This window comes from Lithobates pipiens, unplaced genomic scaffold (assembly GCF_037356315.1).
Source record: "Lithobates pipiens isolate NorthernLeopardFrog02 unplaced genomic scaffold, aLitPip1_a1.2 Scaffold_8, whole genome shotgun sequence".
NCBI classification, from domain to species: Eukaryota; Metazoa; Chordata; class Amphibia; order Anura; family Ranidae; genus Lithobates; species Lithobates pipiens.
In genome coordinates, this window is record NW_027507903.1 from 542,669,582 (window position 1) to 542,813,760 (window position 144,179).

The 144,179-nt window shown below is 43.3% G+C and overlaps 1 protein-coding gene across 1 annotated transcript; it reads right to left on the reverse strand.

The window, feature by feature from the left end:
• Positions 1–4,279: 4,279 nt before the first annotated feature.
• On the reverse strand, positions 4,280–113,383 carry LOC143960814 (zinc metalloproteinase-disintegrin-like VLAIP-B). Its single transcript, XM_077469736.1, has 24 exons — positions 113,224–113,383; positions 98,665–98,747; positions 91,275–91,351; positions 81,582–81,660; positions 75,240–75,316; positions 73,554–73,728; positions 72,198–72,260; positions 70,485–70,556; positions 69,033–69,202; positions 66,647–66,731; positions 63,559–63,689; positions 61,982–62,159; positions 58,803–58,892; positions 50,084–50,279; positions 49,224–49,326; positions 48,359–48,503; positions 41,745–41,825; positions 34,539–34,614; positions 31,947–32,049; positions 30,775–30,865; positions 13,364–13,405; positions 12,766–12,798; positions 12,368–12,670; positions 4,280–9,304 (listed from the first exon to the last, which is right to left on the reverse strand). The coding sequence occupies exons 1-24, from the start codon at positions 113,273–113,275 to the stop codon at positions 9,266–9,268; spliced, it is 2,544 nt and encodes an 847-aa protein (XP_077325862.1). The 5' UTR covers positions 113,276–113,383; the 3' UTR covers positions 4,280–9,265.
• Positions 113,384–144,179: the final 30,796 nt, after the last annotated feature.

Consider the following 144,179-nt stretch of genomic DNA (forward strand, 5'->3'; position numbering starts at 1 on the left):
TTTTTTATATATTTTTGGGGGATATTTATTATAACAAAAAGTAAATAAATATTGCTTTTTTGTTTCAAAATTGTCTCTCTTTTTTTGTTTATAGAGCAAAAAATAAAAACAGCAGAGGTGATCAAATACCACAAAAAGAAAAAAAAACAAAGTAAATTTTGTTTGGGTGCAATGTTGCACGGCCGCGCAATTGTCAGTTAAAGCGGCGCAGTGCCGAATCAGAAAAAGTGCTCTGGTCAGGAAGGGGGTAAAATCTTCTGGGGCTGAAGTGGTTAAAAAGTGAAATATCAGCCTTGATGTCTGAAAAGTGGAACAACTAAATGGAAAATTTCTGATTCCCCACAGCAAGCAAATACATCTTTACAAAAGGTATAGAAGTCTATGTTTTTACATTTAAAAACTCCTGATTGGTTGCTGTGGGCAACAAGAAATGTCCCCTCAGCCTGTCTTCATACATCAGCCTAATGATGTGTTACTCAAGTGACACAAATGTAAAGAAAAGCTTTCAGGGCTGCTATAACTATTTACATTTAAAAAAAATCAAAAATAAAAATCCCTGTAATGAACATTGAACAATTTACGAATACAAGTATTACCTGGAGAATAATCTCCTGCATATGTCTCACTGTGTGACACCAGGCTGAATCAGAGAGAAAATATGAATCACATTGATTTGTGGTATGTCTGCTCTACAGTGGCCATTTTCTTGGTGATGATTGTATATGTGTGAATTACATTTGGTCTTCAAGAAAATGTCTATCACTCCAAAAGGGAAGATCTAGTGAAGGAGACACCTGATATCCAGGTCTTTCACTTACTGAGGCCTCATGTATTTAGATTCTGTTGGCCTGACTTGCTATAATTCACAATAAAAGCACTGAGTAGATGGAATAACAGAGTGCAAAAAAGGAGTAATGATGTGTAATAAGTGAAATTGATTCGATGAAAACTATATTGTTGTGTGTATTTTAGCCAGCTTTAGTGCTCCCAGCAATATAGTGTGAGAGGACTTACCTCAACAATCTGCTGTTTTCACTCACCTCAGGGCTAATTCACAATACTGCAGAGCGCCATACACCCAGGGTTGCCAACCGTCAGTAAAATTTACTGGCAGTTTGTAAAAATCTGTGATTTTTCACAACTGTCTGTAAATAACCAGGCAAATTACATGTTAGGCGTATTGTCAGCGTTTCCATATTGTGTTTATACTAGTTAAATCAGTTGTCTTATTTTTCTAATAGGAGTTCTGTGTTTTTTTCAGGTTGTCAGTAAAAAATCTGCTCTGCCAGTAAATCTGACATGTTTTATCAGTAAAAAGTGCTGCAGGAGGTTGGCAACAGAATATATGTGAAAAGAACCATATGTTTCCACACCCGGAAGTACAGGTTTTGCAAACAGCCTGTACAAATAAATGAGACTGTGGCTATACGCTGGTAACCACACTTTCGATTGTTTACATGCGTAGGGGATGGATGTGCACCACTTGGTCCAGGGGCACACATATGTTTGTATGCATGTGACTGTTCGGATATGCGGCTACAGCATACAGTGATAGCTTGTCATTGGTTTGTACAGGTGGCTAAATACTGCACGCCTCTTTGCTTCTATTGTCTCTAGCCCTCTGTGGCTGTGTAAATCAGACCTGTAGCCTAGGTTTACAGCATTCCCACACATCACGTGTAGAGCAACCTATTCATTTTTATGCCCTACACACGAGAAACAGGGGAAAAAAGTCCCTTGTCTGTCTTAAAAAAATAAAAAATATCGCACAAAAACGTGTACACGTTATCAGATGATTAACAATTAATGCCACTGCCGTACATCTGCTAACGGGAAGGTGGTTTCTATGCACGTTGGGAAAGTGTGTGATGTGAACCTAGTCTAAAGGACAACTTTGTTTCCTTTTCTTTAATTAGTTTGCCCCCATCCCCCCTGCCTGTTGCGTATAGATAGGCCACCTACTGTAGCTAGCACTGTGATTTGTTTGATGCTAGAATTTCTGTTACCTTTATGATTATATTTTTTTGTGCATTTACAGACTTTGTTTCTGCAGTGCTTTTGCTTTTTTAACCACTATTGGTCCCATTGTCATTTTTAAGCAGCATCTGGTCTCATCGGCCCTGGTGGTCCTGGTCTGTGAAGGCTGGCATCCAACATTAAGCCCTGGGGCCGATTCTGCTGCTTGTACATATCGCTCTAAAAGCATGTGTTGTAAAAGCAAAAGTAAACAGAATGCTACATTCTGTTTACATCAGGAGTGTAGTGATGTCACAAGTAATGTCAGAACATTTCCATTCAGAGGGCAGGGAAAGATTTGTTCCAGCTCTGTATATCCACAGTAGATCTCTGCTATAGATAAATAAGCCATAGGTGTGTGGCCAGTCTCCCTCTGTTCTGCGCCTGACACCGCATGTCAGACCCGAGTCTACAGGTGGGACAGTTACATGGCGGGGACAGTACATTATCTCATGCTACAAATTTAAATTCCTGTCTTCCAGCCACCATTTATAAACAGCACTGGTAGACATACAATTAAAGAGGAACTTCAATACCTCTCGCTTACACAGTTACATAGTTAGCCAGGTTGAAAAAAGCCACAAGTCCATCTAGTTCAACCATAAAAAAATAAATAAAATAGAAATAAAAAATATATCATACAATCCCATATCCTATACCCACAGTTGATCCAGAGGAAGGTGGAAAAAAACCCCAGAAATGTGGGATCCAATTTGCTACAGCAAGGACATTTAGGAATGAATCCAGGCTTTTCCTAAAGCAATCGACTGAGCTGGCCAGAACCACCTTTGGAGGGAGTCTATGCCACATTTTCACAGCTCTTACTGTGAAAACCCCTTCCGTATTTGGAGATTAAATCTCTTTTCCTCTAGACGTAAAGATGCTCCCTTGTCCTCAGTGTTGACTGTAAAGTGAATAACTCAACACCAAGTTCACTATATGGACCCCTTATATATTTATATATGTTGATCATATCCCCCTTAATCTCCTCTTCTCAATAGTGAATAAATTCAGTTCCTCTAATCTCTCCTCATTGCTGCCTCCAATCAATTTGGTTGCCCTTCTCTGCACTTTCTCCAGTTCCCCGATATCCTTTTTGAGAACTGGTGCCCAAAACTGAACTGCATATTCCAGAAGATGAGCTCTTACTAATGATTTGTTCAGGGGCAAAATGAGAGTTTACCTTTTTCCCAGATTATCTATTAAAAAAAAACACACCACACACAACACATACTTATATGTCCAGCAAATCCAGCAGCGTTCTTTAATGGATGTGCCACTTTGCTGCTGCTCACTCAGCCTCATGCCACCTTCATAATTTTCTAAAATCCTCAGGAGCTGGTTGCAAGAACTGGGAAGAGACCCCCAGCCCCCTGGTTCCACACTGCAGAACATTCACTGTAAAGTACCCAGAGGCCTCCTTGGGATGCGGACATAAGTATCCCAGGAGGTTGTGGGCCTAGGTGAAAGTCTTGCAAGTGCAGACATGTGTTCCCCAAACAAGGTAAAAGGGAAGAAGGAAAGAATTATGGTGGGATGAGAGGGAGCAGAGGGAGAGTAAGAGAGTGTTAAGATATAGACAATTGAAGGTGTGGGTTAGTACCGTTAGTTGGTGTGTAGTGGGGCTAGATTGCGTGGGACTGGCAAAGAGCCATTTGTATTCTTTGATGAAGAAGTCTATCCAGTAGAACCACCTGACCCGGAACGTAGAGTTTATCCTTTTTGAGGAAGCTAGTTAGGGCTTCCATTAATTTAATATCTTCAACATGGCAGGGCCATTGTGCATTGTTTTTTTTTAATTTACTGTAGGAAAAGTCAAACATCCAGTCATGTACAAGCAAAAATCCTTTTACGTTTTTACTACATGTAATGTGGTATTACAAGTAACCATAGGATCACTACTGTATATTCACAAGTTAACATTTTATTCTCAAAGTGAACATTCTGTACTTTAGTAAATCCAACCCAATGAGTCAGTGAACTAACTTATACCCTCCTCACTGTCTGCCCTTTCATACATGTTTTCAATTAGAGATATATAGTCTGAAAGCAAACTACTTCAACTGTTAACTCTACTTAGAAAGCAGGAAAAGATCAATATTCTATATTAAATGTTCCTTTGTAATAGGGATTTTATATGAGATTAACATTTACTTTGCAAAGTGAATGCTCTCCATTACTTTATAGCTCCCCCCATAAAATCGTGCTGGCATTAGAATTGCTATTAAGAAAAAAAATAAAAAAACACACCACATGAAGCCACTTAAAATGATATTATTTTATTTGATTTCACCATAGCTGTCTAACTAAAAAACAAATCTGCGTGACAAAAACTATGGCAGAGGCACTCTGCAGAATACGGTGACTTTACAGATATGAGACAAGTATAATGTGGCAAAATAAAAAACAGCTGTATAAGGGCTCATGCACGGGTACATGCATAAATGTGCTGGTGTAATTTTGGTGGCTGGGAGCCCCTGGTGCAGTTTACAACCATCTAAAGACATCAATGGGTGTATGCAGCTATATGCCACTATTTACATCAAGTACCGTATGAATGCAGGCTGTCTGTGTTAAGAAGGTTACATCTGTATGCATGAGCCAAGTAGCAGTGCATACCTGCATATGGCTGCCTATACCGGCATTCAGGTCTATGAGTGAACGTATGCAGCAAAAGGGGCTCCCAGGTACCAAAATACACCAGCCTCTTTACATTGTAGGAAGAAATGTACCCATGTGTGCATGAACCCTAGAGCATGGCAATAGAATTTTAGAATGGTTGAAAAGGAGACAAATTATATTCTTAGCATACAATCAAACTCTATAACACAATATAAGGCTGATTTCCAAAAGTGCATAAAATACAATGTGCAGATGTCACCGGAGGTAACCAATCAGATGGCAACAGATATTTTTCTATAGCAGGTTTTTAAAACATGTAAGGAAAAATCTACAGAAAAAAAAACAAAAAAAAACATCAATCTGCATTAAACACACCACTTAGCAAAAGGCATCACTAATGAACTCATAATCCTCCTTCAATCCCATATCAATTTGCATCTTTTTTGGATAGCACAAGAGTGCATACGAAACTTCAATGAAAAACAGAGAGAAGAGCATGCACAGATCTGGCTCAATTAAACACATTTTAATGATAAAACCAAACATGGTATTGCACTCATATTCTACCATTGGTAAGGGCGCTTTGTGCACTACCATGCAGAGGAAGATGGAATACCTGGGGCCAGTGGCTCTTGCTAGATGACAGCTCAGTCCTCCTCCATGTTGCTGACAGACCGGGATTCAGGACAGCACTCCCCACTACCTGTACAGTGCTCCAAGCCAAAGCTTTTTACGGACAGTGGCTAGAGAATGTGTAGCAGGCACTTTAAGGTGCGGGATTGTACTGTGCCAGTGCTTCCCAGCCTATTGATCTGCTTTTGGGTAAAAATCCCTGTATTTCTGGATATGGAGGTACATGTGACTCTCACCTGCCTCTCATGAATTTAGTGTTTGGTGCCTGACCAGCCAATCACGGCGAGGCCCTAGCAGCCAATCAGTACCTGAGCACGGTCACATGAGGGCAAGAGGACCCTTTCTTGGCCCTGTATAAGCTTTAACTTTGTGTAAAGGTGCACAGTAATTGCAGATGGTCTGGCAGCAGGTTTGAGAAAGAATGGTGCTTTAAAGAGGAAGTAAACCCTGATACCGTAGGTTTTACTTCCTCTTTGTTTCCCTGCAAAGGTAAAGCATAATGGCCATCGCATAGTAGCCCATTATGTGACACTTACCTGCAGGAGAAGCCCACGATGTCCCCGTCTTCCTCACTAGCAGTGAGCGTTCATTCTTCACCCCTCTTCCTTCCGGGGTCACGAACTTCGGCTCTGACTGGCCGGAGTCACGTGATGAGCCGCCAGTCACGGCATGACCCGAGCTAGAAATGGCACAGCATGCCCTTTCTAACTCCGGTGCATGTGTAGAAGAAATCGCCGTACCGCGATATGCAAATATCTCCTAGACCGTGTAGGTCTAGGAGATATTTCAAGCACCTACAGGTAAGCCTTAATCTAGGCTTACCTGTAGGTTAAAGTGGTCTGTAAGGGTTTACAACCACTTTAAGCCAGCAGAAAAAAAAATAATTCCAGCCAATCTGGAAAGCAGAGATGATCCAGTGGGCAAACTTCAAGCATATTATACGTCCTATCCTATTCTTATTGTAAAAGAAGAATTAGGAAGTAAAAGTGAGTTTTAGGTACACCTGCCTAACATAGGGATTACATGTTTAAAATAATAATATAGAGCAGGGGTGTCAAACTGAAATTTCATTGTGGGCCACATCAGCAGTATGGTTACCCTTAAAAGGCGAGTTGTATCTGGGGTGTGCTATATACAGAGTGCAGGGTTCAGGAGTGTGTAATGTACAGAGTGCAGGGTTCAGGGGAGTGTCATGTACAGAATACAGGGTTTAGGGGTGCGCTATGTACAAAGTGCAAAGTTCAGGGGTGCGCTGTGCACAGAGTGCAGGGTGTGCAACCTCAACCCCTCCCCACTTGTCCTGGCTGTAGTAACTCCCCTGTGTAGGTGGCTCTGCCTCGCCTTGCAGGGAGATCATTCTGTTCCTCAGATTCAGGAGATGTGTCCCTGCCGTGAATGCGTACAGGGATCTGTTAGATTCGGGAGGCACACGAGAGCAAAGCTGTCCCTTGTAAACACAGAAGGCTTCGGTGAGAGCTGGAGTTTGGGGAATGGAGTTCCACCATGTTCCAGCTGCAAAACTGGGTACAAGGGCCACACGGCAAGGCCTGGTGGGCGCCCAGAGGCCTGTGGGCCTTGTGTTTGACCTATGTGATACAGAGGGTTCAATAGTTTAAGAAGGAGGAGAGATAAATAGTGGTGTTGTATTTCAAATAAAATACCTTGAAAGTAAAAGAAATACCATACATTTAAAATTTAAACATCATGTTAATATTCTAAACTATGGCTCTCTTATTTGTAGGGTTCCCTAGTAAAGATGATCTAGTTGCCAAGTCCTTAGATGTCAATACACGTAGGGAACTTATGAGACCCTTCATGTAAGAGAGATAAAGAGAGGAAGATATGTTTGAAATCCAGCCTGGGGGGCAACAATGGTTCCCTCCAGAGGTAGAGTGGAGGAGGGAGTGTAGCCACCAAGAGACAGGAAGTGTGATAATTGCAGGAATGAATGCAGCCACCTCATCTAAGGATTGATAAACTGCAATAATCAACATTTTGTTTAGATGTGCTTAAAAAGGAGAAGTGCAGTATTTTAAAAACACACACACACTTAACCTGCTGCAGCATCGATCCATGCTAGTGCAAGCTATCCCCTGCCGACTCTAAACCCTAGAACTGATTGATCATGTGACTGATGATCGCTCAGTTCTCAGGTCTGCTCTGAACAAGAAACGATGACTGTCAGTCACCGCTCTGTGCTCTGCCCCTCCAGTGATCACCGGAGCACCAGGCTGTGGAGGGAGCGGGAGTGATTGTCTCAGGCTCTCAGCGGCAGGCTGAGAGGCAGTGCCAGCTGCCTGTAAGGCATCTGGGTGGATTGCTACATTTTTGTTGGGATCCCTCCAGAGTCTGGAGCAGCTCTGTGATGTCAGTCAACAGTTGACTTTAGGCCGCTGTCGCCTGATTCGGGGAAAGCAGATCGAAGTGCGTTCCTGTGACCCACAGATATGGCTAAAAGAGCTTTGGTCCTAGTTCTCTTATAAGTCCCCTAGTGTTTCAGACAGATATTTAAATATAGTTTTATTATTTACAAGTGACACATAAATAAACATTTCAATAAACAAAGTAAAAATTGTGACCTCCTACTACAGAAACCTATGATCCCATAACAATAAGTTCTTATTAAAAAGTTCAGAAGACAGTAGTGCCTATTGCACCAGCATCTGAAGGAATGTAACAGGTTGTAGAACATAAACCCTGGAATAACATAATCTATCACAAGACATATTTGTCTTCCATGTAGCCAGCTACTGACAGTATTTACAAATGAAATAAAAAAGCAACTTATGGTAAACAGTTGGTAAAAGAAAATGCAAGGGCTTATTTTTAATGTAAAGGGCCCTTTAAAAAAAAAAAAAAGGCATAGTTTTTATGAGTTGGTTTGGGTAAAAGATATCATAGAGATGGCTACTTTATACACACCTGTGATTGCTTTTGAGCAGCTCTTTTACATAAACAAAATTTTCAGTTGTGGGATATAGTCTTCTTTTCCAGAGACCCTTTAAAGAGAGCCGGTTGTCTAATCTAACATGGCAACAAATACTGTCCCTGAAAGCAGAAAACAAATACTTACCTCTCCTGCTGCATAGTCACTAGATATTGCCCCATTGAAAAAAAAACTTAGCACTTGGTAATTTCTCCTGCCTACCCAAAGTCAGTGCTGTGTCCTGTAGGACGTTGGGGTCAACAGGAGGAACCACTGATCTTGGAAGGGGAGAGGAAGACCAGCAATGCTGGAAGTTTTAGTTTCCAAATAAACTTCAGCTGGGATCGCTCTTCAATGGAGTAGTGTAAGCAGCAGGAGAGGAGTGTTTATTGCCACTTTAAAGAGACTCTCAAGAGTGTTCTGACTCTCAAGACATCTGATTCTGCTAGGGCTGCTGACATCACATCCAAGATGGTGGCATCAAGCTGTAGTCTCCAGGCTTTTGGATGTCTACCCAAGGGAGGCTTTTACAGGTATACAACATGCATAAAATACATTAAATGTACATCTATTCTAATAGGATAATTGTTGTTGAAATGATTGGTCTGGCGGCAGGGTCAATTTAAAGAGCCTATCCCTATACAAAAAAAAAAAAAAGATATAACCTTTCATACATTTATTAAAAGCAGTATGTACACTTTTTGCTATTAACCTCAATCACATGACTAAAAAACATTTTTATTTTTTATTTTTTTTTGCATAATGTAAATAAACATGTTTGATCCTATATTAAAAAGCTATTTTGTTTGTTTGTTTTTAAAAACAGTAAAAATATATGCTTCGATATATAAAAATAATTGCCAGGGAAAAAAAAAATATGAAAAAAGTCTATTCAGGTAAACTGGATGAAATACTTTTTACAGGCGATCCTTACATTGCCAGGATCCATTAATGCAACCCTCAGAAATGTGTACTGCACTTGTGCTTTTCCTTGATTTGTAGTTTGGCTGTCAGTTCACACAGGGCTATGCAAGTCATAAACCTAAAGAGCATTTCAAAGAAGCTCCTTTATTGTCCTTGTTCTTTTTTTACTGGGGGCTTCAGTGCCTGTGAAGAAAAAAGAATTGAGAATTATATATTCATGTTATTCAAGTTATAGGCGCTGTGATGCACATTAATTCAACACACAAGGCACAATATGTACCTGAATGGTACTTAACGTACTTAAAGTTTAATGTAACACACCTGTCTTGAGCACCACAATGCACTGGTGCAAATGCACTATGCATTGTGGTTGGCCAAAAAACAGCATAGGTATGCTTTTTCATGCTCCTTACTAACTCAATAAATGAAAACATTTTTTTTTTTTATTACATTTTAAAATACACATTGGTGAGAAGGGGCCCTTCAGCCTGGGTTCACACTATAGCGGTGTGTGAACCAGCGCGATTTCAGCGCCGGTTCCCACACTGCATCTCTCCTGCAGGAAGTTCACACTGCCCTCTACGAACCGCTGCGGGTGTCAATACAAGGTTAATGACACCCCTAGATTTGTTCACAGATAGCAGTACGAACTGTGGATTCAGACACTCATTCGATCCGATTCCAGTGCTGAACTCACATTGCACAGATATTGCATGTGATCGACCCAGTAGTGCGGGTGCGAATCACATGCGATGTCTGTGTTCACAATAGTGGGAACTAGGGTTGCCACCTGTCCAGGATTCACCCGGACAGTTTGGGTTTGGAATCATGTGTCCGGGTTTCAGACTGCCTGAAACCCAAACACATTATTTAGATTGGTCTATGGCTTCCCAGCAGGGTTGCTGGCTGCAGTTGTGTAAGCTGAGAGTGTGTGCTACACTTTCTTTCACACTGCCCAAAGCCAACACTAACAATTCCCCCCTCCCCCCCACATACAGATGGGAGAGGAGAGAGGGTTCGATCTGCACCTCTTCCTCTCTCTCCTACCCCTCTGTGTCTGCTCACAATCCAATCTGGCTGGAAATATGAAGTCCAGCAGCCTCAGATACATCTGGATACATCTGGATGAGAAGTGCTGACTGCCAAGGGGTGAGTGAGCTCACCATCCACCCCTGTCTGTGACTGAAGTCTGCCCCCATCTCTCTCCTGCCTTTGACTGAGTACACTAATTTAAATCAGGGTTCTCAGAGCACCCCTTACATCAGAGTTCCCCTTTACACCAGAGGACACAGTGTTCCCCCCCTTACATTAGAGTCCTCTCCATACATCAGAGTTCCCAGAGCATCCCTTACAGCAGAGTCTGGGGAACTCTGTGGATTCAGATGTAAAAGGGGAACACTGCGGATTCACTTCATATGATTAGAAATGTTATTTAATTGCAAAATATATCTATAGTTTATACTATTAAATAAAATAATTGCTGTGCCCCACTAAAGTGTTCGGGTTTGACTTGAAGAAAAGGTGGCAACCCTAGTGTGAACCCAGGCTCAAGCAGAACTAAAGTTGAAGGGAAGACTGAAAGTCTGCTTTAAGTATAGGGAATGTTTTACCTTTCATAGGTAAAGAACAGGTTAGCTTTAGGGTTAGCTTTATGGTTTAGGTCAATGTGGACTGGTGGTGTGGCTGTGTTTATAATCAGGGTTAGGCATTTATATGAAGTTCATTGTTAATTTGAGATAAAAGTTTAGGAGTGAAGGCAAAGTTAGGTATTAGGTGGAGATTTAGTTTTGGGTTAGAGCTTAGCTTGAGCAACCTATTTTTAGTATTTTTTCAGGTGTGATAAATAAGTATGGATAAAGAACATTTACAGTACCTATGTACAATTAATTTGTGCAGGTGATAATTGTGATAAACTTTAGAACGGATTCCCCCAACAACGAGTTACAAGTAAAAAAAAAAAAAAAATATATATATATATATATATATATATATATATATATATATATATATTTTATATATATATATATATATATATATATATATATATATATATATATATATATATATATATATATATATATATATATATATATATAAAGTTTATGGCTCTGTCATTACTCGAAATACGTATTAGAATGTTTTTTACTATGATAGACTGCACCATGTCACTTTAATATTTTGTTAATTTACCTAACACAAGTATATTATGCAACGTCTAGGATACATAGTACATCCTAATCAGTTTCTTCTCCTGAACATACTACTCCTATTAGTCATGCATACGCCCTAGGATCAATTTAAGTTGAAGTCAATTACCTACAGGTATATTTTTGGGCTTCTAATCACTCCGGAGGAAATCCATACCATTTTTTTTACTGATAGTGGCCCTAGTGAAAACTAAACCCAGGACCCCACAGCTGCTTGATCATAGTGTTGACTATTTTTTTGTCCTTGGCCCTGGTAATATTTTAAGCACTTGACTTTATATGTAGGACTCTGAGTGAGTGTACTTACACTTGTGGTGCCCAAGCTGTGACTTGAGGGCCACATGCAGCCCTTTGATATTTATTGTGCAGCCCTTGGACTCCAGCTGTCAGTAGGCAGCATTATTTGTTAAGGTGTAATAGCAGTAGTCTCCAGTAGCTGTGTGTAGTCTCTTGCCGTCTTCTGCAGCATGTCTGCAGCCTTTAACCAAACCTGTCTGCAATATCTCATCATCATTTCCTCTAGTATGCCTGCAGTCTGGAAGTCCTCTTTAGCATTACATATACTGAACATCATGGTCGAGGGTGCATTTGAGGCCCCCATGCTAACCGTTGACAACCACTGATCTACACACTTAATTGGCTCATACTGGGTTGTCATTAGGACTATCACCTGTATGTGAGAATGCAGAAAACTTCATACAAAATGGACTAAATTGCTGTAGTATTCTCGATACATTGAAAACAATGGTTGTGGTGGGTCCACCATTCGAATTACTATTTTATGAGGTTTGTTTATTAATTAAAAAGGAAAACCTGCCAAGTGCATTAAACGAGAACATTAGTTGCAATTTTTAACAGTGAAACACCAAAATACTCTCTCTTGTTTTATTTCCTAGAAGTTTTCCTTCTCCATTATTCTATTATAACAGTTTCACTTTAAATAATAAGGGTACTGAAAGCTTTTCTAAAAAACGTTTTTAGGATGACTATAAATAGTGTAGATTGTAACAGACAACTGGATGCAGCCATTTAAATGTACCTTTGTTGGAGGAGTGGGAAGAACTGGTTTGGCAGCAGGTACCGGAGGTGGAGCTGTGGCTGGTACTGGTTTGGTGGCAGGTACAGGTGGTAGAACCAGGGCTGGTACTGGTTTGGCAGCAGGTGGTGGAGCTGTAGTTGGTGCTGGTTTGGCAGCAGGTACAGGTGGTGGAGGTGTAGGTGGTACTGGTTTGGCAGCAGGTACTGGTGGTGGAGGTGTAGCTGGTACTGGTTTGGTGACATGTACAGGTGGTGATGCCATGGCTGGTACAGGTGGGGGAGCTGTGGTTGGCCTCTGTATTGCCTAAAATATGACACTCACATTAATATCACATATTCATAATGCAAACAATGAAATCACTTTTTTACTTATAGGTCTTGAGCTATTGTATGACTTACCGGGGACTTTTTACTTAGATCTACTGTTGTAGTCTGTTGACAAAAGAAAATAGATACATAAATACATATACACACAAACATAATATATATATATATATATATATATATACACACACACACACACACACACACAATATATATATATATATATATATATATATATATATATATATATATATATATATATATATATATATATATACATACACATATAACAAAGTTTGTTTAAAGATACAGTTTAAAAAAAGTACTGAGTTATGAATTCAATGAAAAATGTTCTACCCTAATCCCTAATGACTGCCAGCTAAGAAAATGAGGGGAAAGCTAAAAGTAATGTATAAATGCTTGTTGCCAGAACAGGACATGAAGAGAAATTTCTCAGTAAAGGTACATGTTACAGTGGAAGCCTTAAAAAGTCTATTTTTCCTTTCTTTGAGATTTCCTCTTGTTTCCTGTTGGATCCTTGAAATGGGAAGTGTAGTAAAAGTTCCCTCAGTATTGAGTTGGGTAATGCACGTCTTCTGTGAGAAAGGGGAGGATATTTTTGCTTGCACGCCTAAAGCTCTAACTGATCAGTGTAAAGTAGGTGTGTACTTACCACAGAGTACTGTGGGGCCCAATATCCATCTTTGCTCTGTGGCTGTGAGGGAAATAAGAAACAAGAAATTATTAGTAAGTTGCTATTCTAATAGAATTTGGTGATGTCACTACTGTGCTGCTCGCTGTGCTCCTTGTTGGAGAGGAAGCTGTACCGAGGACCTGCAGCTGAAAATTGTCAGCCAAACTGTAAGTACATCCATTTCACTACAGTCACTGTTAAGGTTCTCTGACAGTTGCATCAGCTGTCAGAATAGCTGGCAGAGAACATTCCTCCATCCGTGTTGTTTTAGAGTTGATGACTAGTCAACAGAGAAACAAGTGAAACCTAAGGCCGCGTACACACGGGCGGACTGTTCGCCCAACTTTGTCCGCTGAACAGTGTTTCAGCGGACAGTCCGCTCGTGTGTGGGCTTCAGCGGACAGTTTCAGCGGACAGTCTGACGAACAAAGTTTTTCGGAATTTCCGTAAAACTGTCCGCTGAAACTTGGTTTGAGCGGACAGTCCGCTCGTGTGTAGGCTTGTTCGTCAAACTAAGTTCCGCGCATACTCAGAAAGGATTTACACGCCGAAGGTTGCATTGCAGTGTATAGGACGTCGTTTTCTAGTCCCGTCGTACGTGCCGTTCACGTCATCGCGCACGGTTTCAGCGGACTGTTCGTTCATCGTGTGTGGTCAAGTCCGTTCATGCTAATTTTGAGCAGACTGTTTGTCAAACTGTTTGACGAACAAGGTTGGGCGAACAGTCCGCGCGTGTGTACGCTGCCTAAAGGCCCGTACACACGGTCGGACTTTTTGACAACAAACATGCAAATTAGCTGTTTTGGAGCAACATCCGACTGTGTGTACGCTCCATCGGACAAACTTTTTCTGTTTTCATCGGACTTTTGTTGGCTGTGCGAACGGACAAACTTTCTGGCAACAAAAGTCCGATGGAGCAAAGTCCTACCGTGTGTACGCAAAAGCATCGGACTTTTGTACAAGGTACAAACACGCATGCTCAGAACCATTGCAAACGATCAGACTACAATACAGAAGTTGACCAAAGGTGGCGCTGGAGTCATTGAACGTCCTCTTTTGAAGCGGCGTCAGTACGTTGTGACGTCATTACGTTCGTGTTTGTTGTCAAAAAGTCCGACCGTGTGTATGCAATACAAACTTGTGGACAACACACTTTGTACAAAAGTCCACGGAAAAGTTTGTACAAGTCCGACCGTGTGTATGGGGCTTAAGAGTGCATGGCCAGTCTTAAGCCTTGTACGCACAACTTCAATTTACATTTAAGTAGTGTGTGCAGATGAAGATTTCAGACAGCTCCAAACACTTTTTTTGAACTCTTTAAAGCAGCCCTTTAGTTCTAGTTTGGAGATGTTAACCACTTTCAGACCAGACCATTTTGCTGGTAAATGACCAGAGGTCTTTTTACAATTTGGCACTGCGCTGCTTTAACTGGTAATTGCGCGGTCATGCAATGTTGTACCCAAACAAAATTTGCGTCCTTTTCTTCCCACAAATAGAGCTTTCTTTTGATGGTATTTGATTGCCTCTGCGATTTTTATTTTTTGCGATATAAATGGAAAAAGACCGCAAATTTTGAAAAAAAATGATATTTTCTACTTTTTGTTATTAGAAAAATCCAATAAACTCAATTTTAGTCATACATTTAGGCCAAAATGTATTCAGCCACATGTCTTTGGTAAAAAAAAAAGTCAATAACTGTATATTTATTGGTTTGCGCAAAAGTTGTCACATCTACAAACTAAGGTACGTTTTCTGGAATTTACGCAGCTTTTAGTTTACGACTAAAGGTGAGGTGCTAAAATGGCAGGGCAGTACAAAACCCCCCCAAATGACCCCATTTTGGAAAGTAGACCCCCTAAGAAAATTGATAAGTGGCATGTTGAGCCCATTAAATATTTTATTTTTTTGCTTCAAGCGATTGAATAATCACAAAAAAAAATTTTTTTTTTTTTTTTACACAAAGTTGTCACTAAATGATATATTGCTCACACATGCTATGGGCATATGTGAAATGACACCCCAAAATAAATTCTGCTGCTTCTCCTGAGTACGGGGATACCACATGTGTGGGATTTTTTGGGAGCCTAGCCGCGTACGGGGCCCCGAAAGCCAAGAACCGCCTTCAGGTTTTCTAAGGGCGTAAATATTTGACTTCACTCCTCACTACCTATTACAGTTTTGAAGGCCATAAAATGCCAAGATGGCACAAAACCCCCACAAATGACCCCATTTTAGAAAGTAGACACCCCAAGCTATTTGCTGAGAGGCATTTTGAGTCCATGGAATATTTTATATTTTGCCACAAGTTGCGGGAAAATTACAAACTTTAATTTTTTTTTATTTTTTTTTCACAAAGTTGTCACTAAATGATATATTGCTTACACATGCCATGGGCATATGTGAAATGACACCCCAAAATAAATTCTGCTGCTTCTACTGAGTACAGGGATACCACATATGTGGGACTTTTTGGGAGCCTAGCCGCGTACGGGGCCCCGAAAACCAAGCACCGCCTTCAGGCTTTCTAAGGGCGTTACAGTTTTGAAGGCCATAAAATGCCAAGATGGCACAAACGCCCCCCAAATGACCCCATTTTGGAAAGTAGACACCCCTAAATTTAGGGGTACACTAGTGAGACTAGGTAATAAATGGCGGGTGCCCTGAAACTATAAAAAAATAACTAACCAACCAGCGTCACCTGTAACCGTTATATGGTGATCACTGGTGAAAGGGTTAACTAGGGGGCAATCAGGGGGCTTTATGCGGTAGTATATGGGGGTCCCTGGCGCTATAAAAAGCTGCGGCAAACCTAAATACCTACCTGCCTAACTAGCGTCACCTGTGACACTAATACAGCGATCAGAAAAACGATCGCTTATTAGGCTGGGTTCACACTGGAGCGATGCAGGAACGCCACAAATCCGCGGCGGGTTCCCGCATCGCATGCCTCCCGGCGGCAGTTCACACTGCCCTATGCGAACTGCTGGGAGTGTCAGTGAAATGTTAATGAGACCCCCAGATCAGTTCGCATATCGCAGTGCGATCTGCAAACTCGGATCGCATGGTGTGAACACCCATGCGATCCGATTCTGCTGCGGACCAAAAAAAGGGTCCCGTGCGAATTTGCGGTGGGTGCGGCGGGTGCGGCGCGAATTCAGCCATACTATCTGTATGGCTGAACTCGAATCGCACAGAGATCGGATGTGATTTGCACTGCAGTGCGGTGCGAATCACATTCGTTCTCATAAACCGCTGCAATGTGAACCCAGCCTTAGTGACACTGGCGACGGGGGGTGATCACGGGGTTAAACCTTTATTGGGGGGGTAGGGGGGCACATTAGAACTAAAGGGGGCTAACCCTAACTGCCCTAACAGTTATTACAGTCACAAATGACACCAATGCAAAAAAAAAAAAAAAAATGCAATTGGTGTCACTGTGACTGGGGGGGGGCAGGGGTAATTGGGGGGGTGATCGGGGGGTAAAGGGGGGGTGTGAGTGTGCCTGGCATGTTCTACTGTACGTGTGGTGTGTTGGTGCAACTCACCGATCCTCTCTCCTCGGTGCCGGAACGAAAAATACAGACACGGAGGAGAGATTACATCACTTCCTCTCCTGTGAGGAGAGGAAGTGATGTCACGGAGCATTTCTATTCGTCGGGAGCGATCGCGAGGGGGTGGCCATGAATGAATGGCCGCCCCCTCATCCCGGATCACTCCCGAACGAATGCCGACCGCCGCAGGCACCGGGGGGGGGGGGGCGATCGGGCCCCCCACCCGTGGGAAGGCAGGGACTTATATATACGCCCATATGCCATTCTGCCGACGTATATCGTCGTGCGGCGGTCGGCAAGTGGTTAAACATTGATCATAATGATAGTGCTGGCTGTCACTTTACTGACTGGCTTCATCAGCTTTTTAGAAAGCTTTGAGGCTACTTGAAACTTTTTGAATCACAAGATTTTATTTGAAGATTTAAAAAAAAAAAAAAAAGTTTGTATTAAAGTTTTTGTAAATGTTGTTTATATATTTTTAAATGTATTTATTTTATTATAATATTCTAATAAAATACATCTATTATTTTTATCCCATTATAAAATATTATTTTTATAGTATTATTAATTTTGTTTACCTTTTATATATTTTTATTTATTTTTGTAATTTTTGTAGTTTTTATTAGAAATATACTTTGCAACAAAGTCCATTCTTAGATTGTTTCTAAAGATGTGATTATGCATGTGGATATCTAATGACAACAGAGCCACATTAACTTTTCGACTCAGTTGGCCTGTGCCTATAGTCAGTAGAAACAGAGATAGAGAAACACGTTTAAATACATTTTTTTATATATCAGTAGAAATGCAGTCTCATATAAGCTTTCAGCCCAACCCAGAGACTTTTATTGTGTATCCTCCCTGTAAACAACACAGCCTTTTCTTCACAAATGGCAGGTTTGTATTGCGCATGCAAGCACCATTCAATCCAATGACAAAGCCATACTCATGGTGGCCTCAAGCAGTCCTCAGGAATAGGAATGAATAAGGGTGTGGAATGCATATGCAGTATGAAGTATACATTTTTGAGTGAACTCCTGTAAAGCTTAGAGCGGGTCTGTCTGCACTAGGGATGAGCCGAACACCCCCCGGTTCGGTTCGCACCAGAACTTTCGAACGGACCCCAAATTCGTACGAACGTTAGAACCCCATTGAAGTCTATGGGACTCGAACGTTCGAAATTAAAAGTGCTAATTTTAACGGCTAATATGCAAGATACTGTCCTAAAAATGGTTTGGGGACCTGGCTCCTGCCCCAGGGGACATGGGTCAATGCCTAAAATGTTTTTAAAAATGGCCGTTTTGGCGGGAGCACTGATTTTAATGACGATTAAAGTGAAAAAATATGGTGCCTGGGGGTGTCTGCAGTATGCCTGTGAAGTGCCACGTGTTTCCCGTGTTTAGAACAGTCCCTGCACAAAATGACATTAAACGGAATTAACACCATTTAAAACTGCTTGCGGTTTTAATGTTATATCTGGTTCCTGCAATATGGTTGAAAATCATTGAGAAAAATGGCATGGGTAGCCCTCCCTGCCCATTACCAGCCTATTTGGGTCTTGTACGCATATTAAGGGGAACCCTGTACCCATATTAAAAAAAGGAAATGCGTGTGGCCCCCAGGCCCTATATACTCAGAACAGCAGTATACAGGCGGTGCAAACAAGACAGGGACTGTGTAGGTTTGTTGTGTTAAGTTGAATCTGTTTGTAATTTTCAACTGGTACATTTTTAAAGTGTAGCTCCAGTCAAAAAAACTATTTTTAAGCTTTTTGGAAAACATAGGGAAGGGTTAATTTGTTTTGTCGTCCATCTTTTTTCATCTCACTTGTTGTTGTCTCCTTCCGTTTGCAAGTAGGAGATGTTTGTAAGTTGGATGTTTGAAAGTAGGGGCCTGCCCTATATGCTCTGCAGAAATGGCGGAACAAGGTGTTGGTTTTGCCACAACATTGAAAGCCCTCAAAGTGACTCTTGGTGGGCGCTGGAGCGCCCTGCTGTGAACGATTATATCAAGAATTGTAATTACATGCCATTGTTGAACAGTGGTAGAAAAACTGACCTTTGGTGGTTGTGGTGCTGGTGCCACAACACTATAAGTCCTCACCGTTACTCTGGGTGGGCACAGGAAGGGGCCCTCCTGTGAAATATTATATCAAGAATTGTAATTACATGTCCCTGTTAAACAGGGGCAGAAAAATTTGGCCTTAGGCACTGGTGCTGGTGCCACCACACTGCAACCTCTCCCATATACTCTAGTTTTATTGCAGGAATTAGCCCTGCTGCAAAGCATTGCATCAAAAATTGTACTTAAACGCCCCTGTTAAACAGGGGCAGAAAAATTGGGCCTTAGGCACTGGTGCCACCACACTGCAACCTCTGCCATATACTCTACTTTTATTGCAGGAATTAGCCCTGCTGCAAAGCATTGCATCAAAAATTGTAATTAAACGCCCCTGTTAAACAGGAGCAGAAAAATTGGGCCTTAGGCACTGGTGCTGGTGCCACCACACTGCAACCTCTTCCATATACTCTAGTTTTATTGCAGGAATTAGCCCTGCTGCAAAGCATTGCATCAAAAATTGTACTTAAATGCCCCTGTTAAACAGGGGCAGAAAAATTGGGCCTTAGGCACTGGTGCTGGTGCCACCACACTGCAACCTCTTCCATATACTCTAGTTTTATTGCAGGAATTAGCCTTGCTGCAAAGCATTGCATCAAAAATTGTACTTAAACGCCCCTGTTAAACAGGGGCAGAAAAATTGGGCCTTAGGCATCACCCAGAACCAGAAATGTTCTTCCAACATATAAGCGGAGGAGGAAGAGGATAGACAATCAACATAACAGGACAGTCACTCAGCATCAGCATAGGCAGTCTTAAATGGATGTGATATTTCAAAACAAATTATTCTGTTACATCAGCTTCAGGTGCTTGGTAGCTGTGGGTGATCCAAGACTGATTAATCTTGATGAAGGTCAGTCGATCAACTGATTCGGTGGACAGGCGCACCCTGTGATCGGTAACAAAGCCACCAGCAGCACTGAAGGTGCGTTCCGAAAGAACGCTGGATGCAGGACAGGCCAGTAGCTCAATTGCATACTGTGCAAGCTCTGGCCAGTGATCCATCCTCAAGACTAGTGATGGCCGAACGGTTCGCCCGGCGGTCGTTTCGCGGCGAATTTCCGACATTCGCGGTCCGCACGTTCGAACGCCTTTTTCCGTCGTTCGCCGCGGCGGACTTACGTGTTTAATGTATACAAGAACTTTAACCTTTGGTGACACGTTTATCATGTGATACAGGACAGCCAATTGAGACATGACAGCACATGGACACTTGTACATTCCCCCTAACCTATAAATACACCCGATCCGGTGGCCATTTTACATTCTTTCTTCTGTTACGATAGGGACAGGTTCCTGTGTGGAGTAGGGAGAGATAAACCACTAGCTATTTGGTACACAAAAGTTCTTTTCAGGACTGGTATAGGTGTTAGGTGTTGATAGGTTTGCTGTGCTGCTGATTCTTGCAGCAGCCTGAGTGTCTTTTGTTAGTTTAGAGAAAGGGAAAGGACGGTGTATGCTACAGGGACAGCCAGATTAGTCTTTCATCATCATCATCATCATCATCATCATTAGCTGTTACTATCAAGGTCCACAAAAGAGCTGTTCCAGTAACCACTAATCGTTCTCTTTTTTTGCCAATTTGTATAGGGACAGGAAGGAAGCAGTGTTGTCAGGCAGTGAGGGTAATTTTAAAGACTTGCTGTTATTATTAGTTCCACAAAGGTTCTTTTCAGGACTGGTATCAGTGGTACAGTAATAGGCTTGTACATGTATAATATTCTTTCTTCCAAATATAGAAAGGATATTATACTTGACTGCTGCCCTTCTGCTGCAGTCTGCTAAACATTCACAACTCACTTGTTCCACAAAAGTTCTTATAAGGACTGGTAACTTGGTATAGGGTGCTACGGTACATAGGCTTGAGTGCGGTACAGTCTGCTGTTCTGTAAGGACCGCTATCGGTCCACAATAGATAGGGTTGACGTGCACCACTGCTGACCGCTGCCCTATACTGCAGCAGTCCTTCAGCGGTATAGGGACTGACGTACAGTCTGCTAATCACTAACACACAACCTGCTTGTTCCACAAAAGTTCTTATAAGGACTGGTAACTTGGTATAGGGTGCTACGGTACATAGGCTTGAGTGCGGTACAGTCTGCTGTTCTGTAAGGACCGCTATAGGTCCACAATAGATAGGGTTGACGTGCACCACTGCTGACCGCTCACCTATACTGCAGCAGTCCTTCAGCGGTATAGGGACTGACGTACAGTCTGCTAATCACTAACACACAACCTGCTTGTTCCACAAAAGTTCTTATAAGGACTGGTAACTTGGTATAGGGTGCTACGGTACATAGGCTTGAGTGCGGTACAGTCTGCTGTTCTGTAAGGACCGCTATCGGTCCACAATAGATAGGGTTGACGTGCACCACTGCTGACCGCTGCCCTATACTGCAGCAGTCCTTCAGCGGTATAGGGACTGACGTACAGTCTGCTAATCACTAACACACAACCTGCTTGTTCCACAAAAGTTCTTATAAGGACTGGTAACTTGGTATAGGGTGCTACGGTACATAGGCTTGAGTGCGGTACAGTCTGCTGTTCTGTAAGGACCGCTATAGGTCCACAATAGATAGGGTTGACGTGCACCACTGCTGACCGCTCACCTATACTGCAGCAGTCCTTCAGCGGTATAGGGACTGACGTACAGTCTGCTAATCACTAACACACAACCTGCTTGTTCCACAAAAGTTCTTATAAGGACTGGTAACTTGGTATAGGGTGCTACGGTACATAGGCTTGAGTGCGGTACAGTCTGCTGTTCTGTAAGGACCGCTATCGGTCCACAATAGATAGGGTTGACGTGCACCACTGCTGACCGCTGCCCTATACTGCAGCAGTCCTTCAGCGGTATAGGGACTGACGTACAGTCTGCTAAACACTAATACACAACCTGCTTGGTCCACAAAAGTTCTTATAAGGACTGGTAACTTGGTATAGGGTGCTACGGTACATAGGCTTGAGTGCGGTACAGTCTGCTGTTCTGTAAGGACCGCTATAGGTCCACAATAGATAGGGTTGACGTGCACCACTGCTGACCGCTCACCTATACTGCAGCAGTCCTTCAGCGGTATAGGGACTAAGAGTTTTGTCACAGGGTCATTTAAAAAATGACATGCAGAGGAAGAGGCAGGCCCTTCCGCAGGGGTGGTAGGGGTAGGGCAGGAGCAACAGGCTTGAGCCAAAGTGGGAAGTTGCAGAAGGTGCGTTCAATTACTTTAAAGGATGCACCAGACTTGGTTGAGTGGCTCGCTCAGCCTTACTCTTCTGCACCCTCCTCATCCTCTCGATCTGCACCCTCTTCTTCACTCTCTGCTATGTGCACCCCCAAAGACACTACCACCAACAACACGACCACCACCACCACCACCACATACCTTCCGCTTGAGTCACTGGAATTATTTTCCGATCCATATCAAGAGGACATTTCTGATGCGCAGCCACTCTTGGTATTGGATCAGGAAGAGGAGGTAGCAACAAGCGCTACTCAGCAGTCTGACGCCAGTACCCAGATCAGCCCAAGGAGGAGGTTGGTCCCCGGTGTTGCTGCCTACTCCGAGATCTCTACTTATAGCGGTGGGGAAGGTGACGTTGATGATGACGTGTCTAGTGATGTCACGTGGGTGCCCACAAGAGAGGAAGAGGAGGGGAGTTCAGAGGGAGATATGGACCAGCAGATAGGGAGGAGAAGCAGCAATGACTTACATTGCACAGCAGGGACAAAGCAGACTGCAAATGTATCAGGAGCGAGTCATCGACCATGTACGGTCACATCTGGCGCTCCCAGGACACCGGCACATGGCTCCGCAGTGTGGGCTTTTTTTAACGTGTCCGCTGCTGACAATAGCGTTGCCATCTGCAATCTTTGCAGTCAACGCGTTAGTCGCGGTAAGCCCAATACTCACCTAGGGACGACCGCCTTAAGAAGGCACATGAGCAGCCATCACCGAGCCCAGTGGGAGCAACGGAACACACAAAGCCACACTGCAGGCTCTCACCGTCCAGCCTCGTCTTCTACTTCTCCTTCTCCTCTCTCCTCACAATTGTCCTCCACTCCACCTTCCATCACGCCAAGCTCACATTTTTCTGCAAAAAGGCAGGCTTCCGTGGGCCTAATGTTTGAGCGTAAAAAAATGATGATGCCGGATAACCCTCTTGCCCAACGGTTGGCGGCTGGCTTGTCAGAACTCATAGCCCGCCAACTACTGCCATATAAACTGGTGGACTCTGAGGCCTTTCGCAAATTTGTGGCCATTGGAACACCACAATGGAAGGTCCCAGGAAGGAAGTATTTCTCAGAGAAGGGCATCCCAGAGCTATATGGCCATGTTCAGCGGCAAGTGAATGTATCTCTGGCACACAGTGTCGGTGCCAAGATACATCTGACCACAGACACGTGGTCTAGCAAACACGGGCAGGGAAGGTATATCAGTTTTACTGCCCACTGGGTGAACCTTCTGACGGCCGTCAAGCATGTAACCCGTGGCACCCGTGTAGATTTGGTTTTACCGCCACGGATTGCATGCAGGCCTGACTCTTCTTCTCCTCCTCCTACTCCATCCTCCTCCCTCTCCTCCTCAGCTGCCTCCTCCTTTTCCGCTGCTAGCGTCTCTTCCACTGCACCGCCCAAGCTCCCCAGAACCTATTCCACATGCCAGGTGAGACGTTGCCATGCCGTGCTGCGTCTGTTGTGCCTGGAAGCAAAGAGCCACACTGGCCCGGCACTCCTTTCAGCTTTGCGTTCACAGGCAGATGAGTGGCTAACACCGCTCAATTTGACAGTTGGTAAAGTGGTGTGTGACAACGGTGCCAATCTGCTTAGCGCATTGAAACAGGGCAAAATCACGCACGTGCCGTGCATGGCACACGTCTTAAACTTGGTCGTGCAGCGATTCCTTGTCAAATACCCTGGGGTCCAGGACATCTTGCGGCAGGCAAGGAAAATCTCGGCCCATTTCAGAAGATCTTACACGGCCATGGCTCGCCTTGCTGACATTCAGCGGCGACACCATCTGCCGGTCAGACGTCTTATTTGCGATTGCCCGACGCGATGGAACTCAACCTTCTATATGCTTGATAGGCTGCTCCAGCAGAAACGTGCAGTTAACGTCTACCTGTATGAACTCTGCGAAAGAAACGGTTCTGGGGAGCTGGGTTTTTTTTCACCGCGCCAGTGGCTGCTCATGCGCGACACATGCAGACTTCTGCGGCCATTTGAGGAGATCACCAAACTGGTCAGTCGCAGCCATGGCGCCATCAGTGACATGGTACCTTATGCCTTCTTTCTGGAGCGTGCATTGCGTCGTGTCATTGATCAGGCTGTGGAGGAGCAGGAGCGGGAAGATGAGGAAGTCGCAATGCTGGATGAATTCCCAGGGGGGGCTACTCTATCTGAGACAAGTCAACAACAGGAGTCTGATGAGGAGTCAGAGGAGGATGGTGCCGGGGCGGATGAGCAGGAGCAAGAAGAGCATGCTTTAAACCTTTCTGGGATCCCTGTTGTGCGTGGATGGGGAGAGGAGAATGAAGAGGACGACATTATCCTGGATGATGAGCAGGAGCCAGGCCACCACACCGCTTCCACTTTAGTGCAAATGGGGGCCTTCATGCTCCAGTGTTTTAATAGGGACCCCCGTATAAAAAGCATGAGGGTCAAGGACCAGTACTGGGTGGCAACGTACTTAGACCCCCGGTACAAACACAAAATGGCGGAAATGTTACCGCCGTCGCAGAGGGCTGTCAGAATGCAGCACTTCCAGGCCTTGCTTCGAGAAATGCTGCATTCTGCTTTTGCGTGCGCTGGCAGAGGAGCAATTCCCACTCCCAGAGAAGGATTTGCGGGTACCAATCCAACAGCGCCTGCAAGAAGAGGCCGGTTTGAAGATGTGTTGGTGACTTCGGATATGAGGTCATTCTTTCAGCCGACCCATCGACAGGTGTCATCCGGATCCAGCATCAGGGAACGCCTAGACCGTCAGGTGTCCGACTACATTGGGTTAACGGCCGATGTGGACGCTCTGAGGAGTGATGAACCCCTAGACTACTGGGTGGGCAGGCTTGACCTCTGGCCAGAGCTTGCCCAATTTGCAATCGAACTGTTGGCTTGCCCCTCATCCAGTGTCCTGTCCGAAAGGACGTTCAGCGCAGCAGGGGGGATTGTGACCGATAAGCGTACTCGCCTAGCTCACCACAGTGTTAACTACCTCACATTTCTAAAAATGAATGAGGCATGGATCTCGGAGGAATTCAACACATGTGACCAGTAGACCATGTATATGTCTATAAACTATTTTTTTAATCAAGCACACAGACCTTCTTAATTCATTTGGCTCACTTCCTTGACCCAAAAAAGCACACCGTACTATATGCCCCTACCCTCCTCTTTGAAGAGGTTGAGCGGTGTCATATTTCTACTGGGGCTGCTTATGATATCCCTGTGCTGTGCTGACTTCCTCCTGGGGGTTCTTATTATGAAGGGATCACACTATCCCTGTGCTGTGCTGACTTCCTCCTGGGGGTTCTTATTATGAGGGGATCACACCATCCCTGTGCTGTGCTGACTTCCTCCTGGGGCTGCTTACGGTGCTGCTGTCAGTGCTGTATGTCACGGTGCTGCTGTCAGCGCTGTATGTCACGGTGCTGCTGTCAGCGCTGTATGTCACGGTGCTGCTGTCAGCGCTGTATGTCACGGTGCTGCTGTCAGCGCTGTATGTCACGGTGCTGCTGTCAGCGCTGTATGTCACGGTGCTGCTGTCAGCGCTGTATGTCACGGTGCTGCTGTCAGCGCTGTATGTCACGGTGCTGCTGTCAGCGCTGTATGTCACGGTGCTGCTGTCAGCGCTGTATGTCACGGTGCTGCTGTCAGCGCTGTATGTCACGGTGCTGCTGTCAGCGCTGTATGTCACGGTGCTGCTGTCAGCGCTGTATGTCACGGTGCTGCTGTCAGTGCTCTGTATTACGGTGCTGCTGTCAGATGCCTCTATCACGGTGCATGTGTCATTCCGGTATGTCACGCTGCTGGTGATCATCTCCTGCACCCTCTTCTTTGCCTACCCTGGTCCCTGACCTTCCCTCTCCTCCATTGCCTTCATTAGCTCCATAGTCCTGAATTGTTAGAACAATTTCCCAAATAAAATAAAAATGCTTGTAGTTATCGATCCCAAATTCACCTCATACATGTATTATGTCATTGTCCAGATGGTGGGACTACGTTTTACCCCCTAATAATTACCACGTGGCCGCAAATTCGACATGAAGGTTTGCAAAGTTCGCCTCCCATTGAAGTCAATGGGGCCCGCGGCGAACGTTCTGTTTCGCGAACGTTTGGGTCCGTTCGCATTTCGCGTTCGCGAAACGTCCCGTCGGAAGTTCGTCCATCACTACTCAAGACCCAGTAAGCCAGAGGATTTTCGGTGGGAAAGGTGTCCAAGTCTGACCTTGCCCCTAGGTATTCCTGCACCATGTAAATCAGACGCTGGCGATGGGTGCTGGAACTGATCATACCTTGGGGCTGCGGACTAAAAAATTGACTGAAAGCATCAGTCAGACGGCCACCTTCTCCACCGCTCCTTCTGACCGATGCCTCAGCAACACGTTGTCCAGGACCAGGAGTTTGTAACCTCCCAGTCTCTGGGAACGTGTTGCACAGACCTTTCTGCAAGGCCTCCCGGAGATGTCTCATCCTCTGCTCCCTCTGCGATGGCAAGATAAGGTCAGCAACCTTACCCTTGTACCGTGGATCAAGGAGAGTGGCCAGCCATTAATGGTCCCTCTCCTTGATCCGAAGAATACGAGGATCCTTCCGCAGGCTTTGCCGGATCAGGGAGGCCATGCAGCGTAGGTTAGCTGAGGCATTCGGTCCGGAGTCCTCTGGGTCACTAAGGACAACATGATCCGCAGCTACCTCCTCCCAGCCACGTACAAGTCCACGTGTTTCTTGGGACTGTAAATCATCCCTACAAGACTGCTGCTGCTGAGTGCCAGCCTCCACCTCCATGCTGACACAATCATCCTCCTCCTCCTCTTCCTCCTCCTCATCCTCTTCCTGTGTGATGGGTGGCACAGCAGGAACACTGTCTGGATAAAGGGGGCCTTGAGAGGCAAGGAAGTCCTCCTCTTCCTGCCTCTGTTCTGCCTCAAGTGCCCTGTCCATTATTCCACGCAGCGTATGCTCCAAGAGGTGGACAAGAGGTACAGTGTCACTGATGCATGCACTGTCACTGCTCACCATCCTTGTGGCCTCCTCAAACGGTGACAGGACAGTGCATGCATCCCTGATCATGCCCCACTGGCGTGGTGAGAAAAAACCGAGCTCCCCTGACCCTGTCCTGGTGCCGTAGTCGCACAGGTACTCATTGATGGCCCTCTGCTGCGTGTGCAGCCGCTGCAGCATGGCCAACGTTGAGTTCCATCTGGTGGGCATGTCACATATAAGGCGGTTCTTGGGCAGGTTCAACTCCTTTTGGAGCTCAGCCAGCCGAGCACAGGCATTAAATGATCGGCGGAAATGCACACAGACTTTCCTGGCCTGCTTCAGGACATCCTGTAAGCCGGGGTACCTGCCCAAGAACCGCTGCACCACCAGGTTAAGGACGTGAGCTACACAGGGCACATGGGTCAGTTGTCCCTGTCGGAGGGCGGAGAGGAGGTTGGTGCCATTGTCACAAACCACCATTCCTGGCTTAAGCTGGCGTGGCGTCAACCACCTCTCGGCCTGCCCCTGCAGAGCTGACAAAACATCCGCTCCAGTGTGGCTCCTGTCCCCCAAACAAACCAGCGCATGCACGGCATGGCATCGTTTTGCCTGCGTACTTGCGTAGCCCCTGGAACGCCTACGAAGCACCGCTGGTTCTGAGGACAGAGCACTGGAAGAGGCCATGGAGGAAGAAGAAGAGGAGGGGGTGGAGGAGAGAGGTGTGTCACAACCAATAGTAGCATTTTTTTGAGGCGTGGTGGCGGAACAACCTCCAACACTACTGCACCTTGTCCTGCATCCTTCCCAGCTGCCAGAAGAGTGACCCAATGGGCCGTGAAAGACAGGTAACGTCCCTGTCCATGCCTGCTGGACCATGAGTCAGCGGTAATATGCACCTTACCGCTGACCGCCCTGTCCAGCGAGGCAAGGACATTGCCTTCCACATGCCGGTAGAGAGCCGGAATCGTCTTCCGTGAGAAAAAGTGGCGTTTGGGGACCTGCCACTGAGGAACCGCACATTGTACAAACTCACGGAAGGGGGCCGAGTCTACCAACTGAAAAGGCAGCAGTTGAAGTGCTAGCAATTTAGCCAAGCTAGCATTCAACCGCTGGGCATGTGGATGGCTGGGAGTGAACTTCTTTCGCTGGTCTAGCAGCTGGGGCAAGGACATTTGCCTGCTATAATCGGATGTGGGTGTACCGCTAGCAGAGTTCCCGGAAGCACTTGGCTGTGACACACCTAATTCTACACCTTCATTCCTCTCAGAGCAGGTTTCAGAGAGGACTGAAGGTCTAGTGGGGTTGGAGATGCCAGCTGATGAGGAGCAAGGAGAGGTCCGCTTTGTTCTTTGGTGTGGGTCTTTGAGGTACGCTTGCCAACGAGCTGCATGGCAGGTCAAAATATGTCTGGTCAAGCATGTGGTGCCCAAGCGGCTGATGTTTTGGCTACGCGAGATACGCTTGAGACATATGTTGCAAATAGCAGCGGTGCGATCTGATGCACTCGTCTCAAAAAAGGCCCACACCAAAGAACTTTTAGAATAACGCGCAGAGGCAGCGCCCTGCACAGGCGGAGCTCTGCGGTGTGATTCAGTCGGTGTGCTGCCCCTAAGCTGGCCCTTGGAGGGCATCCTGCCTCGTTGGACATATGCCTCCTCCTCCTCCTCCTCCTCCTCTCTCCTTCCAGGCACCCACGTGGAGTCAGTGCCCTCATCATCCCCTCCCTCTTCATCACTGTAGCAAACCTGGCAGTATGCTGCAGCTTGTGGAACATGACTGCCAGATTGCTGTCCTTCTTGAGCATTCCCTCTCTCTGCGCTCACGCTACTGCCTTCCTCTAGCTGAGTGTCATCATCAGAGCCCACAAAACACTGGGCATCCTCCTGGAGCATGTACCCAACACTGTGCTCAAAGAGTTCAGGAGACTCCTCAGGAGGACGTGGTGGGTCTAGGGAAGGAGTCACTGATGATGACATTGAGAGGAGGGAAGACGATGCGTTGGCAGCTGCTTTGCTAGTACCCTGAGACTGGGTGAGAGAGGATGAGGAGGATGAAGAGGGCTTGGTCATCCACTCTACCAAGTCGTTGGCATGTTGCGGCTCAACATGTCCAGCTGCCGAAAAGAAGGACAAGCGTGTCCCATGGCCACGTGCTGATGACAATGCACCGCGTCCACGACCAGCACTGTTGTCTCTAGACACAGAGCATGCTTGCCCTCTTTTATCGGCTCGCGCCTGTCTGCCTCTCCTTGCTGGCCTTCCAGACATGGTAATGGCCTGAAGTGAGTTGGGTAAAAAAGCAGTTGGGTAGTGTATATTGTGCTAGAGGCACACAACACCCACTAACTCCTGCAGATGCCTTTATTATAGAACACCAGAGATAAAGGGGTATATACAGATGTATGCTGTGCTGTGCTGGAGGCACACACAACTTCCAATAACTCCTGCAGATGGCAAGTGGGCTCAAATAGAGAACAGCTATGTAGGTGGATATAGCGGTATGTACTGGGTACAGAGCACGCAGACAGCACGCACAAGCTCCTAACACTACTGACTGCAAGCTCTATTATAAAATCGTCCGAAAACGATCGGTGTGTACTGTGTTGAAGGTACACAGAACACCCACTGCTTCAGACGCCAACACACTACGGCCTTATATAGTGTGGGGCGTGCACTACACAGCCTGAGCTATGATTGGCCACAGGCATCCTGCCTGTGGCCAATCATGGCTCTCCTCGCTGCTGGCGCTGCGATTGGCCAAGCATGCGGGGTCACGGTGCATGCTTGGCCAATCATGAGCCAGCAATGCACTGCGCCATCGCAGTGCATTGTGGGCCGTGAGCGCCACACGAATTTGGCACGAACGGACCAAAATGTTCGGACTTCGCCGAACGGACGAACAGCCGATGTTCGAGTCGAACGTATGTTCGACTCGAACACGAAGCTCATCCCTAGTCTGCACATTGAAGATTGCTGGAATGGAGGTGATGGTAAGTATAAGACCAGGTGGGCAGCTCTCGGGGAGAACTAAGCTTATGTGATAACTGTGTTTCTATTGAGGATAGTTCAAAAATGTGTTTCTCTTTGCCTCTACTGCTGATTTTTGCATGCCTACCAAAGCCAAAAAGGTTTTTGCACATGTTCCTGTAATGTGAAAAAGTTTTTTTTTTTTTTAATCTACTGCTTTCAATAGAAACATTCCGGGGGATCCTACCAGAAAAGTGTACCCAAGTGCTTCCTTTGCCCAGGTGACAAAGCTAACTAATTCACGTTACTGTGTTATCATCCTGTTCTTTGCACTCCTGAGTTGGACAACAAGCAGCTCTACCTTTGCAAGGTGTGCAGTTACATTCTATGTTAGGTACCTCAGTCCCCTTCACAATAACAAGAAATTAATAAAAGTATTTATTTATTTTTTTTGCAGTGCAGTTTAAAAAAAAAATAAAAATGTGAAGGCTTGGAATGAACAGCTCAGAGATTTGAGTATGAAGGGGTTAGTAGAAATAAGTCTTGATAAAGTGTTACCTGTAGTGGGGATTGATTAGAGCAAGCCTTTTTCTGTGGCTTCTGATCGATGTATGCTGGATTTGTAGCACCTGATATTCTGGATGGAGATCTGTCAGAGACAAAGCTACTGTCAAAAACTTATCCAACAGTTCTCATTATGTACAGTATGGAAAATCACTCTGGTTATAGCACCATCCCACTGGGACTGCAAAAAGTCTGCTGGCTATGGATGTGGTCACATCTGACAGAATTAAAACCAAACTTTGGGGTACAAAGACGTTCATTTAAATTTACACCTTAATAGCCAGCAAAGATATAAATTCCCTTTATGTGTGAACCAAATGCCTTTGCAAGCCCATTTAATACATTCTATTCCTCTGATTCCTTTTACCAAATTGTAACGTAACTAATGTCTGCCCTCATGTTGTAAAGCGCTGCGCAAACTGTTGGCGCTATATAAAACCTGTATAATAATAATAATAATAATAATAAAATGTAGCCCTGGCATAATCCTTGCACTAGCAGAGCTTGGTACAGGAGTTGTTTCATGCTGGATTATTAAACAGATTGGAAAGAAATACACAAAGGACACCACAGGGTTTATGTATACATTTTTTTTCCATGTGCATGGCTTAAGCATTCGCATAGGAATGACCCCTGTATTTTTTGTAATATGATTATCTCCTATGATTACCAGCTCCATCTAGTGCCATAATGCAATCATTTTTCCTAAATACCTCAATTAAAAAATATCCTTATGGCCGCTAGATGGAGCAGATGATCATAGAAGATAATTATTTTTCAAACGAAGGCGGCAATCATTTGTTGTTCCTATGGGAATCCTTAAGACATCCACTCTGTGACTCTTTTTATATATAGGCCCCCAAGATTTAAGTAATACATAAAGCTCTTTTGATTAGACAATATCTCTTTAGCCCAGAATTCATCTTTAACCACATAAAAATGTAATGTGGCATATGTGCCATTATAGGTATTATTTACTTTCCCCCAATATTTTTGGGGATCGGGGGTGGCAGATTAAAGGATGTTAAAAAATAAATGAAAAAAGGATGCATATTGCTCCAGGAAACCTATCCAGCTCAGTTTTCCCACCTATACAGACCAAATTTGTGGTTTAGCATCCACTAGAACTATTTCTCATTCTAAGTTTTCATTACAGCTGTTCGTACTTTTGTCCACATTGCTTAAATTTCTTGCGGAACACCAATAATAACACCAGTCCAACTATCAGAGCCACGGCGATCAAGATCACAACAACGATGAGCACGATATCTGAAAAGACAAAGAAAGAATAAATTAGGAGGAATGTTATTCTGTATTACACTGCAGTTACTGTAAAATGTAATGGTGTACCCAAAAATGGGCTTCATTCATTTGCCCATGTTTATACCCCACTACCCACACATCTGGAAGTGATAGCAGGACCCTGTTTTGTTGATGTTGAGGGCTGCATACTGATCTTTCAGCAATAATAGTACTCATAATGCACCATTCTTCTAAATAGTCATGCTACCATACCAAATGTTACCTGCAAGTGGCAGCATAGGTGAAATATAATGCCACAACATCCAGTCCTGGTAAAAAAAAAAAATGCTCACACACAGACATCTTAAACTTTGCAAGACCTTGGTGAAGTGCACACTCACCCCACCTCCTCTGAGATCTCAGCACATCCCCCACCCTCCCTCTGCAAAGGCGGGCATTAAATTTTTTTCTTACTTTTATAAAAAACGAATTAAAAAAGTAGGGAAAAAATGCATGTGGTCATTACTCTGAGTCACTGACCTGACATAAATTAGCAGATGGAGAAGTCAGAACATTCCAGATTTGTTATAGGTTGGTGGCTGAGAAAATATTGAAGCCCCTGGATCAAAGGATTTGCTATAAGATCAAAAGTTTGTGGACACCTGAATGTCAAACTTATATCAGCTTGGTCAACATTGCCTTTCAAAACCACAGGAACCAATATAGAGTTTTAGCAGCCTCCATTCTGGAAAGGCTTCCTGCAATACTTTGTCTGTCTTTGGGAATTTGTGCCTATTCAGCCAAAAGAGCAGTTCATTGGCTCAAGTACTGCTGTTGGATAAGAATACCTGGATAGGAATTGGCTTGTCATTTCATACCAAAGGTGTTCTATATGGTTGATGTCAGTGCCATGTGCAAGTAGCTCAAGTTCCTCCACCCCAAATTCATAAAACCATGGGGTTGATTTTCTAAAGGCAAATAAGCTGGTCACTTTACAAGGGTATTAGACTTTGCAATTTATATGGTGAAATTTAATTTGCAAAGAATACTCAACACGTGTAAAAAAAAAAAAAAGAAAGAAAAGAAAAGAAAAAATAGCATTTTTGCTTGCACATTATTGGATGATGGCAGTCAGCTGAGGTTTATCTCATTCACTAAGGTCTGGGGAAAATTATTTTGCAAGGTGAATAGTCTACTTGCCTTTAGTAAATCAACCCCATGTCTTTATGGAGCTGGCTTTGTACACAGGGGCAAAGCAAAGCTGTAACAGAAAATGACTTTCCTCAAACTGGTACAATTGTCTAAAACGTCTTTGCAAGTTGTAGCATTATCAGTGCCCTTCACTGGAAATACTGAACTAATTCAGATGGATGTCCATATACAATTGACCATATAGGTATAGTAGGTGTGATGGTCAGATGTCTATTTGTCTATAGAGCAGCCTTTCTCAACCTTTTCAACACAGAGGAACCCTTGAAATAGTTCTCCGGTCTCGGGAAACCCCTGCTAAAAATTAGAAGTCTACAACTCATGATACATTAGTATGATGGTCAGTGGGAAGAATGGTCCTTACACTTTTGGTCATTGGGAATAATTACCTCCTTCCAGATAGCTAAAAAGATCAATGGTGTCGGTGGGAACTTATCCGAGAGGCAGAAATGGCCCAATGTTGAAGGAACCCCTAGCAACCTCTGGAGGAACCCTCGTTGAGAATCACTGCTATAGAGTGTATATACTGAGGCTACCATTGCTAGAGTTTTTCTTCTAACGAATACTACTTAAGTTTTTTTTTCTCTCTGTATGGGTTTTCTTTTAATGTATAACTAAAGGCAATAGAGTGGAGGGAGATTAGAACACCTGTCAGGTTCCATTGCTGCCCTCTCTATTTGTCCTTTTTACTTTTATCACCATGATTGAATGTGAATGAAAATTCCAAGTTGAACAGGAATAAAGAGGAAGTCTTCCAATGGTGACCCTGGTGATAACCAGGGATTCAACCACTTGGGAGGGGTTTCCTCTCACTTCCTGTTTTGGTTATGTAACAGGAAGTAAAGGGAAATCTCCCCAATGGGACACAGATGTAAAAAAATATCTGATGGGTTAAAACTCTTTCTTGCGCTATCTAAAATGATAAAAAAAATAAAAAAAAGTTGTGTTTAGTTCTATTTTAGGCCAAGTGGTGCTGTCAGCATTCTCGCCTTTCTCTGCTCTATTCTCAGTAGCACACATCAGGTGAAACTGTCGGTCAATAAGTAATTAAAGGCTGAATTCACCAAGCTATAATGAGTGTTATGCGCTGCAACAATTGACATTTTTATATAAATTTTTTTTAGCTCTCAGTGCTGAAATTAACAGTTATACCATAACAAATAGTAAAATTCATTGAATTGTACAACAGTGCAAGTGATATTTCTGGGTTAATATTATCCCTGTTTTAATATTGGGGACTTTGAGAAAGCGGACAGGTGATTAGCCCACCAGTTCAGATGTAATGGTCAATGATACAATATACGTACTGGTATCAGAGGTGGAGTCACAGAAAGGGGGTGCCCAACCTTCCTGGCACCGACACTGCAGCTCATGGTCACAAACCTGAATGAAATCAAGTAAGACAGATTGCATTACTATTTCACAAACAAGCATCTTAAGATATATTCCATAAACAAGCAATGGTATACTATATCCTATAGAAACCAAGCAGAAATCAGAATGTGCTTAAGAAAACCAATTATAATCTTTGATTGGTTTGTGCAGGTTTCTTATAATACGTTATAAAAAGAAAGTGAAGTATAAAAACACAGAAGAATATGTTCGCATACAGCGCCTTAAAAAAGTATTCCTACCCCTTGCAATTTTCCACATTTTGTCAAGTTACCACCAAAAACGTAAATGTATTTTATTGAGATTTTATGTAACAGACCAACACAAAGTGGCACATAACTGAAAGAAAAATTAAATGGTTTTCAAATTTTTTTTCAATTTTTTTATTTTTTAACAAATAAAGATCTGAAAAGTGTGGCATGCATTTGTATTCAGCCCCCTTTACTCTGATACCCCTAACTAAAATCTAGTGGAATCAATTGCCTTCACCTTGAAGTCACCTAATTAGTACATAGAATTCACCTGTGTGTAATTTAATCTCAGTATAGATAGAGCTTTTTGTGATGCCCTCAGAGATTTGTTAGAGGACCTTAGTGAACAAACAGCATCATGAAGGCCAAGGAACACACCAAACAGGTCAGGGATAAAGTTGTGGAGAAATTTAAAGCAGGGTTAGGGTATAAAAAAGATTATCCCAAGCTTTGAACATCTCACTGAGCACTGTTCAATCCCTCATCTGAAAATGGAAGAGTTGGGCACAGCTGCAAACCTACCAAGACACAGCCGTCACCTTAACAGGCCGGGAAAGCAGAGCTTCAATCAGAGAAGCAGCCAAGAGGCCCATGGTAACGCTGGAGAAGCTGCAGAGAACCACAGCTCAGGTGGCAGAATCTGTCCACAGGACAACTATTAGTCGTGGACTCCACAAATCTGGCCTTTATGGAAGCATGGCAAGAAGAAAGCCATTGATGAAAGAAAGCCATAAGAAGTTCAGTTTGCAGAAGCCATGTGGTGGACACAGCAAACATATGGAAGAAGGTGCTCTGGTAAGACGAGACCAAAATTGAATTTTCTGGCCTAAAAGCAAAACGCGACATGTGGGCGGAAAACTAACACTGCACATCACCCTGAACACACCATCCCTAACGTGAAACATGGTGGTGGCAGCATCATGTTGTGGGGACGCTTTTCTTCAGCAGGGACAGGGAAGCTGCTCAGAGTTGATAGATGGAGCTAAATACAGGATAATTTTATAAGTAAACCTGTTAGAATCTACAAAAGACTTGACACCTTCCAGCAGGACAAGGACCATAAACATACAGCCAGAGCTAAAATGCAATAGTTTTGATCAAAGTATATTCATATGTTAGAATGGCCCAGTGAAAGTCCAGACTTAAATTTAATTGAGAATCTGTGGCAAGACTTGACAATTTCTGTTCACAGAGGCTCTCCATCCAATCTGACAGAGCTTGAGAGCTATTTTGCAAAGAAGAATGAGCAAAATGTCACTCTGGACCAGGGGTAAGCAACCTTTTGAGCACAGTGTACCAAAAAATGTTTTTTAAAGAAATTGAGCGTGACGATTAACTAACTCCTGCACATCTGCCCCATTACTGTAACCCCTTGCTCTTCTGTCCACCATTGCAACCCCTTTTCTCTTCTGCCCCACCACTGTACCTCCCTGCACATCTGCTCTACCGCCATATCCCCATGCTCTTCTGTCTCACTACTGAATCACCTACTCATCTGTCCCAACACTAAATCCATCTGCTCATTTGCCCCACCACGGTAACCCGCTTTCTCATATGCCTCACCAATATACCTGCACATCTGCCCTACCACTGAACCCCCCTGCTCATCTGTCCCACCAATGTAACCCCTCTGCTCTTCTGTCCCACTGCTGAACCCCCTTCTCATCTCTTCCACCACTGTACCTCTCAGCACATCTGCCCCATCGCTGTTCCCTCCTGCTCTTCTGTTACACCTCTGAACCCCGCCTGCTCATTTTCCCCACCGCTGTACCCTCCTGCTCATCTATGATATGCGGATTGTTGAAAGGAAGCAGAGATGACACATCTACCTCTCCTGGCACACTGATCCTGCTGATCCACCTCTTGCATCCAGCCCATGTGCTTGTATGCAATGTATGTGATGTCACTTACAAGCATCTGGAATGGATGTGCAATGGTGAGCTCAGGTCAGGGGCATTTTCTAAAAGCAGTGGGCCTGTGTGCAGGATCATAAATTACACCCCCGCAGCTGAGAAAAAGTGCAGCTCTCTGCGCTGCAGCAAATGTTGGGTGGGATTTTCATTGCGCTGAATACTGGCTGTGGCTTAAAGGGGCACAGAGTGCCGGGGTAGTCAATGACACAAACAAAGCTTCAGGAATAATTTCAACAAAGTTCCCCGAAGCTCAACAGTAATTCCACAAACTGTCACCTGACTGTGGTCAAATCACAGTGAAATCCCTTCTTTCTGAAATTAGTAGTGGCAATCAACTGAGTCATCTTCCTCCAGATGGTGGACGGGGCTAGTAGGACTGTGATTGGATTTAGCAGTGGCCAATGCCGGTAAAATAGGCTTTGTGTGCCGCTTGCAGCACCTGTGCCAGGGGTTGCCAACCCCTGCTCTAAAGGATAGAGACCTACCGAAAAAGACTTGTAGCTGTAATTGCAGCGGAAGGCGGTTCAACAAAGTATTGACTCAGGGGGGCTGAATACAAATGCACGTCACACTTTTCACATATGTTCTTGTAAAAAAAATTGAAAACCATTTATCATTTTTCTTTCACTTCATAATTATGTGTCACTTTGTGTTGGTCCATCACATAAAATCCCAATAAAATACATTTACATTTTGGGTTGTAACATGACAAAATGTGGAAAATTTCACTAGCTACTAATATCACAAAAAATAAAATATTGACCAGAACAGGCTTTTTAATCTGAACAGCAAATATTTGGTTCAATGCGGGAAGAGGATCCCCCCGCCTAATTTGTTATCAGTAACCTTTATTAAAAAGAGAAAAAAAAAGAGAAAAAGAAAAGGGGGGGGGGGGGTAAAGGTTCCTATATCATTATAATGGTACAGAAAATTGTTGTGAGTGGCGTGAGCCAGATTAACAAAGCAGAAAGACCTTTTTTGGGTCTATCTGCACCAGTTTGTATTTCAGAGTATCAATATAGAAAATTGACACAGATCCCCAGACTGGACTTAGCGTACAGGATGTGAACTGTTTGCATACACCTTACATGCCCCTCTTTGCACACTACATTGGTATACACCTATTCCCTTCCATCTAAGCTAAGGGAGGAGTAGGATGGCAGTCAGAGAAACCTGTATGCAGCTTCATCTGAACTGCACTAAAAGGGTGGTGCAGGGCTGTATGCAAAAAGCCACTTTGTTAATTTCTCCAATTATGTCTACATCTAAAAATGCTAGTTGCCCAGCTATTATGCTGATGATGGCTTTAAAACGCAACTCTGGGAAACTTAAAACACTAAAATGCTATTTTTTCCCCTTTAAAAACAACCCCAAACATGTGATACTTACCTGCCCTATACAATGGTATTGCACAGAGCAGCCCTAATCCTCCTTTTCTGGGGTCCCACACTGGCACTCTGGGCTTCTCCTCTTTGGCAAGTGCCCCCATAGGAAGCTGCTTTCCAGAGCCATCTTAATAGCATCATGGGCCCCTGGGCAAAGTAATGAACTGGGGCCCCTACAAGCCTTCACCAATTTATGTATCTACTCTCAAGAATGACAGTATAAATAGTTGATCGATTTGAGCTTATATTTCCTAGTACTTTCCAAAATTATTTTAAAAACAATAAGAAAACATTTCATGAATCAAACACTTATAAACACAACTATCCAAACGATATAAAAAGTTTTGAAGAACAAAAATTTCACCCTATACACAGTATGTTGTTATACCAGTGGCGGAACTACCAGGGTTGCAAAGGTCGAACTTACGACAGGGCCCTGACGTTCTTCTACTGTCGGGCGTCTCTCTCATACAGCCCAGAGCCTGCACTGACAGTTCCCCCTCTACCCTCGCATAGATGGGGAAGGAGAAAGCTGTTCTGCTCCTTCTCCTCTTGCCCCTCTCCTCCTGTGTGCACCTCCTTGAGTGTGAATGATTAAATTCAGCTGCTTAGTTTCACACTTCCCACAGTGCAGGTTCTGCACTGTATGGGAGGGATGCCCTTAGTTCAGAATTCTACTGAGGAGGCACTGATAGGCTGCATTGACGTACACTGATGAGCATTGATAGGTGGCACTGATGGGCGGCATTGATGAGCACTGATAGGCAGCATTGATGAGCACTGCTAAGCAGAGCTGATAGGCACTGACAGGTAGCACTGATGGGGCTGCACTGATAATCAAGGCAGTGTAAACAGTGTACAGACAGTCTTGCAAGTTAAAGGCTCTCCTTTCCTCACACAGACAAAGCGTGTGAGGAAAGGACTGCTGATATAACCGGCAATTCTGTTTGCATCTGATCAGCTGATCACATGGAAAAGGGCCACTATGATTGGTCCTTTACTGTGATCTGTGATCAGCTGTGTCCAAAGGACACAGCAGTCACAGAGAGTGCTGGATGTGCGTCCCTAATGGCACATGGGAAACTGTCCATGGATGCCCTCCCAGAACTGGAAGCCCAGGGGTTTAGGGGAGTCCTTCATGGTTTCTTGCACTGGGGTCCTGAAGGTTCTAGTTACACCTCTGTGCTATACTATACAAATAAAGATGGCACAAAAGAAGGTGGGTTGCAAGTGGTTAAGGGATATTTATACCAGATACAGTGGGATTGTGGTGGGTGGTTATTCCAGCACAGTCGCACCACATGACAAGACAAAATGCCTCGTCTCTGGCATGTCCAGTTCACACCAATGCATTCATAGCACTGCGGCCAATTGAACTTTATGAAATGTCAGTTTGACATTGCAATAAAGTCTGTTTAGGAAAACAAACACAGCATGTTGTAATGCAGCAGCTGGGGTCAATAAAACCCTTAGTACTTGTTCACATGGGTGCGATTTGTTATGGGATATGACAGGTCCAAATCATATGGCAAGTTTCACCCCATTACTGGCAATGAAACCATTCATATTAACGTGACTCATGTCACAGCGATTGTAAAAAAAGGTCCCTGCACTACTTTTTCCAGATTTCATTGCGACTTGCATAGAATTCTGTTAAATTAAGTTGCAAGCTGTAATGAAATTGGTGGTGCAAATCACACTGATCTGCAACTTTGCAATCACGCTGAAACTCGTCAACTTTATTGTTTTACTGTCACTCTGATGTACCAATAAACGACACTTCAAGGATTACAGTGTTGCTGGCTCTTCTTACTACTGTGGCAAGAATCACCAGTTGCATCTGGCGGCCACTACTGGTCAAACGCAACCCATTCAAATAAAAATGTCTGTGCTGCAACCCTCCCAACAACCTTGTGCAATGCATGCGGTTGTGGTGTAGGTGATGCAGTATCTAGGGGATTAAAATTGGTGAAGAGGCGACATATAGCCTCTTCACCTCCTGTCAAATACCTCTGAAAAGCAATCCATGTGCGATTGCTTTTCAGAGGAGTGGCAGTCTTTTATAATAAGAGGAGTAAGAGACTCAGAGCAACAGAGGAGAGGGACATATGCATTTGTCAAGTTAGGACAGTGGACTCACCAATTCTCTCTTGTGTCCTCCAATTAAAGTTTTTCACCTTCTGCAGCTTCACACACACACCTATCTAGCACCATGCTGTGTGTTTACATCAGGGGCTGGGGCTCCTAGCGTGGGAACAGCAGGGATTGGTCACTATACAGGGGGTCTTCAGCATCCTGGGGGCCTGTGCTGTGCACTCTGAATCAGCACAGGCAGCACAGTTCACTGTACACCCATCCAGATTCCAGTCACGGAGTCCTGGCTGGGCTGTGGGTGGACCGTGGAGGCGGAGTGGCTGACATTTGGCAAAGAGCATTCACATTCACTCAGGGAGGTTCAGGACAGGTGGCACTGACAGTCCAGCTGGAAGGCAGAAGTATAACTGGTGCCTCTCAGTCTGACTCCCAAGCCCAGCTGCCCCGCTGCTAGTAGTCCATTGTTCATGCAGTGCCAGTGTGCAGGGCCCAGACTGCAGACACATTCCTTCCTTCCAGCTAATCTCGACACTGCCGATTCCCGCAAGAGCATTTATTGAAGGAGAACTGGCCCTGGTTGGGCCCCATGTCTACCTGGGGCCCCTGGGCAGTGCCCAGGGGTGCCCGCTCAATAAGACGGCCCCATGGGAACACTTGTGCGGGCTTGCTCCCAAGCCACCTTGTCTGCATCCATTCACACAGACCTGGCAGCTTGGCCCTGCCTCCTGCTCCCTAATCACAGAAATCGATTGACAACAGCAGGAGTCAATGGTTCCCACTGCTATCAATCTATGCAGTGAGGAGGGACAGAACCTGGAGAGCCGCTGTGCTGGATCGGGGTTGGGCTCAAGTATGTGAAGGGTGAGGGGGGACACATGCAGCACAGAAGGTGTTTTTCCTTAATGCATATAATGCATTAAGGTAAAAAAAAACCCTAAGGCTTTAAAACCACTTTAATAGATTTATGGTATGTTAAAGAATTACTTACCCAATCCTTTGCTCCATCTTTACCCCTATGCTTCAGTAGTCTAAAGGTCCTGACATCATCAATACCAATGCACAGTCCATAGTCCTGCACTGGATGTGAGGACACCTAGGGACAGTTTACCACCGGAGCATAGGGGAGTACCAGCTCTCAGAGGGGCATGGGATCGGGTAGGTTAAAGTGTGAGTCCAGCCCCAATGCAAGGGACACTGTTCAAATTTCCTGGGTTTGGGCTTCATTATTTTCTCAGGCACTGACTTGGAACAAGTATGGAAAATCGGGTAGTCAGTAATAAATAAAAAGTAACTATAGATGTTGTTTGAGTCAATAACCCAGAGTGTTTTGAAGCCATGGGATCAGTGAGATAGCCAGGCAAATTGCATTTTCAGAAACAGAGGTCAACAGTGGAAGCCCATATTTTTCTCAACACAAGTTTCCTTTTAATATACACCACCCAACAACATTTCCACAGTACTGCATAGTAAGATCTTACCCCATGTCCCGGGCAGCTGGCAGAGCAGTTTGTTGAGCGGAAAGCACTGTTTACACTGACACATTTCCCACCGTAACAAACCTACAAGAAAAGTGTATATAATTATTATATTTAGCAGGAACTGTATTTCAGAACTGGTCGTGGTAAAGTAGTGAGTGTACAGCTTGTATAACAGTGTAAATTCGCTGTCCCCTCAAAATAACTCAACACACAGCCATTAATATCTAAATAGCTGACAACAAAAGCAAGTACACACCTAAGTGAAAATGTCCAAATTGGGCCAATTAGCCATTTTCCCTCCCCGGTGTCATGTGACTCATTAGTGTTACAAGGTCTCAGGTGTGTTACATTTGGTGTTATCGTTTTCACTCTCTCATACTTATCACTGGAAGTTCAACATGGCACCTCATGGCAAAGGACTCTCTGAGGATCTGATAAAAAGATTTGTTGCTCTACATAAAGATGGCCTAGGCTATAAGAAGAGCGGCAAGACCCTGAAACTGAGATGCAGCATGGTGACGAGGACCATTCAGCCATTTAACAGGACAGGTGCCACTCAGAACAGGCCTCGCCACAGTCGTCCAAAGAAGATGAGTGCACATGTTCAGCATCATATCCAGAGGTTCTCTTTGGGAAATAGACATATGAGTGCTGCCAGCATTGCTGCAAAGGATGAAGGGGTAGGAGGTCAGCCTCTCAGTGCTCATACCATACGCCGCACACTGCATCAAATTGGTCTGCATGGCTGTCATCCCAGAAGGAAGATGATGCACAAGAAAGCCCACAAACAGTTTGCTGAAGACAAGCAGATTAAGGCTATGGATTACTGGAACCATGTCCTGTGCAGTTTGTTTTGCACAGAGTGGCCCTGATCCTCGTCTTCTGGGGTCCCTCGGTGGCTGTCTCGGCACCTCCCAGCAAGAGCCAACCCCCCTCTGGGAAGCACTCTCCCAAGGGGGCAAGCTTATGGGTGTGCTCCCGTGTGATAAAATCGGTGGCCATAGCCGCTGAGTGCATCACTCAGCCCCGTCCCCAGCACGCCGCATCATTGATTTGATTGCCAGCAGCGGGAGCCAATGGCTGCGCTGCTATCAATCATTCAATGAAGAGCCCACAGGAGCTGGGGAAAAGCAACGCAGGATCGCGCCCATGGAGATTCAGGGTTCAGGTAAGTAAAACGGGGGCTCGGGGGGACCAGAAAGTGCAAGGTGTTTTTTCAACTTAATGCATAGGATGCATTAAGGTGAAAAAACATGAAGCTTTACAACCCCTTTAAATAAAACTTTTGTCTCTAATTTATCATTATGACGGTATATGTTGACATCCAAAAAGTTGATTTCCTCTTTACTCCATTGAGTTGTAAGCTTAACCACTTAACAACCGGCCCATAGCTGATTAACGCCTAGCTGATTAACGCCTTCTGCTCTCGCGCGCCCCCTGGGGCGTGCACACGAGAGCATCCGTGACCGTGGGGTCCTGTGCATCACGGATCACGGTAAACGGCCACTCATCGCGGCCGTTTACCACGTGATCGCTCATCAAATGATGGAGTGATGACTTGTAAACAAACCGGCGTCATGTTATGACGCCGGTTCCTCCCTCCCCTCTCTGTACCGATCGGTACAGCGGAGGGGGAAGAGATCGGTGTCAGCAGCGCATCGGCTGCATCTGCAGTGCCCACATCACGGCTCACCGAATTTAACCCCTCAATACCCTGGCAATACTCTCCAATACCCCGCCAATACTCTCCAATACCCCGCCAATACTCTCCAATACCCCGCCAATACTCTCCAATACCCCGCCAATACTCTCCAATACCCCGCCAATACTCTCCAATACCCCGCCAATACTCTCCAATACCCTGCAATATTCTGCAATACCCTGCCATAAATTGCCATACCCAGCCATACTCGGAGATACCCTGCAATACCCAGCCATACTCGGAGATACCCAGCCATACTCAGAGATACCCTGCAATACCCAGCCATACTCGGAGATACCCAGCCATACTCGGTGATAGCCTGCAATACCCAGCCATACTCGGAGATACCCAGCCATATTTGGTGATAGCCTGCAATACCCAGCCATACTCGGAGATACCCAGCCATACTCAGTGATACCCTGCAATACCCAGCCATAGACACCCCCCCCCCCCTCGCCGCCCTCCGGTGCTTCTACCAACTCGCCAATACGATCAAAGCCAGAATCTTTATTTTTTATTTTTTTAGGCTTCCCAGCCTAGAGGTGAGATGTGGGGTCTTATTGACCCCATATCTCACTGTAAAGAGGACCTGTCATCCCATATTCCTATTACAGGGGATGTTTATATTCCTTGTAATAGGAATAAAAGTGATCAAAAAATGTATTTTTGGGGAACAAAATGTCAAACTAAAATAAATAAAGTAAAATGAACAATAAAAAAAATAAAAAAATTTAAAGCACCCCTGTCCCCATGTGCTTGCATGTAGAAGCGAACACATACGTAAGTCCCGCCCACATATGAAAATGGTGTTCAAACCACACATGTGAGGTATCGCCATGAACGTTAGAGCGAGAGCAATAATTCTAGCCATAGACCTCCTCTGTAACTCAAAACATGTAACCAGTAAAAAAATTTAAAGCGTTGCCTATGGGGATTTTTAAGTAGCGACGATTGGCGCCATTCCACGGGCATGTACAATTTTGAAGAGTGACACGTTAGTTATCTATTTACTCAGCATAACTTCATCTTTCACATTATGCAAAAATTGGGCTAACTTTATTGTTTTTTTTTCCAAAAAAAACGCGTTTGAAAAATTGATGCGCAAATATCGTGCGAGATAAAAATTTGCAACGACCACCATTGTATTCTCTAGGGTCTTTCCAAAAAAAAAATATATATATATATATATAATGTTTTGGGGTTCTATGTAATTTTCTAGCAAATAAATGATGATTTTACATGTAGGAGAGAAACGTCAGAATTGTCCTGGGTGCTCCAGAACGCCCGATGGTGCTCCCCGCATGTTGGGCCTCTGTATGTGGCCACGCTGTGTAAAAATCTCACACATGTGGTATCGCCGTACTCGGGAGTAATAGCAGAATGTGTTTTGGGGTGTAATTTGTGGTATGCATATGCTGTGTGTAAGAAATAAACTGATAATATATGACAATTTTGGGAAAAAAAAGAAAAGGAACTTCAAAAAAACTCATCATGCCTCTTACTAAATACCTTGGAATGTCTTCTTTCCAAAAAGGGGTAATTTGGGGGGTATTTGTACTTTTACGGCATGTTAGGGTCTCAAGAATTGAAATAGGCCACCAGTACTTCAGGTGTGATCAATTTTCAGATATTGGCACCATAGCTTGTGGACTCTATAACTTTCACAAAGACCTAATAATATACACAAATTTGTACTTATTTTTTACCAAAGATATGCAGTAGTATAAATTTTGGCCAAAATTTATGAAGAAAAATGACTAATCTGCTAAATTTTATAACATAAACGAAGAAAAATTCATTTTTTAACAGAATTTTTGGTCTTTTTTCTTTTATAGCACAAAAAATAAAAAACCCAGGAGGTGATTAAATATCACCAAAAGAAAGCTCCATTTGTGTGAAAAATAAGGACAACAATTTCATATGGGTACAGTGTTGCATGGCTGAGTAATTGTCATTCAAAATGTGAGAGCATCAAAGCTGAAAATTGGTCTGGTTATTAAGGGTGTTTAAGTGCCCAGTGGTCAAGTGGTTAATGTTGTTATTATTTACATTTCATTTCTGAATGGTGGAGAGATTCTGTTGATCCTGTCCATATGTAAAACAAGTCATCGATGTATCGTTTGCAAAAGATTGAGGCCGCGTACACACGGGCGGACTGTTCGCCCAACTTTGTCCGCTGAACAGTGTTTCAGCGGACAGTCCGCTCGTGTGTGGGCGTTCAGCGGACAGTTTCAGCGGACAGTTGGACGAACAAGGTCTTACGGAAATTCCGAAAAACTGTCCGCTGAAACAAGGTTTCAGCGGACTGTTCGCTCGTGTGTAGGCTTGTTCGGCCAACTAAGTCTCGCGCATGCTCAGAAAGGATTTCCACGTCGGAAGGTTGCATTGCAGTGTATTGGACGTCGAAATTTTCGATCCGTCGTACGTGTCGAAACGTCATCGCGCACGGTTTCAGCAAACTGTTCGTTCGTCGTGTGTGGGCATGTCCGTCCATGCTAAGTTTGAGCGGACTGTCCGCCGAAACTGTTGGACGGACAAAGTTGGGCGAACAGTCCGCCCGTGTGTACGCGGCCTAATTCTTCTCTTTTTACACTAAAAATGACCTCCCATGAAAAAGTTTGCAATACTGGGCATGAATTTCGTGCCCATGGCAACACCTCTCTCCTGGGAGACAGAATTATTGCCGTACCAAAAATAATTGTAGGATAAGCAGAAATCTAGAACATTTCTCAAAAAAATGTTTTGATTATGTGGAAGGTCATCTCTCTGACTTAAAGCCCAATTCAAGGCCAAAAGTGCATCTTCCTGCTGTATTATTGTGTAGAGAGATGATACGTCAGCAGTTACAAGCAATACCTCGTCTTTTCCTGCTAAGTCCACAAAATGCAAAAAGTTTTTAGTGTCCTTAAAGGTAAGAACTAGTCTGAACTATACTTTTTTGGAGAAACTGGTTGAGATATTGCCCCATTCTGGACGACACTGTACCAATACTATTTACAATAGGCCTAGCTAGGGGGTGTGAGGAATCTTTGTGTATTTTTGTAAGGGTGTAAATCATCATATACAACTACAGCTAGGTACTAAGTATTTCCTTTTCTTATTAGATAAAACACCTGTTCGATAACCCATATCCACCAATATCTCCATCTCATCTCTATATTTAGGTGTTGGATCCCAATCTAAATTTCTATAGGTCTCAAAATCAGAAAACATTTCAGAAATTTGGCCGTGATAAAAGTCTTCCGTCAAAATAACCACTCCTCCTTTGTCCAGAGGCCTAATTATTATCTCCTTTCTCTTTACCAACCTTTCAATTCCTTCCTGTAAATGTCTAGTATTTACATTCTTTTTAGGTGTGAGACAGTCAAGGTCATGTAAGACCAATCCCTTAAAGATTTCCAGATGCTGGTTAGATGCATTCAACGGATTGAACAGAGATTTGTTTCTCAAGCCACTATCTACTACACCTGAAGGGTGGCTATTGGTATATACAGGATTTGGGTTGCTACCCAAAAAATATTTTTTAATATTAAGCATCCTCATGTACTTGTGTACATCTATATACATGTCAAATTTACTAATGGGCCTTTTCAGGCCACATTTTAAGCCTAGATTTATTTTATTCATCTCTTTATGTGTCAAAGTCACATCGCTCAAGTTGTTCATCCCTCCTAATATAGAGGTCTCTCTAGAGAAATGGCCCCAATTACAATAGAAACTTTAAGATCATGGGATAAGCTACTTAAAAGTATATCATGGCAACATAATACTCCTTTGATGCCTCTCTCAAATACTAAATACTTCCCGCCAGGGGAAGAGAATAAGCTGTACATAAAATGGACCCTCTCGGACTGTCTGAGACTAAAAGATGTTCTGAAAGGAAATGTTCTTTGTTCATTACTGGAATTGCAAGAAAGATATGGCACAACACCATGGGATGTTTGGAGATACAGACAGCTCCAACATTTTGTGGAGTCTTCCAAAACCTCTCCGCCCAGTCAGCAGGTTAACCCCATCAGAAAGACTTTTTGACCAAGGGGGGATAAATAGACAAGGGATTTCTAGTAAAATTTAAGATGTTGATAAACCCCCCCAGATTCTGGGTCCATGTATCTTTTGGAGATTTGTGAAATGGAATTGAATCAGCCGTTGTCAGAAATGCTGAAAAGTAAAGTTATTGATTACATACATTCCACTTCAACGCACACATGGACAAAAGAAATGAAGTGGTATTGTTCCATCAAAATTGCATAAAATAAATCCCGATATTTTGTCTCTGTGTTGGAGGGAATGTGGAGAGGTGGGAACCCCTGCTCATATATGGTGGCAATGCCCTTTGATCCAGTCATATTGGGAGGAAGTATTATACTTAATTAGGAAGATCAGCAGGGCTGAAATTGGGCAAGACCCTTGGCAATGTTTGTTCCATGCGATGGGTGACTCAAGGAAAAACTATACAGCAGCAACTACCCCATTCCTGTTAAATGCAGTGAAGGCATTAATCCCGAAGCAATGGATATCAAAGAAAATACAGGATTGGTTTAGGGAAGTAGGTAAAACTAGGCTATAGAATTGATATACTTACAGAATGACTCTGAATTCGGTAGGGATATTTGATACATTTGGGGAAGGAATTAGGGGAAATGGGGGTAGAGGGTTGAGACTATCGTCTTCTCTTAAATAAAAGGGAAAGGGAAAGATTCACTTTACACAAATAGAAAATTTGGTAGGGGTATTTAATAACTTTGGAGGGAATAAGGGGAATGACCTACTATACACAATAATGTAAACCCCCCCTCCCTTTTTTTCTTCACATTATGTAAGAAGACCGTAATATTATATATATATATATATATATATATATACACACACACTCACACATATACATATACAAACTTTTCTCTGTGCTTACCAGTCCTTCTCCACACATTGTTCCATTCTTCACCATTCCCTCCGAGTGTAAAACCCCCTTACAGCTGGAAATTGTAGCAACAGCCGCGTTTATTTTGGGATCTTGGCTTCCTCCAGAGCAGTACAGCACTCCACACTTTACATCTCTATAAAAAGATAAACCATGTAAAAATGTTGTTTAGAATTAGGATATAAATAATATCACATGAAAGAATGGGTATACACATTGGCGGCTCGTGTTTTTTTTTTGGGGGGGGGGGCGGCAAACAACCACCCGCCCTGGGTTATGGGCAGCAGCTCCTGTGTTCTCTTCTCCTCTTCTGCATCACGACGGCTCCAATCATACGTCTCTTCCCTCCTCCTACTTGGCGTCCAATAGGATTGTCTGTCCTTTCAGCCAATTGGGTGACGGGTCTCAAGACCCGCTTCCTGATTGGCCGGGACCCTTTTTTGAAGCCTATTAGAGCCTCTACTATTAGAAGTCCATTAAGACACCTTGCCCCCACTCCCCACCATTTTTTTTGTATTTAAATACATATGCTCTGATTGCCTGTAGGGGCTGAAGGATATTGCATAATATTACCATAATATTGATTAAAGGGTTAGAATCAAAAATTGGAGAGAAATGAATGACCTTCATTGGCTTATAAAAGTTCTGTGATTTTGGTTCTCTACCTTCACAATGTTGGGTCATTGGTTGGAAGAATTGTGTAGATCAGGATTCTGACTCTATTTTCTGCAATATTGCTCTGAAAGTCAGACAACCAGACAGCTAGCATTTTCAAAAGTAGGTCAGGACAGCCACAAGAACCACCATATTTATCACAGGCTATATGAATGGGGCAAAGCTGCAATAGAATACTCACTTTTGCTCACATGGGACATAGTTATTGGCAATGTACTGGCAGTATCCATAGTTGGTGCCTCTCTGATTGTATTTAAAACAAAAGTCCTGTCCTATTGAAGCACCTGTGGAAAGAGGTAAATTGATCATCAATGACTGATATTAAACCTTCTTAATCATAATAAAAAACTGTTGTAGATAGAGATCTCAAAGCACTCAGTGCTGATATAATGAATTTCCCTTCCAGCTTTAAATTGGAAAAAAAAAAAAAAAAAGTCACATCCTTTTATTATTTTCTTTGAGCAACGAACGGGGTCTATTTATCAGAAGTATTTACCGTATGTAGTTATGCAGCCTGGACGATTTTTCCCTTTTCTGTAACAGATTAATTCTTATATTGTTACCTCCATCTAGTGGCCAAACTGCAGCATAGTTTCTCTGTAGGTATTTCCGAAAGCTATTTTGCATTTTGGCCACTAGATGGCGAAAAGGATACAGTAATTTCATTACAGAAAATATGGGGACATTTGGTCCTATCCTTCATACAATTAATATTTTCTATTCTAAAGATTTTTTTTTTTTTATAGAAAGTGGATTTGAGAAAGATTTGATGACAGCTGCTGTCACATATAATATATACTGGCTTTAAGTTGTACATCACTGTCAACTGATCAAATCTTTGTTCACTAAAATACTTCCTCCCAAAAATTTGGCAAGCAATCAACATACAGTTAATGATAACTGCAACAATATGTGCTCTCTCTCTATAAATATATATTTATTGGTTGAACTAGATGGGCTCGTGTCTAACTAAAATTATATTATTATTATTTTTTTTCTCATTATATATCCTAGTTCAAAAAGCTGTTAGGGTTCACTTGCCTGCTCCCCATAGGTTCGCACACTGGCCTTCCAAACTTGGACACATCCCATTGTAGCAGAAACCCCGGCCATCATTGCAGGGTTGTCCATTAAATATGAAACGATCAGATGGACATTCTGGATTCTTCCCATCACACATATCTGGAAGGTCACACTCATCCTTTGCAGGTCGGCACACAATACCTGCCTTCTTGATCTGCAAGGAGACAATAAATATCAGTAGAAAGTCTGATTAAGGCTGGGTTCACACTGCCGGGAGGAGCGGCTCACAGTAGGGCCTCTGTGGTGTCCCTATTCACCGTTTCAGGTACGATTTTGGCCCGAATTTTTGGCTGAATTCTGACCTGAAACAGACCAGAAGATGCACAGGACTCTTATGCAATTCGCTTCGCAGCGGGCCCGGAGCGGTGTGAAACGGCTCCATTGAGAGCCAGTCACGGTCTCCTGACATGCGAATTGGATGAGAGGAAACCCACATCCAATTCACAATAGTGTGAACCCAGCCTTAGAAAGAGGACAATAATTTGAATCAAAGCTCTGCTGGTCATAGATGTGTTGGTAAAGATTGGTTCCTGGGGGCGTGGCCGGATGCGGGAGTGAGTGAGTGAGAGAGTGCGAATGCTGGACGCCCGCTCTTAGCCTCCCCTCACTCTCCCTTTATGTAAAGAAATTTCCCCGTTAATAGAAGTGGCGCCTAGCCTGGGTTCCCAGCCGGGCTCCGAGCTCAATACAGCGGCCCCAGCTTCCTTACTCTGGAGCTCGTCGAAAACCATCAAGCGGAACTTGGCGTTAGCTCTCGCGGGATCTCGTACCAGCGTGAGCCCAGTGTCATCGGTGACGCGTCACTAGGAGCGAGTCGATCCGAAGGAGCCCGCGGGAGCCCGAAGGAACCCTCCCAGCAGACCCGGGACGCTCTGAGAACAGATACAGCAGCTTGAATTAAGAAGACCCAGGCGGCGGCCCGTAGTAATTCACGAAGAAGCCTATGGTATCTACCTAGGCTAACGGTAAAGCGGGAGTGAGCCGCGGGGTGAGAGGCAAGCAAGGAGGAGGGGCAGTACCCGGGAATGGGCATATGAACGTTTAAATATACTGGTCCAGTGTTATTGACCCACTAAGCTTGCTTGTTGGGAGATAGAGGCTGCCAAACTCTCGGTGCTTCCGGGGCTTATTGAAACGGCTCTCCCCCCCCTTTTTTTTTTCCCCTTCATATGACTGTATTGCTGTGTCTACAGCGTGACGAACTGTGTTAACCAACTACGCAAATTCAATACAGCGCTGAGAAGCAGATAATCTGTCGGTGGAATAATCTCCTGTTTTCACGCTAAATCTGTATGGTCAGCTTGTTGTCCCCTTGGTTTGGGGCCACTGCACTATTTTTTGCTTCACCGCACGGACTTGTACCATATTGACAAATTAGGGGAGGGGGGGGAGGAAGAAAGGGGGAGGAGGGGAAAGCGAAGGAAGGAAAGGAGAAGTAAGCAAGAGAGAAGGGAGGAAAGAAAGGGGGAGGAAAAAAGCTGACTGTTTGGAACTGACTGTTTGGAACTGCGCCTCTACTGGTTCTCTACCCTTCTCATTGGTGGTCAGCTAGCCTCCTTTCCCCCCTTTTTTTTTCGGTTGTACCCTTCCTTCCCCTCTCCCTTTTTCCTTATTTTTTATTTTTTTTTTCTTCTTTTTGGGGCGACTTTATCGCAATTTTCCAACACCACTACTCTTAGCCACTTCTCTACCATGCTTAGCAAGCGGGCCAATGAGGACGGGCTGATTGGTGAGGGGAACCAAAAAACCCGGGCAGCCAAAGAGAAAGCAAACCAGGCATCTGCTACTGCGGCAGCAAAATTGGAACGCTTTGCCCATGCAACTTCCCCTACCAGGAAAGGGCCCCATCAGTCAGCAGGGCAAACAAAGATACAGGGGGGCACTACGGAAAGGAGAAGCATCACTCAACTAGCATCTAACCCAGGTCGATCACCTAGTGGAAGCAAGATGCATGATCCAGCTGCCGTAGTAAGCAAGATAGCGCACAATATAATAGCTCCGGTGGAATCCCCTCCGCTAGAGGATGATGAACCCACATTGCGCGATATTTTGCAGGCAGTCAATGAATGCAAGGTGTCTATAGGTGGCCTTGATAACCAGTTAGGCAGTATTAAAACTGAACTGCACTCCATGGGCCAACTACTGAGTAACACAATGGCAAGAACCACGGTCCTGGAAGGAAGACTAAGCACGATTGAGGACGATCTCTCCCCATTACAGCAAAAAATAAATGTGCTACAGAAACAAATGGCCATACAGTCAGCAAAATTAGATGCGTTGGAAAATAGTAACCGTAGGAATAACATCCGCCTGATTGGCCTCCCAGAGGGAAGCGAGGGGCCCAACCCTATAAATTTTCTGGAAAACTGGTTCAGGGAACTTTTGGGCAATACCCCTTTTACCACTCTCTTCGCTATTGAAAGGGCCCATAGAGTTCCCGCAGGCCCGCATCCATCAGATGGCCGTACCAGACCTCTGATATTGAGACTTGTGAATTATAATGATCGTATTATTTTGCTACGAAGGACCAGGGAACTGAATGATGTCTTTTATAAAGGATCTAGGGTTTCGTTCTACCCAGACTTCTCACCAGATCTACAGAAACAGAGAGCCGAGTTTATTCCCATTAAGCGAACCCTCCGTAAATACAAGTTAAACTATGCACTGTTGTATCCTGCCCGGCTACGAATAACCGCTTTGGGCTCAACTTTTTTTTTTGGCACTCCATGGGAGGTGGAAAAGTGGCTGGAGGAACATAAGAGTGATTTCTAGCTATTTTGTAACCACTAGGACTGGCTAACAGGGCCGGCTCCCTGGGGACCCTTCTTCTCTTCCCCTCCTCTCCCTTTTGGGGGTGGTGGGGAGGAGTCGAGGGGCAGGAGGGCTGTGCCCGTCAATTTTTTTTTATTTTATTTTTTTATTTTTTTTCTGAGCATTGTATAATATCTGCACGAGAAACAATTCTATTGAGTAGAGATGTGGAATATTTATTATGGTAGTTAGATCTAGTCTGAGGCACGCGATTATAATGTCATTTAGCACTAATTAGCACTTATTAGCAAAGAGGGGTGAGCAAGGGTGTTGGCATAAATGTTGGTATAAATAGTACAATACAATGTAAATATCACTATAAATCTCACATAAGTCTTGGAGGGGTCGTCACTGAATACCCCCCTTTTTATTTTTTATTTTTTTTGAAGTAAGAGAGTACTGTATAATATTTGCACTTGAAATAACTCCATTTAGTAGCAATGGTGAATGTTTATCATGGTTGTATGAGGTATGTTACTATAAGGTCACTCTTCACTGATTAGTATAGGGGGGTCAGAAAGGGAGATGGTATGCACGGTACAATATAGTATAAATATTATTAGAAATGCTTAATAGTTAAGTATCGGGGGTGCTGGTATTGAATATTTTCTGCCATCCCCCCTTTCTCCCTTTTTTTTTTTTTTTTTTTTTTTTAGGCCAGCTCGGGCCTACGCTGCATTGGAGGTGGAGTGGCTGAGGGGGGTTGAGGCGAGGCAATCCGGGGAGTCTAGGGGTCCCCAGGTAATTTGGGTGAGAGGGGGGAGCGGGGACGGGTGTCCAGGGTTTCGGTGAGTATGGAAAGTCGGGCCACAATAGTGACCCCCAGGGGATGCCCTGATGGGTGGGGGGGGGGGCGGGAGGAGGAGGGGGGGGGAGGGGTCGTTCAGTTGGGTTGGGGGGGGTGGGGGGACGAGAGGGGGGGGAGAAGGGGTGGGTAGCAGGGTTAAGGGGGGCACCTCGAGCACGTATAGCTGGTACAACGGAATCGGGGGGGGCGGGGCGGTGGGCCCGTCGTGGGAGGGCGGGCCCCCTCCTCTCCCTCTCCCTTGTCCCGTCCGGTTTGGATAGTAGTAACATCTATGGGTAGTGTACACATCATATCATGGAATGTGAGGGGACTGGGAGATCCAAAAAAGAGGGCAACAGTTTTGCTGGAAACAGAAAGGGGAGGTCCCGGCCTGCTCTTTTTTCAAGAGACACATCTAACCCCTAGTACAGCCCCATTGTTAAGGAACCGGAGGTTTTCGGCATACTACCATTCCTTTTACACATCATACTCTAGAGGGGTGAGTGTTCTTGTTAAAAGAGGCACGTATTTTCTGTGCAAGGAGTCCTCTATTGATAAAGAGGGAAGATTTGTTTTTTTATACGGCCTGCTGTGCGGGCGTCAATGCATCTTAGCCAATATTTATATACCCCCTCCCTTTAAACTGGAAGTAATGGTCAAACTGATGGCGTTCTGCTTAGATAAGCCAGATGTCCCATGGATAGTAGTAGGCGATTTCAACGAAACGCTGGATCCGCATATGGATAGATTTCCTCCCCCATTGGTGACCAAAATAGGGCGCTTGCAGGGCTTCGTCTCCGAAATAGGGTTAAATGATCTATGGCGAACACGTCATCCTCAAGCAAGACAGTATTCTTGCTTCTCCAGTACTTATTGCACACTATCAAGAATTGATATGGTGCTGGGTAATAAAGTAGCCGCGGAGGTGGTCCAGGAGATAGAATACGGAGCAAGGGGGGTCTCAGACCACTCCCCCTTGTCCATGATACTATCTTTGGGTGCTAGACCAGGTCCAAGAGAGTGGAGGATAAACCCGGGTTGGCTGGCATTAATGGGTGGCCCAAGTCCCCCCCAGGACAAGATAGGGGAATTTCTTCAAATAAATAGGGGCTCTGCCCCTCCGGGTATAGTCTGGGACTCCCTAAAAGCCTATATTAGGGGCACATTAATACAACAAGTCGCAATTATTAAGAGGAAAGCTCGAGAGCAGGACCTAGCAATGAGAAATAAGGTCGCCCAGTCAGAACAGGCATACATAGCAGCTCCATCGACTGTAAGCCAGCGGGAATGGGTGGCCAGTCAACAAGTCTATAAAATAGCTCTCCTAAAAAAAGCAGAGAATAGGCGGATATTTCAGCGTCAGCATTACTTTGGCGAAGGAGAGAGGGTAGGTAGAACCCTCTCTCTCCTGGTTCAAACTAATGGTGCGCCAACAGTAGCCCAGGTAATTAAGTCTCCTACAGGTGATCTTGTCTCCAGCCCCCCCGCGATTATGAGGATACTTTATGATTACTATAAAAATTTATATAAATCCGTCATCCAGGAACAAGGTAATTCAGCTACCGATTTTTTACTTCGGTCAGCAATACCAACTTTATCAATGGATGACAAATTATCCCTTGAGCTACCACTTACGCTGGAAGAATTAAAAAATGCAGTAGCCGCAATGCCCAACGATAAATCCCCAGGGCCAGATGGCCTCCCAGTAGAAATCTACAAACGTTATGGGGATGTCCTACTACCGGAACTCCTCGTGACATTGAATCACGCATTGGAGACGGGGGAGCTCCCCGCCTCGATGCGGGAGGCCAATATTATTTTAATCTTGAAGGAGGGCAAGGACTGCCAGGAAGTTCCATCATACCGACCGATATCCCTGCTATGTTCGGATATCAAAATACTAGCCAAAGCACTTGCAACTCGGTTAAATACACACATCCATAAACTCATACATCCAGATCAGTCGGGCTTTATCCCGGGTAGGGCAACCAGCACCAATATTAGAAGAGTCTTTCTTAATGTCCAATTACCCAGAGATAATGAGGGGGTGGGGGCTATCTTAGCACTCGATGCTACTAAGGCCTTTGATAGCTTGGAATGGGGCTATCTGTGGAGGGTCCTAGAGAGGTTTGGATTTGGCCCCGTATTTATCCAGTGGATAAAATTAATGTACAATAAACCTAGGGCCAAAATTAAGATGGGTACTGAAGTCTCTGAATCATTCCAACTGGAGAGAGGTACAAGGCAGGGGTGCCCGTTGTCCCCCCTCCTATTTGTATTGGCCATGGAGCCCCTTGCGGCTCTGGTAAGATCTTGTCCGGATATACAGGGATTTCGGCGGGGTAGCGACGAGGAAAAAATTGCCTTATTCGCGGATGACCTCCTATTTTTTATTGGCGATGTGGACTCTACCCTGAATAGAGTGATCCATCTGATGGGCGAGTTTGGTCAACAATCGGGCTTAGAGATCAACTGGGGCAAATCAGCTCTTCTACCACTGTTCAGGTATGGGGAACAGGGGGTGCCCTCAACGATAGTAGGCCTGGAGACGGTGACTAAGCTGAAGTATCTGGGCATCTGGATATCTGGGGACGTAAGTCAATATGCCAATGAGAACTTGGCACCACTACTGTTGAAAATGAAGACGAAACTTAATAGATGGTGTGGCCTCCCTCTCTCGGTGGCGGGACGCTGCAGCCTAGTAAAAATGCTTTGGCAACCCCAAATACTTTACATTTTACACAACTCTCCAATTTGGATTAACCAGAAATGGTTCCAAACCATGGATTCACTTATTCGGGAATTAATTTGGAAAAAGGGGCATGCTCGGATAGGGTTGCATACGCTGCAGCTCCCCGTCGCGGAGGGAGGGTTGGCCATACCCCATTTGGGTGCATACTTCCTGGCTGCCCAACTCCAGCACTTAGCAGGGGCAGGGCTCCAAGAGGGGGGGCCTATAAACCATAAGTTGATGATGCTGGGAGCACCTCATAAACTGGTACCCGAAGCCCTGGAGGCTAACGCCTTTTCCTACAGATGCCCTACTAATACTCTAATGAGGAAGGTATGGCAGCAAGCAAAGCAAAAGTTAGGATATGCGGGAATAACTACTTATACCCCTCTATGGTGTAATCGCCACCTGCCCGAATTAAACAAGGTAGATAAAGCTCCGGAATGGGATAGTCAGGGGATTAATAGAATAGTGCACCTCTATGAGGGGAACGTAATGAAACCCTTCGAAACTATCAGACAGGAATTTAATGTCCCTAATAGGTCGTTCTACAAATATTTGCAGTTGAGACATGCAATTCAAGCCCAATACGGGTCACTCGCTATTGAGCGAACTGAAATCCCCCAGCTCCAGGCCCTTATAGATCGTAGGCATGTAAAAGGCCAGATTTCGCGGCTATATACAAAGCTTAGAGGCAGTTTCTTGAAAGGTGAAGGCCCAGCCAAGAGTAGGCAGGGTTGGGTGGGGGATGTTGGCCCGATATCTCGGAAACAATGGGCTAAAACGCTTGAACAGGGGCACTTGGCCTCTATATCTCCATCTCAGCGAGTGTCCCATTTGTTCCTTATATACCGGGCATATTACACCCCCCAGAAGCTATGGAAAATGGGTAGGAAACCTAGGGATGAATGTCCTAGATGTGGGGCACCGGGTGATCTCTTCCACATGGTATGGAAATGCCCAAAACTGTATAGCTATTGGTTAGAAATATTCATTAAAATAAATAGAGCTTTTAAGACCACCCTGAAACCCGAGGCCAGGGCCTGTTTACTGGGGATATTTGAAGGGGTAAATATTCCTCTGCCAATTAAGCCATCCGTCCTGAAGTGCTTATATCAAGCTAGGCGACTGATAGCAATTAATTGGCAAGCTAAGGATCCCCCGGATACTGGACAATGGGTTAATGCAATTAACTCTTTAATATGGTGTGAGAGAGCAATGCTTATAAAGCTAAATAATTTAAGAAAATTCGAGATATTATGGTATCCTTGGCTGAGTGATATGGGGTTCCCTTTGGAGTGAGGTCAATATATGAATGGTTTAGAACCTGCTGGGTGGGTGGTAGGGAGGAGTTTCCCTTCCCCCTTACGTGGATCCTTTTTTTTTAGGGGTGGACTTTGGAGAGGATTCTCCTTTCCTCTACTCTTCCCTTTTTCAAAAATTTCCTTTTCTCTTTCTCTTTTTGCTTATACGGATATAGCTATCTGGCTACGACTGAGACGGTTGTTGCCGGCGCTGCGTGCTCGAGGCGGGCTGGGTGGGTGGGAGGGAGGTTTGGGGGGGGTAGGGTGGGGGGAAAGCGCATCAAGGGGAGGCATTGATGAGTAGGCGGTGCATAGCAGCTTCAGTGCACTAACTTGCTCGATACGTAATTTGTCTCTTCTTCTCCTTTTCTATACAGTACAATATTGTTATTTATGTATGGAAAATCTTTAAAAAGTATATCAATTAAAGTAGGGCAAGAGGTGGGAAAGAGAAGGAAGGGGTAGGTTGGTGCTGAGCGGGGGAGGGGGGGGGTCTCGCCTCCCATCCCACAACACAACTCCTAGCTGGAGTGATTGGGTGTGGGGACGACGCCTTCACCCCTCGCCTATCGCCAACAATATATTTAACACTTAAGCCCAAATGTGATTTATGCTATGTTAACGTTATTACTCAACTGTATCTTACCTTTTGTTCTAGAATGTATTAGGCTACGCTACCCTGGCCCCTTAACTTATCTTTTTGTATTTGTGAAAATCTCAATAAAAATCATTGAAGTTAAAAAAAGATTGGTTCCTACAGGCGGTACTGGGGAGGAGACAATGTTATCAGAGGGAGGAGGAAGGGGGTAGAAACACCAGAAACTGAGGTCTCTTGTCCTCTATCCATATCCCTGACAAAGGTGACAAGGGGAAGCAGGGATCGAGTATGCACTGGCAGGATTATTGGCAGAATAATGCAGTGTCTGGGGTGCTGGGAGGTGCAGTAGTAGAGATGCTGGAATTGTTCCCTCTATGCTAACTTTAGAATGTGGATGGAAAGATGTAAAAATGTACACATTTTTCTTTCCTCTATATTTCACTTACCTTGCAATTTTCACAACATTCTCCATCTGCACACTGGGCTTTATTTTTGAATTTGCAGGTAGCAGCATCACAGCAAGGATTGGTACATTCCTGTAAAACAATCAGCAACATATAAATATGACCAAAGCTAAACACCAACAGTTCCCCCTAGCTGTAAATGTATTAGCAGACTCCCGGGCAGTCACCCACAGGCAAGACAGATCCATGTTAACCAAAAATGATGGAGCTCTCTACCCTAATCATGGATGCCCCCACACTTGCTAGTTTTGTGCCATGTAACTTTCATCGTATTACCTTCAGTCATTTTTTTTCAACTTTCCATCTATTGAATCTTCTGTCTAACTTTGAATAGTAAAATAGCTTATACAGCCCACTTCCTGTATCTTGTCTGGTCATTAATCCTGCACAGCTCTGTCTCACACGTGTGAGAGTTTGCCGGGGGGGAGTCATAAGAGGGCCAATGAGAGCTGCAGAGCTGGAGGTGTGCCACTGCGTGTCTGTGTAAATCCAGGAAGTGAACAGGCAGCAGCTTCAGCTGCCCACAGTTAAAATGGATGCATCCAGACTCAGTGGAGGGGGATTTCTGCAGCATATTTGACCAGTACAGAATGACAGTATATATATATATATATATATATGAAAAGTGGTTGGAGGGAAGCTACCAATGGCAAAAATGTTTTTATTACAAATTATGTGAGCAGACTGCCGTTCCTCTTTAAAGGGAATACAGTGATCATGGACAATACTAACTAATTTGTTTTTAAAGATTTCTAAAAATAAAAATCCAAACTGCTATCAAAATTGCCATCCTATGATTTTTGAAGACAAAGAAGAAAACATCTTTATAAAAAAATAAAAACCCACAAAAAAAAAAAAAATATGTAGGCTTCCTGAACATTTTTCATCAAAAGACCAACTTTTTATGGACTTCCAAAGACACAAATATTTGGAAAGACCCCCCTGGATTTAATTTAAGATCGAAATATTATATGTATGAAGCCATGGACATTAGGATCAATTAGATTGTTACATTTTTATTCATATTTATTATTTATTAAGTTTAAGATTGTGAAAAGCAAAAAAAAAAAAAAAAAAAGAAGAAAACTTCATAAAAGGTCTATGAGAAAATATATATACTGTACATTTGGTTTCCAAATTCAAAAGCTTTACAGATGCTATGAATTAGGCATTGGCTTGTACATCCCCTCCCATCCCAATTTGTGAGAGTCAGAGGTTGCCTGTACAATACTCCTATTGAGATTTAAAGAGTTGATACAGTATATAGGTGTTTTCTACCATAATATTCCTTCATTAGGACATCAATATGGGAAAGAACATTCAATTATGTATGCATATATTGATATATGGAATATTATTTGGTTCAATTGATATATACACTTGCCAGGAACTCCAAGAAAGTTGCACGTTAAGAATGGAACATTTTCTTCGTCTTTAGATTGGGCAGGACTCTTTTTACACATACACTTTTCTGTACTGTAAATTGCCAATTTGGCACTACTATACTTAGATATACTTACCGTATATACTCGAGTATAAGCCGAGATTTTCAGCCTCTTTTTTGAGGCTGAAAGTGCCCCCTCGGCTTATACTCGAGTCACCGCTGTCTGACTGCTCGATCAGCGTATCGAGCAGACAGACGGCGGACATTAAAATTCAAAAGCCGCGCCTCCTTCTCCGCCTCCGCCTGTGATAGGCGGAACACTGAATTTCCCAGCAGTCAGTGTTCCGCCTATCACGGACATCCGTTCATTCTCATACTACGGACGAGTATGAGAGGATGTCCGTGATAGGCGGAACACAGGCTGCTGGGAAATTGAGTGTTCCGCCTATCACAGGCGGAGGACGGAGGCGCGGCTTTTGAATTGTAGAATGGCCGCCGAGAAGAGCGGCGATCCATCGGCACGACACGGGACGGAGGAGGCACGGGACAGAGGAGGCACGGGACAGAGGAGGCACGGGACAGAGGAGGCACGGGACAGAGGAGGCACGGGACAGAGGAGGCTCGGGACGACGGCGGCTCGGGACGGAGGCTTGGGACACAGGTAGGCTGGACACACACACAAGGCTGCACGGACACACACACACACACACACACACACACACACACACACACACACAGGGATGGATGGATGGATGGATGGATACACACACACACACACACACAGGGATGGATGGATGGATGGATGGATACACACACACACACACAGGGATGGATGGATGGATGAATACACACACACACACACACACACACACACAGGGATGGATGGATGGATGGATACACACACAGGGATGGATGGACGGACACACACACAGGGATGGATGGATGGATGGATGGATGGACACACACACAGGGATGGATGGACGGACACACACACAGGGATGGACGGACACACAGGGATGGACAGCCATGTCTCACCCTCGGCTTATACACGAGTCAATAAGTTTTCCAGTTTTTTGGGGGTAAATTGGGGGCCTCGGCTTATATTCGGGTCGGCCTATACTCGAGTATATACGGTAGCAGACTTTCAGTCATTTTTTTTCATCTTTCCATCTATTAAATCTTCTCCCCTTGTTGTTTTAGCTTTGGATAGTAATTTTTTTTTTCTGCCAGTAAATACCTTCTACAGCCCACTTCTTGTTTTTTGTCTGGAAAAAAGCCTAGGCTTATGACATCATGCATAGCTCTATCTTGAGAGAGAGTTTGCCAGGAAGAGAGAGGGATGAGTCATAAGAGGGCCAACAAAAGCAGCAGAGCTGGAGGTGTGCCTATGTGTAAATCCAGGAAGTGAACAGGCAGCAGCTTCAGCTGCCCACAGTTAAAATGGATGCAGCCAGACTCAGTGGAGGGAGATTTCTGCAGCACATTTGGCAAGTACATAATCACATTATATATAAAATAATATGTTTAAGATATAAGATGTAAGATGTTTTTATTATAAAGTATGTGAGCAGACTTCAGTTCCTCAGCCTGTTCATTAGAAGGAAGGGGCATATAGCTGCACTTTTTGGAGACAAAAGATTTTCCAGCACACATTAAGAAGGACCCCAACAAGAATACACATGTGCATACTTAACAAGGAAACCTTATCTCAACTACATAATTGAACCTTTTTACACTACTAAGAGAATCACATTGAATACCAACCAGGTATTCTTACCTTTACAGTGCCGCAGTCACAGTCCTCTCCCATCTCTGTGAATTTGTTGCCACAAACAGAAGGGGACTCAATAAACTCTTTTAATGGCTCAGTTTGCATACACGCTGGCATCCGGTCATAAATTAACTCCCGGAAGTTTGCAAGACTGCAGGAACTGAATTGATGAGGGGTGTTATGGCTGTATGGAGAGAAAATGATGATGATCAGGTCCCTTCAGTAATGTGCTGTCATGGGTGATGCTTGATTTAAAGATGGGCATTCCCCATAATTAATGTTACCCCAACACTAAGAAAAATAACCCCTCATCCTGCCACCATTCAAACAGGACAGCGTGCCCTCCAAAATGTGCAATGGTACTTACACAATAACATACAAACTATCTTCCCTGTTTCCCTGTGGTATTCGCAACAAAGTTTAGTATACAGACTCCAGAGAGAGATCATGTTGGCCCTGTACAAATCCTTAGTAAGACCTCATCTGGAATATGAAGTTCAGTTTTGGGCACCCATTCTCAAAAAAGATATCGGGGAACTGGAGAAAGTGCAGAGAAGGGCAACCAAACTGATAAGAGGCATGGAGGAACTCAGCTATGAGGAAAGATTAGAGGAACTGAATTTATTCTCTCTTGAGAAGAGGAGATTAAGGGGGATATGATCAACATGTACAAATATATAAGGGGTTCATCTAGTGAACTTGGTGTTGAGTTATTCACTTTACGGCCAACACTGAGGACAAGGGGACACTCTTTACACCTAGAGGAGAAGAGATTTCATCTCCAAATATGGTTTCTTCACAGTAAGAGCTATAAAAATGTGGAATAGACTCCCTCCAGAGGTGGTTTTGGCCAACCTGGCTAACTATGTAACTATGTATATTTCCACAAGGCAGTTCTGAGCAGGGATTCTAAAGCCTTCCTTTAAGCGACAGCAACACTAGTGGTTGATGTCCCACACTTCAAAATGCATCCCAGAAGCCTCAAAATCCATCGATCGACTTGGGTACAACCAGCCTGTCGAATTCTTTTGCATTTGATTACTGCTGGTGGTTTTAGTTGCTAGCAGTAATCATTGCGTTCAGACCGGCAGAACACAAAAGCGATGTGGGAGGCATCCCCCCCATCAACACAGTGAAGAGCTTTGGCCAAACTTCTCCTTTAAATAGCTCTTACAGGTCTTGTCCTTTCCCCAGTGTGTGACTGACTGGACAATGAAAAGAGAAGCAGTAGACTAATGAGCTCATCTTTCTGTCATTGTGATCTCTCCTCCAATCAGCATACAATGGATTGGCCCTTTTGGTTCCATCTCCCAATTAAAGCTTTGCTGTATAGTGGATCGGAAGAGCCTGACACCAAGTTGAATTCAGGCACTTAAACTGCTTGCCGTAAAGTACAAAGGTGCTTTTATCACTGCATTTTATATTGCCTTGGGGTTCAGCTTTAAGTGGCACAATGGGTGATGTTGAAATATTGGTCTCCTTAGCAAACAATCAAATATGCACATTTGTTTCCTGATCGTTACAGAAAAAAAAAAATGATTGATGAGTTTATATGAAATACTTTATGGAGTACATGAACCCACCTCAGAGTGGGAGACATGATACAGGAATCAGCAGAACAGGCGCAGGAGCTGGTGTCATGATTCATCCCCAGGTTGTGTCCCATTTCATGGGCAACTGTGGCACCGACAGATATGGCGACCCTGCTGTGATCCTGGAAGCAAAACAGGAAACATATTAGAAGAGTGAGAAGATGGCGCTTGGGACAATCTTAAAGTCTTTGCAAACCCCAACAATCAACTTTTTTTTTGTGTTTGCTCCCGTTTGCTTTGTTAAAAATGTACCATTGATAGTATTTTGGGATATCTGTTTTTCTGTTGAACTTGTCAGAAATTCAGAGCTGTCTCTGCCTGTGCTATTGCAAAGAGATTATTTAGCCTTCCCAGTTCTTATCTTGGAATTATAAATCAATTAACTATGTTTTAAAGAGGAAGACAATGGTTGAGTAGTTTAGGAAACAAAAAAACAGGGCAGAGCTGACACAAGTCCGTGTCGTCAGCCCACAAAAAAGAACCGAGTAGCTGAGTGCATTTCTTACAGATCAGCAGGTATTTTTTTTACTTGCAGAGTCTTTGAAGTGATAACACATGGGTAAGTGTGCATGTATTGTAGAAATGTACTGTATTTTGTTTTGTTTTTTGCTTTCACATACTCTTTAATGGACAGTGAATGACAGTATCTTCGCTTTCTGAACCAAATCAGGCCAGATTTAACTGTTCTCATGTACAAAAGGGGTTGATTTATTCAGCCTAGGTTCACTGAAATTGTGTTCTACTGAACTCGCACCATTTCATTGCCACATGTCAGTCCCGACTTCAGAGCGATTTCAGAGACATCTGTGTAGGTTTCTGCACAGATGTCAATGGAAACCACACCCTGAAATCACCAAAAGTAGTACAGAAATTACCTTTGGGAATCGGTGCGGCGTCGCACCGATTCGGACGGTGCCATCGCCAGCAATTGCCATCAATTTGACAGGTCAAATTGCATCAATGTGAACCAGGGCTAAATTTGGTGCAAAATCTGGTGCAGCTGTGCATGGTAGCCAATCGGCTTCTTATTTCAGCTTGTTCAATTAAAGCGGGATTCCACTGCCGTTTTTTTTTTTTTTACCTGTGTCACTGTTGGGCGATTCCTACCGGGTCTTTGCAGCCACGATCGGCGTCTTTTTAACCCCCGGCGTGACAATTCCATTGCTAAGGAAAACTTTTAAAAAAGCAGTCCGGCGGTTTCCATTTTCACTGTGGGCATTTGAAGCTCACAGGCATTTACTTCCTGGATGCGATGACACTGAGCTCCCAGCATCCACTGCTCCATCTCGCACATGCTCATTGAGTGTCCTCTTTGTTTTCCTTCCTTTTGTCTCCTGTGCTATAGTGGTAATGGCTGATAGAGCTGCCTGCCCACTTTCAAAATGGCAATTTTGGCTTGACTGTGTCCCCCATGGATTCCTGGGAAATAGCTAAAAAAGTTCCCAGGGACCATTGCGAAGCCGATAAACACGCCTACTCCCACGGGAGGAGAGCCCAGAAGTCGGCATAAACATTAAAAATAAAAGGTAAATACTGCATATTATTTTATTTCAATGGTCATAACTGCATCTATGTTCCAAAGCTATTTGAATAAGACGAACTTGCAATTTTCTGTACAAAACCACTTTAAGCTTTGACAAAAAACCTGGAAGCCAATTGGTTTCTATGCAGAGCTGCACCAGATTTTGCACTCTCCAGTTTTAGTAAATCAACCCCACTGCTGTTTGCCATGGCTAAAACTGTCAATACACAATGGCACATATTTCATTTAGGGCCTTATTTACACTGGATTCCTGTGTTTAGAAAAGTAATCTGGGCAATATAAACATGCAAATCTAGCTCAGATACGTGAGGCTGTGGCGTTCAGCTGCAGGCAATGGGCAGGTGCACCATCCACCCCGGCTGCCTGCAACCTGCCAAACTCTATGAGAGGCTGACAGCTGTTGTTGCTGGATGGTGGATGTAGCGGTACGAACATTTAGGGCAATATGTGCTCAGGAACGAATGCCTGAAACACGAAAAGTCTCAAGAAGTCTTTTTGTCCCATTTGTGCATTTTTCCCTGAACTTATACTGCCCTAAATGTTTGTACTGCTAGATGCACCGTCCTACCCCAGAAGCTGTCAGCATCTCATAGAATTTAACAAGCTAACAGCTCCAGGGCTAGCCAAAGCACCTGTGCCCTCCTACTGCAACTAAATACCAGAACTCCATGCATAGGTGCTAAAAGCACAGTGTTTTTTTGCTTTTTCTTGTGTTTAGATGCTCTTACTTAAAAATAGGTTTAGTTGCATTTAGGAGCGTTTAGTCACATTTACATGTGTTTATTTGCATTTACATTTGGAGTGTCTAATTGGAGCCCGGACACAGAATTCTATTTTCTCTACATGCAGCTAAAGAAAACACACAAATGTGAATGGCACCATTGAAGAATCATTACATGCATTTACAGTATATGCATTTAGAGATGTCCTCTAAATGCATATAAATGCAGGTTTGACATTACAGTGTGAAGGAGGCCTAATACTTTTAGCACATGCAGCCATTGTCAGGGTCAGTGGCGGCCGGGTGCCACTCCCTCTAAGGCAGCCACAAAAAAAGCTCCTTTAAAATAAATAAGGTCCTTTAAGTGCACTTTGTTCGGGCGCCGGACACAGTGCACTATGGAAAGTGTGACATTAATGCAATCAATGAATGCGGGGCTTTGACCTGCTTTGTAGCACAATGCAGTGTGCCGGAATACTCCCAATTCTGGGCTGTATACGCTGTCCTGGGATGCTGAGCTGTATACTACTGACACTATGGGTGGAAGCAAGTGGAATACAGGAGACGGAGTGGGTGGATTCTATAAGGGGTGGGGCTTATAAGTGGGAGGCGTCAAAAAGGAGGGGTGGGTCTGGCTCCCCCATCCTAAAACTTTACAAGCCGCCACTGGTTAGGGTACACAGCATTAATATGTGGCACTTAATGAAAGCCATAAGGCTCTCAGTGTATATGGCGGTGAGCTCAAAGCTCCAGTATAAGGCCAACATGCTGGCCACATTCAGATTTTATCCAGTAAAATGAAAATATCAGCTTACCTGAATGACACCACAAGAATGGGTGTCAGAACATATAGTACCCACAAAAGCCAAACCAACTGTGGCTCCATCAAAATCTGTGCTCCTGCAAACACAAACAGGTCAATTTTGAATATGAAATTTCTTTAACAATACTTCATTTCGCACATTCAGTTAAATGTATAATCTATTCAATAAAGGTCTAATACTCTATATATGATGCTTTCCAAAGAATACAGGCTACCATAGAATCCCATACCCTTTTTTCTGGAAAGTTGCCTATTACTGTCTCTCTACCTGGAGGAATCCACAACTGGAAGAAGCCTGAGACTTAGAACTCTCATGTGGAACATGCAAAGAACTACTGGAAAGTGGACTTTCTTTAAAGTTGAACTGAGGGCACATAAATTCAGATATATTCCTCAGTAGCCACAAAGGATAAAAATGTACTTTGTCTTTTTCTTACTACATGTTATGTCCATTCCAGCTAAAAAATGTATGACATCCATAATACGACACCTAGTAACTGCGGCTAAAACATGTATCCCTCTTAAATGGAAAAATACATCACCCCCTACTATTGGATGCTGGCTACATAAGGTAGAAGAGATAAATAAAATAAAAAAATGGAAGATCTCATAATATCAGCACAAAAACAAACATGAAGCATATTCTGAGTTATGGAGATTGTGGAATATGTTTATCTTCTCTGAAAAGAGTTTGACCCTACTCAATTCTAATGGCTGAATATATACATTACAACTAGGCGTATTTACTCATTGCCTACCCAGGGCTCCCTCCCCCCCTTTTTTTCCCCAATCCCCCTCTTTCTTCTTTCATCCCTATACTTAGTCTTAACTTTCTTCTCTCTACTGATAACCTTTTCTCAATTTATAAAATAGAAAATGGATAAGGCAACTCAGGACAGTGTTACTGAGGTTCACGCCTTGGTTGTTATCACACTGAAATTATACTCTCACCGAATGTGCATTGAGTATGGTGGGTATGACCTGACTTACTATACAGACAGCTGTTCAATTATCTCAATGTATCTGTAATGTTAATGAGTGCATATGGTTGTTGAGAGAATTTGGACCTGCCTATTGTGTGCACAAAATGCCTTTACAAGCCGAGATACCTTGTACAATTAGCAGTGCTATCATTACTGTGCTGTACATAGACTTTGCAGGCAGCAGAGCTGTGGGAGGGGGCCAGCAGGCCACACCCACTACCGGGCGACTGCAGAAAACTGCAGGAGGGGGCGGAGACAAGACCAGTCACCCTACACAAGGGGAGAGCAGCAGCATGTAGTCTTTATTACAGGAAGCTCCTTTACAAAGTTTCACACTAGATCACTGCACTGATCTTGAATAAATCACAATACACAATACACAATCCAAGATTTAAGTAAGAATACACATGGGGGGGGGGGGGGGGGGATCTACTAAAACTGTAGCATGTAAAATATGGTGCAGCTGTGCATATAAACTTCTAGGTTTTATTGTCAAAGCTTAATTGAAGAAGTTGAAGCTAAAAGCTACCATACACAGTTACAACAGATTCTAAATGCTACAGTTTTAGTAAATCAACCCCTTTGTCTTTGTATTTAGACAATATTTGCTTATCCTGGAGTTCAGTAGCAAGCCGGTCATAAGTTAGTACTTGGATGTTATTTCATAGTATGAAGAATGAAAGAATTCCCCATGACATGTCTAGATTTCAATTTTTGCTCTGTTTATGCCATATAAGAAAAATCTAACTCCTGGTCACATATTGCTTAAAACTTTTTTTCAGAATTGATGTACTATGATTCTTTCCACCACAACAAGTCAAGGGATTTTATTTTTATTTTTGCATTAATAAACCTATACAAAACAGGTACACTTCATCAGAAAACAGAAAAAATGTCCTTCTAGATTACAGCTTCAGCTATAATTCCTTCTTTAATGGTCAGATGTAGCTTTGCTCCAATTTAATGGGACCCTGTTGCTTCTGAAAAGCATTAAAGTCCTTCCTATAAACAGTATTTCCCTGTCCTTCTGCCTACTATGCTGATGTTTATTTTCTACCGCTGACAAAGAAATTTCTGCATCTGGCACACTTTAAGGCAGGTTTGATGCCCGTGTCCCCTGCTGCACACTGTGGTTACTTCTGCAGTGCTTTAGGGGTAGAAGGAGGAACCACAGAGCTCAGGAGGGGGATGAAATGTCAGATTCAGAAGATGTATCAGATGCTGGAGTTTCTCCAGTCTGCAGTAGCTCTGCAACAGTGCAAAGGTTGGTGGCTCTTTGTTGTTTTACATTCAGGGCTTTGTTTTAAAGTCTTTGTGGAAGCAATTTGGTCTCTTTAAAATATTCCCTATATCCAAAACTTTTTATAGTGTGGTACACAATGATGGGGTGCTTACGTCACAAACTGGGCATTGTCGTGATATTGTCTTGGAAGCAAAACTTGCTGTCTCCATTTACAGAACCGGTCAAGATCAATGGAGGCTGAGGTTGAGACTTCAAACATATCCGTCTTATTCCAGAATTCTACCCCAATGAGCGCCACAAATGTTCCAATTTGCTTATACGCCTAGAAGAGAGTGAGTAAAAGATTTGTTATACCTGTACTAAACTCATATTTACAAAACAATACAGGGTTCATACACAGACAGCGGGAGGCACAAATGTCCTCTAGTGTACAGTTCAGTGTTTTCCCATGCATGGACATGACTGCTGAGGTGCAATGGGCCTAGCTACAAATCAACTGTAACATATTGGGTTAAAAAAAAAAAAAAACCTTGCCCCCGCACCCCATAAAATAAAAACACTTACAACCATTAGCTTGGATTGGCAAGGCTACAGCTTTATTTAAATTCCAACACATAACATGTGAACACTTTAAACCAGTGCCAGTCACAGTTGTACTGTGAGCATGCAATTCCAAAGGGGGCTTGTCCTTACCATAAGTGCTGGACAGACAGCTTTCTTCCAATTTTCCATCAAGGGCATAGCCCATTGCAGCAACTTTAAATGCTGGCAAGGTCAAGAAACCACAGCAAGCTGTGACATGCCCTAAAGGAAAAAAGACCCAGAATTCCCTGGGGGCAATCGTTTTCTGAGCTCAGGCCTAGCCCATCCCCATATTTCCACCAATCCTTGGTGACCACCAACCACCTTTTTCGGCACCTGGCCATGCCCCATCAGTCAAGGCTCTATTTCCCTATAGGGGTTCAAGAGGCCTTCAGCTGCAGGTGGGTGCCAGACAAAGAAGTACATTGTACTGGTGTAGACACAGATGCCGTTTTGCATTGGTGTTTAGCTACGCAAATACACTTCAAAAAGTGCGCAAAACCATAAAACAAAACACAGTGCAAGTTTCTGTAAATAGATACATAAATAAACATATAATGAAACCATATTTGTGTCCATTTAATGTATTCCACATAAAAAATGTCTACTCTAAAGTCTCCTTTACGCTTCAAGTGTGTGTGTGTGTGTGTGTGTGTGTGTGTGTGTGTGTGTGTGTGTGTAATGTGTGTGTGTGTGTAAAAACATGCCTTTGAGCTGCATTTTTACCATCCCCCATTGCCCATCTTAAGCTGCATAGGCAATACGTGAGCATGTATATGTGCGATAGCCATCAAAACAGTCAGTGAGGAGGTGACACAAATATAGACGCATGCCTGTTGTTCCTAATGGTAAAACTGGCCCTGATTTTAGATGTAGCTGCAATAAACATCCATACATTTCATTTTGACTGGCATGATAGTTCTTATTAACTACATCAGTACACACTTATGTACAGTACGCTATCATTGAAAGACTGAAAAATGTCTACAGTCTGTAAGAACTCTGTAAGAATGTGAACTTACCTCATTGACATAATTCATTATCTCATAAAATCTTTGTTTGACGACTTCAGTGCTTTTGTTATACTTTTCCCACTAAAGGGTAAGAAGACACAAAGGAAATGTACATTTAGCGCCCCCACTGTTCTTTTGTAAGTACTACATACAGAATAAATCGGCATCTCTGTATTATGCAAAATCTTTGACATTTCTAATATATATATATATATATATATATATATATATATATATGTTGAGTCAAAAGACTGAACTGGAAGAAAATAGATAGTGTTCTTGTATTTCTGTTCCATTTGTGGTATCAAGACAGTCCTCAATTCCACTGGTATTGCACGGTGAGATACTGGGAGTAATCCGTGTTAATTCCCCTTCCCCCTTTTCTGCAACATAATTAATGAGGATGAGGATACCAACCCCTAACTAAATTATATTAATTCCAATGCAGGCACTTTGATTGATCTATGTTCTTGTATATACAGCATGCTACTCAAAATATTAATTTTCTAAAATCTGAACTGTTAAGACACTTTTCATTTTAGTTCTCTAGTTTTCATAAAGTGTATGTAAACCCCGACAATGAACTTCTCTAATTTGTTACCATCTACAATTGTGTATATAAAGTAGAACTTTACCCATAACAACTTGATAAAAAAAGAAATGTTCTTTAGCAAGGAACATACATTACGAATTACGCTGGCAAAAAATTAGTGTGTGTGTGCATGCTGTAAATTGCCTCCAGCATGGCTACTGTTTCTTTTTGCTGGAGCCTGCCATTTTGCAGAAGCCCAAAGCCCCTGAACAGCAGTAAATCATAAAGAGGAACTAAGCCCATTGATTTATCGGTTTCAAAAAACAGTTACATTCCTGGAATGTTGGAAATGCAAATGGTGACATTTGATTGTGTCCTCAACCAAACTGTCAAACCATCAAAGGGCTGGTGTCATAACTGGTTACATGGGCACTTGCAGTTCAAACAGAAGCAGCTTCCTTGACTTTAAAGGATAGGAGGGTTTAAATCCACTTTAAGGCTGTCAGCAGATCGACCTAAAAAAACTCAGCAGTGCAGAAAAATGGAAAGCAACTGAGCATGTGCAGAGCAGGATGAGGCAGTGTATTATTGGATTTGAAACAGTATAGACACTTATTGTTAATGTTTTACATAGTTATACCTGCAAAAGGGGCCAGCCTGAAGTAATTTAGCAGGACTTAATTTTCTGACTAAAGTTCCACTTTTAGACCCAGTTCACACTAGATGCAGTGCGAATTCAAAGCAAATTTGCTGCAATTCCACGCCGCATCTAAATCGCGTACCTGTTAATGCGAACTGATTGCGGAGCGCAAGTTAAATTAATGACACTCCCCAATCAGTTTGCAAAACTCAGCACGATTTTCTCAATTCTGGTGCTGACAAAAAAAAAAAAAAAAAGGGGGACTGCACGAGTTTTGTCCAAACGCAATGCAAATTCAGCCGTACAGTTCTTATGGCTGAATTTGCATTGCACAGACATTGCATGTGAACTACACAGCAATGCGGTGCGAATCACATGCAATGTCTGGCATCACACTAGTGCGAACCGGGCCTAAGTGTTTTCATAGATTCGCCTATAAGTGTTATGCATACAAATGACTCAAAGCTCTAAGAAGTTCTGCAGGAAATGACACGTACAGTAGATGACCTTGTATTACACTCCATCATATGCAAGAGCACATTATACTTACCAGTGCTTTATCTGCCACAAGGTAAAGCCGGACATACTTTTGAGAATTCATGAATTTTTTCTTCTGCAGAGAATGAAAGGAAATAGAATATAAAGATAGCACAATGTAATGTAAGGGAATATTTATACAACTATGTGAGCAGCTCACATTTGGCCTCCAGGTTTGAATGGTTTAGACCAGGGTTGTCCAACCTTTTGACCTGGAATTTTTTAAATAACATTTTATATTTTGTTATATTTAAACAGATACATGGGCATGTGCTAGGAGTAGGTATGTGTTGTTGTGTTGAGAAGTGTTTTATTGCTGTTGTAAAGAGTATCCTGATTTTGTTGCATGTATACAATAACAATAAAGTATATTATCTCATCTTCCTGGCCACATTAGAAGAAGAGGAAATGTCTTGGGCCACACATAAAATACAATAACCCTGGTACACACGTTGAGATTACTGCATGAATGATTGCCCATTAATTTTTTATTTTTTTTGCATGCTAATCTCCATATCAAAAACTAATACTAGTACAAAAATTCTTCTACCACAGAATAAATATTTGGAAGTGATGTAATGTATTTATATTGTATTTTTGGATAAAAACTGTACTGATTAAATAAAACTTGTACGATCTGGTATCATACGAGAATATTTTTCATGTTTGTCAAAAATTGAATTTTCGGAATTTTCAGATGATATCTGGGTACTAACAATCAGGTTAAAGTATGATCGCTTCAAAATCAATATTTTTTGGCCAATCCTCTGATCGTGTGTCCTAGGCTTAACAATAAGGATAGCTGATAAGCAGAAAAAAAAAGTCAGAAAGATCACAAGTGAGCGATCACGGATATAGATAATGTACTATGTAATGTAATAGGTTTTATTATAAAAGAAAAAAAAAAACAACCCTTACACCTTACTTTGTGGCTTCTTTTCTAAAAAAAAAATAATAATTTACTTTTTAGGTGTACTTAATGTGCACCTAGAAAGCAACCCCTTTCCTTAAAAAAAGTCAGTGCCCAGTAAGAAAATAATAATAATAATAATAATATTAGAATAAAAGTTTAAAAAAAAAATCACTTTTTTACGCATTTCTATTTAAGCACTTGAGGACCACTTAAGGACCGAGCTTCTTTCTGAGATTTGTTGTATACACAAGTTGAAAATATATATATTTTTTTATAGAAAATTACTTAGAACCCCCACACATTATAATATATATATATATATATATAACCTTCATCATTCCTCTGTAAGCTGTCACTTCGCATAGTAGGTATATGTGATGGTATTTATTAATTTTGCATGCTTATGCTATCTTTACTACAACATATTCGATTTTACAGGATGATAGGATGCCACACCTCAGCACTGCTACCCGATCGGGAAGATTTAAAAACCCGTCCCTCTGTCCAAGTTGTATTGGTTACACCACAGGTTTTGGGGGTCTCTTTTTCTTCATATATAACATGTCCTCCATCGTCTGTCTGATTGAGAGGTTCAATTACAAATCGGCGATTACGAGTATGAATGGCACCACTGGAATGATAGTAAAAAGAAATCTCTGATCATTTTTAAAGAAATATGCTTCTACCTGTTTGCTTCCCTTCTTTTGTCTTTTTCCGCTTGGTTAGGCTTTGGGTACTTAAGTATGTACATGTTCCTAGCCAGCAGTAAATGAGCACTAAAACAGGCATTTGCAATTCATCCACTAAGTTCACAGCAGCATAGAAGTCATTCAAGTCATTCTCTTGGCAGCAAAGCTTACCCTGCCCCCCCCCCAGTAATAAGCTTTTGTGTTTAGATTAAAGATTAGAAGAGTGGAACTCTATTTGGTCACTGCAGGAAGCAGGGGAGCTAAGCGGGCTCACACAAAGACTTCAGTGCTTCCAGGGTGAACCTATTGCACAGAACCTGCAACTACAGAAGTCAGTGATAACAGTTATTTACTGCTAATTACGAATATACACTACTTAAATGTCCACAGCTATTTCACAAAAGTTTTATTGGGTTTTTAAATTATTAAACAACGGAAGAAAGCGTAGATCTTAGGCAAACAACTACACTTGCCAAATCGAAAGAAATTAAAATGTACAAAGCATGGAAAATAAACAAAATATAAACCAGAGGTCATTACAGCTTAGGATGACAATTCAAGTTTATTGGGGTAGTCTAAAACTGATAACAGAAACATGGGGATTGCCCATGAGAGTACAATTGGTCTCTGTATATGGTTTATTGTTTGTTCTCTGTTGTGTACTGTATACTTTTATCTGAGATATAAGTTGTTTGTTTGTCTCTTTTATAATTTTGTACCAATAAAATTACACTTTTATTCTTACATTTGGTTGCGTTGGTAGTCTGACAAAGTCCCATTAAGGGGGTTTATTTTTTGATCAGAGAATGTTAGGCACATCAGACAGACATTCTGTTGAAGGTCCACTGTTATACTCTAAGCTACTGTTTGCTTCCAATGGTTGCTTGATTATGTACTACATGATAGTGGTAATCAAAATTTCCTCTTCTTAATTTGTTGGTGGCCGATATATAAGAGGGGAGAAAAGTACAAGGGCATTTCCTATCCTACTATGTACGGTTTCTAGGTATAGATTTGTGTGACATTATGGGGGGGGGGGGGGGGGGGTTGGAGGAGTATGATAACATTGTCAGTAAGAGAAAAGGAAGTAGGTAGAGAATTTGAGTTTGCTCATAATGTACACAGCAACATTATTGATCTATGTCATCATTTGTAATCCTTTAAACCCGACATACTTGAGGTCAGTGCTTCTTTAAAATGAATTGGTTTCCGCTTTTCTTGGATTTATTGTGCAATACATTAATAAGTTGGAACTAATCATAAAAGGGCTATAATGGGCAGTGGTCAGTTGTATCCAAAAAAAAAATGTAAGAACAGAAAACAGACTTAAGACGCTAATGTTTGCTCTATAATAAAGATAATTATCTATAATTGTAAGTAATTGCAAGAGGCACAGAGAATGGAAGCTAATTAAATCCGAACAGAATTATCTATGTGTTTTCTAACATCTTACCGAAGTCCAACACATGTACAGATAGTGGCCCGAGAATCAGCATCCTGCTTTATAAATCCCTGGTAGCAGCAGTGATCCTGCAAGAGATCAAGAGATTTGAGACATTTAAGGTCTTTAGAAACCCATAATGTGATAAATATGTGGGATGCAAAAACTATGAACAGTAGTTAAACTCCTTGGTGGTCTGATTATGTCAGTATTTTTGAATTTTAAATTGTTTTGCATGGAAATTTGTTGTTTTATATTGTAGGCCTGTAATTCTTATGAATAACTCACTTAAATCTGTACAAAAGTCCGGTAGACATTCCGGGTACGATAAAGTTTGAAACACAAAATCATAAATTATAAAAAAAAATTATTTGTAATAATACATTTTATTCAATCAAACCAATAACACTGACATTTGTTCAAACAAGGGTGCAATATTACTAATCACTGTAATACTAGACACTGCATATTGATTTAGTAAACATCCCGGGTATGAAAAATTTTGAAACATGGGACTGCACAAAGTCTGACGTCACAATCAGGACAATGGAACCTGGGTTTCCTTTGATTTTCTTTCCACTGTCATCTCGCGTCAAGCAACAAACCACACACATCCCTGACTTTTTCTCGGTTGGTGTGATGTATGTAGTCCATGAGGTGATGACCAGTCAGGCATTCTGGGTTGAAAACACCAACAGCACAAAGTCCAGCTCTATTCACAGCCATTGATGGTGTTTGGTGGTTGACAAAGATAGGTTTGGGAACTTTCCAAATGAAGTCAAAATGAATAACAGGCTTGTCACTCATTTTTTTGTAGCAGAATGTAGGCATTCCACAAACATTGCTCAAGAAGATGCCTGAAGATCGTGTAGTACTTCTGTTTTTTCCTCATTTCTCCAGTCTTCAGCTTCTTATTGCCAAACATTGGCAGCATGTCGCATCGGTTAGCCCCAACGGTTCCATAGGCATCTGTTTAAGTTTGCAAAATGAACTCCTGAAGTTCAGTAGAGGTATAAAAGTTGTTGGTTTTTATGCAATAGCCCTGATTTAGCAATGGCTCAATGAGTGAAAGAATGGAAGATGTTGCCATTACATAGTTGCTATATTTTTGATTGAATTTTGTTCCTTTTCCAGTATATATGACTACATTTAAAATGTAGCCAGTTGACGATTCGCATAGCATTTAGGAATTTATGCCAAATCGTGCTGTCTTTGACGCAATGTATTGTACCCAGCTGAGCCTTCCCTTGTAGGCCATTCAACTTTGATCTATGCTGATATCTTTCTGGCACATAGCTCCATTGGAAATTCTTTAGAGTACTTCCCAAATTTTCTTTAGCTTTGGTGCAGGATGAGTACTTTCATCAATTTCTTTGTTGTTTTCGAAGCGTAAATATTTCATAATCAGTAAAAATCTGTACTCTGACATGACCGTGCCAAAGAATGGAGTGGCAAGTAATTTCAGGGAGTGGTTTCCCCACCACTCCCTGAAGTATTGTTAAGCCCGGAGACTTTCAAATGTCATCTTTGGTCACTGGTTCCCACTTTCTTCTTGGAAACTTCTGATGCGTAGTAGCTAATTACTGCTCTTTGTACCGGTTTGTCTCAGTAACTATTTTTTCAATAACCTCTTCGGTCATAAATAATTGTAAGCATGCCAAGGTGAATGGGTACATGGGAATCTTGGGGGCACTGCATGATTTGGACCACAGTCAATAGAATGCCAAGTTCGCACATCACTGAGCTCAGTCGCAGAATCGTCGCTATCGTCACTTTCAGTGTCCGATGACGAATTTTGCCACAAATCACTATAGCTCAATTTTGCAAGTGATTCTAATTCACCATCGCTTTTTTCTAGCTGATCTAAAAGCACTTTTGACCTAAAGGGATGCTTTTGGGATGCCATGGACGTTCTCAAGTTTCCAGGCAAAAAGAACGGTAAAAGTGCAAGCAGGGTACTGGACAAAGCACTAGAGACACAACCGAGGTGAAATGGTTTGATATAGTGATGCAATCTACAGATTACAATGTATTGTGTGTATGTTATGTTTTGAACTTGTTTGAATTTCCCCACCGGCTCCACCCCCTGCGTTGTGGCACTCACAGGGAATGGAACCCTGGAGCATCGGTCGGAGGACACAGCAGGAGGACATTCAGGATCGTAGGGACAAGGTAAGTAACAATACAGGGTTACTATGGTGTAATCTCAAGGGTGGCTCGGGATACCAGTTTTGGTACTAAAAATTACCACCAGGCAGTTTAAACCAGAGAGTTTAAAAAAAAAAAAAAAAAGCACTATAATGGGTACACAACTATGCTGAAATTCGGGACAACAATAGTTATAGTTATCCCATGTTATATGTGTGCCCAGCACTGTCTAAATATATGTATCTTTTATAATAATAAAATCCTCAAGGAAAATACAGTAGTAAATTTCCTTATACAAAGTAATCAAATAAATCAGTTCATAAAATCAAAAAAAAGATAGATAATATGCAGACAATTCATGTTCTGTGCATCAAGAAGTCCTTTAAAGTGCTTAGTGTTCTCCAGTGACAATTCTGTCAATAAAGTGCCGTGTCCTTATGTGTCCCCACTCACCAACTTGGAGTGGCCTGTGTTTAAAAAGGGGCTTGCAAACCTCTAGTGGTAAATGAAAAGCTGCGTTTTTTTCCCCTTCTTAGGATTTCCAATGGGTGGGTAAAAGGCGGGTATTTCCCCTCACACGTGTATGGGGAAATAGAACCAGGAGAACAAAAAAGAGGATCCCCCTTCATTGGGGCTTTGTAGGCAACAACCACACAAATATATTGACGAATATATATATATTAGTCAATCTATTTATGTGTGGTTGTTGCCTACAAAGTCCCAACGAAGGGGGGGGGGGGGGGATCCTCTTTTTTGCTATATAACAGGGATGTGGTGATAACACACTCTTCTGACATGGTGAAATTCCCCTTTTTTTGCTAAAACCAGGAGAGATCCATAGCGCAATTCCATTTTAATTTTTTTAGCATAAAAGCAAATTGCACACTTACAATACGCTCCTCTTGTATGTAAGCATGTAAAGAAGCCACTCTGGAACTCAAAGCCACGATCTGCATTTGAAATCACCGGAAGTATCCACCCACTTGATGCATTTCGCTCCGCCCTGATCTTTTTTTTGATTTTATTAACTTATTCATTTGATTACTTTGTATAAGGACATTTACTAGTTTATTTTGTTTGAGGATTATATTAACATAAAAGATATATTTAGACAGCGCTGGGCACAAATATAACATACTTCACAGGAATACACACCGTATATCCCAGCAGCAGTCAATTTAGATTATTCACAGAATTTGCACATATATCACAGCATGTGGAATCACAATATTTAAACATGGTTTGCCCCATGTTTGTCGGAACAGAATTTCGAAAACCTTTCAAGGCATATGTGACACCAAAACAGACATTCTACCAATATGTGCAATTACAGCACGTTCTGCAGGAGCAATCCAAAATTTATATATGGGTCTGTGTAGGTCTTATTTTCAATGTCCAAAAATGCTTTTACTTCAAAAGTAATTCCTTGCCATGCAGGAAAGGCTCAGATACAGATGTGAGGCAGTTTACAGATGCAGTCTGGTCCTAAGGATTTAGCGGCAATCCCTGTTGTGTCAGTTTCTCTTACTCAGAAGCTTACTCATCGTTTTATCTTACATAGGAATTCTTATTTCCCTTAGAGATTACACCAGTGGGGACATAGGGGTAGTGCTCTATGTACACAATGTGAGAAATGTAGGTATCCCTATAAATATGCATTGAGGATGTCCTCAATTATTCCAATTTTGAAATGATGTTCCTAATACAACTAACACAATGGCGTTGATTTACTAAAGGCAAATAGCTGCACTTTTGCACAGAGCTTAGTAAATTAGGGAGAGCTCTGCTGAGTTACGTCATCCAATCATATTCAAGCAAAAATTAGTTTTTTTTAATTTAACTTGCAGGTGATTGAGTATTCTCTGTAAAGTGAACTACCTCATTTACTAAGCTCTGGAGCAACTACACTTGCAGAGTGCAACTGCACTTTCAAAAATGACAGGCTATTTGTCTTTAGTAACTAAACTTCTATATTTCATGCAAACCTAACCCTGGATCCCAAAATATATATTCTGTTGGTGGATGAACTCTTCACTCCTATATATATGCATCCATAACCTGATTACTGTTTAACACACAAAAACTCATTACCCAAAAGTTGCTACTTTTCCAGAGAGAAAAAAAAAATGTATACTAACAGAGAATGCCCAGGTAAATTTACAAAAATGTTGAAAAAAAAAATGGCTATAAAAAACAGGTTGTGCTCCTACATCACATATTTTGTATAAATTCTTGACTTGCTGATGCTACAGGTCGTATTTCATACATTCTGGATTTGTGTCTCAGGTGACAGTGTTTTAGGAATAATAGACAACTGAGCAAAGGATTTTAGCCTGGTACATATATTCAGTTTCCTTTTTTTTTTTTATTCAATCCGGCAGGCTTCCCACAAGAACACACCAGTCAGCGCTCGCAGCCATTGGCTGCAAGCACTGATCTGATGCTGATCAGATAATGGTTTTCCAGCATGCTCGTTCAACAGGAGCCATTTGTGAGATCGCTTCTGTTAGACAAGCAGCTGTACACATGGTCTGAAAATTGGCCCGTTTCTTGTAACGACTGATTTTGGCCGATATTTGGCCAGTGTGTACGGGTTTTAAAGAATTGTCATCCTATTTAAATATTGCCAAATGTTTACCTTGTTGTTGACCAATAAATCAGCAGGGACAGGTTGTGGAAGTACACTGTTATTTTATCAGCACTCTAGTAGTAAAAGGATATACTGTATTGTTTGTGTTTTGTTAAGTGACATTTTTGTTGAGTTCTACACATTTGGGGGAGTTTATGTGATATATGAAGAGGCACAGCAGCAGAAGACCACACCGAGATCCACTCCTGTCAGCTAAGAATAAGAAACCGAGGCAAAATATGCACAGGCTCACCAAATTGGACAATAGAAGATTGTAAAAACATTGCCTGGTCTGATGAGTCTCGATTTCAGCTGCTACATTCAGATTTTAGTGTCAGAATTTGGCGTAAACATGAAAGCATGGATCCATCCTGCCTTGAATTAACAGTTCAGGCTGGTGGTGGTGTAACGGTGTGGGGGATATGTTTCCAACACTTTGTCGAATCTATACCACAAAGAACTAAGGCAGTTCTGAAGTCAAAAGGAGGTCCAACCTGGTACTAGCAAGGTGTACCTAATAAAAAAGTGGAACATATATGTATATCAAAGCTTATAAAGCCCTCTGCATATTGTGACTCTCTAAAGGAATTTTTTTTTTGCTTTGGCTTGGGTAGTAGGGAAGCACAGAGATATCCTATACGGTGCCTACTTTGAACTCTATATTTAAGGTTGGCCACGCAAATCACAATACGATAATACACTTTGTGTGCAATATACATAACTTAAACTAAAGTCCCAAAATTAAAAAAATAAATGTTAGGATGTACAGTTTTTTGGCAGAAGAGAAATACAGTTTCTATTCTGCCAAAAAACATAATTGTCTTGCATCTACCAACATTTTACTTTCTATACACTGCCTGTAAAACATGTGCAGAGTAGTCTGTAAGATGGAAAAAATTTAGCTAAGTGTACATCAAAAGTGACTTCTCAACAGGATATGGCAGACCTAGAGGAAGCCAGACCCAGAGGAACAACAGAAGTGGTCAACAGTGGCGACAGAGCACAGGCATTGCATGAGAAGGGCACACTACAGAGCCATTATGCGCATGTTATGAAACCATTGGACCATTGGACACATTTACCCAGTCCCACCTTTAAAATGTTAGTCCATATAAAAGTGATACTTTAATAAATCAGAGGAGCCTGGTTTGCCAAATCTATTTCTGTATACCTGAGTAACCAACTGGTATTTTATCTTCAAAATCAAGTAAGGAATCTGCCATGGTCAACTATTTCACTAACACTCCAGCTTTCTACAATTCCATAAAATCAAATTGTTGTACATTTCCAATTTTGTAAGAGCAACTGTATAAGGATCTATTCACCTACATAAATGTAGGTGTTTGTATGCTGGAACAATGGAATCGTTTTTTTTCTATTATAAGGTAGCGTAAGGCTGACAGTGGTTGTGAGCTGTAGGATATGTAGACAGATCACTTAAAAGACACTGGGTATTGGATGTATAGTGAAAGTATATCCTCAAGAAGGTCAATCAATCATTTATAAACAAATGACTAGATCTCATTATAGAACAGTCACCGAGTCCAAAAAAACAGAACACATAATTCCCTATGTACCTGATTCTCTGGGATGGTTGTCACTCGAGTCCCATCATCCAGATATGTGGTCTCTGTGTAATTTTTTGCTAACAATCCTCTGTAGATGATAGCAAAGAAGAAAAACATTAACAATTGTATAGACATGTAACAGATTGCATTTCATAAGACTGGCACATAACGAACAAGCATGAATTAATGACAGGACATGTCTGTGTGTCTGCTCTGCAGCGCTGCCTAGGTGTAGTTCTTATTGTACTAATGACCTCTCACCCACAAGTCTCCTTTCAGAGCAAATTAACATGCCTGTACAGAGCCATCAATCCCTGTGTTATGTTGAAAGGCCATGTTTGCTGAAATCAGTCTTTTGTGACCTGTTAGCACAAAGCTAGGAGTGCTGCCTCCACACCTCTGGTGCTCAGCCGCTGCCTGTGGTCCCTTGGCAATTGCTGGGTGTCTCTTAACCTCAGCAGCCAGCAGTGAAAGCACAGATTTTTAAAATGGGCTACATTAGTAGTGAACTCTAGCAATATTGAGTGATATCCTCCAGGTCTCTGTATTCTACAGCAAGTCTCCATGCTCCAAACACACCACAGGTAATTTCATCTGGTAGGTCTGCAGTCTCTGACAGTCTTCTGTAGCATCAGTGTCCATAGAGCCCCCCTATATCAGAGTCAGCCGAGGCTCCCCTTACATCCAAGTCTGTGGAAAGGGAGAGCTTTGTGGAGTCTAGAATGTAAAGGGGAACTCTGATGTAAGGGGTTCTCTGGGAACCCTGATTGGGGGGGGGGGGGGCTCTGATGTAAGGGGGAATGTTGTGGACTGTAATGGGGAACCCTGATGTAAGGGGGGGGCCTCACTCACCCACAATGGAGGCTCAAGCACGGTTTGTCTGCTTTGTTGGATCATCCAGCTGTTGGGCTTCAAACTTCCTGCCAACACATCCTCTTTGCTGAGGAACAGCACTGCTAAGGATTGGAGTGTGGGCAGGCCAGAAACAGGAGGAGAGGGGTCGGAGGAGGATGAGCAGACCAGCTCTCTCCCCTTTCCCGTCCAATACGAGGGGGCTGTCAGAACTACAGTAGAACTAGATCCGCTTATCAAGTAGCTAGGTTCTCAATCTACTGAAATCAAAGGGCTCAAAGCCTTGACAACCCTGACGCAGCTCTTAACACTGTTTGGGAGAGACTTGAGCGTGGCTTCAGCAGCCCAGAAGCCATTGAAAATGCTTTATTTAAAAGGTTGCTAAAATGCCCCAAAAATATCAAGCAGAGACAATCTAAACTTACAAGAGCTCAGTGACCTTCTCTTGTAGCTTCAATGCGCCAAAGCTGATACCTACCTACCCAGCCTCAGTTACCTAGATACAGATTGAGGGGTCAACCCAATAGTCCAAGTTACCTTATGGTATACAGGAAAATGGGCATCACTTGGATCAGGGTACAAGGAAGATAATAAAGTTTCTTCTTTCTTTCCTACTTTTGAGAATTCATTAACCCCTTAAGGACCAGGCTTCTTTTTTAGATGTGTTGTTTACAAGTAAAAAACAGTTTTTTTGCTAGAAAATTACTTAGAACCCCCAAACATTATACATTTTTTTTCTAACACCCTAGAAAATAAAATGGCGGTCATTGTAATACTTTCTGTCACACCGTATTTGCACACTTTTTTTGGGGAAAAAAAAAAAAAAATTTTGAATTAAAAAGTAAGACAACAGTAAAGTTAGCCCAATTTTTATTTGTATTGTGAAAGATCATGTTATGCCGAATAAATTGATACAAAACATGTCACGCTTCAAAATTGCACCCGCTCGTGGAATGGCGACAAATTTTTACCTTTACCTTTTACACTGTTTTAAAAAAATAAAATAAATAAGAAAAAGGGTGTCACTTTTATTCTTATTACAAGGAATGTAAACATCCCTTGTAATAGAAAGAAAAGCATGACAGGACCTCTTAAATATGACATCTGGGGTAAAAAAAAATGGCCTCTTAAGAGCCACGGGCGGAAGTGACTTTTTGACATTGCTTCCACCCTGCAGTGTCATGGAGACGGGTGGGGTTATCTTCCCCTCACTCATCTCCATGTACTGCTAGGGAATGGACCCGTTCGCCTCCGCCGCTGCCGACGGCTCCGGTAAGCGGTGCAGGGCAACGGAGCATGGCGGGAGCCCTCTCCTGCCACGATAAAAGTGATTTTGTGGCAAATAGTCTGCAGAGATCACTTTTATCTTGTAGCCAACCACCGGCCGAACACAGGGATACTGGGGTTATGGCAGCTAGGTGATGCCATAACAACGATATCTGTCCTCAAAGTAAAAGCGTATATCGGCATTCGGGAAGTGGTTAAGAGATTTACAGATGCTTCTTTAGGAAGTCCAATCCTCTTGGTTCACCTTCCCCAATGCTTGCATGCTCAGACATTTTACGTGGAGACAAAAGAAGTCCAAGTGGTGTCTGTGAAAAGGACTGAAAAGGAAAAGGACTGATATTCTACTTGAACTTACTCTAGTCCCTGAACGGCTGATCAGGACAAGAAAAATTAGCACCCAAATCATCAATTCTCCCATACATAACAAACCACACCTGCTTAGGAAACGTATTGTCTTCAAAAAGAAACCCTGGGAAGTAGGTGAAGAGCTTTTAAAAAAAATATGGGGTTGCTTCAAATGCTGTGCTTCCACATAATATGGCTGAACACCATATTAAAGACTGTAAGGCTACTGTTAAGTGCATAGAATGTGACAGTGATGATCACACATGCAAGCACTTTGTCCACAGGTAATCCTCCTGAGGCAAACATGGCAGCAGGGCCGTCTTTTAGGCAGGGCCGTCTTTTAGGCAGGGCAAAAGGGCAGCTGCCCTGGGCCCTGTCATTGTTGTGGGGCCCAAAGCAGCTTCCTCATACTTGCCAACTATCCTAGTTTATATTCCCTTGTCCCTTGTAGTTTTAGTCCTGTACTGTGCCCTGATATCTCAGTGTGAAATGCTGCTACTAATGCTGCTCAGCTCTGCCCTATTGCTGTGTACAGATGACTCACCTGCAGACCTGTGTTTACATGTAAATAAGCGGCATTCATATGTAAATAGCAGTGACATACATCTGTAAATATCTGAGGCCAACGGAATTGATATGTAAATAAAGGCAGTAATCATATGTATATATGCCCCGCTGCAGTGAGGAGCTGATGTGCTGTAACCTATAGCAACCAGTGAGCAGTATTACTGTACAGTAACCTCTAGCAGCCAATCAACAAGCAGAAATCATGTGCTGTAACCTCTAGCAACTAATCGGTGGGCCTTAAGTAGTGCTGTAACCTCTAGCCACCAGTCATTGATCGGTAATGATATGCTGTAACCTCTGGCAACCAATCTCAATCACTTCCTGATCTGATACAGTAAACTGATTTGAAGTCTAGCTGCTATTTATTTTATGTCTCAGAGAAGGTGGTGGGTGAAATTGCATGGGGGGAGGAGGGCCCTAAGAAAATTTTTACCCGGGGCCCAATCAATATTCAAGACGGCCCTGCATGGCAGGAGGAGCACAGCCTAAACACTGCCTCAAACTCCAGATTTCTCTACATGTACAGATGTTTGTGGAGGACTTCTGACAAATTCTATGCCAAAATATGCTTAGTTCATGTATACTTTAAGGGTCAACCTGAAAAGACTGTCCTAGATGATAATAGCGACAGGTCTCTTGCAAGATCAAAGCTTTTAAACCTGATAAAAATAACAGGAGATGCCTTACCATATAATTTGCACATCTATGTTGGCATTACAGAAACTTCAGACAGGGGAGCCACTGGTCTTCCAATAGCTCCCCCTGATGGCAGTGTATAAATAAATACTTTTTTCCACTCTCAACAAGTGCAACCAGATTCCAAGCAACACAGAGGCGATCCCTACTCCTGCATCCTCCTCTCATCACTCTAACTTGAGAGGCATAGCATTCTGCTTTTCGGCAGAGACATTCCAAGGGTATACAAGGCTTGTCAACAAATCAACAGGCCACATAATGCACCATATGCCCAACACCTGCAACATCTTCTCATCCTAATGTAGTGCAAGCAGACACAGCCTACATGAGTGGCAACGCTACTCTAAATTCAGGAGCAGTGCAGCATTGTTGCCACACTATCACAGGAAGATGCATTAGATGGACTTTACCAGCAGGTCTAATGAGTATTTATGGAACCTTGCAAGCAGACTGTAATGCATTGCATAGTGCTGCAATACAGATATGTTTTAGTGCAAGGCCATAGTTCTACTTTAAAGTCATTTTACAAAGTCCTTGAGTTAGAAAAATCATATTATATGTAGCTGTACTTTCAAAAACAAAGTTATAAGCAGCAAAAAATATCTGTTTTATACAAACAAGAATGCAGAGTTTAATATTTAACAAGAGATAAACGTGTGAAAGGAACGTTTATAGATCAGTGAGATGCCAATCAGCACCACTAACACAGTATAAAACACAAAGTAAACAGTTATAATTGTTGTTAGTTTTTATGACAGTGTCATTCAATTTATGGGGAAAAAGTAAATATTTGTTTCCTAAGCCCAGTACTAACTACAGGCAGCCAAGCATATCAATTATTAATTTTTAAACACATTTTTAGCCAATCTGTCAAACATTACGGTTTCTAACTATTGTGCATGTGTGGTCATCAGACAATTTTGTTGTCATGTTTTGCAACCCTGATCATTAGGACATAAATTTGAATAGTTCCATGATCTGAAATGATCTTGTGATCAATTTGTTTTTTCAGACATTTTGCGCCATATCACATGAATATTACAGCTTTTTTTCTGTTGCTGCATTCATTATTAGCAGAATAGGGATCATTGATAAAAAAATTACAAGAAGACTGGAGAGCTCCCTGTCTTCTGGTTTTTAGACCAGCCGTTCTCAGCAAGGGTTCTGTGGAACCTTAGGTTTCCTCCAGAGGTTGCTAGGGGCTTCCTGAGCTGTGGCTAATTGACTTCTCATTTGATGTTGGCTGCATAGTTCCAGAGCCAACTCCACTTGGCAGAGCCAGTGGCATGACACCAATGATCTTTTTAGCTGTCTGTAAGGAGAGCATTCTGACTACCACTGTGTAGGGAGCATTCTTTGCATTCGCCACCTCAATTAATTGGTTTTAGCGGGGGGGGGGGGGGGGGGGTTGACTACAAGGCCTGAAAATCATTTATTGGTTCCTCTGGGGTAAAAAGGTTGAGAAATGCTGCCTTATACAAATGAGTTACCAAGAGCTAGAAAAGGTTCCAAGTATACAGTATGTGATTTTCATGGCCTAAACATTTACAGCTATGCCATAGGTAGGTAGGTTGTTGATCCTATAAGAACAGTTGGAAGTAAATTTGCAACACTTCAGCTAGGTAAAGAAATTGGCCAAAGAGTGTATGGCCAGGAACATTTAGTTAAGCAGAGAATCCCAGAGGGGAACAGATGAGAGGCAGTGAGAGATGAAACTTGCTCTATTTAACTCAAAGGGAAAAATCCAATCAGAGAAGATGATCTAACCTACCTGATCAATGTCCTGCCTTAGGCCGCGTACACACGTGGGGACTGTTCGCCCAACTTTGTCCGCTGAACAGTGTTTCGGCGGACAGTCCGCTCGTGTGTGGGCTTTCAGCGGACAGTTTCAGCGAACAGTCCGCTGAACAAGGTTTTTCGGAAATTCCGAAAAACTGTCCGCTGAAACTTTGTTTCAGCGAACAGTCCCCTCGTGTGTAGGCTTGTTCGTCAAACTAAGTTCCGCGCATGCTCAGAAAGGATTTACACGCCGAAAGTTATAATGCAGTGTATAGGACGTCGTATTTTTCGTCCCGTCGTACGTGCCGTTCACGTCATCGCGCACGGTTTCAGCAAACTGTTCGTTCGTCGTGTGTGGCCATGTCCGTCCATGCTAATTTTGAGCGGACTGTTTGCTGAAACTGTTTGATGGACAAAGTTGGGCGAACAGTCCCCGCGTGTGTACGCGGCCTTAGTGTTTATGGCTGGGTGGGGTTGTAGCCATTGGATGCAAGAGCTGGTCAAATGCTGGTTTTCCAGCATGATCATTCAAAAGAAGTGGTCTTTAGACTGGTACTGTTGTACACAGGGACCAAAAGTCATTGGTTTCTCCTGAACCGGACAATTTTTTAGTCCATGTATACCCCATTTAAGTCTTTGTGCATCTGTTGTTCTGAAAGTTCATTTGAGCTTTAATTGATGGATGAGGGACCTTTTCTCCTGTAAACACTACAAATATTCATTCCTCACTCTGCTTGGAATTCTTCCCTCCCTTTCCCCCGGTTGGAAATCTTCACCCTTCAAAGGCTGGGTATGGGGTTTTTGGGAAGCAGAAAGCAGACAGAGTGTTCTTGGGATGACTCTTCCTGAACCTTTTGTCAGACACCACACAACCAGTGCTAAGGGTCTAGTTGCATGATCGGAGAATGGAGATTTTCAGCAGTTACAGGAGAAAATTGTAACATTTTCACATCTTTAAAACGGCCATCAATTACTACTTCTCATGCAATTATATTTTTTTTATTAAACAGAATTCTCTTTAGATTTTGGATTTGATAGCTTGATAGACAGTGTGGAATGAGGAAGTACAAAATACAACCAGAGAAAGAGTAGGCAGCTGTGATCTAAAGAAAAATCCGAAATGTTATTATCCTTTACAGTATATTATGCAACTTATTAAAATTTCCCTTCACAGGAGACACAAGCTTTGGCATTTTCCCTGTGGCAGGACACAACACAATGCATGCTTTGTACTAGGTTTCCATCTATACATAGCCAATGCTGCCACTGTGCTTGTTGGGGCTACCAACTGTCCCATATTAGAACAGTGATTCTTTTTATTAAAATAATTTTCTATTATTTACTTCAGTCTGCAATGTCCAAATAATGAAAAAAATTTAAATCAGCTGTCTGTGTCACAATGTTATTTATGAATATTGAAAGTGGACCAACTCTTGAAAAATCAACAGGATACATCGGTATCCAAACTATAAAATACCCAGCACTTATCCCAATTATACCGAACCTAAAAAGGTGCTACTACTTGTGTAAAAAACAAAAAAACAAAAAAAAAACGCAAGTGTGCATCCCTCCTACTCCAATAATAAAAGTGAATACGTTAAGTAATATCACAAAAGAGAAGTTGAAAAAAAAAAAACCTTACTGTTAAACCAGCATAGAAAACGTATAAATTCAGCCCCAAAGTAATTAGTCCAGTGTGAAAGTGAATGTCCAAATAATTGATCCGTGCTCAAAACAGATGACACTATGTACACTAGTGCTTAGAAGGGTGACATCTCCACATATACACACACACACCTCCTACCAGAAGGATCTCAGATTAATGAGATCTAATTTGCTCCAAGAAAGCTCCAACCATCAAAGATACTATGTATCTCAGCTCAGCTGTTACAGGTTTCGCAGGATGTCATCTGGACTCATACGAGATGGGCTGCTATTAAACCCCCCATGGGTTCAAAGACATAAATGTAACATGGAAGTCATCTGTTTTGAGCACGGATCAATTATTTGGACATTCACTTTCACATTGGACTGAATTTCATTATTTTTCTATGCTGATTTAATTTTTTTTTTTCCAACTTCTTTTTTGTGATGATATAATTTATAGTATTTGCCTTTATTATTTGAGTAAAATGGATGCGTGCTTTTTTTTTTAATTAGGATACATTCGTACTATCAAATGCTGTAAGTACTGTTGTACTATTGAACCTCTTTGTTAATCCAAATAAAAATAAAATAAAATGCTGCTCAATTGCTTCTTCAAGTTCGACTTAGACCCCTTTCACACAGAGGCAGCTTTCAGGCATTTTAGCACTAGAAATAGCCTATAAATAGCACCTGAAAACCGTCTCCCATTCATTTCATTGTGTCTTCACACTGGGGTGGTGCGCCTGCGGGACGTTAGGAAAAGTCCTGCAAGCAGCATCTTTGAGGCGGTTTGGGAGTGCTGTATACATGGCTCCCATAATGCCCTGCCCATTAAAAGGAATGAGTAGCACTTCCAAAGCACCTGAAAAGCGCTTCGGATGCGCAGCAACACAGCGTTTTTAACCCCTTCTTTGGGGTTAAAAGCGCCACACTAGCGACCGAAAAGTAGCGCAAAAGCATTACTTACACAGCAGTAAAAAGCACCCCTGAAATGAGCGGTGCTTTACCACTTACGGCCAGCACTTTAAGTGTGAAAGTAGCCTTAAAGTCTAGGCAAAGATCACATGGTCTCTGTCTACCAGAAATAAAGTAGTTGCTTGATCCACTCCTCCATTAAGTAAAAATACAAACACTGTACAAATACAGATCCACTACTCCATTAAGTAAAAATGCAGCAGTTGGGGGCTGTTAGCTAATCACCAGACCCCAGCAATTTTTATATGGGACAGGGGCATGCTAAAGAATGTGTGATTTCAACAACATTGGAAGCTGTCAGGACATTGTGCTGAGATTGGTGTTCATTAGAATAGGCATAAAGGGAAGTGTAAACACAGGGTGGTTGGGTTTGGATTTTTTCATTTCCTTAATCTCCTCAAACAGGTTTATGGTAAATTAGTCATTTAAGTCACGAGTCAGTGACTAACCCATCTCCATCCCTGTGTCTTATCTTATGTATGTTCTGAAGCAGAGGCTTTGAAGGAACAAACTGCAGCATACCAATGATGTCACAATTTGCTCAACTTTCTTCCATGAAGTTAACAACAAGGCCTAGGAACTGCTCACATTTCACCCATTAGGGCTTAACTGTAGAGATGTAGATATTTCTGGACTGAAGCAGCAGGGGTGAAGACTTTGCTGAAGAAGTGCATCCTGGGAAGCTTAGTGGAGTCTATTGTTGGCAGGCCTTGCAAGAAGTTCTGGTAGCTTATCCAAGGAACAAGTGTGCTATATTGAAGTTATCTACAGTCGGAAGAATTCAGATTATCAGTCCTGATTTCAAGGTTTATTTCCTATTGACTGTAGGTGAAAGATTGCATAATTTTGCTTGTTTTCAGGTACCCTGCGCCTCCTCCCTGACTTTATGCTGCCTAATATACACTGTGCAACTTCTTAAAGTGACTGGCACCCAGGTATTTTTCACCCTGATACAGGACATTGATCCTACACTTAGAAGTGATGCTCAGTCTAATGTAAGTGGACTAGAGTATTTAGAATGTGTACCTACTAAGCTGCTGGGGGTTCATCTGACCTAGTGGTAAAGGGGTTACACTGAAATTAAAAACTACTATTATTATCGTGCAGGATTTATATAGTGCCAACAGTTTGTGCAGCACTTTACAGTATAAAGGCAGATAATACAGTTACAATACAATAAAATACAAGAGGATTAAGAAGAAATTACAATTTAATAGGCTATTTAGTGGGGAATCTGGGATCCCTCCCACAGATGTCATTGCAAGTAGTTTGTAACTGGGAACATAGACACCAAAATGTTTCACTATAGCTCTCTAAAAGCATATAAAACATCCACCCAACTGAAATGTCAGATTTGGGTAGACCTAAAGTTAAAACGTTTGATCGCAAAAGAGCCCCTTAGTTTGTATTACATTTAGAGTTAGAGCACTGCAGCACAAAGCACAAAGAATACTTTGCTACAAATCCTTAGTATTGTGTGAATATGTTTTAAGTAAATATAAACACATATAAATAATAATACATATATTGGTGTATGACAGTGATGTTACTCACTCAGTCTTCTCGAGGTGTAAATGTACAGGATTCCCCTCCATGTACAGCTTGTACTGGGCCCGATCTGGATACTTGCTCTGGAGACACAAAATGTTTAGTGAAGGTGAATAAAAAATAAAATAAAAAAAAAAAGAGATTAAATTGTATTATTTCTCAGTATTCCTGCAGCCCACGTTAAGCACAGAAAATAAAGGATGAGAAGCAGTCTGATACACCCAGAGCTTAAACCCAACTCCAACCAAAACATGTTTAGTGTTGAAAAGTGTGGGGAATGGGTAGAATTTCTTTCAGGTTTTTAATGTCACCCATGTCTTTGATTTTATTGTGAAATTTAAAGCTGAATTTTATGTTTAAATTATCTCTCCTCTTGTTCTTCCCCCCTTCCCTTACCAACATGCTAATGAAACAAGTGTGTTAATTATGTATTTTCAGATGTAGTTCTGGACAATCAAGATTCTGCAATGCTTGTGCCATTAAAGTGATTGTAAACGATCGTCTTGTAAAACAACCCATTCAGTTTAAAATAGAAATGAAAGGCAAAACATTTGTGCATAAATATAAAAAACGTTTGTAGAGCTGGCTCCTGATGAGCAGGCGCTATGGTTTTTTCAAAGTTAACTTTCCTGAAACCACAGTTGGGTTTTGGGGCAAATTTTCTAAATTTCTGGTTTCAGTACCAGTCTAGCTGGGTTGCACTGGGTTCTCCTTGACCGCAGGTGTCACTGTCACCACCGGCAATAGTGAGAGCGCAGTCTAGTTGGGTGTATTGAATGCCACTGTTCTCTCGGGAACCAGCCAAGTGGGAGTGTTCTCTTGCTGTGCATTCTGTGAGGTGGTATTTAAGGTACTGACATTACGTGCTTCGGGGTTCTGTTTGAGAGAATATTTTCTGTCTGTTTGGTTCTGTTCCTCCTGACCAGCCCCATGGCCCTCCTGGCCTGGGGTGCGGAACCATGCATCTCAAGTCTCTGGGCTGGCTGGCCCGAGGCAACGCAACTGCAGGGACATGCCTGAATGGATTTCGGGGCCTATTGATCCAAAAGTGGTCCGGTGCAATCTCATCTAAGGGAGAGGCCCAGCAACTGGAGAAACCCCAGGGGAGGACTCTTCAGAAGGCTTAATTGAAGGACGCTACATGGATCTGCACTCATACGGTATTGCCGGATTGGCTGAGAGATACCGCATGATAGTTCTTTAAATTTGTTGTCTATGTCCCTCAGTATGCTCAAGTCTGTGGCAGAGACTTTTCTCAAATATCCTACACTCAAGTCTGTTTCAGAGACTTTGCTAAACACCCTACCGGCTGTTAGGCCTAGTGAGAGGAGGTCTATCAGCGGGTTGTGAAATCCAGTTGTGAAACGGTTGCTATTCTCTGGATTTTTCCTATAAAACTTTCAATTTTTGCAGTCTAAAGTACCTGAGCTTAATCCTAACCCTCTACCCTTGTCTAAAGACTCTGTTTCTGTCTCAAATAAATAACCCAAAAGAAGATTCAGTGTCAGTTTCCACATTTCTCTGGGCCAACTACCACGGGAACCTCTAGACGGAGAAGAGGTCAAGAAGGTAACGGTAAGCCCAATGAAAGCAGCAGCTCCTTCGGGGGTCAGTGCTACACTTTTTTGCCCTTTTTTTATAAGTGGTCACATTCCTTCTCTTCCCAGATGCATAAGAGCTGGGGGAGGAGAAGCAGCAGTACACTAAACTTCCCAGTGAAAGACTGTTTTGGGGAGGGCGGGGGGGTTGGGAGGTGTGTCAGGAGGACAAGTCTGATCTTTGGAGGAGATCAGGCTGAGTTCCCAGCATAGCTAGAAAACTGATCACGGTATACTTTCCTGCTTAGTTTGGTCAGTTTTTAATAGGAAAACAGAGGGACTAGCAGGAACACACCAGAGAATTCACAAGAAGGAGCAATAAGGATGTTTTTTCATACAAGTACATGGTACAGCAGACACATATCTGGAATATGAAATGCACGATTCCCCCATCAACACAGGCAGTGTTGGCAGAGGAAACCCTCCTTCTGAGCCATTGTCTGCTTCTGGCAGAGGGGCAGGAGCAAGCCGTCCCTGCTAGAAGAAGACAGCGATTATCGCTAGCTATAGCAGCCGTTAGCGATAATCATAAGAGTAGCCGGCAGGCTGGTTGTACATAAGTTGATCAATCGATCAACCCATTAATGGTTAGATTCTTGGCCGGTTCCTGCTGAACCAGTCGAGATTCGAACCATGTATGGCTGGCCTAAGTGATGCAGGTAAATAATGGCTGGTGAGAGCAGCTGTTAGAGTGCTATAAACAGCTTCCTGAAAACACACTACCCTATTTCAGTACTCCTTTCAAGAGCCCCTAGCCTTAATGCAAGCAGTCGGGTGGCTGTTAAGAGAAGTTATGCAAATACATAAAATGCCTTGATAAGTGGATGTTATTTTACAGAAGTGAGTATTCCTAGGCAGCCTGCATTTGCATGTAGACTGCCCTAGGTGACATCCACATGTAATGTTGAGCAGGGGCGTACCTAGAGCATCTGGCACCTGGGGCATATCCTATACCTGGCACCCCCCCCTCAGGCGGGCGGGCAGCCCACCACACGTTGACGTTAAGTGACGTTAGGGTAGTACACTTTTAGGTTACCGTATATACTCGAGTATAGGCCGACCCGAATATAAGCCGAGGCCCCCAATTTACCCCCAAAAAAACTGGCAAACTTATTGACTCGTGTATAAGCCGAGGGTGAGACATGCCTGTCCATCCCTGTGTGTGTGTCCGTCCATCCCTGTGTGTCCGTCCATCCCTGTGTGTCCGTCCATCCCTGTGTGTCCGTCCATCCATCCCTGTGTGTGTGTGTGTCCATCCATCCATCCATCCCTGTGTGTGTGTGTCTCCATCCATCCATCCATCCATCCCTGTGTGTGTGTGTCTCCATCCATCCATCCCTGTGTGTGTCTCCATCCATCCACCCATCCCTGTGTGTGTGTGTATCCGTGTGTGTGTGTGTGTGTGTGTGTGTGTGTGTGTGTGTGTGTGTGTGTGTGTGTGTGTGTGTGTCCAGCCTACCTTTGTCCCGAGCCTCCGTCCCGTGCCTTGCCTCCTTGCCTCCGTTCCGTCCCGTGCCGTGCCGTCGTGTCGTGCCTTGCCTTGCCCCCGTCCCGTCCCGTCCCGTGCCGTGCCGTGCCGTGCCTTGCCTTGCCTTGCCTTGCCTTGCCTCCGTCCCGTGCCCTCTTCGGCGGCCATTGTAAAATTCAAAAGCCGCGCCTCCTCCTTCGCCTGTGATAGGCGGAACACTGAATTTCCCAGCAGCCTGTGTTCCGCCTATCACTGACGTCGTATCATCCTCGTCCGTAGTACGAGGATGATACGATGTCCGTGATAGGCGGAACACAGGCTGCTGGGAAATTCAGTGTTCCGCCTATCACAGGCGAAGGCGGAGCCGGAGGCGCGGCTTTTGAATAGAATGGCCGCTGTCTGTCTGCTCGACACGCTGATCGAGCGGGCAGACAGCGATGACTCGAGTATAAGCCGAGGGGGGCACTTTCAGCCTCAAAAAAGAGGCTGAAAATCTCGGCTTATACTCGAGTATATACGGTAGGTTTTATAGTGCCAGCTCAGGGTGGTACATAGCGCCAGGTCAGGGCGGTACATAGCGCCAGGTCAGAGCGGTACACAGAGCCAGGTCAGGGCAGTGTATAGAGACAGGTTAGGTCTGCATGTAGTGACAGTGTGCATTGCTCAGTCACTTACAGCATGTCAGAAGATTCCTGGGCTGCTGTAGTCTCTCCAACATTTTCTTCTTTAGCTGGGGGGCGGCCTGTAGGAGTAGTGGAGGAGGCAGCCACACCCCAACCCCGCCCACCACCTCCGGTTGCCTCGGGAGATAGTGAACATCCGAGGGACAGCCTAACTTGACGAGATGACAGGGGGGAGTTACAGACAGCCTCCCCATACCGCTGGTCTTTATGCTGATCCAATCAATGTTTTTACAAATCTGCAATGACAGGGGAAGTGCAGGGGCCCCAGATACACCTGGGGTCCCTGGGCAGTGCCTGACACCCCCCACCCCCCAAGTGTGTAACCCGGGGCAGTCCACTGATGTTGAGCCTCTATAGTTGAAAGAACTAAAAATCCAGTGAATGAAATGGGTGGGCCAGGGACAGTGAGGCAAGCTTAGATGATACTGGGTGTCCCCACTCAGGAAATGAGATGGGTTCTATCTGACTTGCCACAGCTTCTAATGCATACAGTGAGAAGCTCACAGTGTACAATGAAATCAGAATAAGCCATTTCAGTGAATTCTGGTGAGGGACAGCAGGGGAGATTGCAGAACCAACATCACTTGTGTTGGTACGACCATCTGTTAGCTTTTCTCATTCAACTCGCTGGATTGAACGAAAAAAAAAAATATATACCAGTGTGTATCCAGCATTTGCAGTCAGTAACACATCGAGTGAAAGAAAGGCTAAAGTAGACTCGCCACCTGCTCAGAATCCCATCTTAAACACTAATGTTTACCGTGCTACCAGAGTGTCATTCATGAATTATCCAGAACAATAGAGGGATCAGGGATCTCCAAAAGAAAGGGGCATTATTAAGAAAAAAACTCTAACATCTCCCCACTCAAGCTCAAATAGAGGATTCTATATAGTGTATCTGTAGCGGTACCCTCGTAAGGGCTGCTGAGTTGATTATAGAAATCCACCAATCACCCTGCTGCCAATCTCGCACGCACCATGTAAAGACATTAAAACAGTCAATAATTTGGTTTTATTGCTCTTTACTGATGGGAAATAACTTGGATGAAAATAAGGGAAGTATGAGATGCCCATATAGGTTTTGTATATTAAAGGGTATCATCCATGGCCTTGGCCTAGTATATGGATTTTCCCTGTAGAATCCTCACTGTAGACTATTGCTTCTTCTGTTGCTTGGCATATCTGACTGAAGATTTACTACTCACTGCTTCCAGTTGGAACAAGAAGAATCACTCTGAATAATTCCCCTCCAGACTGATGTGGTTTTCCTGTTACATATCAGAGAGCCAAAAGCCTATACCGCCAATTTTCCATGGCTCAGAGAATCAGTCTCACAGTCTCTGGAAGTTGCTACCAATGTGCACTCACAGGACCTCCCCTCCTGATGACGTGGCACATGGCATAAGATAGAACTACTGTTCCCAGCCTGTTCACTTCGGTTCATGCTGGGCTCCCCAGCCACACAGCATGCTACACTGCTCTCCCCAGATTTTACCTCTTCTTTACGTGACACTGACCTTCTCCTTTGGTTCAAAGTCCTGTGTTCCCCAGTCACAGAACACCGATCTACTTCTGCCACTTTACCGCTACTTCTTCTACTTGATCTTCTCTAGCATGCACGTCTTGTGTTCTCTGGTCACAGAAACTTGATATTTTCTCATGGCGATGAAGATCTTTCCCTAGGACTCCTTCCGAGCAGCTCCTCCATTCCTCCTCCGCATGCGGCGCATCCCCACGTGGGGCCGCCTGGTACAGCACCTCAGCACTCCATGCTGTCTTTCCTATGCTCCACAACCCCTCCCCGGCTTATATGGGAGGCCTGCCCCCTGCCAACAAAAGTTAATGACTGGTCAGGGCTCCTCAAATGAGCTGCCTGCCACTCAGGTCTCAAGTCCAACCTCCTTTCCAGAACAATCCTTGTGAAAGCAGGGGAGGATCTCTGAGCCAGAGTACAGGTGGCCACACCCCCCACTATACTAACACTCCCATTCCCAGATCAAAACACACAGGCCTGTCTTAATTTACCTGCACCTGAGCCCTGCAGCTAGAAAAATGCTACTTTAGCACCTACCTTTAGATAGAGGGTGCTACATATCCATGGATTCCAGATCCTCTCAAATCTCTATTTGCTATTTGTATATATCTCAACCATAGCACAGTAAAGCTTTCTTAGAACAGTTACAGTTACTCACATGTCTCATTATATCACATACCGTATATACTCGAGTATAGGCCGACCCGAATATAAGCCGAGGCCCCCAATTTACCCCCAAAAAAACTGGCAAACTTATTGACTCGTGTATAAGCCGAGGGTGAGACATGCCTGTCCATCCCTGTGTGTGTGTCCGTCCATCCCTGTGTGTCCGTCCATCCCTGTGTGTCCGTCCATCCCTGTGTGTCCGTCCATCCATCCCTGTGTGTGTGTGTGTCCATCCATCCATCCATCCCTGTGTGTGTGTGTCTCCATCCATCCATCCATCCATCCCTGTGTGTGTGTGTCTCCATCCATCCATCCATCCCTGTGTGTGTCTCCATCCATCCACCCATCCCTGTGTGTGTGTGTATCCGTGTGTGTGTGTGTGTGTGTGTGTGTGTGTGTGTGTGTGTGTGTGTGTGTGTGTGTGTGTCCAGCCTACCTTTGTCCCGAGCCTCCGTCCCGTGCCTTGCCTCCTTGCCTCCGTTCCGTCCCGTGCCGTGCCGTCGTGTCGTGCCTTGCCTTGCCCCCGTCCCGTCCCGTCCCGTGCCGTGCCGTGCCGTGCCGTGCCTTGCCTTGCCTTGCCTTGCCTCCGTCCCGTGCCCTCTTCGGCGGCCATTGTAAAATTCAAAAGCCGCGCCTCCTCCTTCGCCTGTGATAGGCGGAACACTGAATTTCCCAGCAGCCTGTGTTCCGCCTATCACTGACGTCGTATCATCCTCGTCCGTAGTACGAGGATGATACGATGTCCGTGATAGGCGGAACACAGGCTGCTGGGAAATTCAGTGTTCCGCCTATCACAGGCGAAGGCGGAGCCGGAGGCGCGGCTTTTGAATAGAATGGCCGCTGTCTGTCTGCTCGACGCGCTGATCGAGCGGGCAGACAGCGATGACTCGAGTATAAGCCGAGGGGGGCACTTTCAGCCTCAAAAAAGAGGCTGAAAATCTCGGCTTATACTCGAGTATATACGGTATTCCAAAAATGTGTGGATTATTCTGCATTTCAGGACAGTGGGCTGAGCCATCCAAAAACGTTATGCCCCTTTTGGCAGATGCAAGTGCAGAACCACCGGAGTATCAGATAAATAGGGCCTAATATAAAACCATTTATTACAAAGGGCATACAGAGGTTGCAGGCTTTTTGACCTTTATCAAAGCAGTGCATGGAAACAATGGCATCTATGGAGTAGGGCTTTGGACCCAATGACACAAGCTGTATGGTTACACTGCATATATTCCAATGTATCAGTACCTTGGTTTCCAGAAGTGAAATCCTGGGCCTAGATTTTCAAGCAAAATCAGCTTATCGTATCAGTGGCAAAGTTGATATATATAGTTGATATATATCAATTTAGAGGTTTATTTCTAATGTAACACAAGACAGATCAGAGTACAATGTTTAACAAGAAACCGATGCAGATCTATCAGAGCATAATTATGTAGGTACATCTTACCTCTGTGTCCCTCTTGTGCCAAGAATGGATTTTCTCTGGAAAGACAACTTCATAATTCAGCCCCCTTGGGAGTCCATGTATTGCTAAGGAAGAAAAAAAAACCCAAAACATTAGTTTCTGACCATGAGCTTCATTAGTCAGAATAAGCCGAAAAGCCAGAAAAAAAAAAGGGGAATATGATGAAAACAGGGAGGAGTAGGAAAACGTTGTAACTTTGCTTGCTTGCATCTTATACCTGCAGAAGTCAAAGCTCTGTCACTTACTCCCTCTTCATGCCATTCCACAATAAAATGCATCAGCAGTCTGCATTGTGTGATAATAAAGAGAAGTTCCAAAACTGCAAGCTGTAGCTCATCTCTATATTTTTACATCACACACCCATATTGGGGGACCCCTGGCTGTGTATGTAGCACCCTAGGGTTTAGTCAGGGTTGCGCCTCACAAATGTACTTGCCAAGAGTAATCATCTTGGGTCGATTGATAGTGATCTATTGATTTCTCCCCAAGTATGGCCTTGTTGCACTTTTCTCTTCTACCACTACGTGGCCGGGAACATGGTGGTACTAGATATGAGAAGGGCAACCCAAGGTCAGGTTATGGGTATCTCAGTCAATAGGTAGGGGCTTTCTTTAATCCCTTGGCCTGCTGGGAGGACCTACATATTTAGGTGAGGTCAGGTGATCGATGTTCGGTGCCACCTGTACAGCTGTCTTGGTGGATGTGTGTCAAAAGCCCTGGGCTGCTAGGCCAGAGATTGGGCCAACCCGGGGGCATCTGGCTGCCAGGCTGTGTGAGGGCCTATCCAGAAGTAAGAGGGCATCACAGGGTTGGGATTGTGGCTTGCAGTCCAACCAAAAGTGACTGTTCTGCCGGCCATAGAACCTGTCAGTGGTTGGAGGTAGAAGGGAAGCTGACAAACACTGTAGCTGCTGACTTTTAATAAGCGCACTTACCTGTCCAGGGTGCCCACCAGTGGCGTAACTAGAACCTTCAGGGCCCTGATGCAAGAAACCATGAAGGGCCCCCCTGAACCCCAGCCAGGGCCCTTCCCTCCGAGTCCGGCGGGGGAACTCCAGGGCGTGGTCACAGGTATGACCTTTGTGAGCCCTGTAGTTCCACCACTGGTATCATTCATTTTTTTTTATAATTTTTTTTAAATTTTTAGGTGCCCCATTGGGGCACTGTCCCTAGGCAGGATGGGGTCCCCATCCCCAGAAGTTGATGAGGTACTTTTCTCCAGGGCAGATGAAGTTACTGCCCCCAGGTGAGAAGGGGTCCCTGTCCCCAGAGGAGGTGGGGGTCCCTGTCCCCACGTGAGGAGGGGTCCCTGTCCCCACGTGAGAAGGGGTCCCTGTCCCCAGGGGGAGATGGAGGGGGTATGTAATGGTGTGTGGGGGATGGGATCCTCTCACTCACCATGACCAAGCTGTAGGCCGCACACTCATCCATGTTGGCCTGGGATCCATCCAGTGTGCTGGACGGGTGATCAGCATATCTCCCAGAAAGACCTTTCATCATCTGTGTATGACGGGGGAGGAGGGGGGCTGGCAGACAAGCCTGCAGTGTCCTCCGGGGAGCCGGCTCTCATAGGGCTGAACTGCATCTGTGTGCTTAAAGTTTGTTTACCCGGGAGAAGTATGCAGTGCAGTGTGGTCCGGACTCGGGGGGGGGGGGGGGAACTCTGGCTGGGGAGAACAGACATCGGACTGAGCGGCAATGCATGGAGCAGGAGAGGGGTACTCTGAGGAGCCGGCTGAGGACACAGGTCATGCGGGGAATGTACAACTAAAGAGCAGCCAGTGCGATAGTCGAGCATGGAGCTCTGCTAGTCACCCTGCATCTCCAGCCACCCGTGTGCATGGTTCACTGGTACCCCTAGCTGCCTATGCTGCTGCCGGCCATATGTAGAGGGGGCTGCATGGGCCCCCTGCACCACAGGGCCCGGTTGCGGTTGCGACTGCTGCACCCCCTATAGTTACGCCCCTGGTGCCCACGATGTTGGCCCTCCAATTTAAGGGTGTTCTGGCTCTAACCCCCTTTCCCCCAAAAATACAAAAAGGACTTTCAAAAGAATTTCTTTTACATACAAGAAGAGTCTGGCTCCCAATGACTTTCACCATCTTTGTACCCGCTATGCCTCACAACCCACTACATATTGAAGGATGTCAGCTATCTTTGGCCTCGGGAGGTCCTCATTAGACTGGACAGGGCCGGAGACCTTGATACATGTAGGATCACATAAGAACCGGTAGGGTATATGCAGGTACCTTGTGGTTTATCAAGTGCCCTATAGATGTGCATGTTGCCTAAAGCCTCAGTAGGCATGGTTGCTACCTGGCCATGGTTTACTGCTAGGCCAGTAAAATTGGGGCATGTTACCAATGGTATTCATAGGAAAGAGTTCATAAACTGGTATTTTGTTTTCAAATTGAGCTAACTTTACTGCTTTCTTAATTTGAAAAAAGTGTCTTTTTTTTCCAAAGAAAATTTGTTTGTAAGACCACTGCGCAAATACGGTATGACAAAGTATTGCAACGACCACCTTTTTATTCTCTAGGGTATCTGAAAAAAATATATAATGTTTGGGGGTTCCAAGTAATTTTCAAGCAAAAAAAAAAAAATAATAATTTTAACTTGTAAACACCAAGAGTAAAAATCAGGCTTGGTCCTTATGTGGTTTAAGTTGTAATTTAACTTTCTTATATTTTGCGTTTCCTGGTTCCTCCCTCAATTTTCTAATAATTTTTTTCCATAAAAAATAAACAATCTGTTTTTATTACATACTTTGTTTCAACCCCAGCAGTGTCATCACTGGACATCCTTGCTTCTCTATGCAATACAGCAGATCATGACTGGTAGGAGGCCGTATATAGCTTCCTAAAAATATAACAGCACCCTGCCCTGATGTCAGTACAGTAGGCAGTAGTAGGCATTCCTAAGCAGACTGCATGTGGGCTGCCCTAGGCACATGAGATGCCAGGCCACTATGACTGAAAGAACTAAAATGCATTAAGTAAAAGGGAAAGGTCAGTGTCAGTGAGAAGCTCACAGTGTGCAGTGAAAGCAGAATAAGTCATTTCGTTACTGGAGAGGAGCCTGTACAACCGTGCAAAACTGTTCATCTCAGACAATTATATTGCTGGTTTTAGATAGAATGGGGAAGGATAAAGCCCTCTCAAATTTTCAACTAATGAACTTCCTTTCTTTTTAATAAGAGTCAGACAGAACAACATGTGAAGGGAAAATCATTCAATTCCTGTCTAGACTTAGACAGAACAAGCAAGAGGAAATCCCTCAACCTTTTTTGCAGTGGTTCCCTTCAGAACTACCAGCTAATTCAGGCAACATTAACAACATGGGTGACAAATTCCAATAGTGCTTTAAAAACCTTACACTATCTCTCACATGCAACCCCCCCCCCATCTTCTGGGACACGTCACAGGTCCAAGAGGACTACAGGATGACTCACAAGGCGCAGCACAGCTTGCGCATGTGCAGTAGGAAACTGGCTGTGAAGCCGCTAGGCTTCACTTCCTGTTTCCCTTACTTGAGATGCCAGCGACTGCACCCAAAGCCAATTGAAGAATTGGCTCAGGTGAGGACATTGCTGGATCCCTGGACAGGTAAGTGTCTGTGCTGAGAACTAGTCATAAATGGGATAACTTCCTGCACAGTGCTGGATCCCCTGGAGTTTAGCCTTTACTTTTAAGTTCATCCAAAAAAGGTATGGGCGGATATGACTATTTCTATATATTAAGTAAAATGCTGAGTAATATGTATTTATATCCAGGAAATAACTAAAGCACTTTGAGCTGACTCAAGCTATATGCATTTGTAGAATATGATTTTGCAATGATTCTTGATCAATGATCACAGTGAAAAACATTTTTCGGGTGCAACAAAATCCAGATTTTTTACTGAATTTCTACCACATAGTTCACTTGCATATCTGTGTGCACAAGACTAAGACGCATCTGACATAGGTCATCATGGAAGCTCCCAATAATAAAGCACCATGAATAGACAGTCTTAGAAATATACATATAATATGTCTCTGTACTTCTCCTCAAACATAATTGACGAAGCTTCTTGCACTGGAACCCTCCTTAAAGTAGAACTTCACTCAAAAAGTGAAATACAGTAGTGCTTGTTTGCTTCCTCCCTCCAGCCTGTAATTGAGTTCCAGTTTTTTGGGGGGAAAGGAAGTACTGATTTTTATATGTGCCCACTCCTTGGCTAGGCAATGATGGCCTGCCTCACCCCCTCCCCTTACGTAGCCTCCTGGGAGATGTCACATGCCCTAGGAGGCTGCAGTACCATTCACAGTGTGCCATGTGGGCTTGTGCATGAATAGTGGGGACCTATATCCAAGATGGTAGCACTAGAGATCCGAAGCAAGAAGAACAGAAGAACTGGCTGTGAGAAGACAGCATTGGACTCCAGGCACTGTTAAGTACCTGATGTTTAAAACTCAGCAGCTGCAGTATAAAAAACAAAACAAAAAACCTGAAGTTCCTCTTTAACCAATTGATGCCGACCGTACACAAATATGGGCTGTTTTTTTTTCCATGGGGCTGCATATTTGCATATATCGCTTTGTGCTGGGAGCACAACGCATACTGTACTCAGCACAGAGACCAGGGTCTCAGCGGGAGCCCAGTACTAATGATTGGGACCTGGATCTCCTGATTCCGGGTCACCTGATTGCTTTGATATCCTCCAATTGGTTATCACAGTGGTCAGTCACTGTGAAGCCCATCCCCATGTTTTCCTTCTCTGTGAATGGAGGAAATAGATACTTATTCTCTCTCTCGCTCCCTCTAAATAAATAGTGTGTGTAAAAATAAATAACAATAAAAAAAAAAAATTAAAAGATACCTAGATCACGGTTTGATCTAGGTCAGTGCAAAAGGTCAGGATCAGTATTTTTTCTTTTACAGATTTTTTTTTTTAAGTTAGTATCAGTGTCAGTGTATTTAAGGTAGGATAGAAAAAAAAATAAGGGAAAATGCGCGCCATTGTTTTTGGGCTGTACTACGGGTACAAACAACAACTAACCTAACAGCATACACATATGTGGTATTTCTGCGATCGTCAGGAGCAGGAGAATTGAATTTGAGGTGTTCTTTGGTGGTAGTTGCAAGAAATGTACAGCTAAATAAAATATTTTTTTACGGTTTTGACCCAGTTTACCTTTGATAATAAAAAAAAAATAAAAATTATCAGGGAGATATCCATTACCATTTTCCACCAAATGAAAGCCCAATTTGTCCTAAAAAAAACAAGGTATAATCCACCTGGATGCACAAAGTAGTTTTGATGATATTTACGGTTTTACTAACACATGTCAAAGTTGCAAAATTGTGCTTAGGCATTTAGATTTGTTTTACACTTATGCCCCATACACACAATCGGAAATTCCGCCAGCAAAAGTCTGATGTGAGCTTTTGGTCGGAAATTCCAACCGCATGCATGCTCTATCAGACATTTGCTGGCGGAATTTTCGCCAGCAAAAGATTGAGAGCAGGTTCTCTATTTTTCCGACGGAAAAAGTTCTGATCATCTGTAGCAATTATGCCGTGCAAAATTCCTACACATGCTCGGAAACAATTTGACGCATGCTCGGAAGCACTGAACTTAATATTCTCGGCTCATCGTAGTGTACGCCACCACGTTCTTGACGGTAGAAAGTTAAGAGAACTTGTGTGACCGTGTGTATGCAAGCCAAGCTTGAGTGGAATTCTGTTAGAAAAACCATCCAAGATTTTTCAGACAGAAAATCCGATCGTGTGTATGTGACATTAGGTTAGGAGTTAAATACTCTATTACCCAAATCAAGCTTTCCAATATCTCTCCAAATGTTGGATTTAAACCCCCCCACCAGAGAACTAGCCAACTGCCTAGAAAAAGTTATACACCAAGGTGAATCATAATGACCAATCAGGATTTATCACTACAGCCTCTTTCATATAGGAGCATTCCTTTCTGTCGTATCTGGGGATCCTAGACCGAGTTGGATCAGAATGGAAACAATTGTTACATGTGTGACATTTGTGTGCATTCTGTTTTTTCCTGATGGACCGGGGGGCTTTCACACTGGGGCCATGCGTTAGCAGGACACTAAAAAAAGTTTTGCAAGCAGCATCTTTGAGGCGCTGTAGGAGCGGTGTAAACACCGCTCCTACAGTGCCCCTGCCCACTGAAATAAATGGGCAGCGCTGCTGAAGTGCCGGCAAAGTGCAGCGCTTTGCAGGCACTTTTAACCCTTTTTCGGCCATTAGCGGGGGTTAAAAGCATCTCGCTAGTGGACAAAAGCACCGCAAAAAGGCAGAAAAGCGCCACTAAAGATTACAGCGCATGCCCCCAATGCTCCAGTGTGAAAGTAGCCTAAGGCTGTTTTCACACTGAGGCACTTTCCAGGAGCTAAAGTGCTACAAATAGCGCCCTGAAACAGCCGCAGCTGTGTCTCCAGTGTGAAACCCCCGGGGGCTTTCATACTGGAGCTGTGCGCTTGCAGGGTGGTCAAAAAAGTCCTGCAAGCCGCATCTTTGAAGCGCTGTAGGAGCGGTGTATTTACCGCTTCTAAAGCGCCCCTTCCCATTGAAAACAATGGCGCAGTGCTGCTTTGCGCGCGGTTTTAACCCTTTTTCAGCTGCTAGCGGGGGGTTAAAACTGCCCCGTTAACGGCCGCATAGCGCCACTAAAATGACGGTAAATCGCTGCTAAATATAGCAGCGCATTACCACCAGCGCCCACAATGCCCCAGTGTGAAGGTAGCCTTAGACTGACCACAGAAACAAAAGGAAGTTAGTAACAATTCTCTGTATCCAAAATCATTGTAATGTTATATCACTGCAAGTCATATCACCCACTCCTGTGCATGAATCATAATTTCTGCCTGGCACAGTCATCCTGATGATATTGCTCCATAGATGGTAAAAAGTGCCAAAGGGAAAGAAAACAAGCACATATCTTAGGAACTACCCAGACTATGCAGCGATTGAGCAATGTCCTTTCAAGGAACTTACTTTACGTAGAAGCTACCATATCTTCCCCCACCATGAAAACCACGATATAAACCAAAGGGATCTCAGAAGTCTCAGAACAGCCAACACTGTCAAGTAATGTTAAGACCCCTTTCACACTGGGCCTAAGCATCTGAAAACCGCCTTCCATTCATTTAAGTGGCACTTTTCACACTGGGGCGGTGCGCTCGCGGGACATTTCCGAAAAGTCCTGCAAGCAGCATCTTTGAGGTGGGTTGGAAGCACTGTATTTAGCGCTCCCAAAACGCCCTGCCCATTGGAATGAATAGGCAGCGCTTCTGAAGCGGGGCAACACGGTAGTTTTTAACCCCTTCTTTGGCGTTAAAAGCGCACTGCTAGCGTCCGAAAGCTCCGCTAAAACAAGCGCCGCTTTACCGTGAATGCAGCCATGGCCCCAGTGTGAAAGGGGTCTAATGGACACTGTGCTGCTGACCTTACACATCTAAAATGTACACCTTTATAAAAAGCACCAAGGAACTCCAACCAAGAAATGATAAAATACTACCTATCCTAGCAAACAAGGCTTCAGCCATTCACAAATAATCCTTAATTCAAAAAACACACAGCAAGATAAAAATAACTATCCCATTTAAAAAGAGAAAATAACAAAACCAGATTTTGATGTAATATTAAATTTTAACCACTTGTTTACTGGGCACTTAAACCCCCCTCCTGTCCAGACCAATTTTCAGCTTTCAGAGCTGATGCATTTTGAATAACAATTGTGCGGTCATACAACACTGTACCCAAATGACATTTTTATCATTTTTTCCCCACAAATAGAGCTTTCTTTTGGTGGTATTAGATCACCTTTGCAGTTTTTATTTTTTGTTAAAAAAAAATAAAAAAATTGAAGAAGACTGACTTTTATATTTTGTCATAAAATTTTGCAAACGGGTAATTTTTCTCCTTCATTGATGTGCGCTGATGAGGCGGCAGTGATGGGCACTGATTGGCACCACTGGTGAGCATTGATAGGTGTAACTTGTGGGAATTGATTGGTGGCACTGGTGGACACTGGCAGGAGGCAACAGGTGGCACTGGCTGGGGGTACTGATTGGCACAGATGAGGTGCCTGTGTTCCTTCCTCTGCCCCTTTTGTCCAGCCTATGAATGAACAGCACAGTGATGAGCTCATCTCTGTCACTCAAAAAAAAAAAAATCCCCAAAAAAATAAATGCATTTTGCGCAGTTGTGGCATGGCCCCATTCACTTGAATGGGTTGCATTTAGTGGGGCTACTGTCTGCTGAAGCCAACAGGAGAATCATTTTTGCTGTGGCTGCAGGGAAAAACCATCATGGTCATGACATGTGTACAACACCCATCTGGTTGCATTTGCAGCTTAAGGGGAGCGGTTGGGGGGGGGGGTAAAAATGTGGCTTAACCAAGTGTTTTTACCACCCCCCAATGGCAAATATATGCCCTAAGTCAGGGAAAATGCAAAATGTTTGAGTGGTCACCAGAATAGGAAGAGTAGGGAAGTCTTCCAAGAGGGAACAAATGTTCCTGTGACAACTCTGAGGGGGATTTCCAATGCTTTTCGCTCACATATTTTCTCACACTTTCTGTTGTATATACAAAACAGATTTGAAGGATAGCCTCTCCATTGGCTACAGATGGCAAAAAAACAAAAAAACAAAAAACACACACACACACACACACACCCCTCACCCCTTTCCTACTATCTAAAATGAAAAAAGAAGTTTTGGCTTTACATGCACTTCAATACCTACAATGTCACTAGATGTGTGACAAACTGAACAAATATACCAAGTGTAATATAAGACAAAAATAGAAATTGCTATTAATGAGTAAAACACAAAAATTGCAAAAAAACTATCATACAATTTACTTCCCAATCATATTTCGTCACAAAAGACATGAAAACCTTTTCGCTGAATTATTGGTGTTTTCAAACTGATTCCAGCTTGTTAGGATCCCAGTGCTTGTAAAGTCATGACATTGTTTTTACCTTAATGCATTCCCTGCATTAACCACTTGCCCCCCTTTGTGATAATTTTTTTTTTTTTTTTTAACAGCACTGAGTTATTCTGACAATTGCACAGTCATACAACACTGTACCCAAATGAGATGTATAACACATAGAGCTCTCTTTTGGTGGTATTCAAATACCTCTGTGTTTTTTTATTTTTTGCATTATAAACTAAAAAGAAAAAAAAATGAAAATGTTGATAAAAAAAACAATATATTTTCCTTTTCTGCTATAAAAGATATAAAATAAAAACAAAAAAAACCCACTTCTTCATGAATTTCTGCCAATATGTATTCTGCTACACATTTTTGGGAAAAAATCCCAATAAGCGTATATGGATTGGTTTGCACAAAACGTATAATGACTACAATCTATGATATATTTACTGGAATTTTTATTTATTTATTTTTACTAGTAATCAGTGACTTATAGTAGGGACTGTGACACTAATACAGTGATCAGTGCTAAACATATGCACTGTCACTGTACTAATGACACTATTTTAACCACTTAAGGACCGCCGCATGTAATTCTACATCGGCAGAATGGCATGTACAGGCACAAGCACGTACCCGTACGTGCTTGCCTTCCAGCGGATGAGGGGACCCCCTCCCGTTGGCTGCGGCGGTCCGTTTCGCTTCAGGAGTGATCCGGGATGAGGGGATGGCCGTTGGTTTCTGGCCATCCCCTTTTGATCGCTCCTGGCGAATGAGAAGCTAGTGTAAACACAGGCAGGAGGAAGTGATGTCATTCTCCTCGGGGCGGTCTTTTTGACCGGACTGCGAGGAGAGGACATAGTAAGTGCACCAACACTACGCTGACACGTAGGTACACATAGGCACACAAATCACCCCCCGATCCCCCCCCCTCCCAGTCACAGTGTCACTGATTGCAGTGATCATTTATTTACTGATCGCTGCATTTAGTGTCAGTTGTGACAGTAAAAAGTGTTAGGGCAGTTAGTGTTAGGTCCAGGGTAGCCCCCTACCCCCCAATAAAGGTTTAACCCCTTGATTGCCCCTAGAGTTAACCCTTTCACCCCCTTTTGCCAGTGTCACTAAGCAATCTTTTCTGATCGCTGCATTAGTGTCACTGGTGCCGCTAGGTAGCTAGTTATTTTTTTAGGTTCACCGCCAGGTTTTTATAGCATTAGGTACCCCATATACTATCCAATAGCGGTTTTAACCCCCTGATTGCCCCTAGAGTTAACCCTTTCACCAGAGATCACCGCATAAGTGTCACTGGTGACGCTGGTTAGCCAGTTAGTTATTTAGGTTCCCCGTCAGGTTTTTATATAGCGTCCGGGACCCCCATATACTACCTAATAAAGGTTTTAACCCCCTGATTGCCCCTAGTTAACCCTTTCACCAGTGATCACCGTATACGTGTTACGGGTGACTCTGGTTAGTTAGTTTGCTTCTTATAGCATCAGGGCACCCACCATTTATTACCCAATAAAGGTTTAACCCCCTGATCGCTCGGTGGGTGGTATCAATTAGGTTTTAGGGTCAGGGTCTGCGTCGCCCCAGGCAGCGCTAGGTTAGTGCCAGTACCGCTAACACCCACATGCAAATCATACACCTCCCGTAGTGGTATAGAATCTGAACAGATCAATATCTGATCTGATCAGATCTATACTAGCGTCCCCAGCAGTTTAGGGTGCCAAAAAAACGCATTGTTAACGGGATCAGCCCAGATGCCTGCTAGCACCTGCAGTATCGATCGATCACTGTCACTTACAAAATACTAAACACATAACTGCAGCGATCACAGAGTCAGGCCTGATCCCTGCGATCGCTAACAGTTTTTTTTAGTAGCGTTTTATACTTTAATCCTGAAGGCGGTGCTTGGTTTTCGGGGTCCCATACGTGGCTAGGCTCCCAAAAAGTCCCCCACATGTGGTATCCCCGTACTCGGGAGAAGCAGCAGAATTTATTTTGGGGTGTAATTTCACTTATGCCCATAGCATGTGTGAGCAATATATCATTTAGTGACAACTTTGTGCAAAAAAAAAAAGTTTGTAATATTCCCGCAACTTGTGGCAAAATATAAAATATTCCATGGACTCAACATGCCTCTCAGTAAATAGCTTGGGGTGTCTACTTTCCAAAATGGGGTCATGGGGGGGGGGGGGGTTGTGCTATTTTGGCATTTTATGGCCTTCGAAACTGTGATAGGTAGTGAGGAGTGAAATCAAAAATTTGCACCCTTAGAAATCCTGAAGGCAGTGATTGGTTTTCGGGGTCGCGTACATGGCTAGGCTCCCAAAAAGTCCAACACATGTGGTATCCCCGTACTCAGGAGAAGCAGCAGAATATATTTTGGTGTGCACTTCCACATATAACTATGGCTGTGTGAGCAATATATCATTTAGTGACAACTTTTTGTAAACTTTTTTTTTTTGTGTCATTATTCAATCACATGGGACAAAAAAAAAAATTCAATGGGCTCAACATGCCCCTCAGCAATTTCCTTGGGGTGTCTACTTTCCAAAATGGGGTCATTTGGGGGGGTTTGTACTGCCCTGCCATTTTAGCACCTCAAGAAATGAGATAGGCAGTCATAAATTAAAAGCTGTGTAAATTCCAGAAAATTTACTCTAGTTTGTAGACGCTATAACTTTTGCGCAAACCAATAAATATACGCTTATTGACATTTTTTTACTAAAGACATGTGGCTGAATACATTTTGGCCTAAATGTATGACTAAAATTTAGTTTATTTGATTTTTCTTATAACAAAAAGTAGAAAATATTTATTTTTTCAAAATTTTCACTCTTTTTCCTTTATATCGTAAAAAATAAAAATCGCAGAGGCAATCAAATACCATCAAAAGAAAGCTCTATTTGTGGGAAGAAAAGGACTCAAATTTAGTTTGGGTACAACATTTCATGACCGCGCAATTACCAGTTAAAGCAGTGCAGTGCGAAATTGTAAAAAGACCTCTGGTCCTTAGGCTGACAATTGGTCCGGGGCTGAAGTGGTTAAAAAAAACAAAAAAAAAAACATTACAAATTTTCCTTTAAACTTTAATTCCAAATAATCTGAAATCTGCTTTTAAGATTTTGGAGTTTTCTGACAGTTTTTTATATTTTTTGGGGGGTTAGATCTCTGAAATTTAATTTCTCTATCTGTCTGATTTGCTATGCTAATCATGCTATGAGGGGGGTCTTCCTTTCCTTTCTGGATTTTCAATAGATTTTATCCTATAGATATAGAGAACACTCGGGAGGTGTTGGAACATGCAGAGCTGGGCGGAAACAGAGACAAAATTTCCAGGTAGACAGGAAGGGAGGCAGATTATTCCACACAGATCCTGCTGTTGGAGCTTCCAAAACATAGAAGCCAGGGGCTGACTTGGGCTGCCTTTACCTGTAACTAAAATATCAAAGCTTTACCATATTTTATTGAACAAGATGGTGGCTATACCCAATTACAGTATAATATTTAAAAAAAATGATTTGCAATTTAAGTGCTATTCTTAAGGCTCCATTTAAAATTGTTTGACTCTAAAGCTGATCCAACTTTAGAGTGCAAATTTGACACAAATTTGGATGGGTGCAACTTGGATACGACTTTGGCTTTGACCAGTAATCATGGACAACTGCTGCTTTGTATAGCATTCAGGTATTACTTTCATGCAACTTTTGAGGGTTAACATTAAAGTCTATAGCCCTCAAGTTGAAAGAAAATCGGACCAAAGTAGTGCATGAACTTGCTGCAACTTTAAGTTGCACATATATGAATGGTTACCATTGGAAAACAACTTGTCATGTGACTTTGATGTCCAAAGTTGCATGACAAGTCACACCAGTGTGAATGGAACCTTCAGCTAGGTTCACCCTAGAATGCGGGTAAGGGAAACCCACGATCAGTTGCGATCTGCAGCGGGTCATGGTGTCAATGTTTATCAACTCCAGTCCTCAAGTACCCCCAACAGGTCATGTTTTCAGGATTTCCATTATTTTGCACAGGTGATTTGATCAGTTTCACTGCCTTAGTAATGATTATGTTATTTGTTGTTTCTGATCTTGCAGAGTCTTTTGAATATTTCCTGTACGAAAACAATACATGTTAAACAAAAAAACATTGGTTCTGTTCCCATATGAGAAAAACGTTAACGTTTGTCCCTTCGGAAATTTTTGTTTGGAAGGTCGGAATGGGCTGTCGAAAGTTGTATACACACTATCAGAAAATCGTATGAAAGTTCCTCGGAAGAAAATGTTTGCCCGATTTTCTTTATAGTATGTTAATCTATACTCTTAATACAGTAAACCCTAACTTTTTTAAGGGTCCATATATCACCAGCTGTTGTGTTACAATGCAGCGGCTGGTGGCACAACTGCATAACAGCAGTGCCAATCCAATGCGATTGCCAGATTGTACTGTTCATTTTTTGTTTTTCAACAAATTTTAATGAAGTGTCACGCTGACATTTCACTAAGTTCTATTGGCCTATTGGTGGTGCGAGGCAGTGGATTGCCATATTTTTTTGACTGGGATTCTTGACTACTTTAGTCTTAAAAGGTTAATTTCAGTCTTTAGCAGAGGGTAATACATCTACACTTAGTTCATCAGGAACTGGCCAAGATTTGAACCGTTAATGGGCAGGCTGAATGTTCCAAGTCGATCAGCCTGCCGGATTCTCTTGTGATTATTGCTAGTGGCTGCTATAGCCACTAGCAATAATCACTGTCTTCTTCCGGGAGGGGCAGCAAGACAATTGCAGATTCTCCCATCAACACCCATGGCTGCAGGAAATACATTTGTACCATTTCTGGCCAGCCTAACACAGCTAAGCAAATGCTTTACTGCTCAGAAATGAATATATGACTAGCAACCTAAAGCCTAGTTTCAGCCCTTTAGTACCGGAAGCAGCTTCTTGTAATGGGACCCCCTCCTACCCCAGGCCCCATAACAGCCACATGGGCTTCTATTGCTACTGTCACACCACTGGATGTCATATTTGAAAAATCTCAAGCACAAAGAATATTTCCAGGGACAAACTCAGCTCTCCAGGTTTGGGTGTGTCAGAGGAATGAAATCCTGTTACTAAGACAAGTAGAAAATTGTAGCCTGCATACCTTGTTATCACACAATCCCAACGCCTGGAGGCTGCCCATTGATTGCTGTAATCTGATCTACTGCTAGAGAAACAAAGTCTATATGCACTTTCATTGCAAACAATACATGGACTTTAAAATTAACATTTACGCAATTCAAACACGGAAATACACTTATCAATTCACCCCAGACTATATTACGATGTCCCAGCAAGCCATTGACATTTTATCTTCTATTCACACATGACAGCTTTGTAAAAAGTTAATCTCTAGGGCTACATGGGTGATAAGATTCAACTACTTTATTGTTAAACTATGAATTCAGTGTGCTATAAATTAGGTTTCACCAACAAGCAGTCTATTTTTGCAGTAGCAAACAGAACAGATTTCCAATAGCTGCCTTCCACTATACAATAACTATAGGAGACCTTCCTATAGGGCAGTGCCCCAGACTCACCTAGCACCTGGCAGTGTGGCAGTGCCAAGAGGAGTAGTGCAGCCCAAAGCATGGTCTATGTTATGTTCCTGTGTTCACTCCTTGCAGAGAGAAAATGAGTTCTGTATATCATGCTGGGGATGTCTGGCTTTATAAAGACTCACATGAGCAAACAGGTTACACAAGTCTACAGATGAGGAGGCGGACGTTTCAACACACTTATCCCTGAGCCATTCCTCATTGTGTCTGCGCTCTTGTGGTGTCCTCTTCTATTTATTGTTTGTTTTGATTTGCATACATGTATGCCCTGTAATGTCTCAGTTGGATTGACTATATTGTCACTTGATTGAAAAGCACAGTGAACACACTGGGTGGATACACACTATGGGGTCTATTTATAAAAAAATAAAAAAATGACATATCATACCCATAATGTTTATAATATGTATGAAAAATCTGTTTCTATTCGTTGCCTTTGATGGGGCAGATGTAACATTCCCTAACATTCAATCTTAAGCAAAAAAGCCTTAAGAACATTCGATCCAACTAAGAAAATAACTTAACACTATGCACTAAAAACATTCAACCAGAAGTTAAATTCTGTCACAGCAACACTGTATCAATTCTGTATAGCACTTCACTCATTGCATTAATTAAAATGTTGGTCATGACCACAGGAATCTCCATACACTTTGTACAGAGTACAACATTTATTTTTTCTGGTGAAATGTTCTAAACCCTATAGTGTTAAGACTATTTTCTTGCCAAACAGGCCATAGACAAATGACATCCTCGGTTGGCAGTGGAATACCACGGTTATGGCTGCAGCAATATGCCATAACCCCAATACTGATTTTTTTTCCATCTGGCGATTCTCTAATCGATAAAAGTGGTCAGAGCAGCGGATTCACTGCTGGATCTCCCCCCTCCTCCTGCTGTTTCCCAGTGGTTGTTGGGCTTGCTTGGACGATCGGTTAGCCCGGGAACTGATCCGGCAGTTGCGGCAGCTGGCAACAGAGATGAGCGAAGGAAAGATGGCTTCCGCTCATCCCTATGGGCTAGGAGGACAGGAGCGATGTCATGACGCCACTTCCCATTCCGGCCGAATGTAAACAATGCCATTTTTTTAAAGCACTAGATTAGTGTTTTTTGGGGGGTTTATCCAATGCTTCACATTGTAGAGGAGAGATGTGGGGTCTTCTGGACCCCACATCTCTCCATGAAGAGGACCTCTCACTGCTTATTTCTATCACAAGGGATATTTACATTCCTTGCAATAGGAATAAAAGTGATAAAAAAAAAAGGGAAAGTGTAGTAATAAAAAGTAATAAAATAAATAAAAATGGTCTGGCCAGAGACGTGCACCTTTACACTGTCAGCAGCAGCAGCGGCCGGCGTAGCTGTTATACACACGCGATCGAATTTTAACTGCATTGTGAGTCATTTTCTTTTATATGAAATAAAAAGGTTATAAAACGGTTTTGCACTATAGATATACTTTTATCTCCTCCTTCATGTACCTAACCATGGAACACACTTGGAAGTGAAGGACAAACATTCCCCCAGCACATCAGTAGCAGAGTCCAAAAAGCAGCACAGTGGCTTATACTGTGGAGGCTCGGCTAACCCTCTGAGGGTGTTTTATCTGGTGAGCGCAAATATATTCTCACAGCACTGAGTGGCGCACCGGGGAGGAATGCCCTTAGTCTTCCTGCACTAGTCCCCTTATCCTACTACCAGCTCTAGAAATACTGCTACATGCGATTGTCTAGCAACTTCAGGATGCGATTTTGGATAAACTTTTTTGCATATTGAAGGACATTCTTCTTGTGTTTTCCGCACAATTATTCCACACTATTTTTTCTTGCACAAGAAGTTGCACGACACTTGTCTAAGATTGTTAATCAGCACTTTTCTTAGAGTATTTTTTGCACAATTGTAAAAAAAATGTTGTTGTTTATTTTTGTTTATCTGGTACCTGTGTGTATTTTAGCAGAAAACATATATACAGCATCACACAGTAATATACAGCGCCTTGCGAAAGTATTCGGCCCCCTTGAACTTTTCAACCTTTTGCCACATTTCAGGCTTCAAACATAAAGATATAACATTTTTATTTTTTGTGAAGAATCACCAACAAGTGGGACGCAATTGTGGAGTGGAACAAAATCTATTGGATATTTTAAACTTTTTTAGCAAATAAAAAACTGAAAAGTGGTGCGTGCAAAATTATTCAGCCCCTTTACTTTCAGTGCAGCAAACTCACTCCAGAAGTTCAGCGAGGATCTCTGAATGATCCAATGTTGTCCTAAATGACTGATGGTGATAAATAGAATCCACCTGTGTGTAATCAAGTCTCTGTATAAATGCACCTGCTCTGTAATAGTCTCAGGGTTCTGTTGAAAGCGCAGAGAGCATCATGAAGACCAAGGAACACACCAGGCAGGTCCGTAATACTCTTGTGGAGAAGTTTAAAGCCGGATTTGGATACAAAAAGATTTCCCAAGCTTTAAACATCCCAAGGAGCACTGTGCAAGCGATCATTTTGAAATGGAAGGAGTATCAGACCACTGCAAATCTACCAAGACCTGGCCGTCCCTCTAAACTTTCAGCTCAGACAAGGAGAAGACTGATCAGAGATGCAGCCAAGAGGCCCATGATCACTCTGGATGAACTGCAGAGAACTATAGCTGAGGTGGGAGAGTCTGTCCATAGGACAACAATCAGTCGTACACTGCACAAATCTGGCCTTTATGGAAGAGTGGCAAGAAGAAAGCCATTTCTCAAAGATATCCATAAAAAGTTTCGTCTAAAGTTTGCCACAAGTCACCTGGGAGACATACCAAACATGTGGAAGAAGGTGCTCTGGTCAGATGAAACCAAAATCAAACTTTTTGCCCACAATGCAAAATAATATGTTTGGCGTAAAAGCAACACAGCTCATCACCCTCAACGCACCATCCCCACTGTCAAACATGGTGGTGGCAGCATCATGGGTTGGGCCTGCTTTTCTTCAGCAGGGACAGGGAAGATGGTTAAAATTGAGGGGAAGATGGATGCAGTCAAATACAGGACCATTCTGGATGAAAACCTGTTGGAGTCTGCAAAAGACCTGAAACTGGGACGGAAATTTTTCTTCCAGCAAGACAATGATCCCAAACATACAGCAAAATCTACAAAGGAATGGTTCACAAATAAACGTATCCAGGTGTTAGAATGGCCAAGTCAAAGTCCAGACCTGAATCCAATCGAGAATCTGTGGAAAGAGCTGAAAACTTCACAAACGCTCTACATCCAACCTCACTGAGCTCAAGCTGTTTTGCAAGGAAGAATGGGCAAGAATTTCAGTCTCTCGATGTGCAAAACTTATAGAGACATACCCCAAGCGACTTGCAGCTGTAATCGCAGCAAAAGGTGGCTCTGCAAAGTATTAACGCAAGGGGGCCGAATAATTTTGCACGCCCCACTTTTCATTTTTTTATTAGTTAAAAAAGTTTCAAAAATCCAATAGATTTTGTTCCACTTCACAATTGTGTCCCACTTGTTGGTGATTCTTCACAAAAATAAAAATGTTATATCTTTATGTTTGAAGCCTGAAATGTGGCAAAAGGTTGAAAAGTTCACGGGGGCCGAATACTTTCGCAAGGCACTGTATATGGTAAACCAGCACCCACACTGATATAAGTAAATCAGCACCTACACTGGACATATTAGTAATATTTTTGCTAAACATGAACAGTTTTTCGAATAATTTTAAAAACACTCATTTGTACGCACTTAGATGCACATAAATAGGGTTTTAGCACCAAAGCTTAATTTTAATTTTCTAACTTCTTGCCCCCTCCTTTATGCAAAGGAGGAGGATCTTGGCATAGACAGCTTTAACCCTTTAAGAATTTGCTCAGGATTTTTTATTTTTTCCTGTTTGTAACAGTCACAGAATCAGTCCGTAGCGCAACTTTATTGATTTAGTCGTTTTAATCACAGAGACAAGCCTAAAACCTTCTAGCACAAGAGGAGATGAGTCATCAAGACCTATGATGAAAGGTACACCATTCCTAATGTGAAACACTGAGGTGGCTCGCTGATGTTTTGGGGATGTGTGAGCTACAAAAGCACAGGAAATTTGGTCAAAATTGATGGCAAGATGAATGCAGTATGTTATCAAAAAATACTGGAGAAATATTTGCATTCATCAGCCAGGAAGTTGCGCATGGGACGTACTAACATGACAATGATCCAAAGCACAAGGCCAAGTTGACCTGTCATTAGCTACAGCAGAATAAAGTGAAGGTTCTGGAATGGCCATCTCAGTCTCCTGACCTCAATATCATTGAGCCACTCTGGGGAGATTTCAAACATGCAGTTCATGCAAGACAGCCCAAGAAGTTACAGAAACTGGAGGCTTTTTTGCCAAGAGGAATGGGCAGCTTTACCATCTGAGAAGATAATGAGCCTCATCCACAAATACCACAAAAGACTTCAGGTTGTCATTGATGTTAAAGTGGGCAATACACGGTATTAGGAACTGGGGTATGTAAACTTTTGATCAGGGTAATTTGGGTAGTTTCTGTTGCCATTATGATTTAAAAAGAGTAAACACAGTTGATTGATAATAAATGGCTTCAGCCAAACACTAACCATAAGTGAAAGAAAAGTTTTTGTGTTATCATTCATATTCTCTGAAAAATGGCCAAGAAATCATAAATTATGCCAGGGTATGTAAACTTATGAGCACAACTGTACTCTAATAAGGTAACAAAATAAAATAAAATAAAACCATCTACCCTTAGAACCAATTCAACTCTTCTGGTGGAATGTTCTTACGGCTTTTTTTGTCTTAGGATCAAATGTTAGAGAAAATATTACATTCACACTGCTAAAACAATAGAAACTGATATTTTACACATTACAATTAAATTTATGGATACAGCGCCTTGAAAAAGTATTCATACACCTTGAAATTTTCCACATTTGCCATGTTACAACCAAAAGCGTAAATGTATTTTATTGGGATTTTATGTGATATACCAACACAAAGTGGCACATAATTGTGAAGTTGAAGGAAAATGATAAATGATTTTCAAAATTGTTTACAAATAAATATGTGAAAATTGTGGGGTGCATTTGTATTCAGCCCACCTGAGTCAATACTTTGTAGAACCACCTTTTGCTGCAATTACAGCTGCAAGTCTGCATTTTAACACATGAATATACTTTGATCTAAACCATTCCATTGTAGCTCAGGCTGTATGTTTAGGGTTGTTGTCCTGCTGGAAGGTGAATCTCCGCCCCAGTCTCAAGTCTTTTACAAAGTCGAACAGGTTTTCTTCTAAGATTGCCCTGTTTTTGGCTCATATATCCTCTCATCAATTCTGAGCAGCTTCCCTGTCCCTGCTGAAGAAAAGCATCCCCACAACATGATGCTGCCACCACCGTGTTTCATGGTAGGGATGGCGTGTTCAGGGTGATGTGTAGTGTTAGTTTTCCGCCACATACAGCATTTTGCTTTTAGGCCAAAACGTTCAATTGTGGTCTCATCTGACCAGAGCACCTTCTTCCACATGTTTGCTGTGTCCCCCACATGGCGTATCACAAACTGCAAACAAGACTTCTTATGGCTTTCTTTCAACAATTGCTTTCTTCTTGTCACTCTTCCATAAAGACAACATTTGTGGATGCATGACTAATAGTTGTTCTGTATACAGATTCTCTGAGCTGTGGATCTCTGCAGCTTCTCCACAGTAGGGATGGGTGAACGGTTCAGCCCGAGCATAAGTTGGGGCCGAACTTTGATTGTTCGGATGTTCTGTGAACAACGAACAATATGTGGTGTTCGGGGCAAATTCGAAAGCTTCCGGAACATTGTTAAAGTTTATGGGACATTAACATGAAAAATCAAAAGTGTTCATTTTAAAGGCTTATATGCAAGTTATTGCCATAAAAAGTGTTTGGGGACCTGAGTCTTGCCCCAGGGGGCATGTATCAATGCAAACAAAAATGTTTTAAAAACTGACATTTTTTCGGGAGCAGTGATTTTAATAATGCTTAAAATGAAACAATAAGCCCTTGTACACACGATCGGAGATTCCGACGACCAAATCCGTCGGAGTTATTCAGACGGATTCATTCCAGACCCGGTCCGGAAGTGATGTTGCATACACACACACGGTCGGACCAAGTTGTCGGAATTTGCAGTTGCCAAGAACGCGGTGACGTAAGCCGTGTACAGCGGGCCTACAAAAGGGAAGTTCAGCACCATGTCCGGCACCCTTTGGGCTCCTTCTGCTGATCTCGTGTCTGTCGCGTGTTAGTAGAAGTTTGGTGAGAGACGATTCGCGCTTTTCAGATTTGTGATTCAGATCGCTACTGCCAGTGGCGTAACTAGAACCTTCAGGGCCCCGATGCAAGAAACCATGAAGGGCCCCCCTGAACCCCAGCCAGGGCCCTTCCCTCCGAGTCCGGCGGTGGATCTCCAGGGCGTGGTTACAGGTATGACCTTTGTGAGCCCTGTAGTTCCACCACTGGTATCAGTAGTTTTTATTTATTAAATTTTTTACATTTTTAGGTGCCCCATTGGGGGACTGCCCCTAGTCAGGATTGGGTCCCTGTCCCCAGAAGAGATGAGGTCCTTTTCTCCAGAGCAGATGAAGTTACTGCCCCATGGTGAGAAGGGGTCTCTGTCCCCAGGGGAGGTGGGGGTCCCTGTCCCCAGGGGGATATGGAGGGGGTATGTAATAGTGTGTGCTAGCTGCCTATGCTGCTGCCAGCCATATGTAGAGGGGGCTGCATGGGCCCCCTGCATCACAGGGCCCAGTTGCGGTCGCAACTGCTGCACCCCCTATAGTTACGCCCCTGGCTACTGCTCTTCGGTTTGTGCTTGTGTGTGTATCTGATAATCAGTGCGTGCAGTCAGTAAGTATTTGTTTCTCATTGTGGACTATATCTTGGTATAGTACGCTTTGAAAGGCATTTCTTATTGTCTGCTTGCTTCTGCTATTCAGGTTGTTATTTCAGGCCTTGCTGTTTATCGGTGCTTTCTGTTGTCCATACGAAACAGACTGTGGCCTCCAACTTTGCCAGTCGTTGGGACTTTCCCAATTTTGGAGGAGCAATAGATGGGAAGCACGTCTGCATCATCCCACCACCCAACTCGGGGTCGTACTATTTTAACTACAAGGGGTTTAATAGTATTGTGATGTTGGCGGTGGTGTCTGCGACATATGAGTTTTTGTATGTGGACGTGGGGCAAAATGGACGGATGTCGGATGGTGGAGTCTTCGCACGGACGGAGTTCTACTGGCGTCTCCAGAGTGGCAGTCTGGGCTTGCCACCCCCAGAGGAGAATCAGGAAGGACTCCCGTTCGTCTTCGTCGTGGATGAGGCGTTTGCCCTGGTGAACCATCTGATGCGGCCTTTCCCAAAGAGGACCCTCACCCCAGACCAGAGGATTTTAAATTTCCGCCTGTCCAGAGCCCGAAGAGAGGTGGAGAACACTTTTGGTATACTGGCCAGCCGGTTCCACCTTTTTATTACGCCTATTCACATGGCGGAATACAAACTGAATCACATAGTGCTGGCGTGCTGTGTTCTGCACAATTTTTTTTAAAAAGTTTCTGTAAACTATGCGGTCTCAGTTGGCTAACAAGAAGCAGACTTGCTGGAAAATGAAGATAACCTCACGGGCCTTGAACCTGCTCATCCTGTCTTGCCCCCCCAAAGCGCCCGTGAGATTAGAACCCAATACATGGACTACTTTGTGGGTAGGGGGGCCATTGATATGCCAGACAATGTCTGAGAGGCATTTTCAAATTTTTACTTTGAAACTCCTTCATTTACTGCTTGGCTTGCTTTTAAGTGTCTCCTATGTAAATTTAGGTTTTTCCTTGTTGTGCCTTTTTCACCAACAGTGCAAACCCAATTTCTGAGCGAGATGAGGGGACAGTCTCTTCTTCAGATAAGCTTATTATATTGTGGGTCTGCTACACACACACCTTGTTTTTGGTAACTAATCTATGTAGTGCATTACTGACCACAATCGTGCTCATTTTCAGAACCATGGAAGGAAAATGGCATGATTGTCCAAATTTACACATCACTGTGGGTGTTTTTTTACTAAAGGCACATCCACTATGCACTACAATTGCACTGCAAAAGTACACCTGAAACTGCACTTGGAGTGCAAAGTGGAGTTTCCTTTAGTAAATAACACCCATTCTCACCACAAACTAAAATTTTACTCCAAATACATGTTTGGCGCTGTTAAGGTTTTCAGATGGTGAGTCTGACTTAGTGGAAGGGGACCTCTCTTACGGCTCTGGTTCTGGTCTCACTGGAATGGGGACAGGGAGACCGGAGCGCAGCGGGGTAGGAGAGTCCAGCCAGGTGCAGCAGCAGGTACTGAGTAGATGAGGATCCTCTGGAGCAGGAACTCACTGTAGCAGGGGAGCAGCTAGGAGGAGACTGCAGACCGTGGAATCAGGATGGATGGCTCTTCAGGATGCGAAGGCAGCAGATGCAGAAGCAAGCAGGAGTAGGCAGAGGTATCGGGTACAAGCAGAGGTTCGGCAACAGGTAAACAGTCCAAGAAGAGTCAAACAAGCCGGGGTCGGAGCAGGAGAGGTCAACAAGGTCAGACGGAGCCGGGTCAGGTATCAGATAGGTAGCAGGCAGATAAGCAGGTTACTTCAGGCACAAGCTGCAGACGAACAGCACAGAACATCTGCAGCTGTTCCTTTAAAAAGGGCCACTGGCGCCAATAGCGCTAACGCGCACACGTGCGTGCGTGTGCCGCGCGCACATCCGAACGACGTGCACCCGCTCGCGTTCGGAGACACGCGTGCCCACGACGACCCGCGGCACGAATGCGCGTGCGCGAACGGAGACCCGATCGTGCAGAACGGACGGATTCCTGACAGGCGCAATGAAAAAAGAAACCACACATTGTTGATAATTTAACTTTTTAATCCAAGCACATTCACATGTGCGTTTAGAAATGTTTTTTACAACAAAACAAGAAATTGTGTGTATCAAAAACAGACTTTCAGCTAATTTTTGTTTACTTGGTGTTTTTGTGTAAACAGGCATGTATCAAAGCATAAAATACAGAACACAGGAACTTACAAAGTTCAACTTTGAAAAGTGAAGACAATATCAGACATGAGTATGTGCAAACTGGGCTGATATTGCCTTCATCACATGGGGTGTCACCCCTGGAAAATCCAAATTTGGAAGATGCACACAGTGTGTCAACATGTGCTATCTCCCATCATGGGGGATCAATGTACATGCTTTGGGGCTGCAACCCCTTCATCTCAGCCACTTTCCCCAAAACACGTACATTGATCCCCCATGATGGGAGATAGCGCATGCTTACACACTCTGTGCATCTTCCAAATTTCTATTTTCTAAAAATACAAAAGTTGTGTTTTAAAATTGCAAAACTAAAACCCTAGCTAGTTTTTGGTGTTTCACACTCTCCCCAAAACATCAATGATGTTCTTCATTTTATTTTTAACATCATTGATGTTTTGCTGTATGTTTTCCAGATCCCGATTGCACCCCATTATCTCCCCAATCAGGATGCGGGCACTTTCACTGGTAAAACGGGAATCTTCTTCCACATCACCTACAAAACAAAGCAAAAAAACACACCATGTAATAAAAATATGGTGAGATACATTGATGAGCTTACTGGAAGCTGTGTTCTCCAACATTCACCTGTTGTGGTGACAATTTGTCCAACCTCAACGATCTCTCCTTCCTCCTCCTCCTGGTCCTCTGCTTCTGGTTTTGGAATTTGGCCTTCTTTGGGAGGGGTGTGGTCCCTGGTGTCCTCATACTTGCCGAGTCTTCTCTTCCCTATGAGAATGAAAAAAAAATAATAATTAGCACAGAGGGCAGAATTAGGAATATGAAACATTGTTTGGAAGTGTTGTACAATTGTTTCTTTTGGCAGAGCTTCAAGGTCAGAACATTATTGGGGAGGCTGTGTTCAGCTGGAATATTTACCTGCAGAACGATGTTTCCTACGAACGAATGAAACCATGAACTTGAAAGGGGCCATTTTAAACTGCACAACATGAAATCAAAGCACATGGAGCAGTATGCAAGCAAGAATAATCATATGAACACATGACAACTACTTACTTTTGTCAAGAACACACTTGATCCTTATGTACTGCTCGTGCTCCCTCAGTTTCAGGTCTGACCAGCGTTTTCTCAGTTGATCCATGGATCGGCGTACCCCAAAATTCTTATGAAGACTCTTCACAACTTTAGTCATGATCTTGGCCTTTCTGATATTTGAGTTTGGGTAAGGTCCATACTTCCCATCATAGTCGGTCCTGTTCAATATGTCCAACATCTCTCAAAAATACATATTTGAGGCCTTAAATCTTCTCTTCCTGGATCGGGACGTTTTAGGCTCCGGGCTTTCCTCATTAGTGGAACTCTGATTGCGTACCTGCGTTCTCTCCGCCATGTGCTCTCCCCACTGGGCCAAAAGGGGAATAGTCTAGAAAAAATTTCAGGGGCGGACGGAGTTTCACGCATGCGCACTGCATATAAAACGCAACACGAGCGTGTCGTCCGTACGATCGGTGAACAGAGGGAGAAGCTGACGCGATGAACGTGCAAACGAAGGTAACATTTTTAACTTGGTACATCACTAGGCTATACTGCTTCTAGATTGAGGCCTGCATTAGTGGAGTTTAGCCTGACATTAGAGTTTGTCTTGTGTTGTGTCTTGCAGACATTATGGACGGGTTCCTCTCTCTGTTCATCGATAAATACAGAGACATGCCCTGCCTGTGGCAACCAGCACACCCACAATATAGTAACAGACACAAGAGGCAGGCAGCAATGTTGAAACTGGTTGAGTTTGTGAAGCCGGTGGTCCCCAGGGCAGACGTCACCTATTTAAAAAAGAAAATTGTTAGCCTCAGGAGTACATATCTGAGGGAGAGGACCAAGGTGCTGAAGTCCATGCAATCTGGAGCTGCAGCAGATGACGTTTATGTCCCCACCCTGTGGTATTATGACAGGATGCATTTTCTGTCAGACCAGGCTGAGGTCAGAGAATCCCTCTCTACTCCTCCTTCCACGCATCCTATGCTCCATTCCACACCCGCTGAGTCTTCCGACGCCCAACCTGGGCCTTCCACTCAGGAAGAAATGGGGGAGCCCAGCTTGAGCCAGGTATAGTATTGTTGTACATATTTTGGGAGTATAAATTAATGATGTTAACTTGATTTTTGCTCACTAGTTGCTGAGCTTTGAAAGTGTTTCACATATCAATAGACAGTAGTGGCCAAAACCTTTGGGACAAGAAAGAAAATTGGGCACAGAATGATAGTCTTTTCTATTGGTTAACAATTTGCAACAGTGTTGATGTGAAAATTGTGTGTGGTTGATGAACCAAAAACTCAAACTATGTCCCTTTTTCATACACAGGAAGAACTCAGCCAGGAACAGGAGGGTGTGTAATGCAGCAGCCAGGAGGTGGCTGTGGAAAGTGGTAGCCAGGAGGAGGCGGGGGTAAGTGGCAGCCAGGCGGTGGGCGGCCAAAAGAGCCTCACTGAATGCCAGGTCCCTCCCCTCCACCTTCCATGCAAAAAAGGGCAATAAAGGGGGAAAATGTGGAGGAGTCGGCCCTGAGGCTGATTGGTGAGGCTTCTGCGGCCCTGCAAGCAAAACCCACCTACCAAGAGGCCTTTGCCGCCTTGGTTGCGTGCAAGCTTGATAAAATGGAGCAGGGGCAACAGCTCTTGTGTGAGGAGGTAATTATACACACCCTCAACAAGGGTCTGTTGGGCCAAATGACACAAGAAACACACTTGTGTGGTTTGGCCCATGCCCCTGCTCCTCCTCCTCCTCCTTCTGCCACACCTCCAGCACCACAGCCACAGCTTGGAAGGAAGCGTGGAAGGAAGACCAGAGAGTGATGACCTGGGTTCAGTCTGGTCTGACAGAAGATGCATCCTGTTGTAGTACCACAGCCTGGGAACATAGATGCCATCTGCTGCTTTTCCGGGTTTCATGGACTTCAGGACCAGACTTCTCTCCCTCAGATATGTACTCCTCAGGCCACCAATTTTTGCGTTTAAATAGTTGATGTGTGCCCTGGGGGCCAAAGGCTTCGCTAATCTCCCCAGTTTCGACATCGCTGCCTCCCTCTTTATCTGTTACTGACACCGAAATAAAGGTATTTTTTTTTAAGAAATACTTGCGTATGTGTTTTACTTCCAAAAGGACAGTTTATTTGTGAGCAGGCAGGTACATTTCAAAAAAACAAAGTGGCATGAATAACAAGGGGCACCAATACTAAACAACCTCCTGTAGATTAAAAAAGAAAAACAAAATATCAAAAATACAATAATGTTGTTTTGGTAAGTTAACACACAAAAAACACCCTAAAAAATGGAGAAATGAGCAAACTGACAAAAAAGATGTTTAGAAAAAAAATAAAAATGCATCCAAAAAAGAATAAACCAAATCTAAAATTGTGTAGATGTGACGAAATCCAAAATTGTATTGCCGAAATGGTTAAAAAAGAGTCAGGAAATACGTTCGGGAGAAGTGTGTGTGACTATGAGCATCAAAAGAAGTTCCTTCTTGCAGCATTGTAAAGAACAAGAGAATGCGCTTCATGAAAGAATTTTTAACATTGCAGCATGACGAATGGGCTATATCGATTACAAGCAGTAGTTTTACCTGAACGAGCGCTTCCGTGACGGAATTTGATTGTGAGCATGCGTGGCACCTTGTCCATCGGAGTAGGCTACACATGATCGGAGTATGTCCGATCGGAGCAGTTTGTCTGAATATTTCCAGCAAGTTGGAAAATTTGGTCCGACGGAAACAGTCCGATGCATACCACACACAGTCGAAATATCCGACAAAACGCTCCAAACGGATACATTCCGATGGAATCTCCGACCGTGTGTACAAGGGCCAAAAGTGGGGGGTACCTGGGGGTGTCTATAGTACTCGCGCAACTTCTTATGGAGTCCCTCAAGGATCACCCTCGTCACCTTGCTCTTCAACATCTACATCCGTCCACTCCTCAAAATCATCAGCAAATCGGACCTATGCTTCCACTCATACGCTGATGACACTCAACTCTACTTTCGTATTACCGGAAAAAAAGACCACTTTGATATTGATAGATGACTGGATGACCATGAGCTCCCTCAAACTCAACGGATCCAAAACAGAACTTTTTCTCCTCCACACAAACCGAAATACAAAATCTAAGACCCCATGGACATCACCCACCATCCTTGGACAGACCATCTCCCCAAGCACCAAAGCCAAAAGTCTCGGAGTAATTTTTGACTCAGAGATATCAATGGATGCACAAATAGTATCAGTAGTCAGCGGATCTCGCCATCTTTTCTGCCTGCTACGTAGACTCATCCCCTTCATTCCAGAAGAGGAGAAAGCAGCAGTAGTTGGAACAATCATCAATTCCCGACTCGACTACGCAAACTCCCTCTACATAGGACTACCTAAATACCAGATTGCACGCCTATAAGTCATCCAAAACATGGCAGCAAGACTGGTATCGGGAAAAAACCCTGGGAATCCTCCCCATCCCTGAGGATCCTACATTGGCTAACCGTAAAGGATCGGATCACATTCAAGACCCTCTGCCTCACCCACAAATGCACACAAGGAAACGCTCCTCAATACTTGTGCGAGAAAATAGAACACTACACACCCAATCGCAGTCTCCGATCAACTAAGCAAAACCTCTTCCTCATGCCCAAGTCTCGCTACAAATCAAAGTGAGAACGAAGATTTGCAGTCCAAGGACCACGGCAATGGAACACTCTACCCACTAACATCCGTATGGAAGAAAACCAATGGGCCTTCAGAAAAAAACTCAAGACCCACCTCTTCTAAGAAGCAGGACAACACAGGACCGATCAAGTGCCTTGAGGCGATTCAGTTTGCATTTGTAGCACTATACAAGTCATTCATTCATGCCTATAAAGTGGCACATTTTTCCTGTGTTTAGAACAGTCCCTGCACAAAATTACATTTCTAAGGAAAGAAAGTAATTTAAAACTACTGAAGACAGCAGGTTTTAAGCTAAACTCCAGCATAAACAAATATTGTCTAAATATAACAGAATAGAATTGGCCGTGATGAAACATTCATAACCAAGAATTATCAATCCCCGGAGTCAAGTATACAAATGTTAATCTAGTGAGCACTGGGGGGTATACTAGATAGCAAAAGTGATCATGTGTTGCAAATCGTCACAGAAATTCAGTAAACTAAGACTAGGTAGCAACCCTGAGTTTTATGTTGTCATAACCATAACACAACATAAAAGTTAAAAGTAATACTATATCCAAATAACTCAATTCCAAGAGGTGTGGCATAAACTAGACAATGAACACTATACATCATAGTCTGGAAAAACCCACAACACTATTAAAGCGTGACTTTTTATGTTTATATTAAAACATACCCTTTATTTATAACATAGCTTAAGACCACCAAACCCTATTTTAAAAAAATGGGTTACCAAATGGGTTCATCATTAAAATCTATTTAAAAAAATACAACACAAAGAAAACCGGAAATGTATTGCAACCCTCTGGTAATAATAATCCATTGTTTCTGAAAATACTTTTAAATTAAGCAAATAATCAATAGCACCAGGAGTAACCAGCCTCTAGGATTTTGGTGTGAATTATTCAGGGAGAGCTGTTTGTGGATGAATAGAAGAACCACCCAATGTGTTTTGCTGGGGTGGAAAAAGAACATTAGGAGGTTGCAGTCAAGAAGAAGTTCTGTCTTTCATTCAGCAACAATACACCAAACCAATCCATGGATTCAAAAGCTTCATGTCAATAATGGGCTGGATGGACATGAAGAGCCTTTGATGTCGCAGTGTTGAACAGAAGGAAACAAGACTCAGGTCAGCTGAGGCAATAAGTTCTTGTGCCCCATAATAATTTCAAACCATAAGATGCACTTAGGTAGCATGCCCACAACAAACAACCAGTGAATTTTACTGCCATGCTACAGTTTTGTGCAGCCACCAGTTGTTTGTTGTGGGCAAGCTATCTGTAAGTGAAAAGGTTTTATTGCTGTCTGTGCCCCCGATAGGAAGATTCCCTCTCTATTTGTCCTGTTTACCAAAATCCCACATTTCAGGTTCCTAGTTCTGGTGACAACCAGGGAATCCCTCACTTTGGAGGGATATTCTCTAACTTCCTGCTTTGGCTTTGGCCAGTGGCGTAACTAGAACCTTCAGGGCCCCGATGCAGGAAACCATGGCAGGCCCCCCCCCCCGACCTCTGGACAGGGCTCTTTTCTCCGAACCCGATGGTGGAACACCAGGGCCCAGTCCCAAGTGGGTGGCCGCATATAAAGGAACCGATTTAAAAAACATCAATTACAGCCACTGTGCCCATCAAACGCCACCACTGTACCATCAAATGTCACTACTGTGCCCATCAAACTTTATACATATATTTATACATATATTTACATACAAGCATGCTCACACACATGCACATACAAGCATGCTCACACAAACACACACATACAAGCATGCTCACACACGCACATACAAGCATACTCACACACGCACACACACACTTACAAGCATGTTCACACACGCACACACATACAAGCATGCTCACACACACACACACACACACACATACAAGCATGCTCACACATACACACACACACACACACACACACACACACACACACACTAGCATGCTCACACACACACACACACACACACACACACACACACACACACACACACACACACAAGCATGCTCACACACACACACACACACACACATACAAGCATGCTCACACACACACATACATGCATGCTCACACACACATACATGCATGCTCACACACATACAAGCATGCTCACACACACACATACATGCATGCTCACACACACACATACAAGCATGCTCACACACACAAACAAGCATGCTCAAACACACACACCCACACATACAAGCAAGCTCACATGCACACATACAAGCATGCTTACACACACACACACACACACATACATGCATGCTCTCACACACACACACACACAAACACAAATACAGTAGCTAGTCTTATTAAAATAAGGCAGACATTTACCTTGGCTCTTCCTGCCGGTTACTGCACTGTAGGGGGAGACAAAGAGCACACACTGTGCTTTCATTTAGCCTAATGTGATGAGCTCCCTCATAGTGCCGATTTCAGTTCGGCTGATGATCAGGGAGCTCCTCTCAGCCTCCCCTCCTATGGAAGAGTACAGGGGGCCCTCAAGGGCCCCCTGCAGCAAGGGGCCCGGTCGCCATGGCGATCTTGGCGACCCCTATAATTCCACCACTGGCTTTGGCTATGGAACAGGAGGAGATTGGAAAGTTCCCCAATAGCCAAAAAAAAAACCTGTTAGGGATTATAACCCTATTTTACTCTATTCAAAATGGAAAAAAAGATTTGTTTGTCTCCCGACATTTGGCTTGTATGTACAGGGCTTAAGACCGAGAACTGTCAAAGACCACTGATTGCAGGCTGAGGACCAAGAGCTGAGCAAAGAGATAGTGACTGTGCTCTGCCCCTAAAACACTCAGTGGAGCGCTGGGCTGTGGAGGGGGCAGAAGCATCTGCCTCAGGCCCTCATCAGCTCGCTGAAAGGCTCAGCCAACTGTTGGTTCAAACTTCTGTGCAGATCCCGACCATACTGTTGGGATATTTTCAGAGCCTGGAATGGCTCTGTGAAGGCAGCCGACATCAGCCTTTGCCTGCTGTATGCTCAAAACAGGTCACAGGAGTATGGAACTAACTGCACTCCTGTGACCCACAGGGGAAGTACAACCAAAAAAGCTTTGTTCATTCTTCTCCTTTTTGCTGATCGGGCCTTTTTTCTGACGTGTTGCTTAGTTAAAATCAGTAATTTTTGCTAGACAAACATTACATATATTTTTTTAGCAGAGACCCTAGAGAACAAAATGGCAGTTGTTTACATTTTTTGTCACACGCTTTTTACGGAGTGTTCTTTGAAACGCAATTATTGGTGAAAAAATACACTACAATGAATAAAAAAAACAAAAACAAACATAATATATACCCCAATTTTTTGTATCATATGAAAGATGATGTTATGCCGAGTAAATCGATACCTAACATGTCATGCTTTAAAATTGCGCGGGCTTGTGGAATGATGCCAAACTTCAATGCTTAAAAATCACCACAAGTGACATTTTAAAAATCTCTACAGGTTACTAGGTTAGAGTTACAGAAAAGATCTATTACTAGAATTATTTCTCTTGCTCAGATGTTTGCTGTGATACCTCACATGTGTGGTACAATCACTGTTTACATATGTGGGCATAGGTTTTCACTACTGCATGTTCGCACGCATGGATGGGGACAGTTTCAATTTTTTTTATTATTATTATTTTTTATTTGTACACTGTCCCTTAAAAAAAAAAAAAGATAATTTGTATTGCTATCACAAGTAATGTAAACATCCCTCTTTATGGAGAGATCTGGGGTCTAAAAAAAAAAAAAGTTATCAGTTTTGGGTGCATTGATCCATTATCTCACATAGAAGTTACATAAAAAATTAAACAAGCTTGACTAATGATAGTATATAAAAAAAAGAATATAATAATAAAAAATAATAATAAAATAAAAAAAGGTAGATTGCTGAATGGAGGGGAAAAAAAACGGAATTCTTCCTCAACAGAAAGGAGGTGGAAGGAGAAATGACCCCTCCCCGCTGGGATATTGGATTGTATTATTAGCCGCACCTCCACTGTCAGAATACATTGATCAGCATTGAGCGAGGAAATCCACACACTTGTTTCGAAATTCAGCCAGTCCCAGTGTATGGCCATCTTTACTTGTTTACTGTAAGTTTCCTTTAACCGCTTAAGCACCACCCCAAGTACATATACTGTGGTAGGGCAGTCCTTAAGTGTGAAACCACGTACCTGTACATGATTTTTTTCTTTGGGTCTGGGACAACCCGCTTCCACTGTGACTAGACATAGCAAGCGCCAATCATTGAGTCTTGCGGACCTAATGTGCACTGGGAACCCGGTGATCATTCCCAAGGGGCAAAACGGCGTTCTGCCTATGTAAATAAGGAAAATATCCTGTTAGTAAGAAGGACAGAGATCTTGTGTTTCTGCTAAAGGGAGCATGGATCTCTGTCTTTCTACAGTTAAACCATCCCCCACGCAGTAAGAAAGCACTCCCAGGGAACATCGCCCGCTGATGACAGTGCATTTTGTTTAGCACTGGTCACTGTATTGGTGTCACTGGTCCCTAAAAAATGTCAGTTGGTGTCAGATTTGTCCGCAGTCCCACTAAAAATTGCTGATCGCCACCATTACTAGTAAAAAAAAAAAAAAAAAAATTCCAGAAATATATCCCATAGTTTGTAGATGCTATAACTTGTGCGCAAAACAATCAAGATATGCTTATTGGGATTTTTTTCTTTTACCAACATGTAGCAGAATGCATATTGGCCTAAATTGATGAAGACATTTGATATTTAAATTTTTTTATTGGATGTGTTTTAAAGCACAAAGTAAAAAATATATATATTTTTTATTTTTTCAAAATAGTCATTTTTTTTTGTTTATAGCACAAAAGAATTAAAAAACCGCAGAGGCAATCAAATACCACCAAAAGAAAGCTCTATTTTTGGGGGAAAAAATACATCAATTTTATCTGGGTACAGTGTTGAACAACCGCACAATTGTCAGTTAAGTCAACGCAGTGCTGTATCGCAAAAATTGGCTCGGCCAGGAAGGGGAGTGAACCTTCCGGGGGTGAAGTGATTAAAGCAGTTAACTTTCATTAAAAGAAAAAAAAAATCCTCATGCAAAGTAAGATCATAAAGTGCTAGTATGCTTCACATACTAGAACATTATCAAAGACTTAACCTTTCATTGCTGGCAGAGATTCCATCTTCACCCGGTCTACCTTTCTTGTTCACATGCACGCGGGAATCACAACCATGGCATAGAACTTGGAAAGGACAGCAAGAGTATGCCGTCCCTTCAGCATGCACGGAGACATCACTAGCTGCAGAAACACTGAACATCTCCTAAAAATTGCGCATTTAGGAGATATTCTTTGTACTTACGGGAAAGCTTTATTATAAGCTTACCCGTAGGTACAAGTGTCCAAATCTGTATTTATTACCGCTTCAACTGATGTCCTATGCAGATCAAAGGTCACACATTTGATCTATATATCAGTGGTGACCCGTCCAAATAGGGCGCACGGGCACGGCCCCCCCAGCTGTAAAAACGATTCGCTCTCCTAACACTAAACCACCTCTCCACCAATAAGGTGCTCTGGTCTGTTACCTGTCACCTGGCTGAAAAACAGGCTCCACTATTGGACACCTATCAGGAGAAGAGGACAGGAGATAAGGCAGGAGAGGAGGCGCATGAAGGACCCCGCTTGTCACCGTCACCCGCTGCCCCACAGACACAGGGAAAGTGCCGGGCAGATGGCGAGCGGGCGGGGGCACACTGGCAGCATTTAATGGGCACACTGGCAGCATATGATGGGCACAGCAGCATATGATGGGCATATTCGCAGCATATGATGGGCACACTGGCAGCAGTTGATGTGCACAGTAGCTGCGTTTGATGGCACAGTGGCAGCGTTTGATGGACACAATGGCAGCGTTTAGCACAGTAGCTGCATTTGATGGCACAGTGGCTGCTTTTGATGGCACAGTGGCTGTGTTTGATAGGGACAGTGGCTGCTTTTGATGGCACAGTGGCTGCGTTTGATGGGCACTAGTGATGGACGAACTTCCGACAGGACGTTTCGCGAACGCGGCCGATAGTTCGCGAAACGGAACGTTCGCGGCGGGCCCCATTGACTCTCCATTGGGAGGCGAACTTCGCAAACCTATAGGTCAAATTTGCAGCCACAAAATAATTATTAGCTGTGCAAACATAGTCCCACCACATGGCCAATGACATAACACATGTATGAGGTGAATCTGGGATCGACAACTACAAGCATTCTTTTTTTATATGGGAAATTGTTCTGACAATTCAGGACTGTGGAGCGCATGAAGGCAATGGAGGAGAGGGAAGGTCAGGGACCAGGGTAGGCAAAGAAGAGGGTGCAGGAGATGATCACCAGCAGCGTGACATACAGCAATGACACCTGCACCGTGATAGAGTCATCTGACAACAGCACCGTGATAGAGGGCACTGACATCAGCAGCGTGACATAAAGCATTAACACCAGCACCGTGACATACAGCATTGACAGCAACACCGTGATAGAGAGCACTGACATCAGCAGCGTGACATAAATCACTCACACCAGCACCGTGATATACAGCACTGACAGCAGCACCGTGATAGAGAGCACTGACATCAGAAGCGTGACATACAGCACTGACATCAGCACCGTGATATACAGCACTGGCAGCAGCACCGTGATAGAGAGCACTGACATCAGAAGCGTGACATACAGCACTGACATCAGCACCGTGATATACAGCACTGACAGCAGCACCGTGATAGAGAGCACTGACATCAGCAGCGTGACATTAAGCACTCACACCAGCACTGTGATATACAGCACTGACAGCAGCACCGTAAGCAGCCCCAGGAGGAAGTCAGCACAGGGATGGTGTGATCCCCTCATAATAAGAACCCCCAGGAGTAAGTCAGCACAGCACAGGGATGGTGTGATCCCCTCATAATAAGCAGGCCCAGGAGAAAATCAGCACAGCACAGGGATGGTGGGATCCCCTCATAATAAGAACCCCCAGGAGTAAGTCAGCACAGCACAGGGATGGTGTGATCCCCTCATAATAAGAACCCCCAGGAGGAAGTCAGCACAGCACAGGGATGGTGTGATCCCCTCATAATAAGCAGGCCCAGGAGAAAATCAGCACAGCCAGGGATGGTGTGATCCCCTCATAATAAGAACCCCCAGGAGTAAGTCAGCACAGCACAGGGATGGTGTGATCCCCTCATAATAAGAACCCCCAGGAGTAAGTCAGCACAGCACAGGGATGGTGTGATCCCCTCATAATAAGCAGGCCCAGGAGAAAATCAGCACAGCCAGGGATGGTGTGATCCCCTCATAATAAGCAGGCCCAGGAGAAAATCAGCACAGCCAGGGATGGTGTGATCCCCTCATAATAAGAACCCCCAGGAGTAAGTCAGCACAGCACAGGGATGGTGTGATCCCCTCATAATAAGCAGGCCCAGGAGAAAATCAGCACAGCACAGGGATGGTGTGATCCCCTCATAATAAGCAGGCCCAGGAGAAAATCAGCACAGCCAGGGATGGTGTGATCCGCTCATAATAAGCAGGCCCAGGAGAAAATCAGCACAGCCAGGGATGGTGTGATCCCCTCATAATGAGAACCCCCAGGAGTAAGTCAGCACAGCACAGGGATGGTGTGATCCCCTCATAATAAGCAGGCCCAGGAGTAAATCAGCACAGCACAGGGATGGTGTGATCCCCTCATAATAAGAACCCCCAGGAGTAAATCAGCACAGCGCAGGGATGGTGTGACTGATTAGCAGACTGTACGTCAGTCCCTATACTGCTGAAGGACTGCTGCAGTATAGGGCAGCGGTCAGCAGTGGTGCACCTCAACCCTATGTATTGTGGACCGATACCGGTCCTTACAGAACAGCAGACTGTACCTCACTCAACCCTATGTACTGTAGCACCCTACACCAAGTTGCCAGTCCTTATAAGGACCTTTGTGGACCAAGTAGGTTGTGTGTGACTGATTAGCAGACTGTACGTCAGTCCCTATACTGCTGAAGGACTGCTGCAGTATAGGGCAGTGGTCAGCAGTGGTGCACCTCAACCCTATCTATTGTGGACCGATACCGGTCCTTACAGAACAGCAGACTGTACCTCACTCAACCCTATGTACTGTAGCACCCTACACCAAGTTACCAGTCCTTATAAGGACCTTTGTGGACCAAGTAGGTTGTGTGTGACTGATTAGCAGACTGTACGTCAGTCCCTATACTGCTGAAGGACTGCTGCAGTATAGGGCAGTGGTCAGCAGTGGTGCACCTCAACCCTATCTATTGTGGACCGATACCGGTCCTTACAGAACAGCAGACTGTACCTCACTCAACCCTATGTACTGTAGCACCCTACACCAAGTTACCAGTCCTTATAAGGACCTTTGTGGACCATGTAGGTTGTGTGAGACTGATTAGCAGACTGTACGTCAGTCCCTATACAGCTGAAGAACTGCTGCAGTATAGGGCAGAGGTCAGCAGTGGTGCACCTCAACCCTATCTATTGTGGACCGATACCGGTCCTTACAGAACAGCAGACTGTACCTCACTCAACCCTATGTACTGTAGCACCCTACACCAAGTTACCAGTCCTTATAAGGACCTTTGTGGACCAAGTAGGTTGTGTGTGACTGATTAGCAGACTGTACGTCAGTCCCTATACTGCTGAAGGACTGCAGCAGTATAGGGCAGCGGTCAGCAGTGGTGCACCTCAACCCTATCTATTGTGGACTGATACCGGTCCTTACAGAACAGCAGACTGTACCTTACTCAACCCTATGTACTGCAGCACCCTACACCAAGTTACCAGTCCTTATAAGGACCTTTGTGGACCAAGTAGGTTGTGTGTGACTGATTAGCAGACTGTACGTCAGTCCCTATACTGCTGAAGGACTGCTGCAGTATAGGGCAGCGGTCAGCAGTGGTGCACCTCAACCCTATCTATTGTGGACCAATACCGGTCCTTACAGAACAGCAGACTGTACCTCACTCAACCCTATGTACTGTAGCACCCTACACCAAGTTACCAGTCCTTATAAGGACCTTTGTGGACCAAGTAGGTTGTGTGTGACTGATTAGCAGACTGTACGTCAGTCCCTATACTGCTGAAGGACTGCTGCAGTATAGGGCAGTGGTCAGCAGTGGTGCACCTCAACCCTATCTATTGTGGACCGATACCGGTCCTTACAGAACAGCAGACTGTACCTCACTCAACCCTATGTACTGTAGCACCCTACACCAAGTTACCAGTCCTTATAAGGACCTTTGTGGACCATGTAGGTTGTGTGAGACTGATTAGCAGACTGTACGTCAGTCCCTATACAGCTGAAGAACTGCTGCAGTATAGGGCAGAGGTCAGCAGTGGTGCACCTCAACCCTATCTATTGTGGACCGATACCGGTCCTTACAGAACAGCAGACTGTACCTCACTCAACCCTATGTACTGTAGCACCCTACACCAAGTTACCAGTCCTTATAAGGACCTTTGTGGACCAAGTAGGTTGTGTGTGACTGATTAGCAGACTGTACGTCAGTCCCTATACTGCTGAAGGACTGCAGCAGTATAGGGCAGCGGTCAGCAGTGGTGCACCTCAACCCTATGTATTGTGGACCGATACCAGTCCTTACAGAACGGCAGACTGTACCTCACTCAACCCTATGTACTGTAGCACCCTAGACAGACCAAGTTACCAGTCCTGATAAAGAGCTTTGTGGAACAAGTGAGTTGTGAATGATTAGCAGACTGCAGCAGAAGGGCAGCAGTCAAGTATAATATTCTTTCTATATTTGGAAGAAAGAATATTATACGTGTACAAGCCTATTACCATACCACTGATACCAGTCCTGAAAAGAACCTTTGTGGAACTAATAGTAACAGCTACTGTTTAAACTGACCCTCACTGCCTGACACACTGCTTCCTTCCTGTCCCTATACAAACTGGCAAAACAGAGGAGACTGGAACGATAACTGGTTACTCGAATAGCACTTTTGTGGACTTGATAGTAACAGCTAATGATGATGATGATGACTAATCTGGCTGTGCCTAAAATAGCAGCACACAGCGCTCTGTCCCTTTCTCTAAACTGACAAAAGACACTCAGTAGCACAGCAAACCTATATACACCTAACACCTATACCAGTCCTGAAAAGAACTTTTGTGTACCAAATAGCTAGCGTTTTATCTGTCCCTGTTCCAAACAGCAACCTTTCCCTATAGTGACAGAAGAAAGAATGTAAAATGGCCGCCGGATCGGGTGTATTTATAAGTTAGGGGGAATGTCCAAGTGTCCATGTGCTGTCGTGTCTCAATTGGCTGTCCTGTACCCCATGATGGATGTGTCATCAGGTCAAAGTTCCTTTACACAGTAAAAACATGGAAGTGTCCGCCGGGCGAACGGCGCCAATAGTCCGCCGAACTGGCGGATCGCGAACAGCTGAAATTCGCCGCGAAACGACCGCCGGGCGAACTGTTCGGCCATCCCTAATGGGCACAGTGGCTGCGCTTTAAGACACAGGGGCTGCGTTTCATGGGTACAGTGGCTGCGTTTGATAGCACAGTGGCTGCAATTAATGTTTTTTTTTTTCCAAAATGTTTTCAGTTTATTTACGCCCCCCCCCCCTCACACCAGCCGCCGCTGCTATATATGAAAGAAAAATGAATGCAAGGTAACAATTGTTATACTGTATTTACCCAATGACACTTGCAAGTGCCATTGTACAAACTTAACAAACTTATCCCGAATATTTGAAAATTTGGAAAATCGAAAAATGCATAAATTAAGAAAAAACTAAACAGAAATTCATAAGAAATCAGAAATTCTAAAAAGAAATCAGTAATTCCCAAAAATTTGGGAATATCAGAAACCCAAATATTCGAAAATCTGAAATAATAACTAACTAATAATAAGTTAACTATTGCTAGCTATTAAATTATAACAATACAAATTTATCCGAAGTTACAAATTATCCGAAATAGTGAATGCCATATATAAACGAGTGGAACATAACAAATTAATAATAATAAATTACAATAATAATAATAAAAATGTTGTATTATTATTTATTATTAATCTGTTCCATTCCATTTGTTTAGATGCGGCATTTGTTTTTTTCGTAAAATTCATAACTTCAGATAAATTCATATTTGTTACATTCACTAACAGACAAACTTGAAATAATAGTTAGTAATAGTTAAGTTGCTATTATTAGTTGATTCCGAATTTTTGTTTTTTCTTTTTTTCAAATTTCCAATTTTTTTCAAATTTCTGATTTTGTTTCAATTTCTGTTGTTTTTTTTTTTTTTATTTACGAATTGCGATCATAACAAATGGCCCAAAAAACGTAAAAACACAACAAAAACAAATGAAACTAACACAAGCTAATTTTTTGGGAGTGAACATGTCTACCTCCAAGGTTAATTGGTTAAACTAGAATTTAAAAGTGCACTCCAATCAAAAGAGAATATGAGGAAATCTCTGATAACCCATAGTACAGTAGCGGTATCATGTGTTTAAACCTAATTAGTTATAGAGTGTGCATGTATGTACCAGTCCACCAATCCCCATTTTATCAGTCGTCTAGGAATCACTGCTTGGAATGCAGGAGAGGAATTTTCAAACAAACCCAAAACATGCCCCTTGCCGTCCTTCCCACAAAAAAGGAACAAAAGAAAGTTTACTATTTCCCAACAGATACAGGCCTGCTTTGGAAACATTTTTTTAATAAATAAATTCTTAATTAGGAGACGATTTTATACAAGAAGAAAGAGTAACACACAGGACAAATTGTGTCAAAATACACCAATTAGCATACAGAGGTAATACAGCCAATATATTAATGTCTGTATCCATATTGAACAAGAACAAAGAAGAGGACAACGAAAATGTTTAGATTTTAGTATTCAATACAGAAGACACACAAGGCTCAACAGTAAGATAGCATCACTATCTGCATTCTAGCATCGCTTACAGTAACAGAAGTAGCATACAACCAAATATGACTGTCAAAAAACACAAAACAAAAAGAATGGCAAAATTATTTGCAAATGAAACCTGGAATATTCATGGACCCACTTTCCCTTACAGTTCCTCCCATGGACAGACCCTTCAAACTACCCAATAACAATTAAAAAACACCCACTTATCAACACAACACTTAGTTTTCTTCCACAAACTCTTTTTAACGGTAAGCCCGCTAACGCCAATAGCAAACAACCCTGATTTTCCTCCCGGCCTTCAAAATAAGGCTGTTCCTTATATTGATGACAAAACACATTTTCTTGCCCTACTGTACCTTGCCTTCACAAAGAGAAGCTAAAGTCCTTTGAAACTCTAAAAACTGAATATAATAAATCCCTTTTAACTACTGGTTGTATGTACAACTTTACGACTTTCTTAAAAATAATAAGCAAAAAAGCTTTGATGACTAGACCAGTGGTTCTCAACCTCAGTCCAAAATGCCAGACAGACAAAGGGACACTTCTACATATCTTCTAGACTTGCCCATTACTACAACAATTTTGGACAACAATTTAGAAAATCATACAGAAATTTACAGGTCACATAATTCAGAAACTCCCTGCGTTCTTTCTGCTACATGCCACCGCAATCCCGACATGGTCTTACAAGAAGTCGGTAGTTAGACATTTGCTCAATGCTGCAAAATCATGTATTCCAGCTACATGGAAGCAAAATGTACTCCTTTCAGTGTTGTAGTTGCGCAGAGTAGAAGACATTAAAACACTGGAAGATCTAGTGCTCACAGCCCAACACAAACAAGACAAACTTTCCAAAACCTGGTTATTATGAAATATGTTCATTTTTTCTGACGAAGTACAAACCCTACTAAATTCTTGAGGGTCACTTGAACGCACACCAATTACGGGGCGACACCCTCGTCGTGTCCATCACACTCGTGTTGAACAAATACACTTCTATACTTTCTGTCTGCTTCACCCCTCTATTTCTTCAACTAATGGTTGTATTTTCAGTTACTGTGAGGCTGTCCTTTCCCTCCAGTCCTGCTAAGTTCATAGTGTAGTTGGTAGTTTGACTGGGTACACCAACCAGTAATTATAGAGCCATTAAGTATATAGCAGCAGGAGCTGTTTGCCTGAAATAACAAAAAGTATATGAAGTGTGCTAATACATAGCAGGTAACATTAGCCATCTGGCTTTTTTAAACATTTTCAATGTGCCAAACATCTATTATTAACATTCCAATATTTAGAAGGCTTCTGGATACTTAGTCCTTGGGCAAACGAATGAGAGCATGTTACTGTGAGCACTAAGAGATAGTGCAAGTCAGAAAGAAGAAGAAGAAAAGAAGGAGAGAGATTTAGGGTTTGCCTGCTTTCAGGAATCCTCCCTTTCCCATCGTATTGTGCAGAATTACCATAGAATACTATCATGGGTCGCCCAAGGTTCCCAGACTCGATCTTCGCTGCTGTGTCATTCAAGGAGCTAACCATTTTTTCTTGAGCCATTATCCAGGAAATTTTTCTATTGGCTGCGGTAAGAGAGACATTGTGTTGTTTCCACACTCTTGCTATGGTCAATTTAGCTCCCAATAAGATAAAGAAAATTAATGACTGGATGGCTTTAGTAGTTTCAGGTATCTGGGCATTGAGCAATGCTATGAAGGGGTCATTTGGGACTTGACATCCCGTGACTTTGCGTATTATATAAAATATTCTAATCCAGAATCCCCTAATTCTTGGGCAGTCCCACCAAATGTGCATCATGGAGCCTGGGATATCACAACCTCTAAATCAAAGGGGTGAGGAAGAAGGAAACATTTTTGACAGCCTTGTTGGAACTAGATACCATCTGGTTAGTACCTTGAGGGTTGCTTCAATCAGGGCTGTTACACATGCCTCTGTAAGACCGAAATAAGTTTATGTTCCAGGTGTCCGTATTCAGCTGATCTGGGTCTCGCTTTCCCAGACCAGCATATAAGGTAGCTTAGAGCTGTCTGAGGCCAGTGACAGGTAAATTGTGGAAATGTCACCCCTCTGCTCAGTGGCCTGACCGTAGCCCTGTTCATTGGCCCAGAAGAATTTGAGGTAAGATAGGAAAAAATTTGGAAAAATATGCATTGCATGTCTGAGGTTAAGGATGGGAGGCCTTTCAGGCCATAACAAAGGAAGATACAGTTAGATAACACGGGAGACGGAATCGGAGGGCAATCTTTTGTAGGGCACCAGAGTAGGAAATCCAATGTGTATGTCGGAACCGCTTGCCTCTCTATTTGCACCCAATCAGGTTTTTCCAGCCCTGTGTAAATGACTGATAAATGTACCAGTCTAGCCACTTGGTAATACCATAGGAGATTTGGGGCCCCTAACCCTCCCTGCTTTCTTGGTCTGTAGAGTACTCTTCTCGATAGGTGGTGTCCTGAGGAACCCCAAATTAATTTTATTACTTTGCTTTGAAAGGTTCACAGATGGTCTTTTCTTAAAGGAATCAGAAGGGATCGAAAAAGATAGTAAGTAATTTTGGGATTAATGTCATTTTAACCGTGTTCAACCTCCCTAACCAGGATAATTCATGAAGTGCCCATCCTTTAAGATCCGCTTCGAGCTTCGAGAATCACTACACTCACATTGGAAGGAGTTTTTTAAGAGTCTCTGCTATTGAGGACGGGACAGTCACATTCAAAATGTGGGATTTAGTAACTTGTAATCCAGAAGCCCGAGTGAAGTTATCTAGCAGTTTACAGATGTTTGGGAGAGAGGTTGTCGGCGATGTGTTAAATAACAATAGATTGTCCGTAAACAGAGCACATTTATGTGTCTGTGGGCCACAGGCAACCCCTTGTATATCAGGGCGGGCATGAATGGCTAGGCCAGGGTTTCTATGGCTATTGCAAATTTTAAAGGGGAGAAGGGACAGCCCTGTCCAGTCCCTCTAGCTATTTTAATGGGCTCTGAATAATAACCCTGGCGTCATACCTGAGCTTTCAGATAGGAGTATAGGCCTGCTATTAGGCCCATGAACCACTGACCAAAACCCGGTGCATGATATTAAACAAGTAGGGCCATGACACTGAATCAAAGGCCTTTTGGAGACCGATCGAAAGGAGTAACCCTTCCTGATTCCCCTGGGCCCATCCTGATTGTAGAATTGATATGATATCTATCGCTCTTCTGATCTGGTCTGGGCCCTGTCTATCTGGGATGAAATCCACTTGTTTTTTGTGAATATAAAGACCTATAAAAGAAGCCATGCAATTAGCTAGGATCTCGGTCAGGATTTTCATATCATTATTTATTAGTGATATGGGCCTACAGTTCCCTATCTCTTCTTGGTCTTTGGAGAACCTTGTGGTTTTGTGTAAGTTGCAACAACCACCATTGTATTCTCTAGGGTCTTTGCTAAAAAAACATATATATATATATATGTTTTGGGGTTCTATGTAATTTTCTAGAAAATAAATTAGGATTTTTACATGTAGGAGAGAAATATCAGAATTGGCCTGGGTGCTCCAGAACGCCTGATGGTGCTCCCTGCATGTTGGGCCACTGTATGTGGTCACGCTGTGTAAAAGTCTCACATACGTGGTATCGCCATACTCTGGAGCAATAGCAGAATGTGTTTTGGGGTGTAATTTGTGGTATGCATATGCTGTGTATGAGAAATAACCTGCTAATATGAAAATTTTTCATTGCAGAGCATTGCTGGGTATTGCAGAGTATTGGCAGGGCATTGTAGTGTATTGGCAGGGCATTGCAGAGTATTGGCAGGGTATTGCAGAGTATTGGCAGGGCATTGTAGAGTATTGGCAGGGCATTGCTGGGTATTGCAGAGTATTGGCAGGGAATTACAGGGTTAATTGTCAGTGAGCAGCACTGTGCGCACTGCAGATCCAGCCCACAGCGCTGCTGATACCGATCTCTCTCCTCTCACTGTACTGATCGGTACAGAGAGGGGAGGGAGGAACCGGCGTCATAACATGACGCTGGTTTGTTTACAAGTGATCACTCCGTCAGCGTGTTCTTGACGATCAGAATTTCCGACAACATTTGTGCGACCGTGTGTATCCAAGACAAGTTTGAGCCAACATCCGTCGGAAATAAATCACAGGATTTAGTTGTCGGAATGTCGTGTGTATGCGGCATTAGAGCGGTTAAAGAGAGCATCCATGTTGGGTCCCATGTGATATATGGCCCAGGCCTGTAAGCAAGCAATTCACCCTAATACACGCTGTTGGGCAGGAGTACAAAGCCATTATTTTATAGCTGAATTCTGAGGAAAGGTCAATTTGCTGCAGTGTTGCTCTAATAAATTATTAATATATCCCCCCAAAAATGTGAATATAAATTGCTGCTACATGTCTATAAATAATCTGCAAAATGACTATCAAATACACAAAAACCACAGCGCTGTGTATGGCCAGCTTTGAGATACACTTTACGGCTGGGTTCACACTGATGCGAATTGGATGTCTATTTCCCCGCATCCAATTTGCATGACAGGAGACTATGACCAGCCACGGAGTGCATTGCACAGGAGTCCACGTGTCTTTGGCTCAGTTTCAGGTCTGAATTCAGGTAAAAAATTGGGCCTAATTCGTCCCTGAATCAGAAAACGGGGAAGCACCGGACCCCTGCTGTGTGCAGCATTTGAAGACAGTGTGAACCCAGCCTTAGAGTTTAGCTGTTTTTCATATTATCAGCCTTTCCAGCTTCAGGGAATAGAGGTCATATTCAGAGTTTAAAACAGCCCTGCCATTAGAATCTGCATTTGTTTTGTTCATATTGTGGTGACTGTTGGAGGTTAGCCAAACACCTCAGACCATTCCTTGATGAAGCTTTGAGCAGGTATTTCTTTGTTTTTCTGGATCAAAAATTTTAGATATTTCAGTAAGTATTAGGGGACCTTATATTATCTAAATGTGTACATTCCAATGTAAGTGCTATGTATTAAAGTGGTTGTAAAGACTGAAGTTTTTTTTACCTTTTGCGTGCTGCCATTGGCTCCCACTGCTGTCAATTACAGCCAGTGAGCCAATAAGGAGAGGGGGGGCTAAGCTGAGGCTCTAGGTGTTTTATGCACACAAAGAGCAGGGCCCGGGAGCGCACATACACCATTGCCCCATAGCAAGCAGTTTGCAGTTGGGAGCATTGTTCAAGGGGGAAGAGTTAGGAGTGACAGGGGAGG

Coding starts and splice junctions, on each gene's coding strand:
- LOC143960814 (XM_077469736.1), bottom strand. CDS start 113,275: ATGCTTTGGGCTGCACTACTCCTCTTGGCACTGCCACACTGCCAGGTG. Junction 41,826..48,358: donor CAATGTGTGGAGAAGGACTG/GTAAGCACAGAG, acceptor CTTTTCTTGTAG/GTTTGTTACGGTGGGAAATG. Junction 34,615..41,744: donor CCAGCTGCCCGGGACATGGG/GTAAGATCTTAC, acceptor GATTTCATTCAG/GTTTGTGACCATGAGCTGCA.